General features: G+C 42.0%; 2 protein-coding genes across 9 annotated transcripts; one reads left to right on the top strand and one right to left on the bottom strand.

Moving 5' to 3' along the window:
• The first annotated feature begins 37761 nt into the window (after window positions 1-37761).
• LOC110537566 (ATP-sensitive inward rectifier potassium channel 15-like) lies at window positions 37762-40420 on the top strand. The gene is made up of 2 exons (XM_021623704.2): window positions 37762-38004; window positions 38622-40420. The coding sequence occupies exon 2, from the start codon at window positions 38691-38693 to the stop codon at window positions 39708-39710; it is 1020 nt and encodes a 339-aa protein (XP_021479379.2). The 5' UTR covers window positions 37762-38004; window positions 38622-38690; the 3' UTR covers window positions 39711-40420.
• A 251-nt stretch (window positions 40421-40671) lies between these two features.
• erg (ETS transcription factor ERG) lies at window positions 40672-134386 on the bottom strand. Of its 8 annotated transcripts, XM_036937519.1 has the most exons (13): window positions 134192-134385; window positions 110999-111120; window positions 96998-97077; window positions 68533-68750; window positions 54131-54285; window positions 47623-47826; window positions 44883-44963; window positions 44349-44423; window positions 43807-43869; window positions 43472-43528; window positions 43329-43376; window positions 42981-43043; window positions 40672-42813 (listed from the first exon to the last, which is right to left on the bottom strand). In XM_036937519.1, exons 3-13 carry the CDS (start codon window positions 97034-97036, stop codon window positions 42293-42295), a joined length of 1524 nt encoding a protein of 507 aa, XP_036793414.1. In that variant the 5' UTR covers window positions 97037-97077; window positions 110999-111120; window positions 134192-134385; the 3' UTR covers window positions 40672-42292. The 8 variants fall into 8 exon arrangements, with proteins under 8 accessions (XP_036793414.1, XP_036793413.1, XP_036793417.1 ...); XM_036937518.1 differs by lacking the exon at window positions 110999-111120; XM_036937522.1 differs by lacking the exons at window positions 43472-43528; window positions 110999-111120 and having other exon boundaries at window positions 134192-134386.
• Between the last annotated feature and the right edge of the window lie 9793 nt (window positions 134387-144179).

The following is a 144179-nucleotide window of genomic DNA, read 5'->3' as shown; positions in this document are numbered from 1 at the left end:
CTGTAGTCAACACTTTAAACAACACCCGATATGCTGCCAGACCCCTGGTGGAGTTGTCGTGTAGAACGCTAGGTAAGACTTCCGCCTTGCTACTAAATGCCAACAAGATAGCCTCCACAATCCAGTGGAAGAGACAACGTTTAGAGAGCGTCCTGCCGCAAGCTGAATTAGCAAGACAGACAAAATGCTGGTTATAAAACCGGATATCCTGGTTCCGTTCAATGTACGTGAGTAAAGCTCGCACAGGAAACAGGGCATGTAACCTCTGTTGCTCTTCAGAAGCAAAATGAGGTGAAAAGGGAATCAGCTCAAAGCTAAGGACCTGTAGGACATAGTCATGACTTTCGGGGTGAAGGCCACATTTGCACGCAAAGTCACCTTACAGTCGCCCAGGGCGAACTGAGTACAGAAAGGGTGTACAGATAACGCCAATAGTTCCCCAACATGTTTAGCCGAGGCCAAAGTCCTGAGCAGGGAGGTTTGGTAAGAAATCCACTTCAGATCCACTGACTCCAGAAGCTCAATGGGGGCCGCACATAAAAGGTGAATGATCTCCACAAACCAAGGCTACCATGGCCAGCGGGAAGCCACAAGAGTCAATCGTACGCCCTCCCAGTGCACCCTCTCTAACATAGGCTGAAAGTTATGGTAAAGTTGGCTCGAGCGTCAAAACACAAAAAGATTGTTTTGGCAGACTGTGTCTCTCATAGTACAAATATTGACTGATGATGATTTTTAGTCAATATGTTTATTAACATAGTGACAAAGTCTACCCTAGGAAAAGTATTCCATTCCCAGTGTCTTCTTTAAAATGTTAATTAACATATTGACTGAAAATCATCATCAATCACTATTTATGCTATGAGAGACACAGTCTGACAAAACAATCTTTTGTGTTTTGATGCTTCTTTTTACATGCATTGTTTTAAAAACACAATTATTCAGATTTAAGGACGACTTTGGGTGTTTCAGAGTACTTCCGTTGTGTTTTGAAATATAGTCAGTGTAGTATAACACTTCCATTGTGTTTTGAAATATATTCAGTGTAGTATAACACTTCCATTGTGTTTTGAAATATATTCAGTGTAGTGTAACACTTACATTGTGTTTTGAAATATATTCAGTGTAGTATAACACTTACATTGTGTTTTGAAATATAATCAGTGTAGTATAACACTTCCATTGTGTTTTGAAATATATTCAGTGTAGTATAACACTTCCATTGTGTTTTGAAATATATTCAGTGTAGTATAACACTTCCATTGTGTTTTGAAATATAATCAGTGTAGTATAACACTTCCATTGTGTTTTGAAATATATTCAGTGTAGTATAACACTTACATTGTGTTTTGAAATATATTCAGTGTAGTGTAACACTTCCATTGTGTTTTGAAATATATTCAGTGTAGTATAACACTTCCATTGTGTTTTGAAATATATTCAGTGTAGTATAACACTTACATTGTGTTTTGAAATATAATCAGTGTAGTATAACACTTCCATTGTGTTTTGAAATATATTCAGTGTAGTATAACACTTACATTGTGTTTTGAAATATATTCAGTGTAGTATAACACTTACATTGTGTTTTGAAATATATTCAGTGTAGTATAACACTTACATTGTGTTTACAATCAAACAACATTAAAAAAACAGATATCAGTTTAGGTACACTACTTTTCATGGTTTTAGTACACAAAGAGGGTGTTTTGAGTCTTTCTATTTTAACAGTGTACTGGAAACACTACTGTTTTCCTACTGAATCAACACTGCAAAACTCTACTTATGTATCTTGAGTTGTGGATAAACTGCACATTAACTACACAACCCCCTACAAGTCTCTGCATAGTCACGACAAGGACAAGGATGCATGAACAAGGACAAGGAAGCATGACAAACTCCACAAAAGTATGTCATCACGAAAATCATGAAATACAAAAGGAAAATCTGCACATGCCTTTTTAAATGGAGCTAAAGCCCCTTAACATGTCACTTTGTCAAACCTATGTATTTCGGGTACTAACATTGTGTATTGAAGCATTGTATACACAAGGTGGCTCTGAGAATATTGAATCATTTTGTATCAACAAGGCAGCTGCGAGAATATTGATATTGCAACATAGTAGCCAACGAGGGGACTCATTTTTTCCTTGGGCCATCTTGTTTCAGTCTGATATTAATGTGTCCCCTCTGTAGCAGTTACACTATATGGGTGCTCATTATATAAAACAACAGCCCTATATTCACACTACAGCTAAATATTTAATGACCTTCTGCCAGCAAGATTGATCTGTTAGAATATGTCATTTTAATTCAGGAAGCAAGACCAAGAGGTGGAAATGCATTATACCAGAGGAAGGTAGGCTACAAATAGGGATTAGGGATGCAGGCAGAGGATGATGAATGATGATGTAGGCCTGCAGCAAGAAGTTCAAAAAAAAGTTATCACAACTAAGTAATCATTAATGATTTGCATGATCGTAATTATCATTCTGTCACTGCATGACAATGCACATTTGTTATAGCCTACAATTGTTATTGTCTTTGAAGCCAAATACTGGATACGTATTTTGGGGAAATGCTCTAAATAGCAAGCTGTTCAGTTATATGTGTTTATTTTCATACCAATAGACAGTGAAGTAGTGGTAAACCGTGATCACTGGTCACGGTAAAAAAAAAGTAACACTCCCTATACTTTCAATGCATTGTTTTGCAAAACGTCCTCCACTACACCATTGCCAATACATTAAACCAAAATTGCACAACCCTACTCGGTGAATGAATTAAATGATAAATTAGGCCTACACCTATCGAAACCTATATAGCTTTTGGTTTCTAATGCTCAATTAACATAACCACTGGCTATCAGATTACAAAAAGGTTTACAGGGCCGAGTTCAAATGCCGACATCAAATTCAAAGCAATCGGTGTGCTGCCTAAACAGCTGACCTGCAAAGCAAACTGGCACTGTCTCTGCTCCCATGGTCCTAAAGCCAGCTAACCAATACCCTAAACAGCCATTTGTTTTTAATCTGGATTGTAATAATTTGAGTAGATTTTAGTAAAGAAAATAGTATTGAGCTTATGGTATGGTGACTGCCCTACTATACCCAACTGACACTCTGCCTGGATAGCCTAGCTCACGTGAAAATGGCTAACGTAGGCCTAACCTTAGAAAGAAAAAGAAAGGTTTGAGGCAAGCAACACTGAAGCATGCATGAGAGCACCAGCTGTTCCGGACAACTGTGTTATCACGCTTTCTGTAGCCGATGTGAGCAAGACCTTTAAACAGGTCAACATTCACAAAGCCGCGGGGCCAGACGGATTACCAGGACATGTACACAAAGCATGCGTGGACCAACTGGCAAGTGTCTTCACTGATATTTACAACCTCTCCCTGGATGAGTCTGTAATATCTACAGTACATGTTTTAAACAGACCACCATAGTCCCTGTGCCCAAGGAAACAAAAGTAACCTGTCTAAATTATTAATGTTTTGGATCACGCCAGGGAGAGGTTGGTCGTCATAAGGCCTTTGTTCCTGTAATCTCCTTTATACATGGTCTCAAAAATACACCTGAAAACACATGGGTTCAAGGAGTTGGTCGACTCATCATGACCCCCCAGTGCTGTCTCACAATTGCCACACAATTTAATGTTTTATTTTACTTGTATTTATTTAACCTTTTATGTAACTAGGCAAGTCAGTTAACGGCCTACCAAAGGCAAAAGACATCCTGCGAGGACGGGGGCTGGGATTTAAAAAAAATAATATATATATATAAATATAGGACAAACATCACGACAAGAGAGACAACACTACATAAAGCGAGACCTAAAACAACAACATAGCAAGGCAGCAACACATGACAACACAACATGGTAGCAGCACAAAACATGGTACAAACATTATTGGGCACAGACAACAACACAAAGGGCAAGAAGGTAGAGACAACAATACATCACGCAAAGCAGCCACAACTGTCAGTAACAGTGTCCATTATTGAGTCACTGAATGAAGAGATTGAGATAAAACGGTCCAGTTTGAGTGTTTGTTGCAGCTCGTTCCAGTCGCTAGCTGCAGTGAACTGAAAAGAGGAGCGACCCATGGATGTGTGTGCTTTGGGGACCTTTAAGAGAATGTGATTGGCAGAATGGGTGTTGTATGTGGAGGATGAGGGCTGCAGTATATATTTCAGATAAGGGGAGTGAGGCCTAAGAGGGTTTTATAAATAAGCATCAACCAGTGGGTTTTACGACGGGTATACAGAGATGACCAGTTTTCAGAGGAGTATAGAGTGTAGTGATGTGTCCTATAAGGAGCATTGGTGGCAAATCTGATGGCCGAATGGTAAACAATCCATGCTATAATTCTAGCAAGCATGTACCTATTCTCCTCCGTTTATTGGTTGTGAATGTCATGGCTTGTCTATATGGGGGTGTCTAGCTGAGCTACACTGTTTGATTTGATTTCCCCTGTAATCCCAGTTTAACAGCGTTGTTTACATGTGATGCACAATTCTCATGTTTTGAGACCCTTTCAGACATATATTTTAAATACTTATACCCAGACTTGGACCACACACCTCCTCCGCTGAATTGCAGGCAGGGGAAGCAAAATAGTGATTGCTTTGCGATGCTCGTAGTTAGACAATGCTTAGTTCCAAACCACTCACTGTTCAATTTACGATTTCTGAATTGTTGTGTAATGTTTATGTCCATTGGTCGATGAGCACCGAAACTTTTAATCTCTAATTTCTCTTCATATGAGTAAGATTGAAAAGGATTTGCCATTAGATTGTTGAAGTGAATCATGATGATGACTGCTTCTCTAGCTAGCTTGCTAGCTAAGATTTTGAAATTATGATGCTGACATGATCAGTCCACTCAAAGATACAGTTGAAGTCTGAAGTTTACATACACTTAGGTTGGAGTCATTAAAAGTCATTTTTCAACCAATCCACAAATTTCTTGCTAACAAACTATAATTTTGGCAAGTCGGTTAGGACATCTACTTTGTGCATGACACAAGTCATTTTTCCTGCAATTGTTTACAGACAGATTGTTTAACTTATTATTCACTGTAACAAAATTCCAGTGGGTCAGAAGTTTACATACACTAAGTTGACTGTGTCTTTAAACAGCTTGGAAAACTCGGTGCCTCTTTGCTTGACATCATGGGAAAATCGCAAAAAAATTGTAGACCTCCAAAAGTTTGGTTCATCCTTGGGAGCAATTTCTGAAGGTACCACATTCATCTGTACAAATAACAGTACGCAAGTATAAACACCATAGGACCATGCAGGCATCATACCGCTCAGGAAGGAGACGCTTTCTGTCTCCTAGAAATGAACCCACTTCGGTGCGAAATGTGCAAATCAATTCCAGAACTACAGCAAAGGACCTTGTGAAGATGCTGAAGGAAACAGGTACAAAAGTATCTATATCCACAGTAAAACGAGTCCTATATCAACATAACATGAAAAGCCGCTCAGCAAGGAAGAAGACACTGCTCAAAAACCGCCATACAAAAGTCAGACTACGATTTGCAACTGCACATGGGGACAAAGATTGTACTTTTGGAGAAATGTCCTCTGGTCTGATGAAAGAAAAATAGAACTGTTTGGTCATAATGACCATCATTATGTTTGGAGGAAAAGGTTGGAGGCTTACAAGCCGAAGAACACCATCCCAACCATGAAGCACGGGGTGACAGCATCATTTTGTGGGGGTGCTTTGCTGCAGGAGGGACTGGTGCACTTCACAAAATAGATGGCATCATGAGGTAGGAAAATGATGTGGATATATTGAAGCAACTTCTCAAGACATCAGTAAGGAAGTTAAAGCTTGGTCGCAAATGGGTCTTCCAAATGGACAATGACCCCAAGTATACTTCCAAAGTTGTGGCAAAATGGCTTAAGGACAACAAAGTCAAGGTATTGGAGTGGCCTTCACAAAGCCCTGACCTCAATCCTATAGAAATTTTGTGGGCGGAACTGAAAAAACTAGGGTGAGCAAGGAGGTCTACAAACCTGACTCAGTTACACCAGCTCTGTCAGGAGGAATGGGCCAAAATTCACCCAACTTATTGTGGGAATCTTGTGGAAGGCTGCCCGAAACGTTTGACCCAAGTTAAACAATTTAAAGGCAATGCTACTAAAAACTAATTGAGTGTATGTAAACTTCTGACCCTCTGGGAATGTGATGAAAGAAATAAAAGCTGAAATAAATCACTCTCTACTGTTATTCTAACATTTCAAATTCTTAAAATAAAGTGGTGACCCTAACTGACCTAAAACAGGGAATTTTTATTAGGATTAAATGTCAGAAATTGTGAAAAATTGAGTTTAAATGTATTTGGCTAAGGTGTATGTAAACTTCCGACTTCAACTGTACATGATTTGTTGTAATTTTATCTGTGGCCAATTACCTTGAGCTTACTTGGATGGGCACTTCTACTGTAAATCTATGGCATCACCCAAGGGGGATTGAACAGCCTAGCTCTCCCTGTAGATTCTGCAATGACGCTGTGTCCTAATGAGTGACAGAACCCTGAGCCAATCATGTAGCAACCAGATTAAGATTAACAACGCCGACTCACTGTGCTTTCGCTGGCTGCCCCTCCACCACAGAGAGCGCTAAACTAGGCTGAAACAGCTGCATTTTGGAGCTGCCTTAAAGAAAAATACCAAGTTTGTATGCTGCTTTATTTACTCAATCATTTTTTAACACTGTTTCCTAAACTGATGACACGAATTCATGCTAGAATTACTTTCAAAACAGGCCCAATTTGTACACATAACAAGACACAGGTGGGGCTGTAACGGCATTCCTCCTCCTCTTCTGAAGAGGAGAAGCGTGAAGGATCGGAGGACCACTACTCAGCGTGGTAAGTGTCCATAACGTTTATTTAAAGACATAAACTGAACACTACAAAACAATAAACGTGAAACAAACAAAACCGAAACAGTACTGTGTGGCAACAAACACTCACACGGAAACAAACACCCACAACTCAAAAGTGAAACCCAGGCTACCTAAGTATGATTCTCAATCAGAGACAACTAACGACACCTGCCTCTGATTGAGAACCATACTAGGCTGAACTCAAAACCCCAACATAGAAAAACACAGATAGACTGCCCACCCCAACTCACGCCCTGACCATACTAAATAAAGACAAAACAAAGGAAATAAAGGTCAGAACGTGACAGGGGCTCAAAACAGGTGGCGCTCTGCCCCACCTTCTCTGAATGACGGGTCACCACGGATGGTATCCCCTTTCCCCCTAATTTACCCCAAAATATCAACAAGTGACTGAATGTTTGAATATTATTTATTACATCATTAGAATTGTGCCTTAATCAATTGACTTGATGGATGAGCTTCACACATAAGCTTTTATCGACAGTTTAGTGATGTGAAATACACTGCTCAAAAAAATAAAGGGAACACTTAAACAATACAATGTAACTCCAAGTCAATCACACTTCTGTGAAATCAAACTGTCCACTTAGGAAGCAACACTGATTGACAATAAATTTCACATGCTGTTGTGCAAATGGAATAGACAACAGGTGGAAATTAAAGGCAATTAGCAAGACACCCCCAATAAAGGAGTGGTTCTGCAGGTGGTGACCACAGACCACTTCTCAGTTCCTATGCTTCCTGGCTGATGTTTTGGTCACTTTTGAATGCTGGCGGTGCTTTCACTCTAGTGGTAGCATGAGACGGAGTCTACAACCCACACAAGTGGCTCAGGTAGTGCAGCTCATCCAGGATGGCACATCAATGCGAGCTGTGGCAAGAAGGTTTGCTGTGTCTGTCAGCGTAGTGTCCAGAGCATGGAGGCGCTACCAGGAGACAGGCCAGTACATCAGGAGACGTGGAGGAGGCCGTAGGAGGGCAACAACCCAGCAGCAGGACCGCCACCTTCGCCTTTGTGCAAGGAGGAGCAGGAGGAGCACTGCCAGAGCCCTGCAAAATGACCTCCAGCAGGCCACAAATGTGCATGTGTCTGCTCAAACGGTCAGAAACAGACTCCATGAGGGTGGTATGAGGTCCCGACGTCCACAGGTGGGAGTTGTGCTTACAGCCCAACACCGTGCAGGACGTTTGGCATTGGCCAGAGAACACCAAGATTGGGAAATTCGCCACTGGCGCCCTGTGCTCTTCACAGATGAAAGCAGGTTCACACTGAGCACATGTGACAGACGTGACAGTCTGGAGACGCCGTGGAGAACGTTCTGCTGCCTGCAACATCCTCCAGCATGACCGGTTTGGCGGTGGGTCAGTCATGGTGTGGGGTGGCATTTCTTTGGGGGGCCGCACAGCCCTCCATGTGCTCGCCAGAGGTAGCCTGACTGCCATTAGGTACCGAGATGAGATCCTCAGACGCCTTGTGAGACCATATGCTGGTGCGGTTGGCCCTGGGTTCCTCCTAATGCAAGACAATGCTAGACCTCATGTAGCTGGAGTGTGTCAGCAGTACCTGCAAGAGGAAGGCATTGATAATATGGACTGGCCCGCCCGTTCCCCAGACCTGAATCCAATTGAGCACATCTGGGACACCATGTCTCGCTCCATCCACCAACGTCACGTTGCACCACAGACTGTCCAGGAGTTGGCGGATGCTTTAGTCCAGGTCTGGGAGGAGATCCCTCAGGAGACCATCCGCCACCTCATCAGGAGCATGCCCAGGCGTTGTAGGGAGGTCATACAGGCACGTGGAGGCCACACACTCTACTGAGCCTCATTTTGACTTGTTTTAAGGACATTACATCAAAGTTGGATCAGCCTGTAGTGTGGTTTTCCACTTTAATTTTGAGTGTGACTCCAAATCCAGACCTCCATGTGTTGATAAATTTGATTTCCATTGATAATTTTTGTGTGATTTTGTTGTCAGCACATTCATCTATGTAAAGAAAAAATAATTTAATAAGAATATTTCATTCATTCAGATCTAGGATGTGTTATTTTAGTGTTCCCTTTATTTTTTTGAGCAGTGTATATTTCAATATAAACTAAACAAAGATATAGCAACAGAACTAAGGTCAGAACGTGACAGACACTTGGAGCGAGCATGACAATTACAGCTGTAGTGCACCTGATTGGTAGAGCTAAACATGAATAGTCATTGAAAATTGTGAAAAACATCTCCTACTACATTCCCATTAAATTGAGATGAGAAAATGATGGTATAAATAATTATTATGTGATACAGTTTAGTCCGATTAATATTGTAGGACAAAATCTTGTGGTTGCACAAGACTGCATTGTTGACACATGATTCATTTTCAGAAATGTTTAACCTAGCGTTTATTATTCAAATCGACACAAACATGATATTATGTCTGATAGTACATTTGTTCAAAGTAACGAGCATTACAAAACAATAACATTGAGATAAGACAGATATTGTGCACTTCTTGCCAGCTGTTACTTTCGTCCCAAGGCTGTGTTACTCACACCCGCCGGCAGGTACAAAAGTAACGTTGCGGAAAAGCTCAGTAGTTATGCAGAAGTCATAAAGGGAAAATTATGTTCAGTAGTACTTTTCCATGAGGGTACAGTACTGTAGGTGCAATTACAATGACAAGCTGTAGTACCCCTATGAGAAGATACACCACTCCTCTTAACATAGTGCTTCTGGTTTTGTTGCACTATGTCATTGTCATTCAAGACAGGGAAAACAACAAAGTGAAGGGAAGATGAAAGCTAGCTTTAGCCTGAGTCTCAGGCTCTCCAAAAGCAATCTCCATCCCAGGTACGCCTGTCAATCCAAAATGGGCTCCCTCAGAACCACTCCACTTGCTGTGTCTGAGATTACTCTCAACTCAAGCCTCTGACAAGTCAAGAACCGAGGCATCCAGAACTTCTACTGCCAAACAGTGAAAGCCAAACTTTTCAGACTTTCTACACTTTCAGTGGAAAGTGTATTTAACTGTTTTGCAGTAGAAGTTAGTTATTTGATAATATTGATATTGTAAAGCTCAACATCTAATATATCGAAATATATCGTAGGCTTTTAAATGTTTAAATCACCACTGTAGATTTCAATTGAAGTGCGCTCTATGCATTGGAATGATTTGGATGGACTGTAAACAGCATTGAGAAAGTGATACTGATGTAGTCATTTCTAAATTGACACAGTCTTACCATCCAGGAGAATGACAGAAGAGGTGATCAGTCATTTGTGTTTGTCAGTGAGATTACAGGCTCTCCTATCCCATCTATGTATATCAGGAAGGCTCAACGGGAGGGGGAACTGATAACATGTGAGATTTGCAGAAATGTCAATACCTATCTGTTCACAAATCCATCACTCTTCAACACTTGTCCACACATTCAACAGTTGGCACATTTTGTCTTCAGCTTTCGACAGACAATGTCACTGGGTGGAGATGCTTAGCTTACTGCTCAGTGATTAAGTGTGCATGTGTTTGTGTGTGTCTTTCTGTCAGTCAGTCTGTCTGTCCGTCCCTCCATCTGACCCTGATCATCTAGCAGGGACGAGCATGGAGATCAGATCCTGGAACACTCAGCTTCCTCCGATCAATGTTCCCTCTAAAATTAGCGGCCTGACTGCCCTACAAATGCTCCAGAGTGCCTTACACAAATAAACTGGACCCAGACTGAGTGACCAAGTCTAATCCCTCACTAAAGCCTTTTTTTCCCTTCTGGTTTATGAGTTTTTCTGTTTTTCTTCTAGCTCTAGTATCTATGTGATTTGGGTCAGCACTGAACTTGGTCCGTCTAGTGATCCTTTGACTCGTGAAACGTCTTACGTTTTGACATGCCAGAAAATAACCACAACCTTAGACTTAATGCTCTTGTCCCTCTGCCTTAAAGTGCAAAGCTTTTCAGAATTAATCATATTTTTCATATAGTGGTTGTCCGTAGAGACCGATCTAGGATCAGTTTACCCCCAAACCAAACCTCAACCATTTCAAGGGGAAAACACAATAGTGACCTTAGGTCAACGTGTAGTGGTAACTTAATTATCCTTTGTGGGTGGATGTTTGGGAAGATAAACGGGTGACAAGATGTCACTCGTGTGGGTCCTATACAGTATCTGCATATACTTCTGTAGGAAATCTACAGATCTTTAGGGTGAAATAACAGACCCAGCCAGCATAGATAGTGTTCATATGTGAAATGTAGGTTGGGTTATGCATACACTGGTTAGCAGATGGAGTGCAGTATGGGCAAAAGATAATAAACATTAATTATTAATAAGTACGTGCAAAGACAACATTTTGTCTTGAAATGTGTGAAACAACACATGAGAAGTGAACTAAAGACCCTAAGACAAAACCACACACACACACCTTCTCAGTCAGCCTACTTTGACTACTGTAGTCCTGACAGTATTTCAGTTTGTCTCAAGTTAGGAATGAGCAGCACAGCTCTTACATTACTTCTTGCTCAGACACGCCAGCATTTTCACAGATTCACCAGAACACTCTCTGGTCCTTGGGGAGTTCCCCAAGTAGTTTAAGGTATTTCAACCCACAATGCACTGCTCTAAAGCTCCCCGCTGGATTTGAGTCCTCACACCCATCCTCCATCGCCTTTTCCCACCCAACAAATCCTTACTTGCTTTGTCACAGAAATGCTGTGGAACAGTGCCAGCAGCACAGACCCAGCGTTAATGGTTTCTCCTGCCCAGATCAGATTTTTCCATGCAGCGCCATTCCCACATGTCCTCCTTGGTATCCTGGTAGGAGAAATGTTTTTCATAGTGTATGTACCCAAAAGAGATCAATTTAAATGCTTTATGACCTGCCCCTCCAGGCCTCCATCCACCTCAAGAGCAAGTGCAATAGTGCACCTCAAGGTACCTCCATAATATACTGTGTTTGGACCAGAACAATCCCTTGTTTACTCAATACATGGGGTCAGGGAAATAATAATGTTCAGTGATAAAAGAAAAAGGCACAATATTGGTTAACAGAATGTTAATATAAAATGTATGAAGAGATGACCAATCCCCAACTACTTACTATAGTGGCTTCTTCTTCTGAGAGTCTGAGAGGGTGACGCCCACAAATGCTGAAGACAGGAAGTTCAATGGGGCACTCTTGCTCTGGAGGCATCAACAGTTTCCAGAACCACATTTTGATTATGACACCATGAGAATTGAGCAAGCAGTCTGTGATGCTAAAGCTGCCATCAGGGCACCATAGACGGCTGGCAGAGTTATCTACTATAGATTTTAGGCACCATAGATAGCTAGCACGGTCATCTGGTCATGGCAGATTTCACAATGTCGGCATTCCGATTAGTTCCTATTCTTTCCAACATCACAGTGGTACCACCAATTGAGTGCCAAATGGAGTGCACCATGAAGGGCCAATATGTATAATACGTACAGTACTGCAAAACACACGTGGCATTGTGGACACAATATGCACTCAGAGGAAGGTTACAATACAGTTGAAGTCGGAAGATTGCATACACCTTAGCCAACTACATTTAAACTCAGTTTTTCACAGTCCGTGACGTTTAATCCTAGTAAAAATTCCCTGTCTAAGGTCAGTTAATTTTAAGAATGTGAAGTGTCAGAATAATAGTAGAGAGAATTATTTATTTCAGCTTTTATTTCTTTGATCACATTCCCAGTGGGTCAGAAGTTTACATACACTCAATTAGTATTTGGTAGCGTTGCCTTTAAATTGTTTAACTTGGGTCAAACATTTTAGGTAGCCTTCCACAAGCTTCCCACAATAAGTTGGGTGAATTTTGGCCCATTCCTCCTGACAGAGCTGGTGTAACTGAGTCAGGTTTGCTGGTCTCCTTGCTCACACACGCTTTTTCAGTTCTGCCCACAAAATGTATATAGGATTAAGGTCAGGGCTTTGTGATGGCCACTCCAATACCTTGACTTTGTTGTCCTTAAGCCATTTTTCCACAACTTTGGAAGTATGCTTGGGGTCATTGTCCATTTGGAAGACCCATTTGCGACCAAGCTTTAACTTCCTTACTGATGTCTTGAGATGTTGCTTCAATATATCCACATCATTTTCCTACCTCATGATGCCATCTATTTTGTGAAGTGCACCAGTCCCTCCTGCAGCAAAGCACCCCCACAAAATGATGCTGCCACCCCTGTGCTTCATGGTTGGGATGGTGTTATTCGGCTTGTAAGCCTCCCCCTTTTCCTCCAAACATAATGATGGTCATTATGTCTAAACAGTTCTATATTTCTTTCATCAGACCAGAGGACATTTCTCCAAAATGTACGATCTTTGTTTCCATTTTTTATGGCGGTTTTGGAGCAGTGTCTTCTTCCTTGCTGAGCGGCCTTTCAGGTTATGTTGATATAGGACTCGTTTTACTGTGGATATAGATACTTTTGTACCTATTTCCTCCAGCATCTTCACAAGGTCCTTTGCTGTTGTTCTGGGATTGATTTGCACTTTTTTCACCAAAGTGCGTTAATCTCTAGGAGACAGAACGCATCTCCTTCCTGAGCTGTATGACGCCTGCATGGTCCCATGGTGTTTATACTTGCGTACTATTTTTTGTTCAGGCATTTAGAAATTGCTCCCAAAGATGAACCAGACTTTCGGAGGTCTACAATTTTTATTCTGAGGTCTTGGCTGATTTCTTTTTATTTTCCCATGATGTCAAACAAAGAGGCACTGAGTTTGAAGGTAGGCCTTGAAATAAATCTACAGGTACACCTCCGATTGACTCAAATTCTGTAATTTAGCCTTTCAGAAGCTTCTAAAGCCATGACATCATTTTCTGGAATTTTCCAAGCTGTTGAAAGGCACAGTCAACTTAGTGTATGTAAACTTCTGACCCAATGGAATTGTGATATAGTGAATTATAATTGAAATAATCTGTCTGTAAACAATTGTTGGAAAAATTACTTGTGTCATGCACAAAGTAGATGTTCTAACCGACTTGCCAAAACTATAGTTTATTAACAAGAAATTTGTGGAGTGGTTGAATTTTTTTTTGAATGACTCCAACCTAAGTGTATGTAAACTTCGGACTTCAACTGTACATTGTAGGACCAAGGAAAGACTCAGTAGGATTCATCTACAGTAAGTGCTGGTTGAATTCCCTCCATCCTATCCTCCTGACTGTGCCTGACCATGGCTGACTATACATGCTGTAGCTGGGAAGAGGGTAGAGAGAGGCTCTTCTTCCCAAGCCTGGATGTCAATACAGTGGAGCTGCTGCCCATAGAGAGCGAGAGAGAGCTCTGCCAGGCTCCGGTAATGGGCTCTCTGAAAAATCATCAAGGTTGATTGGACCAATCAAAGATAAATGGCTAAAATAAACTGCTTGGTCTGAGGGCCACATGGCACAGTCCAGTTCAGCGCAGTCCATCATGGCTTAGCCCAGACATTCCTGACAGGCATTGTCTCATCTACTACAGCACACACGCAGACACAAATGCGTGCAGGCAGGCAGGCAGGCAGGCGCGCACACACACACGCACACACAAACACACACACCTAGGAAATACAGTACTACCATCAGCCTGGCCCGTGCCTCACCTATCTCCTCAGCAGCAGGAGAATACTTAGAGTGTTATGGAAAAAACACAGAAATGAGTATGGCTCTGGAAGAGGCTGATCCCTGCATGCCAGCCCTGGTATATTCATCCTCACCATCTGCAGTTCAGCTGTACCTTACAACATTCCTCGCTAACACACACAGTGCACACACACACAGACACACCACCACCATTGGATCCCAAATGTTTTCAGAAAATATTCAATCACTCCTCCTCTTTGTACAATCTGAATTCAGGTGAAGGGTTTTAGTAAATGCACTGTTACAGCCCATTGAGCTGCTAGACTAGGATTTATTTTATCCTACTCAGTAGTGCCCTCTGCTGAGACTTTCCAGGAAGAGTTTCACTATAGTTTACCAGCGAAACAACGCAAATGACAGTAAAGACAATTTTATCTGCTCTGAAAACTTTGAGATAAATATTTTCATCAGGGTGTAAGGGTTCTTTAGTAATTATTTGTGTGGATGGTGGCTTCACATTCAGTACAAATCCATAAACTGGGAGAGACATTAATGACTCACCTCTAAACCTATTTCCCAGAAAGCAGACAGTATTCAATATAGACATTGTTCAATCTAAATTAAATTATATGACAGTGACTTCAAACCACTAGCATCTAAACTGAGAGACATAGAGAAAGAGAGAGAAAAACATGTGACATTGACAAGTCAACATCCCAGCTCAAATAACCAGCCAGAAGATCCTGTCGCCACCACTGCCGCCCAGGAGAAAATGGATCCCGGGTATTGATAAAACAGAGACTCATATGAGGGGTTTTAAAATGAAATGGCAACTTCTGCCTCCCCAGTCTGTCTGTGGTAACATCACTGTGTATCACTCTCTCATATCCTGCGTCAATTACATGATTGATGTGGTGCTAATGCTGTGGTAGAAGGATATTTACAGTTGCAGCCAAATATATTGGCACCCTCACACTTTTCTTAAATAGGCCATATGTAACTTTTTTGGGCGACCCAACCAAATTTACATAGAAATGTGAGTTATAAATACACTGCTCAAAAAAATAAAGGGAACACTAAAATAACACATCCTAGATCTGAATGAATGAAATATTCTTATTAAATACTTTTTTCTTTACATAGTTGAATGTGCTGACAACAAAATCACACAAAAATGATCAATGGAAATCAAATTTATCAACCCATGGAGGTCTGGATTTGGAGTAACACTCAAAATTAAAGTGGAAAACCACACTACAGGCTGATCCAACTTTGATGTAATGTCCTTAAAACAAGTCAAAATGAGGCTCAGTAGTGTGTGTGGCCTCCCTACAACGCCGTGCCTGTATGACCTCCCTACAACGCCTGGGCATGCTCCTGATGAGGTGGCAGATGGTCTCCTGTGGGATCTCCTCCCACACCTGGACTAAAGCATCCGCCAACTCCTGGACAGTCTGTGGTGCAACATGGCATTGGTGGATGGAGCGAGACATGATGTCCCAGATGTGCTCAATTGGATTCAGGTCTGGGGAACGGGCGGGCTAGTCCATAGCATCAATGCCTTCCTCTTGCAGGAACTGCTGACACACTCCAGCCACATGAGGTCTAGCATTGTCTTGCATTAGGAGGAACCCAGGGCCAACCACACCAGCATATGGTCTCACAAGGGGTCTGAGGATCTCATCTCGATACCTAGTGGCTACCTCTGGCTAGCACATGGAGGGCTGTGCGGTGTACAAGATGTACAATTTTCAAATCTTGCCATAGATTTTCCAGATGTGTCACGTTCTGACCATCGTTCGTGTGTGTTTTCCTTGTTTTAGTGTTGGTCAGGACGTGAGCTGGGTGGGCATTCTATGTTGTGTGTCTGGTTTGTCTATTTCTATGTTTGGCCTGATATGGTTCTCAATCAGAGGCAGGTGTTAGTCATTGTCTCTGATTGGGAACCATATTTAGGTAGCCTGTTTTTGTGTTGGGTTTTGTGGGTGATTGTTACTGTCTTTGTGTTTGTGGCACCAGATAGGACTGTTTTTTTTTTTTTTTTTTTTTTTTTTTTTTTTTTTTTTTTTTTTTCTTCCTCTCTTTCTTCTCTTCTCTCACAGTTCTTGTTTTGTGGATTGTTGTATTTTCATCTTTATTAAAGATGGACAAAACTAACCATGCTGCATTTTGGTCCGCCTCTCTTTCCCCAGAAGAAAACCGTTACAAGATGATTTAAGTCAAAACTGTAACTTGTCCACTCAGCACTCAACATTCACTGTCCTCTTGGTAAGCAATTCCAGTGTAGATGTGGCATTGTGTAGGTTGTTGTCCTGCTGAAGGTGAATTAATCTCCCAGTGTCAGGTGGAAAGCACACTGAACCAGGTTTTCCTTTAGGATTTTGCCTGTGCTTAGCCCCATTCTGTTTATTTTGAAAACTCCCCAGTCCTTAACGATTACAAGCATACCCATAACATGATGCAGCCACCACTATGTTTGAAAATATGGAGAGTGGTATTCAGTAATGTGTTGTATTGGCTTTACCCCAAACATAACACTTTGTATTCAGGACAAAAAGTGAATTGCTTTGCAACATTTTTTGCAGTAATACTTTAGTGCCTTGTTGCAAACAGGATGCATGTTTTGGAATATACTTCCTTCTTTCACTCTGTCAATCAGGATAATATTGTGGAGTAACAACAATGCTGGTTTTGGTTCTGCCCGCTCTAATGCTGTCTGGTTAGACATGATGTTGAGGCCCATCACTGTACTCTTGATGGTCACCACCACACGTACAAGTGTACACACACACACACACACACACACAAACCTGTTTCCAAAGCAAAGTTTGCTACTAGCCTATGTAAGATGGAATCACTTTTAAAACCATGACCACAGAGAGACTACACCAAAGAGCTGCTGTTTGAGTGAGTTCATGTTTTTATTCAGCACTGTCAACATATTACAAAACATAAAATGTGCTTCTCCTTACTTACTGCAATGAATGAGAAGCAGAGTATATTGATAGCCCTGCGCAGTGGCGATTTTAGCATGAGAATCTTGGTGGGGCAAACAACCATTTTTGGGGAGGGATGCATGCCAGCAAAGCCACAACACAACACTAAACAATACACAAATTGCACTATAACGGTGACAAATCTGTCCCAACAACAGTCGCAACAGCAGTCCCAAAACCTTACCACTGCTACACCTGGCTATCAGCAGAGCCTTGTCTGTCGGCGAAACAGCCTCATTAACTGCCTTTTAAGAAAACATATAGCTGATATACCTGACTTGCTTAAACGGTAGTTTCTACTGACAATTGAGATGTACAAACTATGGCATAAGGGGACGACAAACGGATAAGAGGCAATCCGTAATTTCGATTAAGATATTTGTTCAGCACTTTTGAAATGTACAGCAACAGAATTCAGAAATTGGGCCGTTCTTAGTGTTCTCCCTGTACACCAAGTCAGAACCGTAGAATAAATAAAGGGGGCATAAAAGCAGACAATGAAAGCTCTCTGTGTTGTTGCTTTTGTCGCACTGCTTTGCTTTATCTTGGCCAGGTCGCAGTTGTAAATGAGAACTTGTTCTCAACTGGCCTACCTGGTTAAATAAAGGTGAAATAAAAAAATGTGATTACAATATTCAATGATTACATTTTTCTAAAACAGGTTATAGGCTACATGTGCACCACCAAGTCAGAACGGTGGTCGAAGTTAAGAGGGAAAAATAGACCAAATTATTAGGCTGAGGCACATGGGTTACTAACAGCTTACTACACAACCTACACTTAGTATTGCTTTCTTAGATACAGTATACAGTGCCTTGCAAAAGTATTCATCCCCTTGGAGTTTTTCATATTTTATTGCATTACAACCTGTAATTTAAATAGATTTTTATTTAGATTTCATGTAATGGACATACACAAAAATAGGTCAAATTGGTGGTGAAATGAAAAAAATTACTTGTTTCAAAAAATAAATAAAAAATATTAAATACGGAAAAGTGATGTGTGCATATGTATTCACCCTCTTTGCTATGAAGTCCCTAAATAATATCTGGTGTAACCAATTACCTTCAGAAGTCACATAGTTCATTAGATTGCACACAGATGGACTTTATTTAAGTGTCACATGATCTCAGTATATATACACCTGTTCCAAACGGCCCCAGAGTCTTCAACATCACTAAGCAAGGGGCACCACCAAGCAAGTCACACCATGAAGACCAAGGAGCTCTCCAAACAGGTCAGCGACAAAGTTGTGGAGAAGTGCAGATCAGGGTTGGGTTTAAAAACAGATCATTAACTTTGAACATCCCATGGAGCACCATTAAATCCATTATTAAAAAATGGAAAGAATATGGCACCACAACAAACCTGCCAAGAAAGGGCCGCCCACCAAAACTCCCGGACCAGGCAAGGAGGGTATTAATCAGAGAGGAAACAAAGAGACCAAAGATAACCCTGAAGGAGCTGCAAAGCGCCACAGCGGAGATTGGAGTATCTGTCCATGGGACCACTTTAAGCCGTACACTCCACAAAGTTGGGCTTTACGGAAGAGTGGCCTTAAAAAAAGTAATTTCTTAAAGATAAAAATAAGCAAACACGTTTGGTGTGCGACAAAAGGCATGTGGGAGACTCCCCAAGCATATTTCACTCTTTCAGAGATTTGAGACTGGGATGGAGGTTCACCTTCCAGCAGGACAATGACACGAAGCATACTTCTAAAGCAACACTAGAGTGGTTTCAAGGTAAACATTGAAATGTATTGGAATGGCCTAATCAAAGCCCAGACCTCAATCTAATTGAGAATCTGTGGTATGACTTAAAGATTGCTGTACAAAAGCTTAACCCATCCAATTTGAAGGAGCTGGAGCAGTTTTGCCTTGAAGAATGGGCAAATATCCCAGTGGCTAGATGTGCCAAGCTTATAGAGACATACCCCAAGAGACTTGCAGCTGTAATTGCTGCAAAAGGTGGCTCTACAAAGTATTGACTTTGGGGGGGGGGTGAATAGTTATGCATGCTCAAGTTTTCTGTTTTTTGTGTTATTTCTTGTTTGTTTCACAAAAAAAATATTTAGCATTATCGAAGTGGTTGGCATGTTGTGTAAATCAAATGATATAACCCCCCCAAAAAATACATTTTAATTCCAGGTTGTAAGGCAACAAAATAGGAAAAATGCCAAGGGGGGTGGATACTTTTGCAAGCCACTGTACATATCTCCAAGGCATATTACATCATTTATGTAGCAGCATACAACACATTTTTGCATTCACCTTGTTGTGCTGTGCTCAAATGAACAGGAAGGTGGCGGTCCTTCGTGGGCAAATTTTGTCATCAAACTTTGTCATCAAAGTCTGGCATTCTTTGGATTTATGGTGCTTTCAAGACCACTGAGAACTCTGATAAAAACAAGGTACAATCATGATGAAGTCTTAAGGTCTATAAAGAGACCCTTACAATTCCTAGTTGGATGACCGTTCAAAACGTATTTTCCCAGTCCGAGCTCGTTTTTCCCGAGTTCCCAGCTGTCTTGAACTCCCTGAAGCCAGATATCCCAGTTCCGAGTAAACAGTTGTTTTGAGTGCGGCAGAAATCTTGTTGGATTGACAGCGTGGCCAATGTTGAATGTTTATGACTTTAAGTTGGAAAAGAGACCCTTAAATCCAAAACTGGGACGACACACCCACTCCACTGAATAGCAGGCTAGTGATTGCTTTGCAATGCTTGCAGTTAGCAAATGATTCCTTCCAAACCACTCATTGTAGAATTTGCGATTTCCAACTTGTGTAATGTTTATGTCCAATGGCCGATGAGCACCGATACGTTTAATCTATCATTTCTCTTTATTATTTGTCTTCAGATGACAAGGATTACAAAGGATTTGTCAGTAGATTGTCCACTTGATTCATGATGACTGCTAGCTAAGATTTTGAAAGTATGATGTTGACATGATCAGTCCAATCAAAGCTACTGTATATATAAAACCTTGAGCCTTCTTGGATGGGGACTTCTAATGTAACTCTATATCAGCACCAAAGGGGCTTGAATTTCCGAGCTCTACCCTTAGATTTGGCAGGGACGTAGTGTCCTCATGAGTTACAGAACAATGAGCCAATCACGGCGCAACTAGAGAACATTACCAACCCCTACGCTCCGTTTTCTCCACTGGCTACCTCACCACCACAGAAAGCACTGAGCTAGGCTGAAACACCTGCATTTTGGAGCTGCCTTACTCAAGATAGCAAAAAATAGACCATGTTTATATGGAGGCTTTATTAAGTCTATGATATGTGACACGTATTAATTAAATAAAATGCAAAACAGGAAAGCAAAACAATTTAGTTTTATTTATGCAGATGTTTTTGGTGCAAAAAATGTGGGGCTTGCCCTGAATGACGGGTCACCACTGGCCCTGCGTTATTATTATTAGCAGCTTGTTATGTTTATTTTAATATTGTGGTATATTTCACTTTCTCTGGTCATAGGAACAACATGAATTTGGCCATGAGGCAGATGTGGGGCGACGCAGGTTTCTCCATCAGGTGGAAGATGGTGTCCCCTCTCTCTGGTCAGTCTCACCGGAGGAAAGGAAGGAAAGAGTAGGGACCTTGAGAGTCTGACCCTCTGCCTCTCTCTCCTTCCCTGCGCTGAGACTAATGCCTTATTCAAGACAACTGGGAAAGCGAGAAAAAAAACAAGATTCGACTAGGAAAAATATTTTTGAACAGTCATCCAACTCTGAATTCCAATAAGGAAACTTGGGCATCTAAGCGGTAGATCTCGAATTGCTTTTTGACTGCGAAAGTGATCTTGACTGAGAAAAGGTTGGTGACCACTGCATTAGAAGATACTAAGATACATATACACATGCAAGTAATACAAAACATTGCTAATAAAAGACTAATGAGTAGGCTAGTCGCACACAATAAACACACTTGTAGCAATGAATAACAATACTAGACAAAGTAGTATGCCGCAGTCAAAAATGTGCACTCTGGACATGCGTTGGTAGTACCCAACTCACTAACGACCATCAGGTCATTAATGGGCTTTTACTCAGTGCTCTATTGTCCCTCTAACCACTCTGACATCACTGCAAATGCAATCTAAAATCACATCAAACACTTTACATCAGAACAGTATTATGTTTTTAAAACTCACCTTTAGGCTCCATTTTTTGTCCTACTGTGATGATCAATTTTGGGGCAGCAGGTAGCCTAGTGGCTAGAGCGTTGGGCTAGTAACCGAAAGGTTGCTAGATCGACTACCCAAGATGACAAGGTAAAAATATGTCGTTCTGCCCCTGAACAAGGCGGTTAACCCACTGTTCCCCGGTAGGCCGTCATTGTAAATAAGAATTTGTTCTTAATTGACTTGCCTCGTTAAATAAAAGTTTAAAAAATCTATTTGAAGAAAGAACTTCAACCCCAGGTTGAAACTGAGTGGAATACATGGTCGTTGTGGATGTTTTTTCAAAGCTAAACACAACGAAATGGACAGCACTTTCTAAGGTGATGATTACTTAAAGGCATTTAAGACGTTGCATCTAGAACACCCATACTCATATTTGAGTTTATACACATTTGCCTATAAATGTCTTTGGTACATAATTGGTCTATCCTATATTCCAAAAATGAAACAAATTCTAGTAATCACCTTTGAGTGTGGACTGTATTATTATGCATTCTGGGTGGACTTGTTACCTTATGTCAATTCATGAGTCTGGGAGGGAACGTACAGGCCTAGGCGATACTGTTGGTTTATTGATTGTGCAGGGTGTCTTACAGAGTTTTCCTATAATTACAGTGAATTTGTATTTGATTTTGAATAGCTTAGTAAGATACATTTTTTACCATAGTTAATAGGCTGAATCATTACCTTTAACTACAGAATATCTCACCATCCTGCGTTTCCATGTCCTCCTCTCTCTCCTTCATTCCTTTCTCGAGGAAGCAGAGATAGGGGCTGTCAACAGTTTAATTAAATATGTTTCAGTGTAAAATCATGTTACTACCGATGTCCCCTGATTTAACTTGGTTTCCCAAATTAAGCACTGGGTAGCTGCAGGAACATTGTTAGAGAGCCCATGGCATACAGAGTTTTGGGGTAATATCACCTGTCGTGTAGCTAGAGGCTGTATGCTCCTCAAACAGTGGTACATGAAGTGAAATAAGTCTTATTTTAAGCCCAGACATTTCTACAGTATATGTTGCCACTAAAAAAAGGAGGATCCCAGCTGCTACTATATTTAGGCCTATTTCTTTAGGCCTATTTCTCAGCTGCTCTTCTATAAAACCGTAGTAGCCTACCTTGCATGATTTAAACTGTGGGAAAGCGGTCTCCATTCGCTATTGGAGTGCATAAGGATGACATGTCTTTTTTCCCCTGCCCCTGTTCCTACCCATTTGATAATGGGCCATTCTAAATCGATATACTTTTGATATATTAGTAAAGACAAGATTCAATTGAGAATAGTCTGATCGGTGAAAATTGGATAACTTGATTAGAGAACAGGGTGTGCAGCTGGAGGTAAGGAGCAGAGCGCAAGCTTATTTTGCAACTTTTTCAAATAGTCAATAGCCTATGTGTCAAGGATCCCTTCGGAACTTTCATTACGCACACATGGCCCCTATTCCCAGTGATAGTAATTGTATAAGTGTGTCTTTGGTTTACCATTGTCCTGTTGGTTACTGTTACAATGTCCTGTTCGATTATTGTTCCCATGTCCAGTGGTGTGTGAGTACCTGTGCTGTGAGTTTTCGTGCCATTGTGGATTGCGCAGGTCTCGTCCCGTGTGTTAATCATTGTGCGCTTGTGTTTTTTATTCAAGGTACTCCTTGCTCTTTTGTTTGGGTTTCAACCTTGTATTTTGTATAGTGTTTGTTTGGTCTTTGTCCCCGTGCCCTTACACGGCATGCCGTAATTTTGGCATAATAAAAAACCCTACTACACATTCCTGCGCCTGTCTCCCAACATTCTAAGGTTTGTATCATTCAACCCTAAATTAGCCAAATAACTCTAATGATCACTTTTACGCTCAACATAGCCACTTTCTTTCAGTTAAATTATATTATTCTTACAATAAAATCATATAATATAAAATAAGGGCACTTTTAAGCATATCTTGTATGCTAAATGAACTAGCCTACAGCCTATGGCATGGCGCATAGCTAGATAACATAGAGTACGCCAATTCATATTAAATTCTTCTGAAAAAACATGTTTAGGTTAATTAACGGTCAATTACCGTGAGACAGGCAGTCATTTGCATGACAATAACCTGCTGACAAAATGTCATGACAGCCACAGCCATTAGCAAACTAATAGTTTCTCATAGTCTCCTGTAATCTCTTATTCCAGTGGTGTACTAGTTGCATTGTTGAATATGCTTCAAACATGATTTAATACCATGTTCATAGAAAACTGTTACAATAAATATTTCACAGTTGAAACACACTAAACACTGTCTCATATTGTCTCCTGTATATCGTATAATCGTGCTGTACTAATGGGGCATTAGCCGAGAGCTAGCAAACAACACTGCAACTTCTTACTTGCAAACGTGTCTACACAGTTACACTGCATGATAAGTTAACCATAACTCACTACTATTGCACCCCCTATTAGCACAATAACATTCGTCATTTGACCATCAGGTATTCCAAGACAGGTGAAAAATAGGTTGAGACTTCCACTGCGCTAGAGTCTGTACACCATTTGTTTTGATGAAGAGTAATACCCCTCCCCCTTTGGACTTCCCTGAATCCAATGTCCTGTCCCTCTTAATGAATGGAGAATCTGTTGAGTTGGCTAGCCATGGGCGGTATCTTGTCCGAAAGTGCCAAATCCGTGATCAGAGGTCATCCATCTTATTATCAAGTGACTGGTCAATAGAATGGAGGGAAGTGGTGGACTGTTTTCCCTTGGCCTAGTCTTACCACTTTTTCGCCACGGTTTCCTCATGGTTAGCCTGAAGATTGGGTCGGAGGAACACAAAGAGCCCTGGGCAGTTGAGTTGAAATTTGTTGGGTCAGAGCTTGCTCAAATTTCAACTCAACTGCCCAGGTCAGAGCTCACAAGACGGCAACCATACAGTATGGCGCCATCTTGACTCAACTGCCTTGGGTCAGAGCTCACAAGACGGCAACCATACAGTATGGCGCCATCTTGACTCATTCTTTGGTCAAGATAAAAACACTTATTGTAGCCATCAATGAGCTTGCTACACCTTTCTACTGGTAATTTCGCCCACTTTGCAGCAGCAAACTGCAAAAAAAATTCAATATCTGAGGGTTGCCCTCAGAGCTCACAAGACAGCAACCATACAGTATGGCGCCATCTTGACTCATTCTTTGGTCAAGATAAAAACACTTATTGTAGCCATCAATGAGCTTGCTACACCTTTCTACTGGTAATTTCGCCCACTTTGCAGCAGCAAACTGCAAAAAAAATTCAATATCTGAGGGTTGCCCTCCTCCAACACCTGTTTTCAGATCTGATGGAAGGCCCATAACCTTCAAAGGGGACCCAGTTTTTGAACACTCAGTTAAACATTGGACTTCAAAACACCTGATAATCTGCTGATTTCATGATGCCTTGCACACTTTCTAGGCCCCCAGTGCCAGAGACAGCATAGCAAACTCACAGCATTATCAAACTTTCCCCGTATTTGATTGTAGGGAGGGTACTTTCAACCGCAGACCACCTGTAACCACGCCAGCCCAGGACCTCCACATCTGGCTTCATCACCTGGAGGATCGTCTGAGACCAGCCACCCGCCAGCTGATGAAACTGTGGGTTTGCACAATCAAAGAATTTCTGCACAAACTGTCAGAAACTGTCTCAGGGAAGCTTGTTCATCTGCGTGCTTGTTGTCCTCACTAGGGCCTTGACCTGACTGCAGTTTGCGTTGTAACCGACTTTAGTAGGCAAATGCTCACCTTCGATGGAGAAGTGTGGTCTTCACTGTTGAATCCCGGTTTCATCTGTTCCCGGTAGATGGCAGACAGCGTGTATGGCGTCGTGTGGTTTGCTGATGTTAAGGTTGTGAACAAAGTGCCCTATGGTGGTGATGGGTTTATGGTATGGGCAGGCATAAGTTGCGGACAACAAACACAATTGCATTTTATCGATGGCAATTTGAATGCACAGAGACCGTGATGAGATCCTGAGGCCCAATGTCATGTAATTCATCTGCCTCCATCACCTCATGTTTCAGCATGATAATGCATGGCCCCATGTCGCAAGGACCTTTACAAAATTCTTGGAAGCTGAACATGTCCCAGTTCCTCCATGGCCTGCATACTCACCAGACATGTCACCCATTGAGCATGTTTTGGATGCACTGAATCGACGTGTACGACAGCGTGTTCCAGTTCCCGACAATATCCAGCAACTTCACACAACTATTGAAGAGGAGTGGGACAACATTCCACAGGCCACAATCAACAGCCTGATCAACTCTATGGAGAGGAGATGTGTCACACTGCATGAGGCAAATGGTGGTCACACCAGATACTGACCGTTTTTTAAATCCATGCTTCTACCTTTCTTTAAGATATCTGTAACCAACACTTGCTTATCAGGATTCCCAGTCATGTGAAATCCATGAATTAGGGCCTAATTTATTTATTTCAATTGACTGATTTCCTTTTAGGAACTGTAACTCAGTCAAATCTTTGAAATTGTTGCATGTTGTGTTTATATTTTTGTTCAGTGTACTTGGCCGCAACTATGAATTTGACTGTTTATTGCATAAATAATAATAATTATATGAGCCGTCACATAAATATAGACCCAGAATGGTAGACTGGGGATAGAGCTGTTGGAAAACGAATAAGACGGTTTTATTTAACTCGTTACTCGTATGATGCATTCTATCTTCATTTCACAGTAAGCGTTGTGAGAATAAAGATGTATTTTTTATTTACAGGTGGATACCTTTATGCATTTAATCAACCCTTCCAAGTTAAGTATTAGTCATGCAGATGACGACAGAAGAGTGCAAGTGAATGTATGCAGTATAGGCTATCAGTAAAATGCTGAACAGTTGGTTAGTGTACATTTCTTCTGGCTAAATGAAAATAGGGATTCACCAAAATGGACATTACAGAATAAAACTGTAGCATATTGAAGCAGACTAAACACAACATCATAGTAATGGTCGATGGGGTGGTTCTATGCAAGAAGTATACAGTAGCAGTAGAAACTAGAGTAGAATAGAGTATATGCACATGATCTACACTTAGTGAGCTGTGCTTAAATCTTTGTATTGGTCTTCTGTTGCATTATCAATTTCTAGTTGTTGTCTCTACACATCTAAGGAGGCTATTGCTCTGTGTGTCAGTTCAAACTGCTTCAGCAACCTCTAATTGCTAAAGAAAAAGACCAATAAAGAGCTACATAAAAATATTATGTGAAAGTTGAAATGTTAACGACTGTTATTTCCAATAGAAGCACCAATGGAAGCCATTTACTCAGTACATGTCAACAAGGTCTAAATCAGAGCTATAATTCACAGATTAATAACATTGGCCATCATAGCCTCTTTTTTTCCCCCAATATGCACTTGGTCCCTTTGATAGGGACTCTCAAGTACAAGCTAATCCAGGGGCCATCTCATTCAACATGCCCGGCACACTCGCAGATTCAATTAAATGTGTGACGTGACTAATGGCCAATTAATTTTTGGTGGGGCTGTGTGCTCTTTCAATAACTACAATAATAGCCCTGTTCTCTCCCATGGGTCCCCAACAAGCATCTGGCTTATAGGGAACATTTTCCTCACCATGCTGATTCCCATCGATAGAAAATGTATCCTCCCTGATTGTCAATTGATCACAGTCAGCTAACTCCTACGCTGTTGATGACAGGGACACAGGGACTCTATTACAAATCTTTGGAAAATACATTAGTGGTTCTATATAATTCAGGTGGGGAATACATCCACTGTGAACAAATATGTGAAGATATCAATATCTTCTTTGGCCCACTATACACAGTATACCCTGCTTGTAAGTGATTTTCACCTGCATGGGTAGCTGACATGCAGGCTGTGGAGTGCTGGGAGATTACCCCTCTGTCTCAGTTCTATTGAGATCCCCTGCTGCTTCTAAATCAAATGAAAGTTTATTTGTCACCTACACAGTTTATAGCATGTATAAACGGTGCAGCAAAATTAGTACTTGCAAGCTCCCTCAACAGTGCAGTATAAATATCAATATAAATTATATTCTAAAGTCAAATAAAAAATAACAAGTAAGTGGGAGAAAGTAGTATGCATAGTAATGAAACTGGTATGTATACTATAGGATATCCCGTTTAAATCATGAACGTGCTATGTCAAGTATGACTGAGAAATATGTTAGTCTTACAGTTTCAGTATCCTTATACAATACATAGGTAGGACAAATCATCAGGAATAGGATATCGTAAAGCATGTTGGCTACTGCAAAAATGTAGCATGCTGTTGTATGGCATTTGTGACTCGTTTCAGGAAACTAGGCGTATGTTGCATGTCACTACTTCACATGAGTTCCATTTGAACATAACCTTTTTTTAAATCAAAATGCGTTTTTGGGCAGAAATGCCTTCTGGAAAATGTGAACTTTTATGTGCTTTTAATAACAAACGTGTATGCCATCTGTAAATACAAATACAATTGTTAAATTACGAGCCTAGTTGGTTTAGCCACTGAAAAAGGGAGCAACCTTCGCCGCTAGCCATGATTGGCTGAGATAATGAGTGGGCTGGACATGCCGAGAGATGAGCTGGGATTGGTATGCCATGTAGCTCGCTTCTGTCTATAATACAAGCTGGTCAGTACGTGTAGGTAATCCTTTCTAACTCAGCTTTTTTGAAAGATATCACGTAGTAGAACTGCATAAATGTTGCTCTCCACTTTCTGGAGGACCGAGTTTTGAAATCAGTGGAATTAGAGTATGATGGCTATGGAGATGGAGAAAATTCTGGCGTTTGATTGCAAATATGCAGATGGAGTCAAAAACAGAGCGCACAGAAGGCGTGTATAAAACACCTGTCTCTGGATTATATCTTTAAACTAAGGAAATGCTCTGAATTTACGAACAGCCAATCTGACAATGCTCTGAGTATACGAACGCTCAGAGCAAACTCTGTCACTCGAGATTAAATGTACGAAAACACCCGTAGTATAACCCAGCCTTTAGTCTTGAAATCTTTGGTTGTTTAGTACAGTTGAAGTCAGAAGTTTACATACACCATAGCCAAATTAATTTAAACTTTCCTGACATTTAATCCTTGTAAAAATTCCCTGTTTAAGGTCAGTTTAGGATAACCACTTTATTTTCAGAATGTGAAATGTCAGAATAATAGTAGCGTGAATGATTTATTTCAGTTTTTATTTCTTTCATCACATTCCCAGTGGGTCAGATACATACACTCAATTAGCATTTGGTAGCATTGCCTTTAAATTGTTTAACTTGGGTCAAATGTTGCGGGTAGCCTTCCACAAGCTTCCCATAATAAATTGGGTGAATTTTGGCCCAAACTCCTGACATAGCTGGTGTAACTGAGTCAGGTTTGTAGGCCTCCTTGCTTGCACACACTTTTTCAGTTCTGCCCACAAATGTTCTACAGGATTGAGGTCAGGGTTTTGTGAAGGCCGCTACAATACCTTGACTTTGTTGTCCTTTAGTCATTTTGCCACAACTTTGGAAGTATGCTTGGGGTCATTGTCCATTTGGAAGACCCATTTGCGACCAAGCTTGAACTTCCTGACTTATGTCTTGAGATGTTGCTTCAATATATCCACATAATTTTCCTTCCTCATGAGCCATCTATTTTGTGAAGTGCACCAGTCCCTCCTGCAGCAAAGCACCCCCACAACATGATGCTGCCACACCCGTGCTTCATGGTTGGGATGGTGTTCTTCGGTTTGTAAGCCCCCCCTTTTCCTCCAAACATAATGATGGTCATTATGGCCAAACAGTTATATTTTTTGTTTCATCAGACCAGAGGACATTTCTCCATTTAGTACAATATTTGTCCCCATGTGCAGTTGCAAACCATAGTCTGGCTTTTTTATGGCGGTTTTTGAGCAGTGGCTTCTTCCTTGCTGAGCGGCCTCTCAGGTTATGTCAAAATAGGACTCGTTTTACTGTGGATATAGATACTTTTGTACCTGTTTCCTCCAGGATCTTCACATGGTCCTTTGCTGTTGTTCTGGGATTGATTTTGCACTTTTCACACCAAAGTACGTTCATTTCTAGGAGACAGAAAGAGTCTCCTCCCTGAGAGGTATGACGGCTGCGTGGTCCCATGTCTTTATACTTGCGTACTATTGTTTGTAAAGATGAATGTGGTACCTTCAGACATTTGGAAATTTCTCAAAAGGATGAACCAGACTTGTGGAGGTCTACAATTTTTCTGAGGTCTTGGCTGATTTCTTTTTATTGTCCCATGATGTCAAGCAAAGAGGCACTGAGTATGAAGGTAGGACTTGAAATACATCCACAGGTGCACCTCCAATTGACTCAAATGATGTCAATTAGCCTATCAGAAGCTTCTAAAGCCATAACATCATTTTCGGGAATTTTCCAAGCTGTTTAAAGGCCCAGTCAACTTAGTGTATGTACATTTCTGACCCACTGGAATTGTGATACTGTGAATTATAAGTGAAATAATCTGTCTGTAAACAATTGTAGGAAAAATGACTTGTGTCATGCACAAAGTAGATCTCCTAACCGACTTGCCAAAACTATAGTTTGTCAACGAGAAATTTGTGGAGTGGTTGAAAAATGTGTTTTAATGACTCCAACCTAAGTGTATGTAAACTTCCGACTTCAACTGTAGCTTAAGAAACGAGTTTCATGAAATCAATAATTTGCTAGAAAAACATTGACATTCATATTCTGACAATCTCTGAAACTCACTTAGATAATACTTTTGATGATACAGTGGTAGCAATACATAGTTATAAGATCTACAGAAAATACAGAAATGCCAAAGGTGGAGGTGTGGCCGTTTTTATATTCATAACCACTGTTGGGGAATAATCAGAATTAGTTGGTAACATAGGTAAGATGTTTTATATTCATCATATGTTTGTAAGTTACTTCTCATCAGAATGTTTATACTGTGGCCTTGGTTGCAGTTATCTGTTCTATGTCAAGACTAAGTTACTTGGCCCGGAGAGAGGGGAGAGGTCAAGCGTGTATCTCTTGGCTCCACAATGTCTGTGTGCCAGTCAATGTGTCTCTGTGATCTTGTCAAGATAGGATGGATTTGATATATGCCTGTTGATATGGAGGATTTGTTTATGGTTCTGAGTTTGAGAAAAGAGCATAGTTTAGGAGACAAAGCTGAACGATAAATTATGGCCAAGGCTGTCTGGCTATGTGTGTCTTTGCTATAAAGGATCTCAGTTGCAATGTGTAAGGGACTCTCAGAGAATTCATTGATAGACACTGAATTGATCTGAGAGTCACAGGGTTGTGATGGAGCTCATTTAATTAAAGATGGACTTTGTGATAACTAACTCTGACTTGTGTGTGGTTTGCTCTCATGATTTGGTAAATACAGGAAATTTCCACGACACCACATTCCTTTAAAGCTTAGAGAGGATCTCATGTTAAATACTGTTGAAGTAATATGGCTACAAGTTTATCTACCTCACCTAAAGCCCATTCTGTTGGGAAGCTGCTATAGACCACCAAGCGCTAACAGTCCATATCTGGATAACATGTGTGAAATTCTTGATAAATCTGGGTGATGTGCTTCTTCACCTGCATTGCTTGCTGTTTGGGGTTTTAGGCTGGGTTTCTGTACAGCACTTTGAGATATCAGCTGATGTACGAAGGGCTATATAAAATAAATTTGATTTGATTTGATGTAAATATTGACTGGCTTTCATCAGGCTGCTCACTTAAGAGAACGCTTCAAAATGTAACTAGTGCCTGCAACCTGGTTCAGGTTATCAGTCATCCGACCAGGGTAGTTAAAAACAGCACAGGAATGAAGTCATCATGTATTGATCACAACTTTACTAATGCTGTAGAAATGTGCTTTAAAGCATGTAGTGATCACAATACAGTAGCCATGTCTAGGAAAACCAAAGTTCCAAAGGTTGGGCCTAATATAGTGTCTAAGAGTTCATACAATACGTTTCGTAGTGACACCTATGTTGTTGATGTAAAGAATATTTGTTGGTTCGTGGTGTGTAATGAGCAGCAACCAGACGCCGCAATTGACACATCGATGACATTATAATAAGCATGCACCCATTAAGAAAATGACTGTAACAGTGGTTAAATCCCCATGGATTGATGAGGACTTAAAAAATTGTATGGTTGAGAGGGATGAGGCAAAAGGAACGTCAAATAAGTCTGGCTACACAACCAACTGGCAAATATACTGCTTTGCGGTCTTAGGAAACTATGCAGTATTTCGCTTTTTTATGTATTATTTCTTAGTGTTACTCCAGGAAATCTTAAGTCTTATTACATTCAGCCGGGAAGAACTATTGGATATAAGAGCAACGTCAACTTAACGACTCATGGTGTAGTCATAACAACATACAGGAACTCAAGTCCTTCTGCTCACCCGACCTAGAATTCCTTACAATCAAATGCCGGCCATTTTACCTACCAAGATCATTTTTTGTCAGTTATAGTCACAGCTGTGTACATTCCCCCTCAAGCGAACACCAAGACGGCCCTCAAGGAACTTCACTGGACTCTATGTAAACTGGAATCCATATATCCGGAGGCTGCAGTTATTGTAGCTGGGGATTTTAACAAAGCAAATTTGAGAACAAGGCTACCTATATTCTATCAGCATATTTATTGCATGTCTTGCAGGGCTAATACTCTCAATCACTGCTACTCTAACTTTCGCGATGCAAACAAAGCCCTCCCCGCCCTCCCTTCGGCAAATCCGACCATGATACCATCTTACTCGTTCCGTTTTATAAGCAGAAACTCAAACAGGATGTACCAGTGACGAGAACCATTCAACGCTTGTCTGACCAATCGGATGCCACGCTTCAAGATAGTTTTGATCACGCGGATTGGAATATGTTCCGGTCAGCCTCAGAGAACAACATTGACTTATATGCTGACTCAGTGAGTGCATTTATTAAGAAGTGCATTGGAGAAGTTGTTCCCACTGTGACTATTAAAACCTACCCTAACCAGAAACAGTGGATGGATGGCGGCATTCACACAAAACTGAAAGCGTGATCCACGACTTTTAACAATGGCAAAAAGGTCTGGAAATATGTCAGAAGTTAAACAGTGTAGTTATTCCCTCCGCAAGGCAATAAAACAAGCAAAATGCCGGTACAGAGACAAGGTGGAGTCATAATTCAGCGGTTCAGACACAAGATGTATGTGGCAGGGTCTACAGGAAATCACGGACTATTAAAACAAAAACAGCCACACCACGGACACCAACGTCATGTTTCCAGACAAACTTAACACTTTCTTTGCCCGCTTGAGGATAATACAGTGCCACCATCGCAGCTTGCTAACAAAGACTGCTCCCCACCTCTCCTTCTCCAAGGCTGACTTGAATAAAACATTTAACTTGTTAACCCCCGCAAGGCTGCTGGCCCGGACGGCATCCCTAGCCGCGTCCTCAGAGCATGTGCAGATCAGCTGGCTGGTGTGTTTGTTTATAGACATATTCAATCGCTCCCTATCCCACTCCAGGCCCACTCCAGGCCCACCCGTCAGGCAGGAGACGAGGACACTCGCGCTCTCCTCATCCGAGGGAGCCGGCCGAACGGTGGCCAGGTAGCGCTCTAGTTGTACCCTGGAGTGGGCCGTTTCCGGGCTGTGTTCGATCATCCTCCGGAGGGCCGAGCGGCGGGTGAGAGGTTGTTCCATCTCCAGCAGGGGACGAGGAGCGCGCAGGACTTTGCGCTGGAATTGTGGACCTTGGCCGCTGGAACAGGGTGGAACAACAGGGCCGTGATAGACCAGTACAGGTGTAGCCTAAGAGAGGACGTCCGCAGGGAGCTGGCTTGTAGGGACACTACGCTCATCTTGGATGAGCTGATCGACATGTCTATCCGGCTAGACCATCTTCTGGCTGCTCGCGGACGTTCTGAAAGTGTCCTGTCAGTTCCACCTCCTGGTCCCTCCGCTCCCATCCTGATGGAGCTAGGAGGGGCTGCGTCTAGGGAGACCGGAGGAGGAGTCTCCTCCTGTACCCATTGTGGCCGGAGAGGGCACACTTCCAGTCGGTGCTGGAGGAATCCATCTGGGAGTAGAGAGGGCAGGCAGAACACTCCTCAGTCACCCCATGTGAGTCAGCACCACTCTCCCAGAGCTTCCTGTTGGTCACATGTTTTTGTTAATTTGTTTCCTGAAGTTTTTCCCCTCTCTCCAGCATAATGTGCTAGTCGATTCAGGCGCAGCGGGGAATTTTGTAGATCGCGGGCTCACCCATAGGTTGAGGATTCTGATAGTTAAGGTAGACCCCCCCTTCCCCGTGCACTCCTTAGATAGTCGACTGTTAGGGTCAGGGCTGGTCAGGGAGGCCACGATTCCTCTGGAGATGATTACGCAGGGGAATCATAAGGAGTGGATTAGTCTGTTCCTTATCGATTCACCTGCGTTTCCGGTGGTGTTGGGGATTCCCTGGCTGGCTATTCACAATCTTAACATTTCGTGGCGGCAGGGAGCTCTCCAGGGGTGGTCTGATGAGTGTTCAGGTAGGTGTTTAGGAGTTTCCATCAGTGCGACAACGGTGGAGAGTCCAGACCAGGTTTCCACCGTGCGCATTCTTGCTGAGTATGCCGATTTGGCTATCGCCTTCAGTAAGATGAAGGCGACCCTATTACCACCCCATCGACAGGGGGATTACCTCCAGGTAAACGCTGCACTACCCAGGAGCCACGTGTATCCTTTGTCCCAGGAGGAGACGTTGGCTATGGAGACAAGCCCTGGGACAGGGGTACATTCAGCCTTCCATGTCACCCGTCTCCTCGAGTTTCTTTTTCGTGAAGAAAAAGGAGGGTGGTTTGCGTCCGTGTATTGATTATCAAGGTCTAAATTCCATCACTGTGGGTTTTAGTTACCCACTACCTCTCATCGCTACGGCGGTGGAATCATTTCACAGGGCGCGATTCTTGTGCGTATTCGGGAGGGAGATGAGTGGAAAACCGCGTTTAGTACCACATCTGGCCATTATGAGTACCTCGTCATGCCGTACGGGTTAAAGAATGCTCCAGCCATCTTTCAATCCTTTGTTGATGAGATTCTCAGAGACCTGCACGGACAGGGTGTAGTGGTGTATATAGACGACATCTTGATCTACTCCGCTACACGCGCCGTGCAGGTGCAGCGGTTCTTAGGGTTTGCCAATTACTACCGGAGGTTTATCCGGGGCTTTGGTCAAGTAGCGGCTCCTATTACCTCACTGCTGAAGGGGGGGCCGGTGCGTTTGCAGTGGTCAGCAGAGGCGGACGGAGCTTTCTATCGTTTGAAGGCGCTGTTCACCGACGCGCCAATGTTGGCGCATCCGGACCCTTCTCTGGCATTCATAGTACAGGTGGACGCAGCCGAGGCTGGGGTTGGAGCGGTGCTCTCACAACGCTCGGGTATGCCACCGAAGCTCCGTTTCCTCAATACTAAGGTCGACGCGCTGTCCCGCCTATACGACACTGATGACCGGTCCATCGATCCTATTCCCATCATTCCGGCTGCCAAGCTGGTAGCACCGGTAGTATGGGAGGTGGACGCGGACATCGAGCGGGCACTAGGGGAGGAACCTGCGCCTCCACAGTGCCCGGAGGGTCGTAGGTACGTGCCACTCGCTGTTCATGATCAATTGATTCGGTGGGCTCATAGTCTACCCTCGTCATGTCACCCGGGTAATTTGAGGACGGTGCGAGGTCTTAGAGGGAAGTACTGGTGGCCTACCTTGTTGAGAGACATGCGCTTCTATGTCTCCTCCTGTTCGGTGTGCACCCAGAGTAAGGCTCCTAGGAACTTGCCACGAGGGAAATTACAACCCCTCCCCGTTCCACAATGGCCGTGGTCCCATCTATCGGTGGATTTTCTTATGGATCTTCCCCTGTCTCAGGGGAACACGACGATCCTGGTCGTTGTGGATCGGTCCTGCCGTCTTATCCCGTTGCCCGGTCTCCCTACGGCCCTGCAGACTGAAGAAGCATTGTTCACCCATGTCTTCCGGCACTACGGGGTGCCAGAGGATATCGTTTCTGATCGGGGTCCCCAGTTTACGTCCCGAGTATGGAAGGCGTTTATGGAGCGTCTGGGGGTCGTCGTCGCCGGTCTACTAGCTGCCACGAATCCTTTTTCCTTTTCATTTGTTTTTGTCTAATTGTTTTCACCTGTTCCTTGTTGGGGTTTTGGGATGGGTGTTATTTAAGTTTGTTTAACCCGCTGGTGTTTCTGAGGGCTTGTTGTTGTTGTTACGTTTGGGGTTATCGTTGTTTTTTGGGTTTTCGCTGTCCGGGTTTTGTAACTAAGGTTTTGGGTTTGTTTGCTCCTGTGTTTAGGGCTTCACCCCTGTTTGGACCTGTTACTTTGTAGAGGACATTAAAGCGTTTTTTCCCGTTTACTTTTGCTCTCTGCGTCTGACTCCACACCCACCACTCACCCACCATTACAGCAGGTCCAACAGACCGTAGTTTTGTTGACTGTTCAGTTGTGTGATCAGGTGCCACAAAGAGAGATTTTGCAATTGGCTCAGAACAGGGTAGCACGAAAGGCCCTTGGATGTACTTGATGTACACAGACAGCTAACATTAATAATATGCATGTCAATCTCTCAATGTGGAGGAGAGATTGACTTCATCACTACTTGTATTTGTGAGAGGTATTGACATGTTGAATGCACCGAGCTGTCTGTTTGAACTACTGGCACACAGCTCGGACACCCATGCATACCCCACAAGACATGCCACCAGAGGTCTCTTTACAGACCACAAGTCCAGAACAGACTATGGGAGCCGCACTGTACTACAAAGAGCCATGACTACATGGAACTCTATTCCACATCAAGTAACTCATGCAAGCAGTAAAATTAGATACAGATACAAAAATTAAACTTATGGAACAGCGGGGACAGTGAAGCAACACAAACATAGGCACAGACACACAATAACATATGCACTACACACACGTACACATGGATTTTGTGTTGTAGATACATGGTAGTAGAGTAGGGGCCTGAGGGCACACACTTAATGTGTTGTGAAATCTGTTGTTAATATATTTTAATGATATTAAAATTGTATAACTGCCTTAATTTTGCTGGACCACAGGAAGAGTAGCTGCTGCCTTGGCATAATACATTTATTTATCCATAATAAATACAATTACAAATTGTTGATAAACACGGGAAACTGTTGAGCGTGAAAAACCCAGCAGCGTTGCATTTCTTAAAACAAACCGATGTGCCTAGCACCTTCTATCATACTCCATTTAAAGGCACTTAAATATTTTGTCTTGCCCATTCACCCTCACAATGGAACACATACACAATCCATGTCTCAAGGCTTAAAAATCCTTATTTAACCTGTCTCCTCACCTTCATTTACATTGATTGAAGTATATTTAACAAGTGACATCAATAAGGTATCATAGCTTTCAGCTCGATTCACCTGGTCAGCCCATGTCATGGAAAGAGCAGTACACTCAGTGTATATTGTTAGCACCAGCCCTCAGATCAGTTAATGAATAACCCAAGGAGCTATTATCTGCACCTCTTGTAATGTAATCCAAGGTCACAGCGCAATGGTTACACAGAGGATTGCATTAAATCTGGAGAGAGACTTCTTGTGTTTACCGATTATACAGATTCCTTATTGGCTAGATATGGGTCATGGGACCCCACTTTCCAGTTCCCTGCATACAGTACATGCACTTTGAAAAACAATTGTTGCATTTTCGATGTGGTGATTTTACATACGGTGTGATTTGTGATTTGACTTGCCATTTTATTAATGGTAATACATGTCATTATATTGAACCCAACTTTTCCATTTGTCTTTAGCTTTCAACTGCATCATATCTTCCCTTTAATACAATACCATAGTCAAATAAAAAAGGCTGAGATCAGGGTCATTTCATTTTCTGTTCTGGTCAAGGATTTAGAATATCTGTCAGTACATTATTAAGCCTTGGAGATAGTAAATCAGGGTGTGTGTATAAAGAAACAACAATCATGCATGGAACTACAAAACAAACTATGAGTTCAGAGAATTTTTAAAACGTGTGAAAGGGAGCACTTGTTGCATACCTGCCCCTGGCAGGGTGGAGTTTGTCCCACACTTGAAATAAAAGCTTACCTACAGGTAGCCAAGAACTCATTGAATAAGCTTTTTTCCTTCTCTCTCCTTTTTGTTCTCACAAAATGTCCTAAATATCATTGTGCCAAAGAGGACAAAGAGGAGAGGACATTGTGGAACTCTCAAGAAGTTTTTTTTACAGCAGGTTCACATTGCAGATTATAACTACTGAGAGCAAATGAAGCCACACCTGAGAAGGCATCAACACTGAACGTAAGTATTATACAACTTCCTTGCATTTTAAAAGTAACTTAGAGAAGTTAGGAACTTTGTAAGACGTTCTACAGAAAGTGTTACTGCATGCTACTGAGTTAATTTACAACTTTCCATAATTTCTTATTAACCATAGAAATAATAATCCTGAGCTTTCTGTCATGAGGAGCTCTATTTTTCTAGTTACCGTGTCAACTGGCAAAATTAAGAATCTAGATTTACAAAGATGTCATATATTGCATATATTCTAAAAGAAACCTTGTTTAAATGTAAATAGTGTGTTTCAGTGGGGAATACATATAACATAATATTTAGACATTACTTAGAGGAAATGTTTTTGGGTCAGTGATATACTGTACATATTTGAACATCAGAGGGAGGACATACAGTATCTAACAGGTTAAATATCTGTGATGTGAAATTCGGTGTGTGGAAATATCTTATCAATTGCCTAATTTCAGGATGAAACCAACCAGCCACAGTAGCTCTAGTGAGAATGTTTTTGTAACTGACATATGTCCAAAAGGGCTCATTTAATGCTTGAACTATTCCTGAACTGTGTTACCTACTGTGTCCTAGTTTGTTGCCATTGACTAACATTGCTTCTTCTTTTTCAGTCCCACTGCTTGCAATGCAAATAGGGTGACAACAAAGTGGAAACTACAGAGAACACACTTAAGACCAAGATGACCACCAAGAAGGCAGATGTCCAACGGAGGATCGTCTCCAAGAATGGACACAACCAAGTGCGCATTGACAACGTGGAGGGCATGGTGAAGATCTACCTCCATGACATCTGGACCACGGTGGTGGACATGAAGTGGCGCTATAAGCTCACCCTCTTCTCCTCCACTTTCATAATGACCTGGTTCCTCTTTGGTGTCATCTTCTACTTTATTGGCATGGGCAACGGTGACTTCGAGGGTGAGTTGCTGTCCAACCACACGCCCTGTGTCATGAACGTCGCAACCCTAACCGGTGCCTTCCTCTTTTCCCTGGAGTCACAGACCACCATTGGCTACGGCTTCCGCTACATCACCGACGAGTGTCCGCTGGCCATCTTCGTCCTGCTGGTCCAGCTGGTCACCACAGGCCTGGCTGAGATCTTTGTAACTGGGGCCTTTCTGGCCAAGCTGGCGCGACCCAAAAAGCGGGCTGAGACCATCAAGTTCAGCCAGTTGGCAGTGATCTGCCGCCACAATGGTAAAGTATGTCTGATGGTGCGTGTGGCCAACTTGAGGAAGAGCCTGCTGATCCAGTGCCAGCTGATGGGCAAGCTGCTCTCACCCAATGTGACTGAGGAGGGCGAGAAGACTCTGATCCGCCAGACGGCTGTGGACTTCTACATAGACTCGTGCGGGGAGTGCCCCTTCCTAATCCTGCCCCTCACATTCTACCACGTGCTGGATGAGAGTAGCCCCCTGGCGGGGCTGACCGCCGAGAGGTTGCGGACGCGTGACTTTGAGCTGCTGGTCACCCTTAATGCCACCATGGAGTCCACGGCAGCCACTTGTCAGAGCCGCACCTCATACGTTCCCCAGGAGATCCTGTGGGACTACAAGTTCAAGCCTGTGCTCTTCAGCACCCCTGGTGGCCAGTACGTGGCTGACTTTAACTTCTTTGACAAGGTGCAGGTGAGCAGCGACCCTATACTCCCCAGCAACAACAAAGATAAGCTGAAACTAGAGGAGTACAAGAAGGAATAAGAGGTCCCTCAAACATGTTGGACACTGGTAATAAACATGACCCACAGTTACTGTCTGGAAACAATTTGTAAACACGCGTTACGGAAATATATCTGTTTTTATTTCATATAACTGCTAAACCCAATACGCATGAGTGAATGATGACACTTTTAGGCAAATAAACTCATGTTCAACATGATCAGTATGCATCTGGACAGAGTAAATTCAGGTGCAGTATATAATTAGCACATCGTTTGGATCCACAAGCCATATAATAGGAGAATATGGACATACAGGCAAAACAAGGACTGGGTCTCAGGTGCCAGTGTTTGAGTGGAACTGTGGCAGTAACTATTGCTGTACTAGAAATATTTAACCTGTACATAGGATTCCAGGAAAGAAGATTGAAGATGTTGTTTCTTTGTATCCCTCAAGTTGGATATTTTAATATATTACACAAATTTCACACTAAGAGCAGATGGGGATAGAACAAAACTTTTTTAGTGTGTAGTGCTTAAGAGCTGTGTTTTTTCTGTCTATGAATAAACCATTGACTTTGAAGAAGAGATGTTTCATATGCCATTATGAGATTGAAGGGATGTTTTTATACCCCTTCCCATTACCCCCATCCCACACTGCTCTACTCCTCATCTCTTAGGGTCGAGCCAATTAAGGGCTCTACTCAATCCGTATCGCAAAAGTTCCAAGTTACAGCGTGATTGAATTTTAAAGGCAATGGAGACTGCATTCACGGCAAACGCTGCATTTGTCGGCTCAATCGGAAATTACCTTTACATTTCTATTGTGCAATCTGCAATGCTTCAGCAATACAGATTGAATCGAACTCGAGGTCTGTCGTTTGGTTGTTGGCACACACTGAACGTTTTGGGTCAAAACAATGGGAGCAACTTCTCTTTACTGTATGCAGACAGAGCACAATAACACACAATCTTTGACCTTCCAAGACAAGAGAGGACAGCACTTTGGTTGAAAATACTTTATTAGAAATTACACTGTAGAAAATCTATCAAAGTATATGATTTTTATCGTCCCTTTAGTCAACAATCTCAGTATCTCAGTCCTGTTTCTCAGCTTACAAGGCTGCCAGTTTATAGGTGTCCTACCCAAGCCTGCATCCCATAAAATAATACTGAACAGGTCTGAAATGCCTTGCCTGGCCAACACAATCCGTTTTAGATTAGTATATATAGTTTATGTTGTAAACTGTCTACAGAGATTAAAGTTCAAAGGCGACAATAGTTTTTTAAATGTTTTTGTTTACTGCCCGCTTTGGTCCATTTCAATTACTTTTTTTGTCACTATATCTAATTTAAAAACGTTGTATGTGTCTTTGGCTGGCTGAGATCAACTCGTAGTGTATAAATGCATAAGTTATATATTTATCATATAAAAAGAAATATAACACTGACTTGTATACTTCAATCTAACAAACGCACAGCGTTCGTGACTCAGAAAAACAATAATACAAAATTGGCACTTCATAAAATCTCTTCAGCTGAACTGGGAGTTTCTGTGGTAAGGCACTGGTCAAGAAAAACCCTCCTTCCTTCTAAAAAGATTTGAGGTCACACATTACATTTTACGAATCTTATTTCCAGTTTTTCTCAATTTCCAAAACACTGATGAATTGTTTTCAAGAATAACAATCAAGTTTAAAAAAAGTTCCTTTACGTTCAATAATGCCATATGGACTACCATATAGTATAAAAATACTGATAAGACATAAGGCTAATAATATCCAAAGGAATAATACTTACTTTTTCACATATTTCATTGTCTTTTGATGATCCGCCATCCTCTCTGATGTTTCCCCACCCTTGGTCACAAACAGTCTGTGAGTCCATCCATGGTCATATGACATGACCATCTAGCACAAGTCTACCCAAGGTGTTTCCTGCTGGTGCTAATTTCACAGTTTACCACAGCCAAGTTTAGTACTCCTCCCTACTTCCTCTGTGTACTCTAAAGTACACACTCATTTGCAACACCACACCCCTCTCCTCACTTACATCTCACTTACCTTGCCTAATCTGTACAGTCTTTGATATGTTAACTTCTTTAAATAAGGTAGTTGAATAGTTTAAAAAAAATAATATATAATAAGCAACTGTTCATGCAGATATGTTATTTTTGGGGTATATTTATCGCCCTTCATAAAAAGGACATGTTCATGTTAAATAGTCCACTGATAACTCCCTTTTACGTCTACTCAAAGACTTGTCTTTCACTGTTCCCAATAACTACATGTCGCACAATGCCCTTGGTCATAGCAACATCCTCTATTGCCCTTTTTACAGTGTGCCCTCCTATATCGTCTTATAGCGAGCGACATGTCTGTAGCCCTCCTCTCAATCCTTTAAAAAACCTTGAGTTCCCTTACCTGCTCATGCTCTAGAATTACACAAGTAATTATAGGGCATGAAACCCTACCTCTACCTCATACACCCTACCTCTACATTATTCCTTCATTATTGATCCTGCCCGCTTTTCATTTGGTTCCTAAACTGCCCTTTGTGTTTGCCGGTTTCTTCCCGTTTCTTCCCCCAGTTTTAGAGTTGTGAGACGACCTCCCCCTGGCAGGTCTAATAGTAAGTCCCCATGTGAGAGGGCATGTGAGTGGCTGGGTGCCGGGTGTTGGGGTAGATACCCCCGGTGGGGGAATTCCAGTAGGGGTTGGGGGCAGCAAAGAAGCTGGAGGAGGTGACAGGTAGCGCTTGGGGGTGAGGTGTGACAAAGTTGACCTTCTGCTGGTGTGCATGATAGGTGCTCATGTAGGATAAGTCGGAGGGGTATTTGTACATGGAGGACTCTGGAGGGTGAGGCTGTAGGGCCTGGGCGATGCCGTGGAAGTCAAACTTGTAGGCGTAGCGCTTGCCGTGCACCTTGGTCATGATGTTCTTGTCGTAGTAGTAGCGCAGGGCGCGGCTCAGCTTGTCGTAGTTCATGTTGGGCTTGCTCTTCCTCTCGCCCCAGCGCCTCGCCACCTCGTCAGGGTCGGTCATCTTGAACTCACCATTAGTGCCCTCCCAAGTGATGCAGCCAGAGTTGGCGCTGTCTGACAGGAGCTCCAGCAGGAACTGCCACAGCTGGATCTGTCCCGAGCCTGCAGGCAGAAAGGGTGTCAGCACAGTCACAATTACTAATACTGGCTGCGATTCAAACCGCACTACGCCGACATCACACTGCACTTCACTTTCAAAGGCAATTTCCTTGAAGATCACGGTCGCATTCAGGGTAAACGCTACGGATGTCAGCTCAAACGTAAATTACCTTTAAAGCTCAAGAGTAGTGCGATGTCGGCGGATTGCGGTTTGTTTGAGTCCCGGCCACAGTCTGGACAGAGACAGGAAGTCAACATGTAACAATTACTTATACAGTCTGGACAGAGTCAGGGAGTCAATATCGTAACAATTCTAATACAGTCTGGAGATAGACAGGTGGTCATCACCATAACAACTACAAAAAGACGTGCTACAGTCAACACCACAAGAACTAATAGCAAGAGTCACTAACAAACAACTATTTATATAAATGGTGCCTTTGTTGTAATATGAATATCTAAAATCTTTAATCTTGTCTAATGAAGTGATAATCACTTCCACCCACCCTAAAACTCACCGGGGTTTGCCAGCCTGCTGCTCGTAGGCCCTAGGATCTGGTAAGGATCTAAGAAGTGAAAAACATTCACATTAGTAGGATAAATGTATTTTTTCGGCTCAGTCAACATCTATTTCAGAGTACTGTTCAAGCTTATATTTTACCTAGCTGAGGCCTCTGCTCCTCTGTTTTGGTGACAATGTTTGGGGAGGGCTGGGAACCTTGAGGGATACAGTTCCCAAAATATTAACAGGGGGTTTCCCTGAGTGCAAAGTTCCAAGTGTATACAGTGGAGAAATAGCTTCTTATCTTGAGGTATCCAAATTCCTGTTTTCTGCCTGACCTGTTTTGTTTATGTTTAGTCTACAGGCTTGTAAAGATCTTTTAAATATTTTAAATTCACTGTAATGTACTTATACACATTTCCCAATAGATGAAACGCAAAGGGAGTGCCATGTTTTGACAAAGGACCAATGTGCAGTACATTGTGACTCCTTACCTTTGGTGGAAGACACAGCTTGAGGAGCCCAGACAGATCTTCTGGCTGCTTCATAAGCCAGGTCTGTAAAATATCATAAATGACAAATGAACCTGCTGCATGCAGCTATGAACCTCAACCCTAGAGGGCGCTATTATAAAAACAAAAACATGCTGATGGGTGAGTGCATTTCTGTGGTTCACCTCATCGGTCTGAGGCAAGAGTTGTGGATTGCCAGAAACTTCCCATAATACAAGAGGCCCAAACACAGAGACACAACTACTGCAGTCTGGAGTATTATTTTAAGGGCAAGGGATGCTTGAGTTGAAATATAAATAAAACCTATAAAACATTTTTCGACAAACTTCTAAATATATCTTTGTTTATGTGTATTTGTACATGGGCATTGGGCAATTTGCAAAATGTAGTACTTTGTCTCCAAGGTATGTGGTTCCTTGTTTCTCCTCCCTGTACCTTGCTCCTCTACAAGTGTAATTGGATGTGCTTACAGTGTGCTCTTATGCCTCATCTACATAAACTTATAGGAGTGATGAATCACCCACCTGGCCTAGTGGAGACTCTGGGGGAGTTGTCAGTGGGATAAACAGGAGTGTTGGGGAAAATAAAACTCGCACCTCCTGCAGAGAGGGAAAGAGAGGATAAATTATGTAAATGATTATGTACCCGTAATGACAACTTCTCATGACACAATTCCTGAATGTTCCAATTTAATTGCTTTGACGAATATCCATATGGGGAGGGATTTTGTGCAGCACAAGGACAATTACAGCAGAATGCATCAATGTTAGACTTTGGCACATGCTGTCCTCTACGCTCTACAGTCACAATGCATTACTGCACCGGCATACAGTAACGTCTGCACCACATAACAAAAACACATTAGAAATAATAACAACAAAAGATACAATTTGATTACTTGATGCATAATCTGATACTCATTTGAATACAAACAAATTAGTGTGAATGTATATAAAGAGTACACTGTATATACATAGGTGGGCACTGTGTGAGTGTGCGGATACTGTGGTGGCGGGAGCAAAGCCAGAGGTAGAGAAGGGGGGCAGGGGACTCCTTACCTGAGTTGCGAGCATGCATTAACCGCGGGGAGTTTTGTAAGGCTTTGTCAACATCATCGGAAGTCAAGTGAGGAAGTGGAGCTGAGAAATAAAACATTCTTTTGAAAAAGAGATGAACCAAAAAAATAGAACAGCTCAAACAACCTATGATGTGCAAGGAGTGATGCTTTGGGAGGGAGGGGGGAGGGGGCAGCCATAACACAAACACAGACCATTAGAGGCAACATTCAACAGGCAAGGAGCGATACAGGGAGATAGAGTGGTGAGGAAATGGAGTGGGGGGGGGAGAGAGAGAGAGAGAGAGAGAGAGAGAGAGAGAGAGAGAACTTGTAAGTAAGACAATGGTAGGGAGGGCCAACCCAAATAAACAGTTAATCACTCGTGCCCACATTCGTCCGTGAGAATCCATCGCTTTCCCTCCTCCAGAGTAAATTCGGTGAGCGTGTGTACACATGAGGGGGAAAGAGAAGCAGCAGCCATTGCCAAAAACAAAAGGAGGAGAGGGGGATGAAAGGAAAGCTTGTGAGGGCTTTCTTCATCCCCCCCATCACTAGTGTATTTTCCAGTCAAGCAGACCTCAAAGCCAAATCCAGCAACTATTTTTAATATAGGGCCAGCAAAAAACAAGTCTTTGGAGTGACACTAAGTATGCCTATTGGCAATTCTCTCTTATCAATTTAAAACTGCCCACAGTATTTCAATGAGGGTGTGGGAACTGGTGATTACACTAAAAGTAATGTATAAGAAAAGGCCTTTCAAAAGACTTTCATGAGACTCATGCATATCAAGAGCGATTCAAGCACAGGATTGTGGAATAATGCAATGGGGGTGGTATTTTGGGTATGTCATATGGTTCTGGCAATTTCTACATAGAAACACCATCAGGAGGAAGGATGAGAGTGGCCAGTTTAGGCCCTTGCCTCCTATAAGACCCTATGATCTGTGAACTGTACAAGATACACACATCTTGGTGTCATTATACTCCTTATAGCGTGCTCTAACATATGGAGTATTTCAAGATTCTAAAAGAAAAACGTTAACATTAATTTATTCAACATTCAACATATTAATATAAAGTGCCCTATTTGATTTAGTTAGTTTTAGATTTAGTTTTAGATTTAGTTAATTTTAAGACAATGTTTGCAACAATATACTCTAAAATTACATCAAATTTCTCTCCTAGTTATGAAGTTATGATTAATTTAATGAGCACCACCAACACAGTGAATGGGAAAATGGATTCAAAGGGAACTCCCTCTGGTGGTGATTTGCTGAATGTGCAATCCTAAAGGTGGGCTGTGATTGGTAAATGACCTATAACGTCAATGTATAAAATTGGTCTTCATATGAATATATTTTATGTATGTGTAAATTTCAGAATCTAGACATACTCCATATTTGAGGGCACACTATAAGGAGTACAATGGCAAAAATATGTTGTCTGTATCGTACGGTTCATGGATCGTTGGGTCTTACAGGAGCCATGTATACAGTGGTCTAAAAAGGGCCTAAATCGGACACTTTCATCATACAAATGTAAAAAGCATGTCAAACATCCTTCCTCCCAATGAAGTTTCTATGTCAGAATTCAAAGAACAATCTGAGATACCCAAAATATTTTCGGGATGTCCTGACATGGAATCACCCAATGTTATACTGTACCTACACTTAGTCTGAATGGGGACAGTTTTTGGCACATAATGATGACACACAAAAATGAACAACACCCATGTTCAGAAGGTGGTGGTACACATCACTGAACTATGAACTCCTCAAGCTATCTGGCTTTCTCATTTCTCTGTCTGGCTGGCTCTATCTGTTTGGTTCTCCTCTTTCTCCCATCACTCACCTCCTCTGCACATCTGTGGGTGAACCCTACCGAAACCGACACTGATATCAAACAAACAAACCCACAAGCAGTCACTATGAGAAGAGTAATGGTTCACTGGAAAGTTCTCTGCACGATCAAATGGAACTTGGACTCAGAGAGAGCAGAGAGAGAGAGTGTCAAAGATAAACATAATCTCAAGAGTCTGACAAACCTTCTCCAATGACTATAAACAGATATGCTTCTTAAGATGGGTGCCAATAATGGCTTTATTGATGTAGTGTACCTATTCCTCTTTAAAAACATATTATTAATGATTTTATTATTGTTACACTACTGCCACCATTACTCCTACTGCTACTACATAGCTACCACTGTAACATCTAATGTTAACAACTTAAAACCTGAATGTGTGTGTGTATGCATGTGAAGAAGCATGTGGACGACATGCACCAATGCATGTGTTGGAGAGAGGAGGTGAGGTGTCAGTGGACAGGAAAGCAGGTCTTGGAGCAGTGAGTCATTCAGCCAAAGCAGCAGAAGCAGCGACAACAGGGACTCCTTCACCACGTTTCATTCTAATCTGCAGTCAAGCAAAGTAGCTGAGGCCCTCCGGAGAATGTCAGTGAGAGCTCAGTTGGACGCTGGCTATAAAGCCCCTTAAGCCTGCTTAACTTATAACCCACCAGGACAAGTTCTCCAACCTTACCCCTGGTATAGAGGTAGAAAAAGATGGACCACCAGACCACAGCAGCCCTTCAATAGTATCCCTTTGTAGCCTCTTTCTTTACTGCCTGCCATTGCATTGTGTTGGCCAGCTAGGGAAGGGGGGCAGAAGGCGGGAGCATGTAGAGGGAGGAGAGGAGAGAGGGATGATGAGGAGGAGGAGGAGGAGGAAGATACTAGACTCACTCTCTCTGAGGTAGTGCAGATGGGAGAGCAGGATGTCTGCGTTGTAGCTCAGCGTGAGCCTCTGGAAGTCCTCCTTGCACATCTTGCACAGGTCTTTGCCGTCCACGTTGTGGAAGAGAGCCATATCCACATCCAGCAGGCCGTACTCCTTTACTGCCCACTCCAGCCACTGGCGCACATGCTCCGTGGACCACAGTGTGGGATCTGCCAGGCCATGGACACAACACAGAGAAAACTCTTACCTTCATTCTTACATTCTTACTTATTTTCTTACAGTTCATACTTACTCCCATTCTTTATATGATAACAGGTTTGAGTGTACATTTGTAATGAAATTGTTTTTTTTTAACCAACATTTTCTAAATTAATTTAACATTTTGCAATTAAAATTGTCCAATTAGATGACTGCTGAGAATGTGTTTAGAACCGTGACACTCTCTTTCCCAGAGATCATGCACCTGGTACCAAACATCCCACTCACTCACAGGAACCCACCAGTTTGTCACACCTTCTTTTGGCACACACATAACAGGATCCAAAAACAGCTGACACGTACAGAAACAAACCACACCGTCGTCTGACCCTCCTTTCCAGCCATACTTAGCAGCTCCGGCCCAGTGTCCCAAATGGAACCCTATTCCCTACATAGTGCACTATTTTTGATCAGAGCCCTATGGAGTAAACGGGATAACTTACACTGGCTCAGAGAGCAAGGAGCAAGAGGCAACGGTAACTCTGTGAGCATCCATCTCTCTAGCACCACGAGGCAAGGATCAGTGGGTCGATCAGTGGGTCTGGCACTCGCAGTGTTTCCCCTTTATTCATTTAGCAACAGCGGGCCACTAATAAAATGTTTTAAGTGTAAACCTAAACGACTAACACCAGATATAAAGTATGTAGAGAAAATAATGAACCTATATATTTTTTAATAAGATCATCTTTGAGAACAAAAAAATCACCAGCATATTAACTAGACAGTCAGGGATAATCTAACATTCAAAAAATGTCATGGCATGGGGCCTCCATTGATTTTGTTACATTTGCTATAAAACAGCATTTTATTCTCTCAGCCCCATGACAAAATATGGTAGAAATGCAGGAAATGTAACTAAAAGTTAAACGTTGTCTCTGCAGCCAAGAGGAGGGCCTCTAAAATGTTTGGTTGGAGACCACGCCATTGGCCATGTCCATTACAATGCCCCCACCAAGCCCACCACCTATTCCCCATTTTGTTCCAGAAAAAAACCCTGGGGTGACATGTTACAACGTACAGTATATTTGTAGCAGCGGAGGCCCCTCAGAGGAGGAAGCGGAGGACCATCCTCTTCAGTGAATTTCATTACATTTTTATAGTAAAACATTTAAAAAGTTATACTTTTAAATAAAACTATACTAAATGTATTCACGTCACCAAATAATTTATTAAAACACACTGTTGCAATAAAGGTCTACAGTAGCTTCAACAGCACTCTGTAGGGTAGCTACAGAGCTACCTTCCGTCCTCCTCTGGGTACATTGACTTCAATACAAAACCTAGGAGGCTCTTGGTTCTCACCCCGTTCCTTAGACTTGCACAGTAATTATGAGAACTTCCGGAGGATGTCCTCCAACCTATCAGAGCTCTTGCAGCATGAACTGACATGTTGTCCACCCAGTGAAAGGATCAGAGATTGAATCTAGTACTGAATGCATAAGCTACAGCTAGCTAGCACTGCAGTGCATAAAATGTGGTGAGTAGTTGACTCAAAGAGAGAAAGAGGCAATAGTTAAACAGTTTTGAACAAATAAATATCTTCATAAATGAAGGAGAACCGAGAGAGAGAGAGAGAGAGAGACTTTCACTTTCACTTAGCTACTTAGCTAGTAAATGCAGCTAGCTAGCTAGTTTAGCCTACACCAACACTTGGCTCAAACAGAGGAATGCTATGTTAGCTATGACTATCCAACACAACACTGGATCCCTCCCAAGTCAAGATAAGCTTTTGGCTTGACAAATTTATTGCCACCGGGGCCCGTCGGTTTAACTGCCAATCTGCTTATTGAACTGCACACTGTAACGTTACTGCATGATTGTAGCAGGTTTACTAACACGTTAGTTCTTCATTATTATAATTTTTTACCCCCTTTTTCGATCTTGTCTCATAGCTGCAACTATGTTCGAGTCATGCGAGTCATGCGTCCAAACCGCGCTCCTTAACACCCGCCCGCTTAACTCAGAAGCCAGCTGCCCTAATGCGTTGGAGGAAAAACCGTTCAACTGAAGACCGAAGTGAAGACCCCCCCCCCCCGACCAAACTCTTCCGTAACCCAGATGACACTGGGCCAATTGTGCGCCGCCCTTTGGGAATCCCGGTTACAGCTGGTTGTGATACAGCTTGGGATCGAACCCGGGTCTGTAGTGACGCCTCAGCACTGAGATGCAGTGCCTTAGACCGCTACACCACTTAGGAGGCCAGACTAAGGCGTTAGTTCTATTAGCTATGTTGACTATGACATTACTTTAGCTAATATGGTGATAACGATATAGGCTGTGTGTAGCGGTTATGATATGGTTTGGCTTGGAAAGGTTTTTTCACCTGGTCACATCTGATGTGTTGTGCATTGAAGTCCATCAGTGAAGAATCTCAAATATCAAATACATTTGATTTGTTTAAAACTTTTTTGCTTACTACATGATTCCATATGTGTTATTTCATAGTTTTCATGTCTTCACTATTATTCTACAATGTAGAAAATAAACTCAGCAAAAAAGAAACGTCCTCTCACTGTCAACTGCATTTATTTTCAGCAAACTTAACATGTGTAAATATTTGTATGAACAAAACAAGATTCAACAACTGAGGCATAAACTGAACAAGTTCCATAGACATGTGACTAACAGAAATGGAGCAATGTGTCCCTGAATAAAGGGGGGGGGGGGGGGGGGGGGGGGGGGTCAAAATCAAAAATAACTGTCAGTATCTGGTGTGGCCACCAGCTGCATTAAGTACTGCAGTGCATCTCCTCCTTATGGACTGCACCAGATTTGCCAGTTCTTGCTGTGAGATGTTACCCCACTCTTCCACCAAGGCACCTGCAAGTTCCCGGACATTTCTGGGGGGAATGAACCTAGCCCTCACCCTCCGATCCAACAGGTCCCAGAGGTGCTCAATGGGATTGAGATCCGGGCTCTTCGCTGACCATGGCAGAACACTGACATTCCTGTCTTGCAGGAAATCACGCACAGAACGAGAGGTATGGCTGGGGACATTGTCATGCTGGAGGGTCATGTCAGGATGAACCTGCAGGAAGGTTACCACATGAGGGAGGAGGAGGTCTTCCCTGTAATGCACAGCATTGAGATTGCCTGCAATGACAACAAGCTCAGTCCTATAATGCTGAGATACACCTCCCCAGACCATGACGGACCCTCCACCTCCAAATCGATCCCGCTCCAGAGTACAGGCCTCAGTGTAACGCTTATTCCTTTGAAGATAAACGCGAATCCGACCATCATCCCTGCCTATGGGCAAAAACCCACTGTTGCTGGACCAGACAGTACTGGCAAAAAGTGCTCTTCACTGACGAGTCGCGGTTTTGTCTCACCAGGGATGATGGTCGGATTCGCGTTTATCTATCGTTGTTGCCGGTGATGTCTGGTGAGGACATGCCTTACAACAGGCCTACAAGCCCTCAGTCCAGCCTCTCTCAGCCTATTGCAAACAGTCTGAGCACTGATGGAGGGATTGTGTGTTCCTGGTGTAACTCGGACAGTGGTTGTTGCCATCCTGTACCTGTCCCGCAGGTGTGATGTTCGGATGTACCGATCCTGTGCAGGTGTTGTTACACATGGTCTGCCATTGCGAGGACGATCAGGTATCCGTCCTGTCTCCCTGTAGTGCTGTCTTAGGCATCTCACAGTACGAACATTGCAATTTATTGCACTGGCCACATCTGCAGTCCTCATGCCTCCTTGCAGCATGCCTAAGGCAAGTTCACACAGATGAGCAGGGACCCTGGGCATCTTTCTTTTGGTGTTTTTCAGAGTCAGTAGAAAGGCCTCTTTAGTGTCCTGAGTTTTCATAACTGTGATCACAATTGCCTATTGTCTGTAAGCTGTTAGTGTCTTAACAACCGTTCCACAGGTGTATGTTTATTAATTGTTTATGGTTCATTGAACAAGCATGGAAAACAGTGTTTAAACCCTTTACAATGAAGATCTGTGAAGTTGTTTGGATTTTTACGAATTACCTTTGAAAGACAGGGTCCTTGAAAAAGGGACATTTCTTTTTTTGCTGAGTTTAGTAAAAATAAAGAAAAACCCTTGAAATAGTAGGTGTGTCCAAACTTTTCATTGGTACTGTATATGCATGCAAGAGTGTGCAAGGCAGTATTGAATGTGTCACCTTACATTACATTTTTCATTGTAAACTTTAATTCATAGGCTAGGTTGTAGCAACTTCATGATGGGTATAGGGAAAATTTGAGTATCATGTAGCAGCCTAAACCTATCGATGTTGCATTGAACTGGGTGAATGGGACATGAATGACACCCATCCAATAGGCTGTAATAGAAATAAGGCCATGGTCATGAGAATAATAAAAATAGTCCTTCCTGATCTTAAACAGGACTGACTGATTTGTAGCATTTGATGCATTGAGTCTTTTGGGGGTTTTCAATTAGGTAAATGCAGATGGGCAACCCCATGCTTTAGCCTATTATTTAAAGCCGATGTGTCGCATCAGATTTGCCTGACAACTCAAACGGAATTCTTCCGCTGCTCTATCTTTTGCAACATACTTCAGTCTGAGACTGCCATCGTTGAAGTTGTTTGTGGTGAGGTCAAAATGTGGGGTATAGCACAAAACAAGTATCAAATCCAATGACAAACTTTCAAATAACCGCTTTACCCACAAGTGTTCTGACTCTGGCACAACACATCCGTTTCTGGGACCAATCAGAACGGTTAGAATGTGTTTGCGTTCTAGAAATCGCCGGGGAGGTACTCAGATACAGACTCATTGCGGAGAAGAAACAAACGTACGTGGGCGTTTGGCTGGAGCAAGGAGTGTGGGTAGCAAGGCAAGCATCAGTTGGGCTACAGGTTATAATGTTTTAAAAGGGAAAATTATATTTCAGATGGTGTCAACATCATTTAGTTTTGGAGTATAATGCCTTTATAAAAAGTAACCAGAGTGACCTTCTCACAACACAATATTTTCCTATATGGCAGAGATTGTGGGTCGAGGACGGGGGGGGCGGGGGTTGAGGCTTCTTAAAATGCCATAAGGGATGCATTGTGCATCATATAGGAACAGCTCTGTATGTATTTGAAGTTGAGATTATCTCCCCAAGTCCCTATACCAAAATATCAGGAATGTGTTTCCTATACGTAGAGCAGAAAAGCCAGTTGAATGATGACCTCCCATTATATTCCATGAAGCAGTGTGTGCCCATTGTCCTCCTCAAACTAAACAGCAAAAACAGGATGTTCTTAACATGCCGTGTCATTGTCCTTGTCAGCTTCAGTTGAAGAGGAAGTTGCGCTACCCCAGAAAAACTGTGATGCACAACCCCCAGATAGAGAATACAGTGCTGCATGCCCTCAATGGACAGGTTTTTCTGTGGGGAAATTACTCTAAAAAAGTTACTCTATGGTGATTTTCCATTGGAAACATTTCTGTGACAAAGGCTAACATGGAGCATGATCTAGTGTGATCTTTGGTTTACTGGATGGAGGATGGAGAATGATCTAGTGTGATCTTTGGTTTGCGCTTCATGTAATTCATAAAAGTGTAGTCCTCAAAACCCTGATGCACATAGGCCAGGAATAGAACATGTATAGTCTAGTGACTATGCATTGTCGATCTCTGACTTTAAATCAAAGAAAAACCTTAGTATGTCAATTTCATTCTGGAAAATATCTACATTCATCTAATTTCAAAGATTTTGGCTTTATTTGGCTGCTTTACAGTCTTATGTGTGTTCCAGTCAGGATTCAGGTATTGTATTCTAGGTGTGTGAATGGGGAAATTATAATAATACCTTTCTCCAGTTTGGCAGGGACTCACAGCCCCCTCCTTCACCCTGATCCTTACTCCACCCCTTTGGACCAGAACCATAGGAAATGGTCTAGACAATGAACAGCACACTCGGCAACAAAATGCTGGAGCTTCTGTGCTGCAGATCACAGGAAGTCTCTCCTTGTGACAGATGAATGCACTGTACGTGAGAGACATGAGGTCCCCTTATCAAAGGCAGTGAGTGACCACATACTGGACCTGACTGACTGGGACTGGTATTGAAGGCTTCTTTAACCAGAGATGGCAACGTCCTGCTTCTCATTCCAAAGTGGGTCCTCTTAAGCTATGTTTACATGTGCATATTGATTATCATCTCAATTGAAGACAGGTGAGTTAACCCAATGTAATTGAGCAGATCCAACTAAGAGCTTCAGCTGTCTATAGAAAAGTGTTCTGGTGTTCAGATCACTGTGGTGTAATTTGGGGTGTTGACCTGTTCTGTTACCTGCGGGAACGATGACGCGGCGCTCGTTGGTGGTCATGTTGGGGGGAGCGATGAGCTTGTCCTCCAGGTAGCTGCTGTATGTGACGGGGGCAGCGCCCTCACCTCCGCTGGACAATTTTCTGTTCTTCCCCACACTGCAGTCATCAGGAGAGTTCCTGTCGGGACAGAACACAGAGTGATGAGGTCAGTCAAAAAGAGGCGGAGTCACCCATATATGGGCAGAGTCAATCCCAGAGGGGTGAAATCAACCACCCTTGCAATGCTCATCAAGAATTAGAATTAGAATAACTTTATTTTTCCAGTGAAGGAACTTCTTGTTTGGAGTGGTTCAAAAAGACTAAAGTTACAACAAAAACACAGACATATCAGGCATCGCAGTAGACCCACTAGGCACAAATCATAGTCTCACCAGACATTCTAGCCTGAGGACAAAGTTACACAAATAACAAACATCTAGGACAGTACAATACAATATTGTGAACATTCATGCGTATTAGCCAGGTCTTCCATTGGTTAGCGATCTCAGACTACCAAAACCAAAGGGTTTTGATTGCTGATATTGTAGCAGTCTCAGATAATCAGACTCGCCGTCCATTCATCACACTCACGGCAGCATTCTCTGAGACCTAGGCCCTAACTGATAACACTACATTGGAACATCTGTTAATCAACTGTTTGTTAACCATTAGTAAACTGTTTGTTAACCATTAGTAAACTGTTTGTTGATGATTATTATCTGTTGTTCATGTATTTATCACATGCATTCATGTTTACACAAAAATCTCCCCATAACAATGCTAGCATGTGCCTCAATGCCCAAACAGAGGAGACAGTGTAATTGTGATTTCAACTCTCCTCCCACCACAGACTGCGAAACAAAGCAGTCTCAGATTTTTCATCTATACCAGCTATGGCTGAAACCTATGCCCCGCAGCTCTCCTGAAGCCACATAAAAAGAGAGGGATCTCCACTAAAATAAAGTAGAGGGGAGGGAGTAGTGCCAGAGGCCCTGGACCCCATAAATGACCCCATTCCAAATTACTCTTCTCCCCTTATTATAGCTGCTGATTCCCCCAGGGCGCGGTCAACAGATGGGACAGATTACCCATGGAATGTCACATAAATTCATATCAACCTCCCTTGGCCAAGATATTAACCATTTTGGGATCATTTATTGGAATCAAAATCATGTGTCAACCAACTGTTGGCCTCTACCGACCCAGCCTTGATGGAGAGGCTGCCCTGCCACGGGTACAGGCCAGATGCATGTGATTTGGGAATAGCTGTTTCAAAGTTTAAAAAAAACACAAAAGTGATTTATTGTCAGATCTGTTGTTAGAGGGATTTTTTAATCCAGTCTTATTTCAATAGCGTGAACGCTAATGATTAATGTTAGTCCTAAAATTTACAGTAACTATTCTACGGCACTATCATCGAGAGAGGTTTTATACTTATTCTCAGGATTTAACTGCCTGTAGTGCTGGTAGTCCCAAAGACTGTCCATTGACAACATGTTGGTGTCCATTTCTTTTGATCCAGTTTCCAGATTGGAATGTTAACATGAGACTTTCAACTGAAATTACCACATTGCTGCTGCAACATAGACCGCCTTAAATACCTTCTGTTTTTTTCACTTGGCAGAAATGCGGCCTCCCAAAGGGGGTCTCTCTTACATATGTCCATAAACGTTAGCAACTAGGCTGCAGACACTAAAGTCAATGGGGTTCAGAGGGTCAACATATAAAAAAATCAGGTGAATGCTTCACTACAAATATTTCAGGTGGAAGAAAATTGTCACTTTCAGACAAATAGCATAACCTGAGTGATTGTCTTCCCAGAATATGGAACTCTCATCATTAGGGAATCCATCATTAAGCCATAAGGATGTCATATCTGGATCTATGAGTTGAACAAGAGGTGAGAGATGTCCAAGGTGTGACTTGGGACTAAAAAGTCCCTCGAAATTCGCCTGATTGAAAAACATTTTAACAAAAACAAAATATAATATCATATTTGTTTAACAGAAACAAAATATAATATCATATTGGGGAGTATTAGGAGTGAAGTTTCAAGCTGTTGCAAAAGAACGCCTGATACTAAACTAGGCCATAATAAAACTTCCCATACGAAAATGAATTCAGATGGCCCAAATTATTATAAAACGTACCCACCCATTCTATCGCAGCCATGTTTTCACGATCAAATAAGCCTAAAACAATTAGTTTTATAGAACATTTGCACACAAATCATACTTCACATGCATTCCCAAAATGTAACGCACATAGCCCGTACTTCAAGATTTCTAATCATATTTCATATCAGTCAATGCAGCATTTTTTCCAACTGGAGAGGTAGACAACCAAATTGTCTGTCTGTGATCAATTTATACTTGATTGAGTTTAACACTTTGGGCAGAAGATCATACTGCTGCAGCCTTCCCCTAATTAATTGTGAAAGTAGGCCTATCTGCAGTGGCATGTATTCATGAATGCCATGAGAAGCCAGGCTTCACCAAATATTTGACCAATAAAAAATAAAAAATGTCTGTGTTTTCGTCTGTGTTTTCATAATTTTACTTCAATTTGCAAATCATCCGAGTGAGGGAAACAACTCCCTTGTGTAGCCCAAGTATCTGATGCAGTCTGGAACAAAAGAGTATGGCATGTTGCCGCTTTAGCATTTGATTGATTGATGCCAGCAAGTATTTGGCCTCACTTGATAAAAACAATTGCAATCAGTGATGAGCTGAGGTCAACTGTGGGTTGTTCTGGAGCACTAAAACACCCCCCACGGGAGGCCAGTATGAAAATAGATTCACACCAACCAAATCACATCCTGAGCAAAACGTCATCATTGTCAGAAAAATGTGTTTGTTTCTGGTCTGCCTGTGTTGATGTCCTGCAGTAGCTAGGGTACTAAATTCTGTAGTATACTGTAAAATACTATACTAAACAATATAGTATCCCTCAATCAGGTGTAGTTCTTACTACAGAATGTTGTAGTATACTGTAGAATACTATAGTAAATACTGCAGTATTATCCACAAAGAAACTATGAAGTAAATACCACAGTAATGTCTGCAAAAACACTACAGTCCGCAAAAACACCCTGCCCATTCCCCTCCCCATATCCCAATTTTTGCCACCCATAAGTAAGAAACTTACATGCCAAGTTTAGACCACACATTGTGTTCTGAACTATCCGTTCAGACCCCAGTCCTACCTACCTACCTACCTACAGGTTATGGAAAATTTGCTCTTTCCTCAAGGAGAAGCCTCCAATGCCATGTAAAAGATAATAAAACAAAAAGACTATAGCAAATACGACAAATAATGTTCTCAAAACCCACCAGTAAATACTACAGTATAATACAATCTGAAAAAAACACTAAATGAATTACTATATTATTAAAATGGCGCCGAAGAGGATGGCTGACATTTTACATGCCCGTAACCAATTTTTTGCGTTGTTTGTAACTTATTTTTTTACTTATTTTGTACAAAATGTTGCTGCTACCGTCTCCTATGACCGAAAGTAGCTTCTGGACATCAGAACTGGGATTACTCTCCACAAACAGGAAGAAGGTTTTTCCTTTAACGATTCCGACGAGAAAGATATACTGCTCTCCCGGGAACAGGCCCAGATCCCCATCATTTACGTGAAGAAAAGATGGAGGAAAACAGGACACAGATCGGGCTGCCTTTTGAGAATCTGTACGCGAGCGAGTAAACTCCCATTGCCATAAATTCTATTTGCTAACATGCAATCATTGGAAGATAAAATTGATGACCTACAATTACGATTATCCTACCAACGGGACATTAAGAACTGTAATATCTTATGTTTCACCGAGTCGTGGCTGCACGACGACACGGACAATATAGAGCTGGAGGGATTTTCAATGCCCCCGGCAGAACAGAAAAGCTACGTCTGGTAAGAAAAGGGGTGGGGGTGTGTGTCTTTGTGTCAATATGAGCTGGTGTGCGATGTCTAATATTAAAGAAGTCTCAAGGTATTGCTTGCCTGAGGTAGAGTACCTTATGATAAACTGTAGACCACACTATCTACCAAGAGAGTTCTCATCTATATTATTCGTAGCCATCTATTTATCACCACAGACCGATACTGGCACTAAGACCTCACTCAACCAACTCTATAAGGCCATAAGCAAATAAGAAAATGCTCACCCAGAAGTGGCGCTCCTAGTGGCCGGGGACTGTAATGCAGGCACACTTAAATCAGTTTTACCAAATCTTTACCAGCATGTCACATGTGCAACCAGAGGGGAAAACAACTCTAGACCACCTTTACTCCACACACAGATGCATACAAAGCTCTCCCCGCCCTCCAAACTACCTGACCTCCAGGACACCTACACCACCTGATGTCACAGGAAGGCCATAAAGATCATCAAGGACAACAACCACCCAAGCCACTGCCTGTTCACCCCGCTATCATCCAGAAGGCGAGGTCAGTACAGGTGCATCAAAGCAGGGACCGAGAGACTGAAAAACAGCTTCTATCTCAAGGCCATCAGACTGTTAAACAGCCACATTGAGTGGCTGCTGCCAAACTACTGACTCAACTCCAGCCACTTTAATAATGGAGATTGATGGAAATTGATGTGAAAATGTATCACTAGCCACTTTAAACAATGCCACTTAATATATAATAAATATAATGTTTACCCTACATTACTCAGCTCATATGTATATGTATATACTGTACTCTATATAATCTACTGCATCTTTATGTAATACATGTATCACTAGCCACTTTAAACTATGCCACTTTATGTTTATATACCCCGGGGCGGCAGGGTAGCCTAGTTGCAAGTTCCGGAAGGTTGCAAGTTCAAACCCCCGAGCTGACAAGGTACAAATCTGTCGTTCTGCCCCTGAACAGGCTGCCTGTTCAGCCTGTTCAGGGGCAGAACGACAGATTTGTACCTTGTCAGGTACAAGGTAAAGTGGCATAGTTTAAAGTGGCTAGTGATACATGTATTACATAAAGATGCAGTAGATTATATAGAGTACAGTATATACATATACATATGAGCTGAGTTCAGTTCTGTTCTGTTCCTAGGCCGTCATTGAAAATAAGAAGTTGTTCTTAACTGACTTGCCTAGTATTTTTTTTTTTTTTTTAAATGACTCATCTCATATGTATATATACTGTACCATCTACTGCATCTTCTGTACCATTACTCATTCATATATCTTTATGTACATATTCTTTATCCCTTTACACTTTTGTGTATGAGGTAGTAGTTGTGGAATTGTTAGGTTAGATTACTCGTTGGTGATTACTGCATTGTCGGAACTAGAAGCAGAAGTATTTCGCTACACTCGCATTAACATCTGCTAACCATGTGTATGTGACAAATACAATACAATTTTATTTTATTACAAGTAAAAACTAAAGCAGGAAGTACCAGTGACTCGTTCAATACGGAAGTGGTCAGATGACACGGATGCTATGCTACAGGACTGTTTTGCTAGCCCAGACTGGAATATGTCCCCGGGATTCATCCAATGGCATTGAGGAGTATACCACCTCAGTCATCGGCTTCATCGATGACTTCGTCCCCACAGCGACCGTACCTACATATCCCAACCAGAAGCCTTGGATTACAGGCAAAATCCACATCGAGCTAAAGGCTCGAGCTGCAGCTTTCAAGGAGCGGGACACTAATCCAGACGCCAATAAGATATCCCGCTATACCCACAGACGAACAATCAAAGAAGCAAAGCGTCAATACAGGATTAAGATTTAATCTTACTACACCGGCTCTGATGCTCGTCAGATGTGCTATTAGATAACTATTACGGACTACAAAAGAAAACCCAGACGCGAGCTGCCCAGTGGAGCGAGGCAAGCAACACTGAAGCATGCACAAGAGCACCAGCTGTTCTGGATGACTGTGTGATAACGCTCTCGGTAGCCGATGTGAGCAAGACCTTTAAAGAGGTCAACATTCACAAAGCTGCGGGGCCAGATGGATGACCAGGACGTGCACTCGGACCAACTGGCAAGTGTCTTCACTGACATTTTCAACCTCTCCCTGATTGAGTCTGTAATACCTACATATTTCAAGCAGACCACCATAGTCCCTGTGCCCAAGGAAGCGAAGGTAACCTGCCTAAATGATTACCGCCCCGTAGCACTCATGTCGGTAGTCATTAAGTGCTTTGAAAAGCTAGCCATCAACATCATACTCTAGACCCACTCCAATTTGCATACCGCCCCAACAGATCCACAGATGATGCAATCTCAATCGCACTCCACACTGCCCTTTCCCACCTGGACAAAAGGTGTACTCAGGGGTGTGTACTTAGTCCCTCCTGTACTCCCTGTTCACCCACGACTGCATGGCCCCATTTGTTTTGTACACTGCTGCTATTTTCTGTTTATTATCTATGCATACCTACCTACCTACTTGTACCAATTACCTCTAACCTGTACCCCCACACTGACTCGGTACCAGTACCCCCTGTATATGGCCTTGTTACTGTTATGTTATTGTGATACTTTTTATGATTTTTTTTATTTTAGTTTATTTGGTAAATACAGTGCATTGCGAAAGTATTCGGCCCCCTTGAACTTTGCGACCTTTTGCCACATTTCAGGCTTCAAACATAAAGATATAAAACTGTTTTTTTTTGTGAAGAATCGACAACAATTGGGACATCAGAGTCTCTGATGGCACAGCTGGCGCTGCAGTACAGCGCCCTTAACCACTGCGCCACCCGGGAGGCTTTACTACAGTATTTATACTATAGTTAACTGTAAATATTACAGTATACTACAGTAAATACTACAGTTTTCACTGTAGTGTTTTTCAGATTTTAGTCCGCAAAACACTACTGTGAATATTACAGTATTTATACCATAGTATACTATAGTATGTTTTCACGTAGGCAGCGCACTTTCTCTATTGCCTCCCACCCAATGAGTCACCATCAGAGGCAACTTTAAACTACTGTCCACAGGGCCCAGACACATGCTAAAACACATTTAACCCTCTCTATCACTTTATAGAGAGAGAGACAGAGGGAGATATAAGAAAGAGGGTGAGCTAGATAGAGTGTGTGAGAGAGAGCAAGAGAGACAACGAAAAAGAACAAACAATCCAAGGCAAACCTAGTGTAGAAGAGTGCAGGCGTCCCATCGGCCCTGTCTTGAATCTAACATTGTTCATTCTTCCACAGGTTTGGGTCAGCTAATTAATCTGCCAAGAGGTTGGGCTCCTGGGCCCACTTCACTTCCCATAAACCCTGCTGCTGCTCACTGAGGGTACTGGAGTGGGGGAGCAATGGAGGGGGTCATGGGAGTGGTGGTCCACACACCCATTAAATCCAGATAATGAGGGTTGTCTCAGGACCCCCGCTAGCCCCCACATCAACATTCCCCGCAATAATTTCCATCGCTGAGGCTATCTGTCACCCAGCTGTACCCTTACACCTCCCATTTCGAAGCCATAACTCAGGCCGAAGAACCCCACTGCCATTGCATGTAACGGGATCTTTAAAATGATCCACTCTAGAAACTGGACCAAACTCCTGGGATGCTTTGGAACACTCCGGGTTGAGCTTTGGGTCCTCAGATGCACACACACACACGCACACCTTCACACAGACATACGGGTGTACACACACATGCACCACGCACACATGCGAGCACACACACACAGCTCCCGGCGTGCAAACACCTGCAGTGTTCCTCCCTCCAAACACACACATGCTGTATCTTTATTTGGTGTTGCAGTAGGCCTCCTTCTAGTAACCTAACGAATACAGGGGAGGATGGTGGTGTGTGCAGGAGAAGCAGTGCTGTCTAAGTGTTGATCTCTGCTGTAAATCTTCTTCTGATCCATGACTCGTCATTAATTGGAACAATCTTTCCCGTGTCTCACCGCCAGATAAATAAGGCACTCTGCCGGGGTGTCTGTGGAGATTCCTGCTCCAAGGATTGGGGATGGCTGTGTAGGGATGGGAGGGCTGAATGGATGGATGGAGGGGGGGGGGTTCTTGCGCGTGTGATACGTTATAAATATTACTGGCGGCCCTTTTTTGGAGGGGTACAGCTGTTTTGAGTTTGGGATTCAAACAGCAGCAACTCTGTCTTGGATTGGGACTCTGGGGCTCTGCCTGTTGTATTTTTCCCTCTGCTTCCTTCCCTCCTCTGAAAACGTCATTCAAGTTCCTCGTCTGTTTGGCAAGTAGTTCGGCTGCTGACTGTCACTGTGTAGGCCAAGCAAGACTCTTTAGTATTGAAGGGCGGCTTTGGGTTTAAACAACAGACGTTCCTTTAACTAACTCTACACTACCGCATTACATTTTCTGCCCCCGTAATTCAAAATATTTACACTGTGAGTTTCGATTTCAGGCCGCAGCGACCCGCCTGTTTAAAGAACATTCATAGAAATGCAGACAATAGACAGGAAATCAAGGCCACAGGCAGTGCGGCTGCAGCACAGTGCACAGTGGACCCCAGGGTGTAGCACTGTGACCCTTAGGAAGAGGTGGTTCTTTGTTACTACACCCCTTGTAATGCTAGCACTCTCCAGAGCACACAGGATATGGGCCAGACATATCCTACGGTATCATGTAGCTCAGTTGGATTACACTGTCCAGACAGATAAGTATATGTTAGGGTAGAACCTTAGGCAAGCCATCCTTCAAACTAAATTATATAGAATTTGCATGTAAGTGGGATCTTAGTTAGCAGATTGTAACAAGCTAATGTGATGCTCCATTAGCAGTTACAGGATAGGTACTGTTTGGCGTAGCACAGAGAATTTTTCACCAACATTAACTTGGACACTATCTTCATTCTTGATTTGGCCAAACATGTGTCTTCTAAAATGTCCATGTCCAGTTGCAGGTGGTTTGTTTTGAATTCATTCAATTGAGAAAATGCTCCTGAAAAAAAACAGTTTCCGGTGAGACCTAGTACCATGAAAAAACAGCTAGCTGGAGCTCATCTGAGCGGTCGGCCTGCTATTAACTTCTGCTCACTACAGTGTTGTCCGGTTAGAACACCATGTTGAGGCCCATTACTGTCTTAATTGTCACTACCACACACACACACACACACACATGCTGACACAGCTGCTTCCATTGAAGGCTTTTAAATAGATGTGGTTCTACAAAAGGCGGAGTAAACTATCATTAGGATCCATGCAGAGAAATACACAATAATATAGGCCTACACCATTGTAATAATATACAAAGTCTACATGCAAGTCAAGGAGATGTATAAACATAATGCATTATATTATACCTACAAATGACTGCTGTAATATAGCATGCAATACATGGATATGTGACCCGGTTCAGGAAACTAGGCATATGTCACAAGTCACGACTTCACAGGAGAGCCGTTTGAACGTAAAAAAAATATTATTTTATCAAAATTCAATTTTTGGCAGAAATGCCTTCTCGAACATATTCATTTTCATGTGACTTAATAACAAATGTGTATGCCATCTGTAAATATGAATACAATTGTTAAATTACGAGCCTTGTTCCTTGTTGGTTAAGCCACAGAAAAAGTCGGCAACTTTCCCAATAATGAGTGGGCTGGACATGCTGAGAGATGATTTCGGATTGGTCTGCCATATAGAGGGCTTCTGTTTATTTGAGCTAGTCAGTCCGTGTTGGTAATCCTGCCAAACGCAGTTTACCTGAAATGTATTGTGTAGTGGAGCTGCATAAGTGTTGCCCTTCACTTTCTGGATGATCAAGTTTTGAATTCAGTGGAATTAAAGTATGATAGCTAAAGAGATGGAGAAAACACCTGTCTCCAGATTACATCTTCAAACTAAGGGCAACCGGGTAGCCTAGTGGTTAGAGCATTGGACTAGTAACCGGAAGGTTGCAAATTCAAACCCCAGAGCTGACATGGTACAAATCTGTCGTTCTGCCCCTGAACAGGCAGTTAACCCACTGTTCCTAGGCCGTCATTGATAATAAGAATTTGTTCTTAACTGACTTGCCTAGTTAAATAAAGAAAAAAGAAAAAAGACATGGTATGGCATTCCTGACAGGGAGACGTGTCCATCATGCATGATGATGTATACAGGTAAGATGGTCTAATGTTAACTAGCTACATTTTCAGATATTACACGTTTCTAATTCTGACAGAAAGTGATTTCATTTCAAGCTAAAGTGTACTGTTAGCTAGCTAGCTAATGTTAGCTGGCTGGCTCCCTAGCTGATGTTATTATTTGTATCCCAGAGCCGTTTGCTTTTCTAGTTAGAGCCTAATGTTAGCTAGCTAACATTGAACCTAGTAGGTTAGCTCCCAGCACTGTGGCATTGTTGACACTGTGTTCATTGTTGTTTATCTAGCTAACCTTACCTGGCTGGCTGGCTCGTTAGCTAACGTTACGTGACGTGTGTACAACACCCATTGAATATGGCCGGTGTCAGTAAACGTCAGCAAAAAAGCATATTGAAATTGTTGCCAGCTGAGCTGGTTAGACTGTTTCATGTTATCCATAGATAAACAAATCATCGGCCAGAACGTCAAGTGTGCGCTCCGAGAGCAAAACAAGATGGGTGGGGCAAAAGCTTAAGAGGGTGTGAACGATGCTGAATGGGTGTAGACAAAAAAAAGCTATTCACTAGATACCAAAACAGATACCAAAAGTTGATCAACTTTCAAAGCAGAATTACTTTCCCATTGTTCCTCGAATGCAGTGTATGAAAAACAATTTTGTAGCTCTGAGTCTCCACTTTTATCCAATATAAAAACCACAATTTCAAATGTTGCTACATAAGACCAAATCCAAGTGGTGAGTCACATATTTACACATCATAAGAAATAACCAAGAGAGAAAATGAAGACCTAAGGCCATTAAAGCATGGTTCGCTCTATGGCCTGGCTACAGATATTATATAGCGCGAGAGCAGGCTGGAAAGTTCCTTTTAATAACAGTAGCAAATAATGCTAAATAAATCACTGTGGTAGCATGTGATAAACACTTATAATATAAAGCTCTTTAGCAACACTCAATAGGTAGAAATGCAATTGCCTACTTATAATATGGCAATACAAAGACATTAATGAATAACAATAGCACTAGCATTAGCTACAAGATAACCTTAACAAACTTCACTCTCAAACACCCGAAACCTAGCAAATAGGCCTAGTCCTGCAACGGTCAGACATTACACACACCTATACATATTTCACAATACTTAGATGTTCAATGGATGCACAAAACTTCAAGAAAGTAAAACAGCATGTTGGAGTCTGTCATTACACAATACTTGCTCTTTTCGAGATGGCAGGTGAACATGCCCTAACTTGAGGTGTGCGGGCGAAGCCGGAATGCATCCAAGCACTCTGATTGGCTGGCTGAAGAGAAGTGTGAAGGGTATTGACAGGGCTGCAGGCCAATCATATGGAGGGGGCCGGCCTTTTGTACAGCCTCCCTTGGATTTCTTTGGAAATCCACAAAACTTAAAAGACCTCAGTGGGGGGCTTAGTCCTGAAAGGGCGTAGTCCTATCCTGCAGGACAGGCGGGGCAGAGGGGCAGAGCAGTGACTGGACCAGATAAGTGAGCATCTGGCTGAACTAGAAAGGCAGCTGATTGATACTGTCACTTTAGAGGACCATGTGGGGTGCCGGCAAAGGTACACTTAAGGGCTTAGGGGCCGCCTAGTGAGGGAGGTGCACAGAGGCTCAGAAACAGTTCTGGGCCGCCCCATGGACCCTCTAAGTCAGCATTGCAGGAGGCTGGCCATAGCTAGAGGCGGTGGCTCACCTACTGCAGTGAAGGAATGCAAACCTTTCCTGAGCAGAGAACTTCTAGCCTAGCTCTAGTATAGGCGACTGGTTGCCGGCTGAGGCTGGAGGCTGTGAACTGGCTAGGGGAAAGGACTGCACACCTAGAGAAGCAGATAACTCTGAGCCTAGCGAGACGGAAGACACAGGGCCAGGAGCTAGGGCAGGAGGTGTGGTGTGTAGCACTGGGGGAGCTGACTGTTTACTGACTGAGGCTGACTCTAATTTGAGATGTGCGGAGCGGAGCCCTGGAGTGCATCCAAGCACCCTGATTGGTTGGCTGAACAGAGGTGTGAAGGGTGATTGACAGGGTTACAGGCCAATCGGATTGAGTCGGCCGGCCTTTTGTACAGCTCCATTCATAAAATTAATACATTTCTTGCTCCATGAAGTAATCCAACAATGTGTTTACCGCCATCTTGTCAATTTAAAATCTATCACTGATCGAGACAGGTGAGTGCCATAATGACATGACTTTGGGGAAGACCCACCTGTCTCAATCAATGAGAGACAAAATAGACAAGATGGTAGTGTATACATTGTTGTATTACTTCATGGTAAATTGTATTTATTTATTTTAATGCAGAGCATTTATTTAATTCAAAAGAACCACCTGCAACTGGACACTGACATTTTGTTTGGCCGAATCAAGAATGAAGACAGTATCTCCAAGTTAAGGTTGGCCAAAAATTCTCTGTGCTAAGCCAAAATAGTAACGGCTAATGGATCTGTCATGTAAAGCAGGTCCTTTTGTATTGGCTCACTGAGCAGATATTTCTGCAGTTGCTCGGAACTCCTGATATTTTACTAAAAAAACACTTTCTTCAATGACTTGACCAAACAGACTCATAGGTAAGTACAGTGCCTTGCGAAAGTATTCGGCCCCCTTGAACTTTGCGACCTTTTGCCACATTTCAGGCTTCAAACATAAAGATATAAAACTGTATTTTTTTGTGAAGAATCAACAACAAGTGGGACACAATCATGAAGTGGAACAACATTTATTGGATATTTCAAACTTTTTTAACAAATCAAAAACTGAAAAATTGGGCGTGCAAAATTATTCAGCCCCTTTACTTTCAGTGCAGCAAACTCTCTCCAGAAGTTCAGTGAGGATCTCTGAATGATCCAATGTTGACCTAAATGACTAATGATGATACATACAATCCACCTGTGTGTAATCAAGTCTCCGTATAAATGCACCTGCACTGTGATAGTCTCAGAGGTCCGTTAAAACCGCAGAGAGCATCATGAAGAACAAGGAACACACCAGGCAGGTCCGAGATACTGTTGTGAAGAAGTTTAAAGCCGGATTTGGATACAAAAATATTTCCCAAGCTTTAAACATCCCAAGGAGCACTGTGCAAGCGATAATATTGAAATGGAAGGAGTATCAGACACTGCAAATCTACCAAGACCTGGCCGTCCCTCTAAACTTTCAGCTCATACAAGGAGAAGACTGATCAGAGATGCAGCCAAGAGGCCCATGATCACTCTGGATGAACTGCAGAGATCTACAGCTGAGGTGGGAGACTCTGTCCATAGGACAACAATCAGTCGTATATTGCACAAGTCTGGCCTTTATGGAAGAGTGGCAAGAAGAAAGCCATTTCTTAAAGATATCCATAAAAAGTGTCGTTTAAAGTTTGCCACAAGCCATCTGGGAGACACACCAAACATGTGGAAGAAGGTGCTCTGGTCAGATGAAACCAAAATTGAACTTTTTGGCAACAATGCAAAACGTTATGTTTGGCATAAAAGCAACACAGCTGAACACACCATCCCCACTGTCAAACATGGTGGTGGCAGCATCATGGTTTGGGCCTGCTTTTCTTCAGCAGGGACAGGGAAGATGGTTAAAATTGATGGGAAGATGGATGGAGCCAAATACAGGACCATTCTGGAAGAAAACCTGATGCAGTCTGCAAAAGACCTGAGACTGGGACGGAGATTTGTCTTCCAACAAGACAATGATCCAAAACATAAAGCAAAATCTACAATGGAATGGTTCAAAAATAAACATATCCAGGTGTTAGAATGGCCAAGTCAAAGTCCAGACCTGAATCCAATCGAGAATCTGTGGAAAGAACTGAAAACTGCTGTTCACAAATGCTCTCCATCCAACCTCACTGAGCTCAAGCTGTTTTGCAAGGAGGAATGGGAAAAAATGTCAGTCTCTCGATGTGCAAAACTGATAGAGACATACCCCAAGCGACTTACAGCTCTAATCGCAGCAAAAGGTGGCGCTACAAAGTATTAACTTAAGGGGGCTGAATAATTTTGCACGCCCAATTTTTCAGTTTTTGATTTGTTAAAAAAGTTTGAAATATCCAATAAATGTTGTTCCACTTCATGATTGTGTCCCACTTGTTGTTGATTCTTCACAAAAAAATACAGTTTTATATCTTCATGTTTGAAGCCTGAAATGTGGCAAAAGGTCGCAAAGTTCAAGGGGGCCGAATACTTTCGCAAGGCACTGTAGTTAGGTTTCAAACAAATTAAATTTTAATACAATTTGAAATATCTATCCAAAGAAACTATTAGTTTCGCATTAAACCAACATGAAAGTCAATGTAGAAGTAAAGTTAATGGTGGACTGCTGTACCTTTTGACATTGACCTGTCCACTGTTGCACTCCATCTTGATGGTGACGCGGGCGGGTGGCTGGGACAGCCAGTCCTGCTGGTGCACCCTGGGGCTCATCTTGGCCGTCTGGCCGTACTCGCTGGCCGACGCTGCCGTCATCTCCGCCTTGGCGTGGTGGGGAGTTCCGTAGGCACACTCAAACAGCGACTGGTCCTCACTCACCACTGACAACGCTTCCTGTACGCAGAAAGAAAAAACACAGACACATCCCTCTTAGATCTCCATTACAATCAAAGCTTCATTAACTTGGTTTACAATCAACTGGTTCAGATTCATTAAGTGTGGATTTTGCCATTAACCAAGTACAATTGATTGATTTGGGATCCTAGGGGCTCTGCAAACATTACAGGTAATGTGTGACCAGTCTGTGATTTAAACAGTAAGCTCTACACACATAATGTGGTGGATATAATAGTAGATTGCAGTCTGATGAATACCTCCTTGTGCACTCATTGTTTTGTTGGTAAAATGGCAGACAGAATGACCCCTGGAAAGTGCACTTGAAAACTAGGCCCCCTAATTATGAAGAGATTACCATGGCCAGTAAAAGTGTTCTAGTTTCACTCACATCTACCTGGGTTGAATTAGAGCACAGCACAGAAGTATACGTTATGATTTAACCAGCAGGGTGTCTACCAGTCCTTATAATACATAAAGTTCTCATTATACATTAATAATATCCACAAATGATCGAGAACATGGGCAAAGGGCACCAATATTAACCAACCTGACCCTCTTAACTTAGCCTCCAAATGCTAACCCTAGTAACCACTAACATTTCAGAGGCATTATGTCAAACCTTTCGTCTTCCTCATAGGACAATAGCTACATTATGACATCACAAAGCTGAGGTAACATTCACCCAGAGCCAACCAGATGTGGATAGGCCTCCTTAAGAGTCTGGCTTCTTCCAAGGTAACTTCCTGTTCTTTCTTTTGAGGTGCCCCTGCTGGCCATTGTCGCCCAATGACTGCTTTAGGGGGTTTACACTTCTGACTTCACATTAAGTAGTCTGCACCAATGGAATTGAATTGAGTATGAATTTAATTAAACTTTTCAAGCTATCATAAATGTTCCGAATCTCCAAAGACTCTCCCCCGATTTAGCTATGAAAATAATTCAAGGCAAAGCAGGATAGTGTGGTAATGCACTGACACAGATTGAGAGAGAATCAGGTTTTGTGCCCAGGTATTTTTTAGGCTATTGGGTTTGGTAAGGACATAGAAAGGATATTCTGTATTCATCTCATACACTTTGACTGGTACAACTGCAGAGGAGTTTCAGTATACCGCTCCATGTTTTTACAGACTGACAGAGACAGCGAAAGCATGTCAGGAGTTTGTTGTGATGTTAGGAGACCACAGTCCTGCTAATATGTGGTTATCTCATCACTGGGTATCCTCCCTGAAATCACAATGGTGTCAAGGTCTCACTCATGTCCCCATACGTCCTTGGACGCATCTTGCGCCAAGAAAGATTGAATCACATCCAGTCCAAAACACAAACCACTCACCAGTGCACCAGTGCACAGTAAATCTTTAGGATTTTTTTCCACATTCAAAGATTAAATGCACGTTTTATCTATCTATCATAAATGTTGATTTGTCTACTGTTTATATTTCAAAGTTCTTCCTGTTTCTTCCCATCCATAACAAATCAATGGGACCCCAGAGTTACCAAGTCCATTAAACACCTATGACTAACACAAGCATACACCTTTTCCCACAAATGCCATGACGTAGCAACCTGTCTCTAATTTTCCCAGTATTGTTGTTAAATTCCTTTTGCCAAAACACTGTATTTTGGTTACATATACCAGAGTCCCACCGTTTCCTTAGTTCCTTCCTCTGTGCTCCTTAGCTCTCCTTAACCTGCCCTTCCTCTCTCTCTATTGCGGAAGGAGTGCCCCTTGAACATCTCGGAGTAAGTGACCCGCCCTGATCTGGTGACAGGTCTAGAACCTGGCCTCAAATCAGTTAGGAGGAAAAGGAAGCCTTCTCGGAAAGCAGATTATTCTAGTGGGGACTGGTCTTCCCTGATATGTCAGCTGCAAACCACATTACAGAGCAGAGCAGGCCAGGCACATTGACCCTCACCTGAGAGAGGAAGGAGAGAGGGAGAGAGAGATGGAAAGGGATAGGAACGTAGAAAGAGATAAAGAAAAACAGAGAAAGAGGATCCAGTGGTTAGAGATAGAGGACAGCAGAGCATGATATACACGAGGTGACCCCAGCCAGCATGAACAAGGGGCACACACGCACACAGCTTTTGTTCATCCAACACAAACAGAACAAACCCAAATCCACTCACAGCTTACAGTATGTTCAGCCATTATCCTATGTAAAAGACTATAAAGCCAGGAACCAACCAAAAAGCAACCAACTGACAGGCTAACTGAGAGATCCGTCATCATTCACAGCTGGGATTTTTGATAAACGTGTGGAATAAAACCAATTAGTGGCATTTTAATGCAGTCAGTTTACATTGTGTCTGGGAAACAAGTTATGGAAAACACTGGAAAGTAGTTATTGGAAAATATTTGGCCGTCATCAAGACAACAGGAATATGTGAGAAAACTAAACTAGTGGAGAGCACAACAGCACAAGAGTCTGTCTTGCCCAGTACAGTGCATTCCTCTATGGCCCATTATCCCTCTTCTGAGGAAAGTGAGAGATTGTTTCACACCCTCAGTGTCCCGGGCCAAAGAAAATGAACACCGAATTAGCCAGGGAAGAAACGGGCTGCTCTAAGCCCAGTGTTCCAACTGAACACTGAATCCACCAGAAAATAATTTATATAATGTATACATTCAGGGAGGTCCTCTATGGTAGCATGTAGTGGAGTTCCACGGGCTGACACTCAAATGGGCAGCAACATGGCCTTCTGGGTAGGGAAATGCGCTTGTGACCAGAGGGCAGCTGGTTCAAATCAGAACTTGAGCCCCTCCAAGGCATTTATAGTAGATTATCCTCCATAAATATTGAGCTTTATAAGTGGAAAATTGGTGTAGTACACTGTTAATTTCACTTCATATAATGCTGTGCAAATCACATTTAGTAACAGTCAAAATAATGTTAGCCTGAGCTGGTTTACAGTACTTTTTGGTGGCCATTTAGTCATAAAACATTCCTTCCAAAACCTGTCCCTTTAGCTCCAGTGTCTCCTGGGTAATTCTGACCATATAAAGTAACATACAAAGACATAGCCACAGTGTTTTAGTCCCTCAAGTCATGTAGTCCCTCTCAATGAGGCAATTGGACTCATTCATGCAGAATGTCCCAGGAAGCCTTCCCAATGAGATATGGTGTGGTGTGGCTGCTCACAGGAAGCTCCCCTTCTCCCAGCATTTCCTGCATTGAAAGTTCCTGATAGTGCAAGAAGGGTATCAGGAGGTGGGGAGTGCACAAGAGGAAGTACTCGTCCATCGGCATTTTGATTGTGGCTGAAAGACTTGAAACACTAATGGAGTTGATGGGCGGATGAAGAGAGGGAGAAATAGAGAGAAAAGGGGAGGGAGTACCTCCTACCATTTTAACACAGCAGGACATTGGGCAGTCAACCTTGCCGTAATGTCAGTAGTGCAGGTTAAGGCCTCACACTTCCCCCTCCTGCGATCGGGCGCATCAGTGATGTAGTGGAGGGTATATGCCGTATACCCGCTTAGTTTTCAGTGGGCATTGGGTTTACCCACTTTCTAATCCCCACGTTGCATATCAAAATAGTGTAGTGGAGGTATACGCTGTATAGATCACAATATTTAGCCTAACATTTTAACTATTATTTCCTTACATTTTAGGAGCATAAATGTGCACCCGGCAGTAGGCCTACACGCAAATGTTCCAAAATAATGATGCTAATGATAGGCCTAACCTAGGGCTGTTGCGGTGACCGTATTACCGCCACACGGTGGTCACAAGTCATGAAGGCAGTCAAATTCAACGTGACCATTTAGTCAAGGTAATTAGGCTTCTCTGATGCTGCTGATAGTCATTAGTAGCCTACCAAACTTGCTAACTGCCTGGTACTCAGCACTCGACTGTCCCTCTAATCACTCTGACATCAATGCAAATGTTTTCGAAAATCGAAAACAGAGTGATGGCCTCTATTGATCCCATCAGCTTTCTATAGGCTAGGCCTGCTATATTTATTTCTCAACTTTCATAATATTAAGCACATCGCTTATCTTTACAACAGAAGTATAGCCTACCTGACTGGCACATGAAAAGTGTCCTCCATTTACTGTTTAAGTGCATAGATGACATGTATTTTTTCCCCTTACCCTGTTTCGAGATGATAACGGTCCATTCTAAATCAAAACAAATTTCACACATATATTATTTTGTATTTGTAAAGACAATATTGAATCAAGAATAGTCTGATGGGTGACAATATTAGCCTATCACAATTATATATTATCACTTGTGAATGATGCCCAGAGTAAATCAAGAAACAATATATTTTTTTTGCTACTTTGTCTAATCATTGTTGCACACCTCATGTACGCCGCACTCTGGGCTAAGGGCACAATGGCTGCAAAGGGCATGGATTTCTTTGTGTGCATTACGGCCACATAAAGGGGATGCCGCCAGGAAATTCGAGGCATTAGCAAGTGCTTGTCAAATTGAGAGACGAATGAAGTGTGTACAGCCTGCGCAAAAAAACTAAGCAATGCCTTTCAAGCGCCTTTTTTCAAATCATCATTAGAGTCTCATCAAGCAGCCTTACAACGTATTAAAAATCAAAACATATAGCCCAACATTTGTAGAACAACTAAAGTTACATGAATAACTCTAAATTAAGCATACATGAGTACCTATTTCTTTGTTAACCACTCAACACAGAATGGCCGCATGTTTGGAGAAAATATCCTTTCTATTTTATTCAGCTTTGTTTAATTGTTTTCTTCATATGATAAAATAATATAAATGAATGCCACAGAATCCTAAGCAAATCTTGTCTGCTAAATGAGCTAGTGTAGCCCACAGCCATTTGGCATAGCCAGATAAGGACCTAACATAAAGAATATGTAATTCTGTTCTTCTGAAATAGACTACGTTTTCTTTACATCATGTTTATTTAGACCTGTCTAAAATAAATAATGTATTTATTGTGAAGATGTAGGCTATATTACATGGATTTATTAGACTTTTCAAAATGTAGATGTTCCAAAGGTCTGCATCGGTGACTTGTAGGCTATGTGTGGAAGCTAGGAGATGCTAAATGGGTTTATGTTAATAAACGGTCAATTACCGTGAGACCGACAGTTATTTGCTTGAAAATAACCACCTGACAAAATTTCGTGACCGCCACAGCCCTAGCCTAACCATCTTCTGTTAGATGGAAAGGCTTTCCCAAAAACCTAACTTAAAAGTTAACTAGCTTCAAAATAGCCTATGCTTTTAATTAGCTGTTTCATGATTTTGATACTCTCTTGTGAAGTCTATGTTTTTTTACTAGATTTCCTGTAGTTGTTCATGTTGTCTGTCTGTAATTGTGTAATGACTTAGTGCTGCCTATCTTGGCCAGGACGCTCTTGAAAAAGAGATTTCAAATCTCAAATCTCCCTGGATAAATAAAGGTTAAATAAAAAATAAATAAAAAATGCATACCTGGCAGAATAATATCATGATTATTTGCGTCAATCAAGGCACAATACAATGTCAAATGCAGGTAGCCTAGTCAAATAATTAGCATCCAATTACATTAACCGTTACTCTCTCGCAGGAATTCCACTAACGGTCCGTATGTAGCCAAACTTTGCTGCTGCTCATTCTGTTTGCTCGAAAATTGATACATGGTTAAAAAAAGTAAGGCCTGTGTCCATAGAGACACATACCAGTTCTACAGGTAGTACTGGTACCACTACCAGCAGTAGTGCACCTGTTGACGACACAAGTTGTTCTGCTTCCATGAACACATCCAATGCTAGCATCAGTAATTTTACATTTGTTGTTAGCCCAGCTAGCATGGACACTGACAGTTGTGAATCTGATGCAGCAGAAGAGCTACTGCCAACTTACCCCGGAAAGCACTAAACAACAGACAGGGACTTTGGACCATCGAAGAGGCGCAAATATGATGAGAACTACATTAATTTGGGGTTCACTTATATTGGGAGTAGTGCATTTCCTCAGCCACAGTGTGTTATATGTGATAAAGTACTATCTCACAACTTGATGAAACCTTCAATCTTCAGCAGACATTTAGAAACAAAACATGCCAATTTGAAAAATAAGCCCTAGGAGTTTTTGAGCGAGAATGAAGACGACCTTCGAGTAGTAAGACATGTATAAAAGCAACAGATACCATTAATAAGAGGGGGCTAGAAGTGTCTTATATGGTGAGCTACCGAGTAGCTAGGACAGGCAAGCCTCATACTATTGTGGAGGACTTCATTCTTCCTGCTGCCGCGGATATGAATGGGACAATGCTTGGGGAAAAGGCCAAAAAGAACTATACAGACAATGTCTTCATAAAACAACACTGTTTCATGATGCATCAGTGACATGCCAGGAGATGTTTTGAAACAATTATTGCTTTGCATACAAGACAGTGAATTATATGTTTTACAGCTGGATGAGTCAACAGACCTGGGCCTTGCACAGCTCCTGGTATATGTCTGTTACGTTTATTGGGGGTTAATTAAGGAAGACATCCTCTTCTGCAAACCACTGGAAACCAGGACAACAGGAGAGGATATTTTTAAAGTACTGGACAGCTTTGTGACATCAAATTGACGTTGGTGTTCAAGATTTGTTGGTATCTGGACTGATGGCTCAAAAGCCATGACAGGGAGACATAGTGGAGTGGTAACGTGTGTGAAAGCAGTTGCTCCCAACGCCACTTGGGTACACTGCAGCATCCACCGAGAGGCTCTTGCTGCCAAGGGAATGCCTGACAGCTTGATAGACGTTTTGGACACTAGAGTGAAAATGGTTAACTTTGTTAAAACTGTTTCAATAGTGATGCCCTTTGCAACCACGTACCTATGTGAGAGTGGATTCTCGGCCCTCACTAGCATGAAGACTAAATACAGGCACAGACCTGTGTGTGGACAGACCTTCTCATTAACCCGTGGTGAGTTATTCACAATTTTCAATGAACAAATAAGGTTTTATATGTAAGATGGTTAAATAAAGAGCAAAATTATTGATTTTATTATATTATTATTTGTGCCCGGGTCCTATAAGAGCTCTTTGTCACTTCCCACAAGCCGGGTTGTGACAAAAACTCACAATCATTCTTATGTTTAATAAATGTATTGTAGTGTGTGTGTGGCAGGCTTACAAAGAGGGTAGAAAACAACATTTGAGAGTGCGCTGACCCTGGTACGCAGCTGGAGGTTGAGTGTTTGAAGGGGTACGGGACTATAAAAAGTTTGGGAATCACTGCTCTACACTATACTTGCTTGTTTTCTCACATAAACTAAAATTATGCGAACTATTTGAATCTTAGCACCCAGGAAATAGCAGCGCGATTTCTGCATATTGTTATGGACTTATGGACAAATGTTGTTGTTTTTCTATTAAAAAAAGTGTGACTTTGAGGGCAAACCTATGAATTTCTGACTCTGTTGACAGCCTCATTTATCTCTTTCAATAGTAGGCATACTATTAGCCTACTTGCACAGTACAGCTTGGGTTGGCCTGACTATGAAAGACCAATATGGGAATGATAATTTTATGTAATTCAGAGTGTATGTCACTGTTTCTCATATCATTTTTTTTAAAGGGCTCCTTTCCTTTGCCGGGTGGGCCCTTTAAAAAAAACATTAGAGTACACCCACATTTCCAGGCACCACTACACCACTGGGGGGCACCCATTCTGGATGTTGTTTTAGCAGCCCTCACCCAGATTCCACCAAAAATGGTGGATGAATGAAGATGTCCCAATCAGGCTGCTTAACATTGAAAATACATGTCAGTTCTGGTCTAATTAACAAGGTGACTCTCCCATAGGCACCAGTGCCTTAGCAGCTGTGTCTGGTCTGCTTAGTTCATTGACTGTACATGAACCCTACTATAACTTGACAGAGACAAACCTTACAAGTCCAAAACACAAGATCCATTCTTCTTAAAACAGGAAGATCTCCTGTGTTACATTTCCACAAAAGCCATTTCCCTAGCATAGAAAAGCAGTATGGTCTGTACATTACTGCTGGAAAGAGTGTTTTGTTTCAGAACAGAATTAATGTTGTTGCATCGTTGATGTCCTATGATTAATAATTTTCAGAGGTCTTGATTTGGCAGTAACATATGTTATGGAGAAAGAGACGGAGCTGTTGCGTGTGGTACAGGCTACTTGTGATGTGTGAAACTATAATACAGTGTGAAACTTGGCTGTGGCCCACAATAAGCTTGGAAAGCTACAGTTTGAAAAATTATGGGTGCATTTATTTTCATAGGTCAGTGACAAAGTTTGGCCACAGCCTCAGACACAAAGCCACAGTGCTACAGAGATTGGTTAGCCACAACTTCCTGTATTCCCCTCTGGTATGTGCATTGCACACACACATACAAGTCATCTGCATTGTTTGTCTCAGTTCTGTCCGCAGGCGGGCATGATAAGCTGTTTTGTTTGTGTCCTGATATCCTGATGTGGTTGACTCAATGAATCTTGTACAATGTATGAAGTTAGTTCTTATTTGTTTTTGTACATTTAGGACTAAAGAAGTGGCTATGGACTGACACATTTATTTTAACCATTTTTCTTTTTTTTTCTTTTCAAACAATAACAACCATGCAAAGTTAACAGGTAGGTCTACCATGAACATTTCTGATTGGTTCGGGATACGATCTGTTATCTGAATGATAAAAAAAATGTCCCTCCCAAAATGTTCCCTTATGTTCTGTGAACATTTCTTACTAGCTGTGTACTACATACATACTAGAAGTCCCAACTCACTGGCCTCAGAAAAAAACACTGTTTAAGACTATAGACTGTCCACGAAGGTTGGGTGGTATATACTCTATATACCGTATCCTGGGGTATTTCGAAACACCCCAGGTATGATTTTCCAATAGTGTCAATACGTTTTTTAAATTATTATATATATTTTTATATATATATATATATATATCTTTTATACTTTTTAAATACATATCTGCAGTTAAGTTGTGCACTAGATAATAGATCAAGCAGATCACGTTCATTATTTTGCCTGTTAGATAACTAGATAACTATGAAGCTGCACCATTGAGAGCATCCTGACTGGTTGCATCACTGCCTGGTATGGCAACTGCTTGACCTCCGACCGCAAGGCACTACAGAGGGTAGTGCGTACGGACCAGTACATTCACTGGGACCAAGCTTCCTGCCATCCAGGACCTCTATACCAGGCGGTGTCAGAGGAAGGCCCTAAAAATTGCCAAAGACTCCAGCCACCCTAGTCATAGACTGTTCTCTCTGCTATCGCACGGCAAACGGTACCGGAGCGCCAAGTCTAGGTCCAAAAGGCTTCTTAACAGCTTCTACCCCCAAGCCATAAGACTCCTGAACAACTAATCAAATATCTACCCGGACTATTTACATTGACCCCCCCACCCCTCAACACCATTTTTAACACTGCTGCTACTTTCTGTTTATTATCTATGCATAGACACTTTACCTACATGACTAACCTGTGCCCCCACACATTGACTCTGTACCGGTAACCCTGTATATAGCCTCGTTGCTGTTATTTTATTGTTGCTCTTTAATTATTTGTTATTTTTCTAGTTTCTACTTTTATTTTTATTTTTTCATTATCTTAACTTATTTATCTTTAAACTGCATGGTTGGTTAAGGGCTTGTAAGTAAACTGTAAGGTGTACAACACCTGTTGTATTCGGCACATCTGACAAATACAATTTGATTTGATTGGAATCTTTTTTTATTGCAATCCATAAAATATGATGTATCTCCATCAGTTACAAACCAGAAGAAGCGTTGATAACTGGAATGAACCCTGCCAAAGTTAACAGGGGGAGGTCGACGACAAAGCAGTCTGCTTTAGAACTGTTTTAACAATGTTTTAACATTTCTAAATCAGTTCCACACAAAGCCAGCCAAAGCACCAAGAAGGAGTTTATAAACAGCAGTCACACTCCTTTCTCCCTGGGACCTCAACTGAACCGCAGAACCAGTGCCACAATATAACAGGTCACAAAGGAACAAGCTCCCTCTCCAAACATTTGGATTCTACTCCCAAACTGCAACTGTTTACATCCAATGCCAGCAAGACAGCTGATTATGTAATTATTGCTTCCCTGCTTTGGTTTTATTGTTCACACTGTGTTTAGGATCAGGTTGTAAACATCTTTGTGCTGACACTGGCAGATGCACTAGAGAGTGGAAAGCTTAGATGCCGTGTTTAATTAGGTTTCCAGGTGACTTAGACTCCCTAGCCAGTTTGTTCAGTATGTGGGTGAGACACCAATTGCTGCTTTCCTCATCTGTCCATTGTCTTATAGGTCTTCTTACAGTAACTAAACAAAGCTAGTTACTTGATAGACTAGGATAGCCATATCAAAGTATTACCTATTTACTACTGCAGTATTTACAACTATTTACAATTCATTTAGATGTTGGCATTAATGCAACAATAGCATGACAAAGTCTTTAAAAAATGTAAACCTCCAATAATTTTCAGTTTCTTCAGAACAGGATTACATTTTTCAGTTCAAAGCATCATTTTCTTAGATGGTTCTTTTTACAAACACCACAGATTTTGAAAATATTTGTATGAAAATTTGCAAATCTCAGAAAACATAGAACATATCAAACTGCATGACTTCCCTGAAACAAAATAGAGAACAATAGAAATTATTTGATTTTCTTTGGTAAAAATATCACAGCAAAAATATTTTAACTTAAATAGTGGTGTCCCTCCAAATAATAATGGATAAAAATGTATAATCTGCTTCATTTGCTTAAAAGACAAGCCAGCTCAAATCACTTTAGCATCCGAAAGAATGAAATCGCAGATTTTGTCATTACCCCAAAGATTTTTTAAATCCGTGCAAGCCAGCCGAATAGGAAAAAGGACATTTGCAAAGAAATCTTGTCGTACCACTATGGCAGAAGGGTGTTACCCTGTATTTCTGTACAGTGCCACACAAACTAAAGACAATGCCCAAGCATTACAGAAAAGGACCAATAAAATCCCCAAAGTTTGCGAAAACGTTCTAAAATGGATTTACCTTGATGGTGCTGGCCATATTTTTTCAGGACCTTTCAATCCTGGTAAAACACAATGATGTAAATTTGAATATAATTTTTTTCTGGACAGCAAGCTAGTTGAGGTTTCATCTAAGCGCCGTTTGGAGCGGATGAGATTGTGCTAACGTTGGGAAGTGAAGTCAGCCAATAGCAGGAAGAGGTTTCTATTGGTTCTGGCCACCGCAACTCGAAGAAACAGGATATTTGGGAGTGAGGAGATAAGAAGTGTTAAAAAAAAGTTGTTATTCTTGATGATGTGTGTTAGAAGTGTTATTTTTTAGTAAGGAGGGGTAAGGTTGTAGGGGGGAACTAGCCAAGAAGGCTGATCTGAGGGGGTCTCTACTGACACAGGCAGGTGCGAAGTGTGTGTCTGTGTGTGTCTCAGACAGACATAAACCCATGACAGGATGCAGATGTCTGATCCTACGGTCCATACTTGACACGCTTGCCTGCCATGAGCCTCTCTAGAGGCCTAACAGTTGAGGATAGCTACAGTGAGGACATCACTAACCTTGACACAGAGCACTCAACACTTTCGAGAAGCTCATTTCACCACTTTTGAACAAGGGACATTTCAACATTACTACACACTTGATTTTTTTATCAGGTTTTTATATACTTTATCAGGTTTTTATATACTTTATATACTCTACTTACATAAACTCAATTGAGTAGCATGTCAGGTCACATGTATGCCTCAATTTAGTACACTACCTACATAATAAACAGAACAACTGAACATCCTCACAATGAATTCAAATCGAATCAAATCAAATGTTATTTGTCACATGCTTCGTAAACAACAGGTGTAGACAACAGCGAAATTATTACATACAGGCCCTTCCCAACAATGCAGAGAGAAAGAAAATAGTGAAATAATAGAAAAGTAAAACACATAATAATAAAAGTAATAATAAATACTCAATACGTACCGATATACATGGGGTACCAGTACCGAGTCGATGTGCAGGGGTACAAGGTAACTAAGAATAAATGACAGATAATAAACAATAGCAGCAGCATATGTGATGAGTAAAAAAAAAGGTTTGTGCAATTAAAGGCCCCGTGCAGTCAAAAACATGATGTTCTTATGTTTTATATATATTTCCACACTATGAGGTTGGAATAATACTGTGAAATTATGAAAATGATGATAATGCCCTTTCAGTGTAGGAGCTGTTTGAAAATACCTGTTTTGATGGGATGGAGTTTTGGCCTGACTGGGGACATCACCAGGTGGTAAATTAATTAATAGATCGATGCAAAACAGAGTTACAAACCTTGTAACACAGAAATGATTTGATATTTTACCTTTAATGGTAATTTAATAGAGAAAGGGATGTGAGCGGCTCAGCCCCTCCTTTCTTCAGGAGGGTCTGGTTGGGTCTGAAGACTAGAATTGAGAAAGCAGCAAAGCTGAGCAGCCCTGATAAGGAGGTGGAGTCAAGGAGCAAGTAAAGGAGAGGAAATCAGAGCGCAGCCTGACATCCTGCTGCCGACCTCTGTCAAAAGATTTCACGCACACACAAACAAACAGGCAGAGGCATACCCAGCTGCACTGTGATCTCTGACCTGAGACCACTCTCAGGTGTGCGGTAGAACCACGGTTCAAACCTGCAAGCCCTACCCTCAGTGGGACTCCATTCTACTGACTGCAGTGGTTCTGTGGTCCGAGACAGCATGACTAGAGTTCACATTGCATTGTAAACCGACTGTGGCTTTGCATCATATCAGTTACAAAGAGAGGAAGTGGCTGTGACAAGAACAGTGTTTTCTCAATTTTGAAAGGAATTTAGTCATTTAACACCTGATATGTGACCACTATCTGCTATTGAAGTCTGTTGTTTTTGCAACAAATTGAGTTTGGGAGGGGGCAAAATACATTACATGCATTATTTTGTACCAAAACCAACAAACACATGATAGCATTTTTAACTTGTGATTTGAAGTTATTGATGGGTGTGCATTTTGTAAGACTTTGAAATGTTGCAAATATTTAGCATTGTCTTTCAACAGACAATTACATCAAAGAAGAGAAGAGAAAAATCCAACAAAAGATCAGAAAATGTGCTAGTTATCAAAAAGTTTCTGCTTCTCTCTCTCTCCCTCAATCTCTCCTGTTGCCTGACTGGTTTAATGGCCTTCTGCAGGAAGTCTGTAGGATATAACCCCTGTTCCCCTCTCTCACTAAACCTGGGCCGCCCAACACTGCCGACACACAAACACACACACACACACACACACACACACACACACACACACACACACACAAAACGTTTGATTTCATCTAATTTTAACATTCTGTCATAAAGAACGCATGTTCAACTTCATTAAAAATATATTTTTCCCATCTCAAATACTGTTGTTAGTGCCTATTAAGTGCCCAAATGTATCTTAAATCAGCCATAAATCCCCTGGGAAATGGAAGCTTGTTGTGTGCGCCGTTTCTTCCCATGTGGGGTCGCCTGATATGAAAATGGGATCGTGGGAGAATTTCCAAAATCTTGAAAAAATATATATATATAAACTCAGCAAAAAAAAGAATGTCCTCTCACTGTCAACTGCATTTATTTTCAGCAAACTTAACATGTGTAAATATTTGTATAATCATAACAAGATTCAACAACTGAGACATAAACTGAACAAGTTCCATAGACATGTCACTAACAGAAATTGAAATATGTGAATATCCCTGAACAAAGGGGGGTGGGGTCAAAATCAAAAGTAACAGTCAGTATCTGGTGTGGCCACCAGCTGCGTTAAGTACTGCAGTGCATCTCCTCCTCATGGACTGCACCAGATTTGCTCCCTCTCCCTCTGAGCATTAATGCCGCGTTCAAAACAACTGGGAACTTGGAAATCTCCGACTTCCAACTTCAGTGCATTCAAGACAACTGGGATCTCGGGGGGAAATAATGTTGAACTCGGGAACTCTGTTCAACTTGGGAACTCTGGCCTCTTTCTAGAGCTCTGACTTTCCGGCCTAATGGTCACTGATATCATGATTTGACCTTGCATTCCCAGTTGTCTTGAAAGCACCATCAGTGCTCTCGTCTACATTAAACCCAAATATCGATTCAGGTTGGTTGTGACAGCAGAGATGAGGTGCACACAGTCGACCACATCCCCTGACTTTGAGAAGCTCTGTCACGACATGCAACAAACACACCTATTTCATTAGTGGTGGTGAGATAAGATACATTATGTCAGACTAATTTGCAATTGACTGTCATAGCCCCACATTAAAGTGCAAGTGAAAGTGCTAGTTAAGTGTTTTTATGTATTTAAAAAAAAAACATTTGGGGGGGGGGGGGGGTCGAGGTGAGGAGGAAGATTATTTAAGCTACCTTTTGTATAGGTAGGGTTCCAGATGTTTTCGGAAGATGGGCAGGGGGAAACCATTGAGGCTCCAGGACAGAGAAGAGCATAGCCTGAAGGTAGGGAGAGGCAGTTCCTCTTGCTGTCCGTAGGTAAGCACCATGGTCTTGTAGTGGATGAGAACTTCGACTGGAAGCCAGTAGAGTGTGCAGAGGATGACATGAGAGAACGTGAGAAGGTTGAAAATCAGGCGGGCTGCTTCGTTCTGGATAAGTTGCAGAGGTTTGATGGCACAAGCGGGGAGCCCAGCCAACAGGAAGTTGCAGTAGTCCAGAAGGGAGAGGATAAGTGCCTGGATTAGGACCTTAGATTAGCTTCCTGTGTGAGGTAGGGTCGTACTCTACGGATGTTGTAGAGCATGAACCGGCAGGAGCGAGTCACTGCTATGATGTTTGCAGAGAAGGACAGGGTGTTGTCCAGGGTCACGCCAAGATTCTTTGCACTCTGGGAGGGCGACACAGTTGTCAACCATGATGGAGAGGACTTTGAGCAGGCAGGCCTTTCCTGGGAGGAAGAGCAGTTCTGTCTTGTCGAGGTTGAGCTTGAGGTGGTGGGCCAACATCCAGGACAGTATGGGGAGCACTGAGATAATGTTAGATGATTGTCTGGCTGGTTGGTTGTTACTGCCTGAGCAAAGATCAGATGATGACTTTAAGAAATTAAAAATAATAAAGTCATCAAATACAAACTAAGTAATATACACAATATGAAATATTGTATTTAATGTATAGTAATTTTCTTTTTTTCTATTGATGTCTACCCAATGTGGACCTGACAGAGACAATTAAATGTTTTTAATGTTTTGGCAATTGACTGTTCACTATTTCATTGAACGTTCACTCTATCTGGCTTTGTAATTTCAATAATGCTCTAGAATATTTTTTTTCTGTCATTATTTCATAATTATTTCACGAAAACCATGACCTCAAAAAGCACTAATTGCTCAGCATTTACGCACACACACACACTTTCACTTGGCCCGTTTATAAATACAGCAGCCCTGCTCCACGCAGCACATCCTCCACTTCAGGGGCTCCAGAAGAGGAGGAAGCTCCACTATAGACTTGTGTGCGTAAAAAGCCATATTGATGCTCTTGGGCAAAATGCTTGGTGTCACAAGTGAATGTCTGGTTGTATGGGCTAGTGTGTTTGGACCTGAACAATAGAGGAAGAGTGTGAAGGGCTTGGTCACATGCTGGGTACAGTATGTGTGGACTGTGGAGCACTTGGGCACACGGCTAATGCTAATGGAAATCGTCTGTTAATCCCAGTACAAGGGCAGGGCATTGGCAGATAACCTACTGCAGGTAAAAGTGGAAGTGTTCCTAAGATGTGTCTCAATGGTACGTGACTCTGAAAAGTCCTCCATGTAAATAGGTGAGGCAAAAGTGTTAACTGAATGAAAAATATTGACATAGCAGACCAAGTTAAGGCTCTAACGATCAATCTACCTTTCTCTCCCTCTCCCTCCATCAATGAATGACTCACACTCTGCGCTGTCTACATGGCTTGTTCGTGTTCAGCTCCTAGTGCAGTAAAGGGCCTCAACAGAGGTTCTCCATCGAACACCCTCTGACGTAAACTACTGTAAACAACCAAACGTTGCTCTCTATGTTCAGCCTAATGACCAGGTATTTGTGCCTCCTGTGGCACAGGGCTCATAAACTCCATTAACAGTTGGCTGATGGCTAGAGCTCCTCCATTACCGTCTGAGAGCAGAGGGTTGAACAGATCCCAGTCTGTGTGCTGGTGGTCTGCCTGTTGGTCTGCCTGTGGTAGCCCTGTGGGGAGGCAGGGTGGTCACGAGAGAGAGAGCAGGAAACCAGCATCCCTCTGCCATCCGACATACACTATATGCCCGGCTGCCACAAACATTTATGGAGACTTACAGAGTGAGTAGTAGTACACCCATTCTGATGCTTTATAAGCATGTTTATGACCTATTGTTAACGTTAATAAGGCTCCAAAGTGGCATATCGTGCATAAAAGATTTGTAGGTTAGATTACAGTTCATGACGAGTATTATAATTCTGGGTCGGTTATATCATGTTAGCCTGCCTTCTCTGCATATCAAATCAGATCAAATTGTATTGGTCACATACACTTATTTAGCAGATGTTATTGCGGATGTAGCGAAATGCTTGTGTTCCTAGCTCCAACAGTGCAGTAGTATCTAACAGTTCACAACAATACACACTAATCTAAAAGTAAAATAATGGAATTAAGAAATGTATAAATATTAGATTGGGTAATGTCGGAGTGCAATTGACTAAAATACAGTAGAATAGAATACAGTATGTGCATATGAGTAAAGCAGTATGTAAACATTATTTAAACATTATAAAGTGACTAGTGTTCCATTATTAAAGTGGCCAGTGATTCCAAGTCTATGTATATAGGGCAGCAGCCTCTAAGGTGCAGGGTTACGTAACCAGGTGGAAGACGACTAGTGATGGCTAATTAACAGTCTAATGGCCTGATGGCTGTTTTTCAGTCTCTAGGTCCCAGCTTTGATGCATATGTACTGACCTCACCTTCTGGATGATAGTGGGGTGAACAGGCCGGATGGTTGATGTCCTTGATGATCTTTTTGGCCTTCCTGTGACATCGGGTGCTGTACGTGTCCTGGAGGGCAGGTAGTTTGCCAGTGATGAGTTGGGCCCTCTGGAGAGCCCTGCGGTTGCGGGCGGTGCAGTTGCCGTACCAGACGGTGATACAGCCCGACAGGATGCTCTCAATTGTGCATCTGTAAAGGTTGTGAGGGTTTTAGGGCCAAATTTATTCAGCCTCCTGAGGTTGAAGAGGTGCTGTTGCGCCTTCTTCACCACACTGTCTGTGTGGTTATCAGCCTCTTATTTTGATTATTCACTTCACTAGAATTTTATTTTTTTCCATTTTACCCCCTAATTCACCATGTTTTCCTTCTTCTTTGTGTAAATTTCCAATCATTTGTTTATCTCTCTTAGAAATCTAATTCTGTTATTTTTTTATGGTTTTGTTCTATAAACATTGAAAGGGGAAGGTGATTACAAGCAAGATCAGGGTTTCTTACCTCTCCTGCTCATGTTATTTTTGTTGACCTTTTAAACATTTGATCATACATTTTTGGTGGTATTTTCTTGTGTGCAAATAAATAAATAAAAATAAATAAAATAATTGGTTTTCTTATTCACTGCGAGTATTACTTCAGCAGTCCCATTAAAAAAATAAAGACTAAGAAGTTCCTGCCCACAATCCAGATAGACAACATTTCAAAGAATGCATTGGATTTAACAGCAGCTCATCTCTCTCAAAAGCCACTGCGTGAAAGCTTTGAGCTCAATGTATGAAAAGGACTTTGTAAATAAAGTTAGCAATATTACTCGCTATTAGGTATAAAACAAAACGGATGGGCATGTATCGTTTCCATTACAGAACAATAGTATATACAAATAAATTCGAACTTTTAGTTTCCCTCAGCCCAGCTCTATCTCGGTTCCTAAGCACTGTAAAACACTGCCTGAGCCTGTTGAGACTGAAGGAGTGAAGGGGGACATTTAAGGATCACTTACACCTCAACACAGCCTGGCAGTATCCTGCAGCAGCACTGCATGGATGCTCATTTAGCATTCCACAGCCTCCTGTAGCATTGTATTCATACAGGAAGAGGGAGGAAGGGAGAGAGGGAGATAGAGAGAGAGCGAGAGAGAGAACCCCATATTATTTGAATTAATCACTATGGCCAGACGGTTATATTAAAAATAACATAAATGTTTTTTGCCTTCGGTCATGATGGCTCGTCTGTTGCTTGCCAAAACACTGGACTGAAGCTGATGGTATAAGGGGCTGTGGGCGCTCTCTGGGTCTTTCTGGCAAGCCACATGACCGTCATGTGTTTTCTATTTGACAGGATCCATCCAATCTCGCTACGCGACATCATCACAATGATATATGACAGGGTTGGACGGCACAGGGCACCAGTCACAGCACAGGCTCTATGGAACCTGACCCTGAAGTGATGGGATACGATTTTAGACATAACATCATGTCACTCATTCGTAATACAAAGAAGGTTTTGTCCACAGTGTGTGTGATCAACTCATAATACAACGAAGCACGTGTCTACACTGATTTCAATGGGAGATATTAAACCATATCAAAATAAGCACAGATCAGGCTTTACTGTGTTCCAAATTTGGCCTCGCAAGTTATAGTGTAGGCATGATGTGTGCAGTCGAGGAGTAATCTCACCCTAGATGTGTAGGGGCGAACCAGGAAGTGGTAAACCACACGACCTGCCTCTGTACAGTCCGGGAGGAGAGGCGGTTGAAAGTTTGGAAAAAGTTAACTCAGAGAGGTCATTTGGAGCCCAGCCCAGCATGTTCACTTCCTAGCTACAATCTATTTGTATTTATTCTACAGTGATGAGATTAAAAACAAGCAAACAAACTAGAAACTATCCTAAAAGAAAACCTTGGGTTAAAGTAGGATATAACTGTTAGGATGAGAAAAGCCAAAGTTTTACAGACATACAGTACCAGTCAAAAGTTTGGACCCACCTACTCATTCAAGGGTTTTTCTTTATTTTTACTATTTTCTACATTGTACATTGTACATCAAAACTATGAAATAACACATATGGAATCATGTACAAACCAAATATAGTGTTAAACAAAAAATATAAAATATATTTTATATTTGAGATTCTTCCAAGTAGCCACCCTTTGCCTTGACGACAGCTTGGCACACTCTTGGCATTCTCTCAACCAGCTTCACCTGGAATGCTTTTTCAACAGTCTTGAAAGAGTTCCCACATATGCTGAGCACTTGTTGGCTGCTTTCCATCACTCTGTGGTCCAACTCATCCCAAACCATCTCAATTGGGTTGAGGTCCGGGGATTGTGGATCTGATACAGCACTCCATCGCTCTCCTTCTTGGTCAAATAGCCCTTACACAGCCTGGAGGTGTGTTGGGTCATTGTCATGTTGAAAAACAAATGATAGTCCCACTAAGTGCAAACCAGATGGGATGGCGCATCGCTGCAGAGTGCTGTGGTAGCCATGCTGATTAAGTATGCCTTAAATTCTAAATATATCACAGATAGTGTCACCAGCAAAGCACCCCCACACCATCAATTTCTGAGGCTGGTAACTCTAATGAACTTATCCTCTGCAGCAGAGGTAACTCTGGGTCTTCCTTTCCTGTGGCAGTCCTCATGAGAGCCAGTTTCTTTACATAGCGCTTGATGTTTTTTGCGACTGCACTTTAAGACATGACTGACCTTCATGTCTTAAAGTAATAATGTACTGTCTTTTCTCTTTGCTTATTTTAGCTGTTATTGCCATAATATGGACTTGGTATTTTACCAAATAGTGCTATCTTCTGTATACCACTCCTACCTTGTCACAACACAACTGATTGGCTCAAATGCATTAAGAAGGAAAGAAATTCCACAAATGTACTTTTAACAAGGCACAGCTGTTAATTGAAATGCATTCCAGTTGACTACCTCATGAAGCTGGTTGAGAGAATGCCAAGAGTGTGCAAAGCTGTCATCAAAGCAAAGGGTGGCTACTTTGAAGAATCTCAAATATAAAAAACACTTTTTTGGTTACTACATGATTCCATATATGTTATTTCATAGTTTTGATGTCTTCACTATTATTCTACAATGTAGAAAAATTAAGAAAAATCATTGAATGATTAGGGGTGTTCAAACTTTTGTCTGGTACTCTACATTCCTCTCCAGCTAACCTCCTTTAAGTTGATTAAGGAAGAGTGCTGTTCTTCCTCCATAATTCATCATTCTCTATACACCAATGGAAGGTATCTTATTCTTGAAGGGGACCTGTTATTCTCTTCTAGCTATCCAGGTTGAAGTAGCTACCTATACGTCTACCTGTGTTATCACAAGGGCAGAGACCCAGGCAGACTGTCTGCCACTCTGTGACATATTTCATTCGGCTAGACCCAGACCACTGGCACGCCAGCCCTCCGTGAGTCTCGCCACAAGACTGGCGGGGTGAAGCCACGAAGCAGGAAAGAATGTCCATGGCCAGGAGGGGAGAGGGACAGAATTCCTGCCTTCTCACATCAACTTGCCAATTTATACTGTATATTCAGCTAGGACCAAGTCAACAGTAAACAATGGATGTAGTCCTCATGCATTGCTTTGTATCGTGCTGAGCAGGTTATGAAGTATGATATTATAAATGGGGCATGATGATGAAATCATCAATGGTCTATTGTCATGCTTCTTTTGAATTCACATCTCAAGAGATGCTTTTACATTCTTTGGCAACCTGCAGGTAACGGATGGAAGCATTTGAGTAAATGACCGATACAAAGTATATTGAAAGCAGATGTTTCCACACAGGTGTGGTTCCTGAGAAATTAAGCAATTAACATCCCATCGTGCTTAGGGGTCAGGCATAAAAATACTGGGCAGGCTATTATTTTGGCTACCATGGCTATTGGATGACAATGCCCCCATCCACAGGGCACGAGTGGTCACTGAATGATTTAATAAGCATGAAAATTATGTAAACCATATACCATGGCCGTCTCAGTAACCAGATCTCAACCCAATTGAACACTTATGGGGGATTCTGGAGTGGCGCCTGAGACAGCGTTTTCCTCCACCATCAACAAAACACCAAATTATGGAATTTATCAACGAAGAATGGTGTAGCATCCCTCCAATAAAGTTCCAGACACGTGTAGAATATATGTCAAGGTGCATTGAAGTTGTTCAGGCTCGTGGTGGCCCAACGCCCTATTAAGACACTTTATGTTGGTGTTTCCTTTATTTTGGCAGTTACCTGTACGTATCTGCCAAATGTGAGAACAGACAGTCATGTCACCAATACCAAATGACCAATACATGATGGGTGCATGTCATAAATCCTTCCTTTATAATTGTGATTTATTATTAAGAAAGTACTATTCATAAAGCATATGCATATTTATTAACTATTTCAAATCGAATCAAATCAAATTTTATTTGTCACATACACATTGTTAGCAGATGTTAATGTGAGTGTAGCGAAATGCTTGTGCTTCTAGTTCCGACAGTGCAGTAATATCTAACGAGTACTCTAACAATTCCCCAACAACTACCTAATACACACAAATCTAAAGGGGTGTTGAGAATATGTACATGTAAGTACATGGATGAGCGATGGCCGAGCGGCACAGGCAAAGTGCAATAGATCCTAAACAGAGAGTGTAGCCAAGATGTATTGATGGTATGATTTGCCGTTTTAAGAGCACACTGTGAAAAGCTCCAACACAGGGTCACGAGCCTATAAACAAACAATCCATGCTAGAGGAAAAACAGCAACATAGCGTAACCCTTCTTCCCAACCCCAACCAAACCCAACCAGTGGAATTTCCCAGAACCTCCAGTCCAACCCTCTAGCTGTCTGTTCGGGTCACTCTACCAGACACTCCAATAGAGTCATTTGGCACCCTGCAAAGTGGTCCTTTTGAGAGCAACCTGCTGCAGGCTGGTTTCCAGGCAGGGCCTCTGCCTTTGTCCCTCGCTCCATGCCAGGAATGGAGGACTTAATGTTTTTAGCTGAGCAGGGCCGGCGGGGCCGGGGCCCTGAGACACTACACACAGTGTGCTGAAAACTTGGAGTCCTCAGTGGGATAGCATCAGTCATCCTGATGGTGGAAATAAACAGTCATTCCTGACTGCTGCTGTTGCTGCTTCTGGAGCTAAGATTGGCCCAGCCTGTGACAGAGCCTGGACACAGAGCCTGCACATTGAGCCTAGAGAGACTCTGAGGTTTATTTATGCTCCTCACATCCATGAACCCAGAGGCTTGTTCTGCCAATTAGGCAGAAAATGACTAGGAATTGCTATTGTATGGAGGATGGAATAGCTACACTCTTAGGAAAAAGGATTCCAAAAGGGTTCTTTGGCTGTCCCTATAGGAGAACCCTTTTTGGTTCCAGGTAGAACACTTTTGGATTCCATGTAGAACCCTCTAGGATTATACCTGGAACCAAAAGTGTTCTACCTGGAACCAAAAAGGGTTATTCAAAGGGTTCTCCTATGGGGACAGTCAAATAACCCTTTTAGGTTCTAGAAAGCACCTTTTTTCTAAGAGTCTACACCTGGTTATTTTTACATATAGGATTGCAGTTCATGTTCTAGTTATTCCACTGTAATTGGACAGGCCTGTTGCGTAATGAAGCCTGAATTTTAACTTGAGGCTTATGAACACATACAGTGCATTCAGAAAGTATTAAGAACTCTCGACTTTCTCCACATTTTGTTACGTGACATAATTTATTTACATAAGTATTCAGATCCTTTGATATGAGACTCGAAATTGAGCTCAAGTACATCCTGTTTCCATTGATCCATTTCACCTGTGGTAAATTCAATTGATTGGGCATCATTTGGAAAGGCACACACCTGTCTATATAAGGTCCCACAGTTGACAGTGCATGTCAGAGCAAACACCAAGCCATAAGGTGAAAATAATTGTCCGTAGAGCTCAGAGACAGTATTGTGTTAAGGCACAGATCTGGGGAAGGGTAACAAAACATTTCTACAGCATTAAAGGTCCCCAAGAACACAGTGGCCTCCATCATTCTTACATGGAAGAAGTTTGGAACCACCGAGACTCTTCCTAGAGCTGTCCGCCCAGCCAAACTGTGCAATTGGGGGAGAAGAGCCTTGGTCAGAGAGGTGTCCAAGAACTTAATCGTCACTCTGACAGAGCTCCAGATTTCCTTTGTGGAGATGGGAGAACCTTCCAGAAGGACAACCATTTCTGCAGCACTCCACCAATCAGGCTTTTATGGTAGACGGAAGCCACTCCTCAGTAAATGGCACATGACAGCCCGCTTGGAGATAGCCAACAGGCACTTAAAGGAGTCTCAGACCATGAGAAACAAGATTCTCTGGTCTTCTGAACCCAAGACTGAACTCTTTGGCCTGAATGCCAAGTGTCACACCTGGAGAAACCTGGCAGTATCCCTACGGTGAAGCATGGTGGTGGCAGCATCATGCTGAGAGGTTGTTTTTCAGCGGCAGTGACTGGGAGACTAGTCACGATCGAGGGATGGATGAACGGAGCAAATTACAGAGAGATCCTTGATGAAAACCTGCTCCAGGGCGCTCAGGACCTCAGTCTGGGGCAAAAGTTCACCTTCCAACAGGATAACAACCCTAAGCACACAGACAAGTGTCGCTTCGGGACAAGTCTCTGGATGTCCTTGAGTGGCCCAGCCAGAGCCCGGACTTGAACCTGATCGAACATCTCTGGAGAGACCTGAAAATAGCTGTGCAGCGACTCTCCCCATCCAACCTGACAGAGCTAGAGAGGATCTGCAAAACTCCCCAAATACAGACGTGCCAAGCTTGTCGCGTCATATCCAAGAAAACACAAGGCCAAAGGTGCTTCAACAAAGTACTGAGTAAAGGTTCTGAAAACGTATGTAAACATGATGTTTCCGAATGCACTGTATAACTCAAACTTTCACACACAACTATCCCACTGACACAAAAATGCATGCCTTTGTAGACTACATGATAAGATCTATTTCAGAGAAGAAAAAGCAATCGCCCACTGAAGAACTGCAGCATTCATTTGTGACTTTTTATATAGGCTGCTGAAAATAGCACAGGAAGCCAGAGATTGCCTCCCAGACCCCCCCACTCACACAGGAACACATAAAACAACCTGTGGTCTCTAACCCAGAACCTTACACAGGATACACAGACTGAGAACCTGAGAAGGCAAAGAGTCAGAGAAACAGAAACAGGGTGAGAGACAAAAGATGAGAGAATAATACTAAGAGAGAACAGAGAGGAGATGAGAGGCAGGAAAAGAGAGGAGATAGAGAAGAAAATACATGACAGAGGAAAGAAAGAGTGGGCACAAGAGAGTAAACTATGTCAACAGGAGAGTGTAGACACAACAGAGGAGAGATAGAATATAGGAGAGGAGGAGTACGGGATGGATTACCTCTGTGTGCTGCGGAGCACTGTCTGTCTATCTCTCTGTCTAGCTGCCACGCTTAGCAGCACATCTGGCCTGGCTGACTGACTGCCTGCAGCCGGGGCCATGTACAGATGTGAGCGCGTGTGTCAGCGTCTTGGTCACAACTTGGCAACCGCTCCGGCCCTGCGCCGAGGCTGCCGGGTAACAAATGACTGAAATATCTACCCAGGTTTGCTCCACATGCCGGGCCTGCACAGAATTTAATTGAAACGTGACCAGACCGCAAGTTTCTCTCCCTCTACCCCACACTCCCCCTCCTTGGTCTTAAAAAACACACATGACCGAAGAATCCAAAGAAAGAAAAAAGAGAGAGAGAGAGAGAGAGAGAGAGAGAGAGGAGAGAGAGAGAGAGAGAGAGAGAGAGAGAAGGGCTATGGTCTGATCCCCGCGCAAATAAAATTCCTGAAATCTCAGATTCTCAGTGTCTCAGATTTCTTGGAACGATGGGCGAGAAGTCTAACCTGCTCCTCTTTATCAGACTTGGAATTGTGAGGAATTGACGTGTGGGAATAGCAAGTATAGACACGCTTATAGACCAGCAAAACACAGGATCAACCAGTCAGTGAGGATCTATGGTTTCCACAAGGTAGCAGTCCATTCAACTCAATGGTGACTGCAGAGTCCATGGAAATGTGTACAATGTTCCCATTTAGAATATACTTCCACAGAGGAAGCAGATCCCCTGAAGAGAAAAGAGAGGTGGATATAACACACAGATCACTGAGTCTCTGTATCCACAGTCTCTCCCAGTCTGTCCCCTACTCCCACAAGTCACCAGTCCTCTACTCATACACAGACTTTGAGGTCTTTTACAGTGATATTAGATAGGGCTGGGCCCCACGATACAATATTACAACTCTACTTAGGTGCCGATACGATATGTATTGCGATTCTCACAATTCTATATGTAAGAAGCTCATTCCTGACTGCTGATGTTGCTGCTTCTGGTGCTAACAATGGACCAGCTGAATGCACAAAACATTAGGAACACCTGCTCTTTCCATGACCAGGTGATTCCAGGTGAAAACTGTGATCCCTTATTGATGTCACTTGTTAAATCCACTTCAATCAGTGTAGATGAAGTTGAGGTGACAAGTTAAAGGAGGATTTTAAAGCCTTGAGTGAATTGAAACATGGATGTGTGCCATTCAGAGGGTGAATTGGCAATACAAAATATTTAAGTGCCTTTGAACGGGGTATGGTAGTAGGTGCTGGGTTTTTCACACTCAACAGTATCCCGTGTGTATCAAGAATGGTCCACCACCCAAAGGACATCCAGTCAACTTGACATAACTGTGGGAAGCATTGGAGTCAACATGGGCCAGCATCCCAGCATCCCATGCCCCAACGAATTGAGGCTGTTCTGAAGGCAAAAGGTGTTGCAACTCAAGATTAGGAAGGTGTTCCTAATGTTCTGTACACTCATTGTATGTCTGCTGCAGAGAGACAAGCGAGAGCATGAGAAATAACCTACTTTTTATAACCTACTGTTACCCATCATTCAGCACCATTAGGAAGCACAGACCTATGGAGGACATCGAATCACACATAACTTATTAATGTCCTAACTGACTTATGTCATATGACACAGTCTCATGACTGTTGGCATTAAATTGTCACTTGTTACGACCAAATGCTGGGACATGCAGACTTGTTAATAGTATGTCAGATGCAGTACATGTAGACAACGACGTAGACTGCAATCTGCAGACTCCACGGTCCCGGGCCTGCAGCCAAACCAAATAGGAGTGATCACACACTGGAGCCATCCACAATGGCCCTATTGCTTCCCTCAAAAGACACAATATCCCTATCATTCACTTGAGTCAACCCAATGCATTCACAGATCTACTAATCTAAAACGATAAAAGGTGAAATAATGCTACGATAACGTCACAATAGCGCTACACACAGGTGTGAGGCTAACAGGGAGCCCAGACCTGCAGACAATACCACAAGGGAAACGTAAACATCAGGTTTCATTGTCCAATACTGGACCATGAATAGCTACAATCCTGGACTATTTCCTTTTGGAAAAGTATTCTCCAGGCTGATATGAAACCCTATCCTGTGAATAGGATCCTTGGGGGACCCCCATCTGGTCATCCTCTGTATTACTGAGGAGAGAAGGGGAATTTATGGAGATAAAAAGCGGCTCTGCAGCTAGTAAAATTAACTCCCAGCAGTCACACAGTACACTGTCATGGCTTTAAAATAAACAGACATAACACTGCTGGAGAGAGTCAGTTGGCCCACTCTAATCCACTGGTATGGAGAGAAAGGAAGAGGATGGGAAAAGCAGTCCAGCTCAATCATTCCCAGAAGAGGCCATGAAGTTACTCACTCACACACATACCGGTCACTCACACACTTACGGCATGCATGTGCAGTGCGCACACAAGCCCGCATGCACGCACACACAGTGTATACGGATTCCACACTCTACTTCTCTGCTTTGATACACTTGTGCATCTCCTCCATTCACAGTATCCAAATGGACTGAGGAGACTCTTTCAGTCACAGAATATGTCCAACAGAGTACTCTCTCTGACTAATAAGTGACAAGCAATTGACTAAAATCAAAAATGTTATCTACGTAATCCCCAAATGTAATTATTTATCATGAGGGCAATAAACAATAACTAGTAATGCTGCATACTCCAAGAAAGGTTAACTTCTCAGCTTTCAGTTAAAACTACTTATACATTGCTGTGGTGTAGTCACTTTTAAGGACACAAGCTCAAGTACACAGTACAAAAACAATCAAAATATGAAAATATGAAATCATTTATATATTTTTTTTGTGATTAAGATTTTGTCTAATCGCTGCAAATCCCCAACGGGCTTGGGAGAGGTGAATGTCGAGTCATACGTCCTCTGAAACTCCCTTAACCCGGAAGCCAGCTGCATCAATGTGTCAGAGGAAACACCATTGAACTGACGACCGTAGTCAGCCTTCAGGTGCCCGACCCGCCACAAGGAGCCAAGTAAAGCTCCCCTGCCAAACCCTCCCCTAACCTGGATAACACTGGGCCAATTGTGCACCGCCCTATGGGTCTCCCCGTCACGGGCGGTTGTGACATAGCAACAGTAGTAGCAACTGTATGAATAAGGCCTGAAATGACTTATATTGTCTAAATATACTATAATCAATTTATAAAATGACATGATAAGATTTTACCTTCCTTATAACTGTAAAATACATATTTGTATAATTAGTGTTAAATGAAATGTGCATATTTTCTAAAGGTCTCAAATGATCAAAATGTCTGCCCCCATCGCTGTGAACGTCTCACAGAGCTCTAGCTTGGCTTCCTGAACTCGTTAGGAACTTGCCTTTCACGTCGTATTAATATTGTCTGTCTATGACCAACAGCAAAAGGGTTTTGTTTAAAATCTATTGATTTAGATTACTGGCTATAAATCAATCTCTGCATGTGATACAGCGAAGAAACCACTCTCTCCTGCTGCATTACCTTAGGATTCTTTAGGATTCTAGGCATATACGTTGTTAGTGGCTGTGATATAGGGTTCAGCCAGGAGTTAATGGACAGTCGGAAGAGCGAATGAAATGGTAGGAGGGACATCCTTCTACCATCACACAGGCAGAAGCGACATACTCACGTGCCCGTGAGAATCAGGGCTACTGCTCAATGCAAGCCATTTCAATATATGGTGTCCACATGTCGATTTATAAGCGGAAATGTCGGTCGGAACCGGTACCAGAACAACGCAGGTCCCCAAAACAGGGGACTTTACGTCTGAGAGGTTTTAATGGTACAGCTGATCCAATGCAGTATGGACAAGGTCAAGTGTAGAGATGTTGTCTGGACCAGTGGACTTACTTTGGTGGGGCCTGCAGGATCTGCTCCAGTCTGAATCATGACCCCCGGCTGACATCAGAGACACGAGCAGCACACACAGCCTGAGAGAGAGAGAGAGAGAGAGAGAGAGAGAGAGAGAGAGAGAGAGAGAGAGAGAGAGAGAGAGAGAGAGAATGATAGATGGGAGAGAGTGAGAAAGAGATGGGGATATTGCCATTCAATATCAATAATATTGTGAAATCATTACTAATATATTTCTGTGTGTACTGTATTACTGTGTATTATAGGGACTGTTCTAATCATTTTGGCAATGACCTGTGTCCCCTAGCCACTGGGGGACACCCATTGGTTAATAAAGGCGTCTAGCCTTGGCAGGACCCACATAGACGACACAATGCTGACACCGTGGATGAGCACTAACCCCGCCATGGGGAAACGACTCTAGACAGAGACCTCCATTTAGCGTGACGGGGCAATCCCCCCAGTTCCATAAATAAACAGCTTGTACGGTCACGGCCGACTGTCGCTGTGAATGTCAGGCACATAAAAGCTCCATTGGGTCATAATATGTGGCCCATTAGAGTTAACCAGTGGGGCTGGAGAGGTAGGCACGTCTCCCACTCGCCCTGGGCTCTCCTCGCCTCTCTTCCGTCCCACCAGCCACATCTGGGAGCCATCAGGGCACAGACAGCAAGCGGCCCCCCGGCCACTGGGAGCTAAGCCGGCTGTAATTACTTACGCATGATTACGCATGTTAATCATAGGCTGGGCCCAGACGCCACCGCCGCACTTGTTTATTATTTATACTTCGTTAAGCAACGGGACGCTCTGATTATCCCGTGTCATTGCTTCATTATCATTGTCATGGGGAGGAGGGGAGTGTGTGGAGGGGTGGGGCGAGGGGAGAGTGTATGTGTGTGTGTGTGTGTGTGTGTGTGTGTGTGTGTGTGTGTGTGTGTGTGTGTGTGTGTGTGTGTGTGTGTGTGTGTGTGTGTGTGTGTGTGTGTGTGTGTGTGTAGGAGAAGGAGGCATGCAGTCTAAGCAGCTCTTGAACAGCCCACACTTTAACCACGATGGGCCGTATGTACAGGCCACTGACCTCCAACAATTACACTCCATATTATTTATAGAAAAAAACATCTTGCCCAAAGAGTGTCTGCTTCCTTTTTCTTTCTCTGAGGGACACTGGTATCCAGCAGGTACCAGTGAAGCGTGGATTCAAGTTAGGCATTGCTAAGGTGATGGCCAACAGGCCAGGTGACATCATACCCTGAGGATGTCATAATGGGTGCCCTTTTGGCCCAACATAGTGGCCTTCCACTCACTCTGTCGCCCTACTGCCTGCAGTACTCTGATACCCTGTGGGGAACCAAAGGCAACCAGGAGGGGCAATTTATCATCACACACATACACGCCAGAGCACACACACTTAACATAACAGCACTACACAGAGCAGGGAGCCACGACACACAGAGAACACAGAGAACATCCCAACATATTCCAGAACACCCATGGAGGCCAGCCACCACAGCAAACGGAGCACACATGCACACACACACAAAATATACCAGGGAAAGGTACTCCTGCAACTCAAATAAAGCAAGAAAAAGATACCACAGAATAATAACTCTTTGTGTAATATGCCACATTCATAATTGGTTGGTGTTGGCCTATAAGAAACATGATATTGGAATCTGCCAATAATCTCTTTCATGGCCAGTTAGACATAGTGTTAGTCACTCTCACTTAGATATCACATTCAAAAACTGCAAACATTTCTCTCCACCACATGAAATTTGTTATAAAATTGCTAAATCTTCTCTCCGCCCCATTGCAAAAATGTGTAGAAATTGCAGGAAATTAACATTCTCACCGCTGCCAAGATGGATGGCGCTAAAATGTTTTGCTCACAAGCTGGGGGGGGGGGGGGGGGGGGGGGGCACTCCAACAAAATTTCACGTAGGGACCCCAAAACGATATGAATGTGGGTACGCAGACCCGCGAATCACTGCCGCCCCTCATGATGAATTCAGATTTATTTTTGGCCCCCAACCCCATCAAAGTTGCCCATCCCTGGTGTAGAGTGACAGGCATACCCAGCCAGGGATAGAGTTATGCTGCTGCTGCTGCTGCAGCCAGTGGCATGTCATTTCAGCCAGAGCACTTATAATTATGCCCTGTTTTCTTTAAGAGAAATAAAACTTTCCAGAGAGTAAAAATGCTCCAGGCAAGGAAAAGAGTGGCGAGTGACAGTCAAGTAATTCATTTTAAAGTGGCTCAGATTAAGATTGAGATTAAGCACTAAATTGAAAAGGTATGGCGGTAAGAAAAAATTAACAAGAGTACACTTTGGGCTCTATTTTAACAAGCTTAATGCAATGGTAAATCTAAGCTCTGGCGGTAGCGCTATAGGTCCAGGGGGGGGTGTCGCAAATGTTTTTGCTATTTTCACAGCCGTTATTATGAGTGCAATGGCTTGCGGTGGCGTGAAAGGGCTGGGTTTTGATGAATAAACAAGTTGTAGGCGTGACGAGGGCTTGGCCATTCACTGGCCAATCAAGACGTTCCATGGCTTAATACTGCATGCGTTTGCCTCAAATTCTGTAGGTTATTGACTGTCTTTGCTTTGTCATCAACTACAATTACGAAATATTCTCATTGTAGTCTATTGTGAATTGATACTACAGTTTATTAAATAGCATAAACTGCAGTAACAAGTGATAGCAACATCCACTGTTTGTTTTAATATGTTTGGAATGTTGACAGCCAACATTGTTGTAATTGGCTTCAACGTGTATAGTCCTTTACGCATCGCACTTCTCCTCAAATAAAACATACTAGGTATATTGTATTGTACGGTGCATTCGAAAATAATTCAGACCCCTTGACTTTTTACACATTTTGTTACGTTACAGTCTTATTCTAAAATGTATTAAATTGTTTTTTTCCCCATCATCAATCTACACAAAATAACCCCATAACGACAAAGCAAAAACTGTTTTTTAGAAATGTTTGCACATTTATTAATAATAAAAAACGGAAATATAACATTTGCATAAGTATTCAGACCCTTTACTCAGTACTTTGTTGAGGAAACTTTGGCAGCAGTTAAAGCCTTCGAGCCTTCTTGGGTTTGACGCTACAAGCTTGGCACACCTATATTAGGGGAGTTTCTCCCATTATTTTCTGCAGATCCTCTCAAGCTCTGTCAGGTTGTATGGGGGAGCGTCGCTGCACAGCTATTTTCAGGTTTCTCCAGAGATGTTCGATCTGGTTCAAGTCCGGGCTGAGGTCCTGAGCACTCTGAAGTAGGTTTTCATCAAGAATCTCTCTGTACTTTGCTCCATTCATCTTTTCCTCTATCCTGACTAGTTTCCCAGTCCCTGCCGCTGAAAAACATCCCCACGGTATTATGCTGCAACCACCATGCTTCTCCAGACGTGACGCATGGCACTCAGGCCAAAGAGTTCAATCTTGGTTTCATCAGACCAGAGAATCTTGTTTCTCATGGTCTGAAAGTCCTTTTGGTGCCTTTTGGCAAACTCCAAGCGGGCTGTCATGCCTTTTACTGAGGAGTGGCTTCCGTCTGGCCACTCTACCATAAAGGCCTGATTGGTGGAGTGCTGCAGAGATGGTTGTCCTTCTGGAAGGTTCTCCCATCTCCACAGTGGAACTCTAGAGCTCTATCCAAGTGATCATTGGGTTCTTGGTCACCTCCCTGACCAAGGCCCTTTTCCCCCGAGCGGCCAGCTCTTGGAAGAGTCTTGGTGGTCGCAAACCTCTTCCATTTAAGAATGATGGAGGCCACTGTGTTCTTGGGGACCTTCAATGCTGCAGAAATGTTTTGGCACCCTTCCCCAGATCTGTGCTTCGACCCAATCCTGTCTCTGAGCTCTATAGACAATTCCTTCGACCTCATGGCTTGGTTTTTGCTCTAACATGCACTGTCAACTGTAGGACCTTATATAGACAGTTGTGTGCCTTTACAAATTATGTCCAATCATTTGAATTTATCACAGGTGGACTCCAATCAAGTTGTAGAAACATCTCAAGGATGATTTATGGAAACAGGATACACCTGAGCTAAATTTAGAGTCTCAGCAAAGGGTCTGAATACTTATATAAATAAGGTATTTTTGTTTTTGTTTTTTAATAAATATGAAAAAGTTTCTAAAAACCTGTTTTGACTTTGTCATTATGGGGTATTGTGTATAGATTGACGAGGAAAATGTTTTATTTAATCCATTTGACCTGTAACATCAAAATATGGAAAAACTGAAGGGGTCTGAATACACCATATGTGTGAGGCATGTTCTCAATATGCACATGGTGGGGTTTTTAGGCACATCCAAACTAATAACAGGATCTGGTTAAAATAATGTACTAGCCTACATAGTTATAGAGGGATGTTTGCTTACTGTTTTGCTGCAGCCAAACGTGATCTTTCAATAAAGCTTTGATGAGTAAGATATATTTTGAAGCGGTCTCATGAGCCAAACCCTTTATCGATTGTCTTAACTACTTGGCTAATGTATTGGGAATGACCAAAAAACAGCCCTCATTGAGAGGAGGCTACGCTTGGTTTTTAGGAAGAAAAAAAAAATGTATATATATATATATATATATATATACAGTGCCTTGCGAAAGTATTCGGCCCCCTTGAACTTTGCGACCTTTTGCCACATTTCAGGCTTCAAACATAAAGATATAAAACTGTATTTTTTTGTGAAGAATCAACAACAAGTGGGACACAATCATGAAGTGGAACGACATTTATTGGATATTTCAAACTTTTTTAACAAATCAAAAACTGAAAAATTGGGCGTGCAAAATTATTCAGCCCCTTTACTTTCAGTGCAGCAAACTCTCTCCAGAAGTTCAGTGAGGATCTCTGAATGATCCAATGTTGACCTAAATGACTAATGATGATAAATACAATCCACCTGTGTGTAATCAAGTCTCCGTATAAATGCACCTGCACTGTGATAGTCTCAGAGGTCCGTTAAAAGCGCAGAGAGCATCATGAAGAACAAGGAACACACCAGGCAGGTCCGAGATACTGTTGTGAAGAAGTTTAAAGCCGGATTTGGATACAAAAAGATTTCCCAAGCTTTAAACATCCCAAGGAGCACTGTGCAAGCGATAATATTGAAATGGAAGGAGTATCAGACCACTGCAAATCTACCAAGACCTGGCCGTCCCTCTAAACTTTCAGCTCATACAAGGAGAAGACTGATCAGAGATGCAGCCAAGAGGCCCATGATCACTCTGGATGAACTGCAGAGATCTACAGCTGAGGTGGGAGACTCTGTCCATAGGACAACAATCAGTCGTATATTGCACAAATCTGGCCTTTATGGAAGAGTGGCAAGAAGAAAGCCATTTCTTAAAGATATCCATAAAAAGTGTTGTTTAAAGTTTGCCACAAGCCACCTGGGAGACACACCAAACATGTGGAAGAAGGTGCTCTGGTCAGATGAAACCAAAATTGAACTTTTTGGCAACAATGCAAAACGTTATGTTTGGCGTAAAAGCAACACAGCTCATCACCCTGAACACACCATCCCCACTGTCAAACATGGTGGTGGCAGCATCATGGTTTGGGCCTGCTTTTCTTCAGCAGGGACAGGGAAGATGGTTAAAATTGATGGGAAGATGGATGGAGCCAAATACAGGACCATTCTGGAAGAAAACCTGATGGAGTCTGCAAAAGACCTGAGACTGGGACGGAGATTTGTCTTCCAACAAGACAATGATCCAAAACATAAAGCAAAATCTACAATGGAATGGTTCAAAAATAAACATATCCAGGTGTTAGAATGGCCAAGTCAAAGTCCAGACCTGAATCCAATCGAGAATCTGTGGAAAGAACTGAAAACTGCTGTTCACAAATGCTCTCCATCCAACCTCACTGAGCTCGAGCTGTTTTGCAAGGAGGAATGGGAAAAAATGTCAGTCTCTCGATGTGCAAAACTGATAGAGACATACCCCAAGCGACTTACAGCTGTAATCGCAGCAAAAGGTGGCGCTACAAAGTATTAACTTAAGGGGGCTGAATAATTTTGCACGCCCAATTTTTCAGTTTTTGATTTGTTAAAAAAGTTTGAAATATCCAATAAATGTCGTTCCACTTCATGATTGTGTCCCACTTGTTGTTTATATCTTTATGTTTGAAGCCTGAAATGTGGCAAAAGGTCGCAAAGTTCAAGGGGGCCGAATACTTTCGCAAGGCACTGTATATATAAATAAATAAATATATGTGTGTTTCTAAATGCGAGGTTTACGGACACAAAAAGTATAATCTCTCTTGATCCATGTGCATACGGGCACTGTGCGTCACAGCTGGATAGGCTGTGCTTCCGTTGTCAAAATCCATGCCAGATTTCAGTTGGTCTTAAATATCTCCACCAGCGCATAATGAAATTGGCACTCTGGCACACGTTTTTATGGACACACCTCAGATATTTCCACTCCTCCCACCTCAGCGCAAGTGAGCTCATATAAGACAGGTAAATTGACAATTCTTGCGCTACGGTTTGAAAATAGAAGAATGCCGGCTTTAATAGGTCGAAATTTCAAACGAGAGAGAGTTTGACATTTGCGCTGGCTTAATGCCAGACGAAAATAGAGCTCAATATCCTACTGATACTATATGTGAAGATGTCTTGGTCAACAAATTGACTTGGTTACTATGGCCTGATTTCTTCCATTTAGTTAAATGATAAGCCGGACTATTCTGACTACTCTGCCAAGTCCATATCTATGTCCACAATTTAGTATGACAACAGCTTTGATAGCTCATTTGTCCTTGATGTTGACAGACACGATAGATCAGCAATGTGGATCAAAATATTCCCAAATTGCCCGAAATGGAGTCCCACTGGGCACAGACGTCAATTCAATGTCTATTCCACGTTGGTTCAATGAAAGTTCATGGAAACAACATTGATTCAACCAGTGTTTGTCACATCATATTTTGAATAGCTGTGGTGCTGCTGATGACAGTGTGTGTTGTAAATGTAAACTCAGAACCAGCCTGTTATATTAACAACCAAAGCCAATGGGCATTGTGTGCTGGTCATACTGACATCATTGGCCCCAGTCAATCTCAGTGGTGCCATCATTAGGTTACAGAGACCACAAACTCCACCATTTAATGTCACATTAGTTGGAAAACAACAAAATGTGCCCGATCACCTCTCCCAGACTCCCACGCAACCTATCTTTAGCTATTTAAAAAAACATTTAAAGGCATTTAGCGAGTCCTACTTAGAGGAAGCCACCCACATTCACATAAAATGCAATTTGCACAGCCCTCTTTATTATTTATACGTCCTTTAAAAGAAAGGAAAAAAGCACACTGGCATGGATCAGCGATCTCGAGCATTTTCAGTCATTTGTATCTCATTCATATTTTATCTAATTTTATTTCTCTAAAATTGCCCCATGATCTCAGTGTGGGGCTGTGCTGCATGGCTGACTGATGGTGTTGTTTTACAGTGACACACACAAGATAATTAATTTAGAATAAGCACTGGTAGATCTTGGAGAGTGTATTGGGAAGTTGTAGGGTGAACTACTATGTCTTTGTGGGGTGAACTGTGTCTTTGATAGAGTAGTCAGCATACGCAAGTTCCAGCCTTGCTCTAATAGTCCTTAAAGAATTACACTACTTAGCATACAGAATTTTCAGCAAATTAGGCACATTTGGTTGTGGAGAAAGGTTGGCCTGCACACACACTGACGCAGACAGACACAGACACAGAGACACACACAGGCACACTTTGGTCTTGTGATTCTGCAGTCAGAAATGTTGGCGTGTTCCTCACTGTTGTGGTGTTGCATTGTTTTTGCCACATGATGAAGGTGCTCTGTAAGTGCAAGGCTTCAACAGATTATTCCTCACAAATGCTATATGATTACTGTTTAGGAAAATACACCATTCTACATTTTTGCTGCCAAAATGCTACTATGATATTCTTTAGAAAGATACAGTATATTCTACAGTATATTATGCCTGTTCATATCTGTCTGTTGAAGTCCATGTACTCCATCTATCTCACTTTCCTCAAGCTATGGTCTGTCTCCACTTTTACGCTTAGAATAGCACATGCTATAGCACAAGATGAACACCTACTGTGTATATATGCAAATGATGTTCACTGACTACCGTTCAGCATTCAACACTATTGTTGATCCTGGACTTCCTGATGGGCAAACCACAGGCTGTGAGGATTGACAACAACACCTCCTCCACATTGGTGATTCTCACAAACTTGGTATTACTCTTGGTAAATTTTGAAAAGACAAAGGCAATTTATTTTTATTTTGTTATGGATAAAATACCATCTCAAATTATTGTCCATGTTAAATTATCTTAACTGTTCAGATTTCCAAGACTGTGCACAGAACAATCTCATTACCGTAAACACTTGTAGAGTTTGAAAAAACCCATAGCAAGGTTACTACAACAATATTTCATAAAAAAATATGAAATTTTGGTATTAAGTATATTTTCATTTAAATCTCATTACTGTAACACGTGGCATGTTCATAACCTGTTTTTTTATATTTATTTATGTTTATTAATATAAAAAGTACACAAATGACCCATTTTATGCACAGCTTAAATATTTTTAATTGTGTCATATTATTCAAGGAATATTTTATCATTGATGACGCATTTCAGTAATGAGATCCATGTTGCGGTAGAGACCGCATGATGGTAATGATCAAATGAGCAAACAGGACTTCATCAAGAGCAAAAAATATCATTTTTAACCATATTAACTAATTCCCCACCGCCACCCAGCACAGCTACCTGCCGCCCCAAATCAGCATGTTGTTTGTGCAACGGTATTTTCTGAATCAGTTAGACTATTCTAAAATGTTTGCCTAAATGCTATTCGAATGTGATTAAACACCGACCAACACTTTAGTTCCTACGCTGTCATAACTCCTAATTGGCTTTTGAATTTGAGGTCATGTCAAATAACACCAACCATAGGATTAGAATAATCCTTCTATTTCTATGATTCCAACAGTTCATCCAAGTGTTTTGATCTATATTGCAAGTCAAATAATAATCTTTGGTATAAAAATCGCAAGTAGATTATTTACCCATATTGTGCAGCCATACTAACAACCTGGTAACTTTACTAGTATATGCAAACATTTGTTGGCACAGAAAGAAAGGAACATTTATATTTTCTTCAGGGGAAGGGCTTAAAAAGTAAGTAGGATTCACATAGGCCTAATGTTGCCTACATCTCAATCAATTTAAAAATCTAATATTATGTTGTGCTCCTAATTTTTCTACCAATGAAAACCACTGTTACCAATGAAAATGTGTCATTTAGAGCCCTGGTTACAACACGGGTATATAAAAGCATTGTAATGTGCATTGTTACCAAACCTTTCTGTAAGGGGCGGCAGGTAGCTTAGTGGTTTGAGCGTTGGGCCAGTAACTGAAAGGTTGCTAGATCGAATCACCGAGCTGACAGGGTAAAAATCTGTCGTTCTGCCTCTGAACATGGAAGTTAACCCACTGTTCCTAGGATGTCATTGTAAGTAATAATTTGTTCTTAACTGACTTGCCTAATTAAATAAAAGGTCTCAATAACACTCTTGTCTGCAATTTTCCTCTCTTTCCTTTCTCCTGTACTCCTCAAGCAGCTCTGGATTTCTGTACAGTTGCTCTCGATGCTTTTGATGCAGCCCTCTTCTTTCCTTATCTGCCAATCTTAATAACACCACGTTTAGATTAATCCAATTGTTCTGTTTGTTAGACTACCTCATTATTACACAATCCCTAAAGTGGCATTACACTCAAATGTTATGTTTGTTAGATCTTTCATACCTCAAAAGTAGTCTCATGGGCATAGGTCACCCGAATTACAAAATGACATTGGTACAGTACATTGGTTTTCTTACCCTGTAAGCAGTCGATGGACAAGGTAAGACAGCAATCCATGCTTAGTTTTCTTTTAGCATTTAAAGCACAAAACCAATGCAAGTGGATATCCCCGATATAAGCATTTCCACATTCCATCTCCAAATCATCCCAAAGTGTCAAAAATGTATTGCATAGCTCCTTTAAGATGATTTGTAAATGAAATGAGAAAAGTATTCACTTACATTGGTTTCGTGCTATAAATGCTAAAAAGTTGGAGACAGTGACAAGCTAAAGAAAACCCAAGCATGAATTGCTGTCTTAACTCATTCATGGACTGTGTACAGGGTAAGGAAGCCAATATGCATTTTCTTAATTTGTGGGAACTACCCCTTTAAGTCCACATCCCAAGCCATTCATTGTGTAGATAAACATATGCAAAGAAAATATAAATAAATGAAAACGATAAGCACCATATAAGATCTGGAAATTATATGGTGTTCATCTTTTCCTGTTGGTGTTGAGGCATACAGCTGGCTCTACACAATCAATGGCATGGGGTGTGTATTTATCTTGTGAAAAGCATGATTTGGCACACACACTAAAAGTTAGTACAGGTGCTGACTAACAGCGAGTAAGCTGTAGGTTATCAAAAATAAAAAGAGTCGCACACTCTATATACAGTATAACTCCCAGCAATCTAGTGTGTAAACCACCAAAGGTTCGGCATCATCTTGTATTCATCTTGACAATTAATCTTTGAATTGTTTTGTGTAATGCCCCTTTAACACAGTTTATATCAATGTTTCTAGTGTAAAAGTAGTGTAATGTCAAGAAGAGTCCACTATGCATGCCAACAATTAAAACATCATGCTTTATGCCTCAACCTCTAGTGATTCATAATTTTTTGGGGGGGACATTGGCTGTTGATGAAGCAGCAGCTATTCTTCCTGAGCGTCACACAAAACATGGAACATAACAAAATACAGAACACTAATGGACAGGATCTGCAACACAAACCTAAACGAAGAACACTACGACTAAAGAACAATACAAATATTTGTAACATTTATAAGAAAGAGAATAGAGAGAAGAAGAAAGAAATTAATAATACTAAGAATAATGTGTGAGTCTGTGTAGAGTATGTGTGTCAGTGTGTACGGGTGTGTGTGTGTGTTTATTTTATTTTATTCTCTAGTCTTTAAAAAATAATATATGCATCTCCTTTATTTAACCAGGTAGGCTAGTTGAGAACAAGTTCTCATTTACAACTGTGACCTGGCCAAGATAAAGCAAAGCAGTGCGACGCAAACAACACCGAGTTACACATGGAATAAACAAACGTACAGTCAGTTACACAATATAAAAGTCTATATACAGTGTGTGCAAATGAAGTAAGACTAGGGAGGTAAGGCAATAAATAGGCCATAGTGGCGAAACAATTACAACTCAGCAATTAAACACTGGAGTGATAGATGAGCAGAAGACGAATGTGTAGAGATACTGGGGTGCAAAGGAACAAAAAAATAAATAACAATATGGGGATGAGGTAGTTGGGTGGGCTATTTACAGATGGCTATGTACAGGTGCAATGATCTGTATGCTGCTCTGACAGCTGATGCTTAAAGTTAGTGAGGGAAATATGAGTCTCCAGATTCAGTGATATTTGCAATTTGTTCCAGTCATTGGCAGCAGAGAACTGGAAGGAAAGGCAGCCAAAGAGGAGTTGGCTTTGGGGGTGACCAGTGAGATATACCTGATGGAGCGCATGCTACAGGTGGGTGCTGCTATGGTGACCAGTGAGAATATGAAGTGAGGGCCAGCCAACGAGAGCATACAGGACGCAGTGGTGGGTAGTATATGGTGCTTTGGTGACAAAACGGATGGCACTGTGATAGACTGCATCCAATTTGCTGAGTAGAGTGTGGAAGGCTATTTTGTAAACTACATTGCCGAAGTCGAAGATCAGTAGGATAGTCCGTTTTACGAGGGTATGTTTGGCAGCATGAGTGAAGGATGCTTTGTTGCGAAATAGGAAGCCAATTCTAGATTTAATTTTAGAATGGAGAAGCTTGATGTGAGTCTGGAAAGAGAGTATACAGTCTAACCAGACACCTAGGTATTTGTAGTTGTCCACATATTCTCAGAACAGTACAGAGTAGTGATACTAGACGGGCGGGCAGGTGCGGGCAGCGATCGGTTGAAGAGCATGCATTTAGTTTTACTTGCAATTAAGAGCAGTTGGAGGCCACGGAAGGGGAGTTGTATGGCATTGAAGCTCGTCTGGAGGTTAGTTAACATAGTGTCCAAAGAAGGGCCAGTAGTATACAGAATGGTGTCGTCTGCGTAGAGGTGGATCAGAGAATCCCCAGCAGCAAGAGCAACATCATTGATGTATACATAGAAAAGAGTCGGCCCGAGAATTGAACAGTGTGGCACCCCCATAGAGACTGCCAGAGGTCCGGACAACAGGTCCTCCGATTTGACCCACTGAACTCTCAGTCATTTGAGGCAGTCATTTGAGAAACAAAGGCTGTTGAGTCTGTGTTGAGTCTGTGTGTGTGTGTGTGTCTCTTCACAGTCTGCATTGTTCCATGAGGTTATGTTTTATCTTTTTTTACTGATTTTATTGCTTGCCTGAGTTACCTGAGATGGAAGAGATTTCCATGTAGTCATTGCTTTATACAGTACTCTGCGTCTCCCAGCCTCTGTTCTGGACTGTGAAGAGAACCCTGATTGCGTGTCTTGTGGGTATGTGTAGGTCTTGAGCTGTGTGTTAACTGGCTGAACAGACAACTTCAACATCAATACTTCTTACAAAGACAAGCATTGATGCAATCAATCTCTCCTCCACTTTGACCCAGGAGAGATTAACCTGCATGTTATTGACATTGGCCCTCTATGTACATTTGAGGCGTGCTTCTCTGTTCTGGGCCAGATGCAGCTTTTCTAGATCCTTTTTTGCCGCACCTGACCATACAACTGTGCAATGGTCAAGATGCAACAAAACCAAAGCTTGCAGGACTTGTTTGGTTGCATGTAAGGTTAAAAAAGCAGAGCATCTATTTATCACATACAAACCTATCCCCATCTTTAATACAATAGAATAAATATGTTTTGACCATGACTGTTTACAATCTAATATATCATCAAGAAGTATAGTCTTTACCATTAATTTTGGATTGCATACAGCTGAATCTACATTTTACATTTACATTTGAGTGATTTAGCAGATGCTCTTATCCAGAGCGACTTACAGTTAGTTAGTGAATTCATCTTAAGAGCTAGGTTGGACAACCACATATCACAGGCGTAGAAAGTAGGGGTGGGTGGGCCAAGAGACCTGAGGTGGCATTGGGGGGTAGGGTTTGAGCATAACCTGAATGTAGGGAGGGGCAGTTCCTCTTGCTGTTCCGTGGGTAAGCACCATGGTCGTGTAGTGGATGCGAGCTTAGACTAGAAGCCAGTGGAGTGTGCAGAGGAGCGGAGTGACATAAGAGAACTTGGGAAGGTTGAAAACTAGGCGGGCTGCTTCGTTCTGGATAAGTTGCAGGGGTTTGATGGCACAAGCGGGGAGCCCAACCAACAGCGAGTTGCAGTAGTCCGACGGGAGAGGACAAGTGCCTAGATTAGGACCCTGCGCCGCTTCCTGTGTGAGGTAGGGTTGTACTCTACGGATGTTGTAGAGCATGAACCTGCAGGAGCTGGTCACTGCTTTGATGTTTACAGAGAACGACAGGGTGTTGTACAAGGTTACACCAAGGTTCTTTGCATTCTGGGAGGGCGACACTGTGGATTTGTCAACCATGATGGAGAGGACTTTGAGCGGGCAGGCCTTCTCTGGGAGTAAGAGCAGTTCTGTCTTGTCGAGGTTGAGCTTGAGGTGGTGGGCCAACATCCAAGTTGAGATTTCAGCCAGGCACGCAGAGATGCGTGTCGCCACCGGGGTGTCAGAAGGGGGAAAGAGAAAAGTAGTTGAGTGTCATCCGCATAGCAATGATAGGAGAGACCATGTGAGGATACGACGGAGACAAGTGACTTGGTGTATAGAAAGCAGGTCCTAGAACTGAGCCCTGGGGGAAACCAGTGGTGAGAGTACATGGTGCAGACACAGATCCTCTCCACATCACCTGGTAGGAGCAGCCTGCCAGGTAGGATGCAATCCAAGAGTGTGCAGCGCCTGAGACGTCCAGCCCTGAGAGGGCGGGGAGGAGGATCTGATGATTCACAGTGTCGAAGGCAGCGGATATATCTAGGAGGATGAGAACAGAGGAGAGAGAGTGTCAGCTTGGCAGTGCGGAGAGCCTCCGTGACACAGAGAAGAGCAGTCTCAGTTGAGTGACCCGTCTTAAAGCATGACTGGTTAGGGTCAAGAAGATCGTACCGAGAGAGATAACGAGAAAGTTAATCAGAGACAGCAAGCTTAAGTGTTTTAGAAAGAAAAGAAAGAAGGGATACAGGTCTGTAGTTTTTGACGTCAGATAAGTCGAGTATTGGTTTCTTTAGTAGGGAAGCAACTCGGCCATTTTGAAGTCAGAGGGGACATAGCCAATTGTCAGGGATGAGTCGCTGAGGGAAGTGAGGAATGGGAGAATGTCTCCAGTGATGGTCTGGAGAAGGGACGAGGGGAAGGGGCCGAGTGGGCAGGTTGTGGGGCGGCCGACCTCACTAGTCACCTGGAGGCGTAGGGTAGTTCTGTGTGAATAAGACTAGTGGACTCAATAGGCTGAGTGAATGAGTAGCAAAACAGATGGTCTAGGATGGGGACATTTGTTAACAGAAGACCACTTTGAGTTCTGACAACATCATACAACTTTAGATTTTAAGTGTAATGTGCCTTTTAAAAGTCTCTAAATTATAAATGGTAACTCAGTGTTTCCCCCAGATTATTTTTTAGCATTGGTGAAATGTGAAAGTGTCGTGAAAGGGGCAGGGTTGGTAAAAACATATATATTCAGGTTTTCGCTAGCAAAATCACACTTTTCAAATAGAAAAACAAAAGGAATGCATGTGCTAACAATGCTTAAATCACACCATGAGACAATGTTTTTTTCTGGGAAAAATCAACAATAACAAAAATGGTGTAGTTACCCTTTAATGAAATTGTGCATGCACCTAGAACTGCTGTTTGGTTAGCGTGTATCTGTTGCACACATAATGAGAAACGGTCATGAGAAATGGGCAATACGGTAATGAGAAGCCCTTCGCAAATTTTGCTAACAATGGCAGAAGCAATTATGACTCAGCAACAAAAAAAATGACATCATCAACTCATACTCTTTCTAATCTATTATACTGTAAATTGTTAAATAAATAACTTTGCTCAAACATCAAGTATTACACAGTTATGGTAATGACAATATAAAATGAGTAAATGGGGTGTACGAGAGCAATTATCAAATGTAAATTGTAGACATATTTGATCTTCTCTTCTTGGAAATGCATTATGGGTCGAAAAAAATGTATAAGCAAAAAACACTGAACTTGTACAGGAACTTGAAGAAATGCTACAGTAATGAGAACCATGGCTTGGACACATGTTTTGTTTCTAAAATATGACTAGTTTGTAATGTGAATACCCAGAAATGATAACTGTCTTTGAATATGTACTGTACCACTTTAAACAATATTTAATTGGTTTTTTAAATATGTTAGTTCTTTTTATAAATTAAATGCATGTGAAGTCCTGCAAAATTGACCTGGACGCATTACAGTAATGAGATTTTGAGAAAACATTTTATTTAAAAAACACTAAAATAAGATTTAAGCCCAAAGCAAGTTAAAGAGCCAGAAATCAAACATGGTGAGCCTTAATATGATAGTAAATTGTTTACGCTTTTTAGAGACTATATAGCTGAATTCATCACAAACATGGTTTCAGTTGGTTTCATGAGAATCACCCACACTGACTTAAAAAAAGGGGCCACTGGGGTTGTGTCCTCAGTCCTCTGCTATACTCCCTGTTCACCTATGACTGCCTGGCTTTGCACGACACCAACTCCATCATCAACATTGCTGACAACACCACAGTTGTAGGCCTGATAACCAACAACAACGAGTCAGTCTATAATGGAGGTAAGTAAACTGACATTGTGCTGCCATGACAACAACATTTCCCTCTACGTCAGCAAAACAAAGGAGTTGACTGTTCACTTCAGCAAGCAGAGGAGGGAACGCCCCGATCCACATTAACATTTGAGGGATCCACATCAATGTTATTTTCTCCCATCCAGGACATCTACTTGAAACAGTGCCTAAAGAAATCCCACAGCATCATGAAGGACCACACGCACCCCAGCCATGATCTGTTCACTCCCTTACCGTCGGGCAGATGGTATCGGAGCATGAGGTCTAATAGAAACAGTCTCTGAGCCTGCTTGTATCTACAAGCCATCAGACTAACACTTGAACTGGACTGACCTCCTCCACTGAATCACCACACCTTAGCACACATGCCCTCCCCCCTTTCCTGATGCATGTGTAAATATTGTACTATAAATGATGCCTTCCTGTATTATACTGATGCTAAAATATTTATTCAATTCTACTGAGCCATTTACTTTGTTTGTATTCCTCTCTTTTATTATTTCTTATTGTTGTTATTTCTTATTGTTGAATTGTTGAGAAGGAACATGCAAGGAAGCATTTCGTTGGAAGGTGTACCATGTGTAAACTGTACATACAACTAATAAAACTTGCAACTTAAAACTATGCTTATCTGGTGAACACAAGATCTAAACAAATGTATAATGAGCACCAATAACTTTGGGTTATTTTGGCTTTTCACAGTGCGTCATCTCATCTGGCTGCCTGGAGTCATAAAGCATAGCATTCTAACCCCATACATGCCTGTGGCCCTCATGGTCTATAGTCCTCTCCACATATAGGCTAAAAACAGACAGGGAATCCAGCCTTCTCACTCCCTGTGAACCGCTAACATTACGACAAATTTCACTTAACAAACAATCTCTTTTTTCTCTCTCAACTATAGGAAGAGGACTGACAGGTAGAATTTGTCATGGTGGAAATGATTGATTTTGTATGCAATCTAATAAAGCTCACCATAAATCCATCCAACCATCTGGCCAGCTGGCTGGCTCTCTGTGTGTCTGTGAGTCTGTCAATCTCTATCTGTCTGTATGTCTGGCTGGCTGTCTATCTGGCTGTCTGTTTGCCTGTCTGTCTATGTGCATAGCTTCACATAAATTAAATCAATACATGGACAATCTGATCATGTGCAGAGAAGCTCTATCACTTCCCTGAGTTTAGAAGGGATGGTTGAATTTAAGTCTGGGGCAAATAAATGCATTTAAAGCTTCATGGAAAGCTGTAACAATACCATTGCTTTGACTCCACCTACGCATGCATTAGATATTTCTAGAGCAGTGCGCCAAATTATTCAGCCTTTCCAGCTAACCACAAACCTCTTTCATTTGAAATGTAACAGTGTCAGTTTTCTGAGAGGGAAAAACAAGAATACAACTTACTGACTTAATACAGCTAAAAGGGAATCAGATGTCATACGAGGAAAAGCTTGAACACTGTGACACTTTACATTGACAAATGGGCTTTGGAAAAACAAAAGTTATCTGAAGGGCTGATCACATGTAAGATCAAATCTGTGTTTATAATATAAGAGTCAAAGAGGCTTATGCAAAAAAATTAAGCCCAAAAAATATAGCCTACACACTAAACCACAATGCAATGACTCAGTCAAATTGAAGTAAATCGAGAAACATATGCATGAGCCATACTATAGTCAGTGTATATTTATTTCTATGGGACAATCAAACAAATTGTACAGTACCATTACATTTACCAACTGGATATTCTCTGACATTATCTGACATACAGTCCATTCGGAAAGTATTCAGACACCTTGACTTTTTCCCCCTCATCAATCTACACACAATACCCCATAATGACAAAGCAAAAACAGTTTTTTAGAAATGAAAAAAACAAAACGAAACTGAAATATTACATTTACATAAGTATTCAGACTCTTTACTCAGTACTTTGTTGAAGCACCTTTAGCAGCGATTACAGCCTTGAGTCTTCTTTGGTATGATGCTACAAGCTTGGCACACCTGTACGCACATCCTGTAACTGGCGTGCAAAACAAACACTCAACTTTGGCGCCATATGTCAAAGTATTGTTGGCAAACGACATGCGCTCCATGACAGGGTCTGAATAATTTTCAAATGCACTGTAGCTGGTATCATTCGGCTAAATAAATGTAGTTCTCAGGTAGTAACCGGAGGACTGTTGGCAGGCGGCATGTCTTTGAACTTCCCTACCAATCTAATAGAACATGTCCAGCAAAACACTAAACACTGATGTTAGCCAACAAGGTGAATCAATCCACCAGAGAGGAGAAAGAGAATGACCTGTTGCCACAAGAAAAGGGCAACTAGTGAAGAACAAACATCATTTTAAATACAACTCATATTTATGTTCCCTTTTGTACTTAGCTATTTGCAAATTGTTACAACACTGTAGTTACTACTGTAGACATAATATGACATTTGAAATGTCTCTACTTTTTTGGAACTTTTGAGGTAATATTTACTATTCACTTTTAAATGTTAATTTCACTTTTATTTATCCATTTCACTTGCTTTGGCAATGTAAACATATGTTTCCCAAGCCAATAAAGCTCCTTGAATTGGAGAGAGAGAGAGAGAGAGAGAGAGAGAGAGAGAGAGAGAGAGAGAGAGAGAGAGAGAGAGAGAGAGAGAGAGAGACAAGGACTGTTCACCCCAATCCGCAAAAGTGGAGACAAATTGGTTAAAATTGGCAAAAAACAGACATATTTCCTTCCACGGGGCCTTGGGGTGAGACAGGGATGCAGTTTAAGACCCCCCCCCCCCCCCCGCCCACTTCAACATACAGTTGAAGTCGGAAGTTTACATACACTTAGGTTGGAGTCATTAAAACTCGTTTTTCAACCACTCCACAAATTCATTGTTAACAAACTATAGCTTTGGCAAGTCGGTTACTTTGTGCATGACACAAGTAATTTTTCCAACAATTGTTTACAGACAGATTATTTCACTTATAATTCACTGTATCACAATTCCAGTGGGTCAGAAGTTTACATACACTAAGTTGACTGTGCCTTTAAACAGCTTGGAAAATTCCAGAAAATTATGTCATGGCTTTAGAAGCTTCTGACAGGCCAATTGACATAATTTCAGCCAATTGGAGGTGTACGTGTGGATCTATTTCAAAGCCTACCTTCAAACTCAGTGCCTCTTTGCTTGACATCATGGGAAAATAAAAAAAATCAGCCAAGTCCCCAGAAAGAATTCTAGACCTTCACAAGTCTGGTTCATCCTTGAGAGCAATTTCCAAACGCCTGAAGGTACCACGTTCATCTGTACAAACAACAGTAAGTATAAACACCATGGGAGTATAGTAAAGTATAAACACCATGGGACCACGCAGCCATCATGCCGCTCAGAAAGGACACGTGTTCTGTCTCCAAGAGATGAACGTACTTTGGTACGAAAAGTGCAAATCAATCCCAGAACAAAAGCAAAGGACCTTGTGAAGATGCTGGAGGAAACAGGTAAAAGAGTACCTATATCCACAGTAAAACGAGTCCTATATCGACATAACCTGAAAGGCCGCTCAGCAAGGAAGAAGCCACTGCTCCAAAACTGCAATTTAAAAAGCCTGACTACAGTTTGCAACTGCACATGGGGACAAAGATCGTACTATTTGGAGAAATGTCCTCTGCTCTGATGAAACAAAAATAGAATTGTTTGGTCATAATGACCATCGTTATGTTCGGAGGAAAAAGGGGGAAGCTTGCAAGCTGAAGAACACCATCCCAACAGTGAAGCACAGGGGTGGCAGCATCATGTTGTGGGGGTGTTTTGCTGCAGGAGGGACTGGTGCACTTCACAAAATATATGGCATCATGAGAAGAAAAATGATGTGCATATATTGAAGCAACATCTCAAGACATCAGTCAGGAAGTTAAGGCTTGGTCGCAAATTAGTCTTCCAAATGAACAATGACCCCAAGCATACTTCCAAAGTTGTGGCAAAATGGCTTAAGGACAACAAAGTCAAGTTATTGGAGTGGCCATCACAAAGCCCTGACCTCAATCCTATAGAAAATTTGTGGGCAGAACTGAAAAGGCTAGGGCGAGCAAGAAGGCCTACAAACCTGACTCAGTTACACCAGCTCTGTCAGGAGGAATGGGCCAAAATTCACCCAACTTGTGGAAGGATACCCGAAACGTTTGACCCAAGTTAAACTATTTAAAGACAATGCTACCAAATACTAATTGAGTATATGTAAACTTCTGACCCGCTGGAAATGTGATTAAAGAAATAAAAGCAGAAATAAATCATTCTCTCAACTATTATTCTAACTGACCTAAGACAGATAATTGTTACTAGGATTAAATGTCAGGAATTGTGAAAAACTGAGTTTCAATGTATTTGGCTAAGGTGTATGTAAACTTCCGACTTCAACTATATATATCAATGAATTGGTGAGGGCACTAGAACAGTCTGCAGCACCCGGCCTCACCGTACTAGAATCAGAAGTCAAATGTCTACTGTCACCAACTGTAACGGCCGTCGTCGGTGGAAGAAGGTGAGGACCAAGGTGCAGTGTGGTAAGTGTTCATGATTTTTAATATAATCAAAACTGAACACTAAACAAAATAACAACTATGAAGAACGAACAAACAAAACAGTCCTGTCTAGTGATGGCACACAAAACAGAAGATAAACACCCACGAAATACAGGTGAAAAAAGGCTAAAAAGTATGATTCTCTTTAAAAAAAAAATGTTTGCCCTTTTTCTCTCCGAATTCGTGGTATCCAATTGTTTTAGTAGCTACTTTCTTGTCTCATCGCTGCAACTGCCATACGGGCTCGGGAGAGATGAAGGTTGAAAGTAATGCGTCCTCCAATACACAACCCAACCAAGCCGCACTGCTTCTTAACACAGCTTGCATCCAACCCGGAAGCCAGCCGCACCAATGTGTCAGAGGAAACACTGTGCACCTGGCAACCCTGGTTAGCGTGCACTGCGCCCGGCCCGCCACGGGAGTCGCTGGTGCGCGATGAGACAAGGATATCCCTACTGGCCAAACCCTCCCTAACCCGGACGACGCTAGGCCAATTGTGCGACGCCCCACGGACCTCCCGGTCGCGGCCGGTTACGACAGAGCCTGGGCGCAAACCCAGGGTCTCTGGTGGCACACCTGGCACTGCAGTACAGCACCCTTAACCACTGCGCCACCCGGGAGGCCATTAAGTATGATTCTCAATCAGAGACAACTAACGACACCTGCCTCTGATTGAGAACTATACCAGTCCAAACTCAAAAACCAACATAGAAAAATAAAAATAGTCTACCCACCCCAACTCATGCCCTGACCATACTAAAACAAAGACAAAACAAAGGAACTAAGGTCAGAACGTGACACCAACCAAGGAGGGCCTACAGCGTCAGACCTGGGCCCTGACAGTAAATCTCAATAAGACAAAAATAATTGTGTTCCAAAAAAGGTCCAGTCACCAGGACCAAAAATACAAATTCCTTCTAGACACCTTTGCCCTAGAGCACACAAAAAACGATATATACCTCGGCCTAAACATCAGCGCCACAGGTAACTTTCACAAAGCTGTGAACGAGCTGAGAGACAAGGCAAGAAGGACCTTCTATGCCATCAAAAGGAACATAAAAGTCAACATACCAATTAGGATCTGGCAAAAAATACTTGAATCCGTTATAGAACCCATTGCCCTTTATGGTTGTGAGATCTGGGGACTGTTCCCCAACCAAGAACTCACAAAATGGGCCAAACGCCAAACTGCATGCAGAATTCTGCAGAAATATCCTCAGTGTGCAACGTAAAACACCAAATAATGCATGCAGAGCAGAATTAGGCCGATACCCGCTAATTATGTAAATCCAGAAAAGAGCCGTTAAATTCTAGAATAACTTAAAAGGAAGCAATTCCCAAACCTTCCATAACAAAGCCTTAACCTACAGAGAGATTAACCTGGAGAAGAGTCCCTTAAGAAAGCTGGTCCTGGGGCTGTTTACAAACAGACCCCACAGAGCCCCAGGACAGCAACACAATTAGACGCAACCAAATCATGAGAAAACAAAAAAATAATTACTTGACACATTGGAAAGAATTAACAAAAAAACTGAGCAAACTAGAATACTATTTGGCTATAAACAGAGAGTACACAGTGGCAGAATACCTGACCACTGTGACTGACCCAAAATTAAGGAAAGCTTTGACTATGTACAGTCTCAGTGAGCATAGCCTTGCTATTGAGAAAGGCAGCTGTAGGCAGACCTGGCTCTCAAGAGAAGACAGGCTATGTGCACACTGCCCACAAAATGAGGTGGAAACTGAGCCGCGCTTCCTAACCTCCTGCCAAATGTATGACCATATTAGAGACACATATTTCCCTCAGATTACACAGACCCACAAAGAATTTAAATAAAACAAAAACAATTTTGATAAACTTCCATATCTACTGGGTGAAATACCACGTGCCATCACAGCAGCAAGATTTGTGACCTGTTGCCACAAGAAAAGGGCAACCAGTGAAGAACAAACACCATTGTAAATAAAACCCATATTTATTTATTTTCCCTTTTGTACTTTAACTATTTGCATATCGTTACAACACTGTACATAGACATAATATGATATTTGAAATGTCTTTATTCTTTTGGAACTTCTGTGAGTGTAATGTTTACTATTACTTTTTATTGTTTATTTCACTTTTGTTTCCCATGCCAGTAAAGCCCTTGAATTGAATTTAATTTAATTGAGAGAGATAGAGACCCTTAGCTGTGAAAGGAGGTGATTACTTGCAGGTTGGGTGAGCTCTCTCTGACTCACTCACTCTATTCCAGCAAAGTAGATGACTCATATCTGACTGGACTTTCATTCACTTCTACATTATATCATCTTTGTGCATTTTCCATCAGAGTGGAAACAAAATTGATCTCTATGTTGTGTAATACTACAGTATACTGTATGAATGTATCTGAATAGCCCCGAGTAGCTTGAATAGTCTACATCATTACAAGCAATTCATAATTTTAACTGTGGTCCCAGCATTGATATACACTGCTCAAAAAAATAAAGGGAACACTTAAACAACACAATGTAACTCCAAGTCAATCACACTTCTGTGAAATCAAACTGTCCACTTAGGAAGCAACACTGATTGACAATACATTTCACATGCTGTTGTGCAAATGGTACATCAGGAGACGTGGAGGAGGCCGTAGGAGGGCAACAACCCAGCAGCAGGACCGCTACCTCCGCCTTTGTGCAAGGAGGAGCAGGAGGAGCACTGCCAGAGCCCTGCAAAATGACCTCCAGCAGGCCACAAATGTGCACGTGTCTGCCTAAAAGGTCAGAAACAGACTCCATTTGGGTGGTATGAGGGCCCGACGTCCACAGGTGGGGGTTGTGCTTACAGCCCAACACCGTGCAGGACGTTTGGCATTTGCCAGAGAACACCAAGATTGGCAAATTCGCCACTGGCGCCCTGTGCTCTTCACAGATGAAAGCAGGTTCACACTGAGCACGTGACAGACGTGACAGAGTCTGGAGACGCCGTGGAGAACGTTCTGCTGCCTGCAACATCCTCCAGCATGACCGGTTTGGCGGTGGGTCAATCATGGTGTGGGGTGGCATTTCTTTGGGGGGCCGCACAGCCCTCCATGTGCTCGCCAGAGGTAGCCTGACTGCCATTAGGTACTGAGATGAGATCCTCAGACCCCTTGTGAGACCATATGCTGTGCGGTTGGCCCTGGGTTCCTCCTAATGCAAGACAATGCTAGACCTCATGTGGCTGGAGTGTGTCAGCAGTTCCTGCAAGAGGAAGGCATTGATGCTATGGACTGGCCCGCGTGTTCCCCAGACTTGAATCCAATTTAGCACATCTGGGACATCATGTCTCGCTCCATCCACCAACGCCACGTTGCACCACAGACTGTCCAGGAGTTGGTGGATGCTTTAGTCCAGGTCTGGGAGGAGATCCCTCAGGAGACCATCCGCCACCTCATCAGGAGCATGCCCAGGCGTTGTAGGGAGGTCATACAGGCACGTGGAGGCCACACACATTACTGAGCCTCATTTTGACTTGTTTTAAGGACATTACATCAAAGTTGGATCAGCCTGTAGTGTGGTTTTCCACTTTAATTTTGAGTGTGACTCCAAATCCAGACCTCCATGGGTTGATAAATTTGATTTCCATTGATAATTTTTGTGTGATTTTGTTGTCAGCACATTCAACTATGTAAAGAAAAAAGTATTTAATAAGAATATTTCATTCATTCGGATCTAGGATGTGTTATTTTAGTGTTCCCTTTATTTTTTGGAGCAGTGTATTTTGCTTCTTCGTCTCATGGAGACTAGGTACTTCCACTATGAGAAGGGTGATGATTATGCTAACCAAGTTGTTCAAATTACAAACTCCTCAGGTTAACACCTTACCATTGGTGAAGAACAGGACCAAAGTAACAATACCTTCACAGCAGCTGATTCAGGATAAGTCAATGGGTTGGTTTTGGGTTGTAAACTATTGACATCAACCACCCTTGTCATTAAAGTGACAGTAAGTACTGTTACTGTTCCTGTGGTTATTGAGTTGAGCAGTAGGCTCTAGTGTACAGTAGTGTGGACCAGCAGAGAGCAGGTTTACCACGTGATAAAAGGCCTTTTAACGGGCGAGAGGCGGCCCGTAAAGTACTTCTTTACCAAGATTTACCATGGTCCCTGTGTACGCCACACTATAGCCACTGCCCCTTGTAACCCCTTGGGCCCCCTCCTGCAAGTGTGCTAGCAATCAGACGCAACGCTGTGCTGAGCAGGAAATCTAAAATTAAGTTTTACTACCTATAATGGAATATTTACGGGATGGTTTAATTAGCAGTCACAGGGCGAAGAAACTGCAGCTCGCCGAACAAAAACAAAGATGTTGGACTTGGTTCATGGGGATGGTGAAGCTGGGGTAGAGGGGTAGGTGACGTTGGTGTGGCTAAGGCACTGGTGGACATATCGCCATGAGCGCAGACAGACTCATACTTGTGCGATGTCTCGCTCGCACTTATACACATATACTTTAACAGGCTCACACTGCACTTACACTCACACACACACACGCACAAATATATACACACATACACACACGTTTTCAATTAGCCAGCCAGCCAGGCCTGTGCTGTGTCTGTGCAGGGCCAAGTGTGGGGTTTACCACCTCATTCCTTCCCCCTGGTTCAGCCAGGCCTGGCCTTTATGGCCGTCTACAGCACCATTCCTCGGCTTTTATATGGTAGCTGCATGCATTCTATTGTGTCACAGTGGCCGACTGCGACACTGCTGCGCTTCACTTCACACATAAAAGTATACGCACATGTGCACATGCACACAGCTACCCTGATACACAGACAGGTATTCACACTGTACTACCCTATGGCTGTGAAGATTCTATTGCACTTTTTCTGTGACATTGCTGTGCCTCAGTTCACTCTCTCTTGCATGCACAGTCGCACACACACACACACACACACACACACACACACACACACACACACACACACACACACACACACACACACACACAGTAATACAGTGTATGGTGGCTGTGAGGATTAGAATGCATCAGACTACCTTTACTCTACTCTGCATTTCCAGCATTCAAAGATGTGTTGAAGACCCAGCACCCATCACCTCAGCAGAAGAGGACACTTGAACCCATAATTGTAAGAAATACAGTTTCCATATCTCAATATTGACAAAAAAATGTTTGCAGTAAACCGGCCATTACAGTATTTGCTTTGGTCTTTGTAATTGACCGTTGTCTGGCTAAATCTGTCTATCATATTTCCCAATTGTCCATCTATACCTGAGATGGAAGAGGAAGAGAGGAAGATAAAATATAATCTGTCGGCTACTTGGGGAAATTACAGAAAGTGGGTCTTTCTTTCTCTCTTGCTTTTCTCTATCTCTCTTTCTCTGACACTGACCCAACAACCCTGACAAAAAATTCATTCTCATGGACAGCCTCAATACTTTTATACACGCTATCATTACTGTATTTCTACTGTATGAGGACCTTCCTGAGCCACTCTCATGTCCTCTGCACCCTCCCTTTCCCCATACATGCCACAGCTTGTGTGTGCCCAGACAGGGCTGTGGCTGAGGCGAGGACAGAGCTGGGCTAGACTGGTTGATAGATTGGGTGTTGGGGTGCAATATGACTTGTATAAATCTATACAGCCCCATAGACAACTACGAATAAACATTGCGACACCACACCTCTCAGCAATCCCATCACATCTTTCTCACCATCACCAGTCCAACCATACATTTTTTACATTTTAGTCATTTTAGCAGATGCTCTTATCCAGAGTGACTTACAGTAAGTGGATACATTTTCACACTTTTCATACATACTTTTTCACACGCATTCATTAAGTGTTGCTCAATATCAAGGCTTCTGGGCGGCTGGGGCATAAGCAGAGGTTGAATTGTTTAAGCTGTCTGCCAGGTGCTCCAACAGTGGTGAGTTTTTCGAGTGATTTTTCCCTAATTCCACCCCTGGGCGGTACCAATGATGTGTATAAATCCTGGATGAATGACAGGGGGCGCTGTATTGAAGCCCCTGTGCAGCTATCTTGGTACTCAAACATTTTGGAAGCTAAAGAAATGCATTTATTCATGTCTTCATTTGTTTTTGACACGTTTATTCTATTACATACACATGCAATAGGAAAGTACATTACAGCCTTATTCTAAAATGTATTAAATAGTTTTTTCCCCCTCATTCATCTAGACACCACATCCCATAATGACAAAGCAGAAACAGGTTTTAGAAATGTTACTAATTTATGAGAAAATATAAACTGAAACGTTACGTTTACATAAGTATTCAGACCTTTTACTCAGTACTTTGTTGAAGCACATTATGCAACAATTACAGCCTTGAGTCTTCTTGGGTATGATGCTACAAGCTTGGCCCACCTGTATTTGGGGAGTTTCTCCCATTTTTCTCTGTAGATCCTCTCAAGCTCTGTCAGGTTGGATGGGGAGCGTCGCTGCACAGCTATTTTCAGGTCTCTCCAGAGATTTTCGATCGCGTTCCGGTCAGGGCTCTGGCTGGGCCACTCAAGAACATTCTGAGACTTGTACCGAAGCCACTCTTGTGTTGTCTTGGCTGTGTGCTTAGGGTCATTGTCCTGTTGGAAGGTGAACCTTTGCCCCAGTCTGAGGTCCTGAGAGCCCTGAAGCAGGTTTTCATCAAGAATCTCTCTTGTTCTTTGCTCCGTTCATCTTTCCCTTGTTCCTGACTATTATCCCAGTCTTTGCCGCTGAAAAACATCCCCACAGCATGAAGCTGTCACCACCATGCTTCACTGTAGGGATGGTGCCAGGTTTCCTCCAGACGTGACGCTTGGCATTCAGGCCAAAGAGAAAAGTCTTGTTTCTATTTGTCTGAGAGTCCTTCAGTTGCCTTTTGTTAAACTCCAAGTGGGCTGCAGTGAGCCTTTTACTGAGGAGTGGCTTATGTCTGGCCACTATCATAAAGGCTTGATTGGTGGAGTGATGCAGAGATTGTTGTCCTTCTGGAAGGTTATCCCATCTCCACAGACTCTAGGAAGAGTCTTGGTGATTCCAAATGTATTCCATTTAAGAATGATGGAGGCCACTGTGTTCTTGGGGATCTTCAATGCCGCAGAAATGTTTTGGTACCCTTCCCCAGATCTGTGGCTCGACACAATCCTGTCTCGGAGCTCTATGGACAATTCCTCCAACCTCATGGCTTGGTTTTTGCTCTGACATGCACTGTCAACTGTAGGACCTTATATGGACAGGTGTGTGTCTTTCCAAATCATCTCCAATCAATTGAATTTACCACAGGTGGACTCCAATCAAGTTGTAGAAACATTTCAAGGATGATCAATGGAAACAGGATGCACCTGAGCTCAATTTCGAGTCTCATAGCAAAGGGTCTGAATACTTATGTAAATAATATACTTATGGAGTATTATGTGCAGATTGCTGAGAATAAATGAATATTTAATACATTTTAGAATAAGACTGTAATGTAACAAAATGTGGAAAAAGTCAAGGGGTCTGAATACTTTCCGAATGTACTGTACATATATATATTTTTAAAAATGTTCTACTGTAGGTAACGTTAGCCATCTTTAGTCAGCTGTACCTGTGCCAAAACAGCAGACTTTTTCATCATATAGCTTGCTGTCCAACTTGTTTTTAAATAGTGAGCCAACATGTTTTCAGTACTTTTATTTCCATGACTGATCAAAACATTCTTATACTCTCTCTCATCTCTCTTCAGCAGACATATAGTGAGCAATAAGTTTGGAACATCAAATCGCAATAGAATCGCGGTGTCTAATCGCAATACATTGTGAGAATCAGGTGATTTGTGAGAATCACAATACATATTGTATCGGCACCTAAGTATTATGATAATATTGTGAGGTCCGTGGCAATTCTCAGCTCTACCCATAAGCCCCCTCTCTTTCCGTTTACTGTAACCAGCATCTTCACCCACTGAGCCCCCGACTGACACCACCATCACACTAAGATGGCGCCGGAGCAGAAGGCAGACGTTTTATGTGCCCCCAACCGATCGTGTTTTTTGTTTGTTTATCTGCATTGTTTGTAACTTATTTTGTTAAATTTTTTGAACATAATGTTGCCACTACCATCTCTTATGACCGAAAAATAACTTCTAGACATCAGGACTGCGATTACTCACCACGGACTAGCAGAATCCCTTTTCTTCTTTCAAAAATCTGACGAGCCCGAGGTGGAAGATATACGGCTCCCTTGGGAACATTGGCCCCGTCCCCAGTGATCTGCGTGAATAGGAGGTGACGAAAGAGAGGCTGGAGGGCGGGCTGCCATCTGAGGAGTCGGAGGCGATCGAATAAAACCCCACTCCCCTCAATTCTGCTAGCAAACATGCCATCTTTGGACAATAAAATGGACAAGTTATTTGGAAGATTAAACTTCCAACGGGACATTAAAAACTGTAACATCTTATGCTTTGTGGAGTCATGGCTGAACGACAACAATATAAACATACAGCTTGCTGGCTATACGATACAACAGCGGCGTCTGTTAAGACAAGGTCTATGTATTTTTTTAAACAACAGCTGGTGCACAATATCTAAGGAAGGCTCGAGCTATTGCTCACCTGAGGTAGAGTTTCTCATGATAAGCTGCAGACCACATTACCTACAGAGAGTGTTTTCACCTATACTCTTTGTAGCTGTTTACATACCACCACAGTCAGAGGCTTGCACTAAGATAGCATTGAATGAGCTGTATTCCGCGATAAGCAAGTGAGAAAATGCTCACCCAGAGGGGGCGCTCCTAGTAGCCGGGGACTTTAATGCAGGGAAACTTAAATCAGTTTTACCAAATTTCTATCAGCATGTTAAATGTGCAACCAGAGGGAAAATAACTCTGGACCACCTATACTCCACACACAGAAATGCATACAAAGCTCTCCCTTGCTCTCCATTTGGCAAATCTGACCATAATTCCATCCTCCTGATTCCTGCTTACAAGCAAAAATTAAGCAGGAAGCACCAGTGACTAGATCAATAAAAAAGTGGTCAGATGAAGCAGATGCTAAGCTACAGGACTGTTTTGCTAGCACAGACTGGAATATGTTCCCGGGATTCCTCCAATGGCATTGAGGAGTACAGCACTTCTGTCATTGGCTTAATCAATAAGTGCATCGATGACTCCGTCCCTATAGTGACCATACGTACATAACCCAACCAGAAGCCATGGATTACAGGCAGCATCCGCACTGAGCTAAAGGCTAGAGCTGCCACTTTCAAGGAGCGGAACTCTAAGCCAGAAGCTAATAAGAAATACTGCCCTCTGACAAACCATCAAACAGGCGAAGCGTCAATACAGGACTGATATAGAGTTGTACTACACCGACTCTGGCGCACGTCGGATGTGGCAGGGCCTGCAAACCATTACTGACTACAAAGGGAAGCACAGCTGAGAGCTGTCCAGTGACACGAGCTACTTCAAGGCAAATAACACTGAAACATGCATGAGAGCACCAGCTGTACCAGAAGACTGTGTGATCACGATCTCCGCAGCCGATGTGAGTAAGACCTTTAGACAGGTAAACATTCACAAGGCCGTAGTAGCCAGACGGATTACCAGGACGTGTACTGTAAGTGTCTTCACTGAAATTTTCAATCGCTCCCTGTCCGAGTCTGTAATACCAACATATTTTAGCAGACCACCATAGTGCCTGTGCCCAAGAACACTAAGGTAACCTGCCTAAATGACTACCGCCCCGTAGCACTCATGTCTGTAGCCATGAAGTTCTTTGAAAGGCTGGTCATGGCTCACATCAACACCATCATCCCAGAAACCTTAGACCCTCTCCAATTTGCATACCGCCCCAACAGATCCACAGATAATGCAGTCTCTATTGCACTCCATACTGCCCTTTCCCACCTGGACAAAAGGAACACCTATGTGAGAATGCTATTCATTGACTACAGCTCAGCGTTCAACACCACAGCGCCCTCAAAGCTCATCAATAAGCTAAGGACCCTGGGACTAAACACCTCCCTCTACAACTGGATCCTGGACTTCCTGACGGGCCGCCCCCAGTGGTAAGAGTAGGTAACAACACACCCCCCACGCTGATCCTCAACACAGGTGCCCCTCAGGGGTGTGTGCTCAGCCCCCTCCTTTACTCCCTGTTCACTCATGACTGCACGGCCAGGCACAACTCCAACACCATCATTAAATTTGCAGATGACACACCAGTGGCATGGGTTTTGACATCCTCAAAATGTTCTACAGCTGCACCATCGAGAGCATGGTTGCTGGTTGCATCACTGCCTGGTATGGCAACTGCTTGGCCTCCAACCGCAAGGCACTGCAGAGGGTAGTGCGAACGGCCCAGTACATCACTGTTGCCAAGTTGCCTGCCATCCAGGACCTCTATACCAGGCGGTGTCAGAGGAAGGCCCTAAAAATGTCAAAGACTTCAGCCACTCTATTCATAGACTGTTCTCTCTGCTACCACACGGCAAGCAGTTCCATAGCGCCAAGTCTAGGTCCAAGAGGCTTCTAAACAGCTTCTACCCCCAAGCCACAAGACTCCTGAACATCTAGTCAAATGGCTACCCAGACTATTTGCATTGCCCCCCCCCCCCCCCCCCTCCACACCACTTCCACTCTCTGTTGTCATCTATGCATAGTCACTTTAATTAACTCTACCTACATGTACATACTACCTCAACTAGAGGTCGACCGATTATGATTTTTCAACGCCAATACCGATACCGATTATTGGAGGACCCAAAAAAGCCGATACCGATTAATCTGCCGATTAATTTTGTATTTTTTTTTGTAATAATGACAATTACAACAATACTAAATGAACACTTATTTTAACTTAATATAATACATCAATAAAAATCCATTTAGCCTCAAATAAATAATGAAATATGTCCAATTTGGTTTAAATAATGCAAAAACAAAGTGCAATATGTAAAAGTAAAAGTGCAATATGTGCCATGTAAAAAAGCTAACATTTGAGTTCCTTGCTCAGAACATGAAAACATATGAAAGTTGGTGGTTACTTTTAACATGAGACTTCAATATTCCAAGGTAAGAGGTTTTAGGTTGTAGTTAATATAGTATTTATAGGACTATTTCTCTCTATACCATTTGTATTTCATGTACCTTTGACTATTGGATGTTCTTATAGGCACTATAGTATTGCAAGTGTAACAGTATAGCTTCCGTCCCTCTCCTCGCCCCTAGCTGGGCTCGAACCAGGAACACATCGACAACAGCCAAGGGGAATAACTACTCAAAGTCTCAGAGCGAGTGACGTTTGAAACGCTATTAGCGCACACCCCGCTAACCAGCTAGCCATTTCACATCGGTTACACCAGCCAATAGGCTGATAGGCTTGAAGTCATAAACAGCGCTGTGCTGGCGAAGAGCTGCTGGCAAAACGCACAAAAGTGCTGTTTGAATGAATGCTTACGAGCCTGCTGCTGCCTACCATCGCTCAGTCAGACTGCTCTATCAAATCATAGATTTAATTATAACATAATAACACACAGAAATACGAGCCTTTGGTCATTAATATGGTCAAATCTGGAAACTATAATTTCGAAAACAAAACTTGTATTATTTCAGTGAAATACGGAACAGTTCGATATTTTATCTAATGGGTGGCATCCCTAAGTCTAAATATTCTTGTTACATTGCACAACCTTCAATGTTATGTCATAATTACGTAAAATTCTGGCAAATTAGTTCGCAATGAGCCAGGCTGCCCAAACTGTTGCATATACCCTGATTCTGCGTTCAATGAACGCAAGAGAAGTGACACAATTTCACCTGGTTAATATTGCCTGCTAACCTGGATTTCTTTTAGCTAAATATGCAGGTTTAAAAATATATACTTCTGTGTATTGATTTTAAGAGAGGCATTGGTGTTTATGGTTAGGTACAGTCGTCCAACGATTGTGCTTTTTTCACAAATGCGCTTTTGTTAAATCATCCCCCAGCGTTGCATCGATTATATGCAACGCAGGACACGCTAGATAAACTAGTAATATCATCAACCATGATAACTAGTGATTATGATTGCTTGATTGTTTTTTTATCAGATAAGTTTAATGCTAGCTAGCAACTTACCTTGGCTTCTACTGCATTCGCGTAACAGGCAGGCTCCTCGTGGAGTGCAATGAGAGGCAGGTGGTTAGAGCGTTGGACTAGTTAAGTGCAAGATTGAATCCCCCGAGCTGACAAGGTGAAAATCTGTCGTTCTGCCCCTGAACAAGGCAGTTAACCCACCGTTCCTAGGCCGTCATTGAAAATAAGAATGTGTTCTTAACTGACTTGCCTAGTTAAATAAAGGTATATATAAAAAAAATATATATATAATAAATACATTTTAAAAATCGGCAAAATCGGCGCCCAAAAATACCGATTTCCGATTGTTATGAAAACTTGAAATCGCCCCTAATTAATTGGCCATTCCGATTAATCGGTCGACCTCTAACCTCAACTAGCCGGTGCCCCCGCACATTGACTCTGTACTGGCACGGCCCTGTATATATTGTTATTTTTTACTGCTGCTCTTTATTTACTTGTTACTTTTATCTGTTATTCTTATCTGTATTTTTTGAAACTGCACGGTCGGTTAGGGACTCGTAAGTAAGCATTTCACTGTAATACCTGTTGATATCCATGGATGTTGAAAAGCAGTTGAAATTTGGTCAGTCCACCCTGGTCTTGATGTTAATGTCCACAGACAGACCAGACTGGACCAAATCTGAACCTATTATAGACAGACGTATGTTTCACAAGTTGGATAGCACAGTACAGTACACTACTTAGAGCACAGTACAGTGAGTAGAACACATTATAGTACAGTACAATACAGTACAACACAGTACAGTACTGAGTACAGTTGGGCGATGTCAACCTTTGTCCTATCGTGACTAAGTACCCATAAAACATTGTGATATATAATGGTATCGCCCTCTATTGACCAAATCATAAAGGGCCTGGCTGCAGAGTACGCAACTCTGCTGTCCCCAGAACTGGATAATTATTCAATAATTAGCATTTTTGCCTAATCTTCCTCTATATTAGGCCTAGACTTCTATACGTTGTAGGTAGGTTGTACCCACATTCCTAATAATAGGCTATGGAAATAAGCCTCTACAGATCGTTTCTTTCATAAGCTTTGCTCAGCTGTAATTTTTCATTTGACTTCTTAAAGAATTCTGATACCTAAGTTAGTGTCTGCACAGTTCTTCCACTAAATTTGTTTTTGTAAATGTTTCGATATAAATGATTAAAATAAGTCTGTGTGTATAGAGTTGTATGGTTTGTTCAACTTTGAAATCAATGTTTTTTGTTTGCCATACATTTATAGTAAAAAAACTGAGTCAAACGTAATTCCGTTACCGTGGAATTACACATAAGTAAATTACGAGTAAATAAAAAAACTAAATCGAAGTCAGATTTTTTGAACGTGCACTTTGTTGAATCATTGGATCAGTTATTTCACTCAGAAACAAAGAGCCTACTGGGTAAATGTTCCGCCAAAATCTAATTCAGAAGACGTGACACATGGGCCGGAAAAGACCTGGCAACCCAATGTTAAATGTTGCCTTTGGAATGGTGATCTACATTTTTATACGATAAAGGAGTAAACCAGATGTTGCAGAAGCGATCCCCACCACATAAATCACCAAGACATAAGCTTACAAAACAGCAGTAAATGATTTAATTATGCAGAATGGTCTGGGGTGTTAGTGGCTGTGTGTGTTACGTGTATGTGTATGTGGGATAAATGGGCCTTAACTACTAGCCTTGAGAAGAAAAAGTTGATTGGAGGAAATTTTAAGACATGATATTGTGGAAATATCTTATATAGTTTATACTGGTTCAAAAGTAGTTTTAAAAAATGTATTAATGTATATATCTTACATTATTGTGTTATAAATGGCTTATAAACAGTTGATAATCTCTATAAATGTAGGTTTGGCCATAATTTATGTGCTCTCTGTCACCTGGAGCAGCACTGCAAATGGTCCAGGAACACAAGGAAAGCACAAAGGACAATGCCCAAGGACTAGTCACCATTGTGTATCTCTCTGTTACAGTATCTAGAGGACTGACTAATGTGACTGAATAATGATATAGTATCCATGTTTGATATCGCCCTGAAACGTGGTCACTGAGGATAACTGTGATGCTATCTATATGGACGTATTATCTCTATGGTTACTTGTATCTGTACAGGGTGGACTCTGAATGACTGTATTATGCAAAGGTTTTCATTGTCTTCTCAGGAATTCTGTCTTATTTACGTTAGTCTGATCTCCCACACAAGCCTTTAAATGCTGTGACATCCTGTGGAGATCGGGCCTGGCAGTATTTAGGTTATTGTAAAATTGGTATTGTTTGATTGGTCAGTGGTGGTTGGTTTTGGGTTGAAAGGTTGCACCTTCAGATGTTATAAATGGAATGAAATACCTTTGTTCGCTCGCTTATCCTGGTTCCAGTCCATGGAGGAAGGTTGTATGAATAATCCTCATTTCCCAGGCTTCTAGGCCTCTGGCCTAATAGGCATCTCTTTGTTCATGCTTTGTCTTCTAAGTTAACCTTAGGACCTACACTACCGTTCAAAAGTTTGGGGTCACTTAGAAATGTCCTTGTTTTTGAAATAAAAGCACATTTTTTGTCCATTAAAATAACTTCAAATTGATCACAAATACAGTGTAGACACTGTTAATGTTGGAAATGACTATTGTAGCTGGAAACGGCAGATTTTTAATGGAATATCTACATAGGCGTACAGGGGCCCATTATCAGCAACCATCACTCATGCATTCCAATGGCACATTGTGTTAGCTAATCCAAGTGTATCGTTTTAGAAGGCTAATTGATCATTAGAAACCCCTTTTGTAATTATGTTAGCACAGCTGAAAACTGTTGTACTGATTAAAGAAGCAATAAAACTAGACTTCTTTAGACTAGTTGAACATCTAGAGCATCGGCATTTGTGAGTTCAATTACAGGCTCAAACTGGCCAGAAACAAGGAACTTTCTTCTGAAACTCGTCAGTCTATTCTTGTTCTGAGAAATGAAGACTATTCCATGAGAGAAATTGCCAAGAAACTGAAGATCTCATACAACGCTGTATACTGCTCCCTTCACAGAACAGCGCAAACTGTCTCTAACCAGAATAGAAAGTGGAGTGGGAGGCCCCGGTGCACAACTGAGCAAGAGGACAAGTATATTAGAGTGTCTAGTTTGAGAAACAGACGCCTCACAAGTCCTCAACTGACAGCTTCATTAAATAGTACCCGCAAAACACCAGTCTCAACATCAACAGTGAAGAGGTGACTCCGGGATGCTGGACTTCTAGGCAGAGTTCCTCTGTCCAGTGTCTGTGTTCTTTTGCCCATCTTAATCTTTTATTTTTATTGACCAGTCTGAGATATGGTTTTAGCTTTGCAACTCTGCCTAGAAGGCCAGCAGTGGAGGGGCTGAAAAAAATCTGGTGTTTTGATGTTAAACAGTTTTGATATATTTCAATCTTCTGTGATGTATATAAAGTATAATATTTGGATGCAACCTCAAAATGGAATACATTTTAACTCTATGCCTGACATGGTACAGGTGTCTTCTTTTTTTAAGCCAATAACCATGTGTTTGAGGTGTATACTTTTGTTTCAAAGTAGATTTGTTTAAGTCTACCAAGAATCCCTCTGTGTGACCCTGATTTAGCAGTCAGTGGTGAACAAGTATTCACATTGTTGATATTATTATACAGGGAGATAATTTCAGTTGTAAGTTGTGTTAGTTTGTTGCAGTCTAGTATTGATCATAACTAGAGCTATCGTATACTAATCATTATGATTAGTAAATGAGTAAATTGGCCTTGGCTGCTCAATATTCCAGGAATATTTCAGAATAGTCTATGAAAATCCCCATAAATCTGTTGTTGCATTCAGCTTAGTTTTAAAAAATCCAAACATCATATAGGCCTAATTGTCAGATTGATGTTATGTCCTATAAAATGTTAGACTCAAACCCCACTAAGGATAATACTAATAATAGCCCACAATTACCACATATCCACAGCAACTTTTGTCGGTATTGCATCAATAATAGTAGGCTACGTGACAAATCCATAGCATACTCAATTGAAATTCAACCTTCTCATGTGAAAGGTTTTGATACAGGATGGTAGACTTTTTAAGAGAACAATAACACATTGTATTTTAAGTCATTCTAACCTATTTAGTCTACTTATTTGATCTCCTTTAGGACTTTCTTTATTCTTAAAAATGCTTCAGAAATTGTAAACTTGTAATGTTATGAACTAATGACAATTCATCAAATAAAATTATAGTTTCTAATTGACCTTTGGTTTCTTTGCAATTGTTTCACTAAAAGGTCTGCCATAAATGTAGCCTACTCATCAGGGAGCGAACAAACTATCTGACCTGTCAACTGTCACTCGCGGACCATCACTTCGGGGCATAATGCATCATCATTGAACATGCTCAATGCCCTCCCTTCCTAAAATTCACTACAAACTTTTCCATTGAAAAAGTTTGATAGAAACATTATAATGTAATACACTATAATTGAGATAAAGCTGCTCGGTCCAGATCAGCTACGGCGAAACAGGCACAAACCGATACATCAACTTTTAGTTGTAAAAGTTTTGATAATAACGCTTCGACTTACAGTTTGGTCGTGAAACGTTGAATCGTTTTCGGTGAAGGAAACAGAAGGTGCCACACCGAGGGAAAAAATAAAGAACGAGGTTTTAGTTTTTTGTTGTCTCAATGAACTAACTGCTGGTTCAATACGGTCAAACGGCATCTACTACTATGATATTGGAGAATGGAGGCAAGTCATACACAACACACCACTGTGCGCACGTGAGAGAGAGAAAGAGTGAGCGAGAGAGAGACAGAGAGAGCGCGTACAATAACTTTTTGTTTGTCATCTCTGAATGTTATTTATCACGACTACCTCTTTTGAAAAAACAGATTTTTAATCTAAATGTGTTTTAGTAAGCATGCTTTTCTAGTATGTGTAAATGAATACTGCATTTGTAGTATAAAGTAGCCTATATATTAAAAGCCTATAGTTTTAAAATTATGGCATGTGACTACTTCACTATTCATATCAAATAGTAAAAACTATTTTGATTCAACCGGTGAAAGTGGAATTGAATGTATTGACAGGTAGGTAGGGTGTGGATGGGAATGTGTAGGCTACAGTGAACCCCTTCAGAACCTTGAAGAATGCCAGCTCTTGTGCCTAGACCACCAATGTTCTTTGGTGGAGTTGGAGACAAAGATTGGTTTGTGCTTGACCAGTTTCTGGAAAGAGCTAATTGACTTGAATGATAACATAATTGTGTCAAATTGCCAACTCTCCAGGCTTAAAGAGTTCCCCCACAGTGTGAGGTCAAGCATCAGGTCCTGGTGAGAGAGGTCTCCTTCCCTATTAAAACAATAAGGTCCATTAGAGCAGAGATGTAGTAGAAGTGATAACCAACAGCAATAAGCAAGATATATTCTAAGGCCCAATGATACGACATGACCACAAAATGATTTGTAATAATTTATGTTAATGACATTGACTTACATTTTAAATAAAATGTTAAATATGTAACTTTTTGGGTGACCGGACTAAATTCACATAAAAATGTGAGTTATGGATCTGTCAATCTCATTGAAAGCAAGTCTAAGATGCATTAGATATGTTCTATGTGTGCTATTTGAATGCTTCCCATTCTTAAGTTTCATTTTTACATCTATTATTTTTGGTTTTGTACAACAGCTTATATTTTTGGTTATGGAAAAGATATTTCACAGCAGTTTAGATGGTACAGTGTTTCTCCACATTATACTTGCTTATTTTTGTTGCATAAACTGCAATTAGGCAAACAATTAGAATTTCTGCAACCAGGAAATGGTGGAGCGATTTCTGCATAGTGCATATGTTAAAAGTGTCAAAATGTTAATGCATATTAACATGCAAGTTTTTTGTCTTTGAAATAACCACAATTATTGATACAAATAATTATTTGTCAAACATTGAAAAACAGAAAAGGTCATGGTAATAATCACAAATCTTATATTACTCAAGAGCACACTTTAGTAATGATTATTTTAGTAATATCTACTTCAGCACTCTGTTTTCAAGGTTTAAGGTTCCAAAAGGAAAATACTTGTTGTGTTTTTATTTGTAAAACAATACCCTTCTGCAGAACAAACTGGCCTTTGTTGACTGTTTTGGACAGGGTGTAAAACACAGAAGTCTGTTTGTGACGGAGGGGTGTTTTCAATGAAAGCAAAGTTATTTTAGCTCCAGACATGTTTACATTTCTGTGGTTTAGTCTCTAACTTTCCCTCTTTCCCTTTTTTCCCCCTCTCTCATTTCAGAATGCTGCACCACGAGCAAAGGCTCAATCCCCTCAGCACCCAGACATTCTTTCAGTGACATAAAATGCAGAGAAGGAGGATTTTAAAAATAATATAAAGAAACACACACACATGGACCCCCAAGTCTGGGTCAGGGGAGACGCAAAAGGCACGAAGGGCCCCGTCCTCCCTTCTCCATTGTCCTCCCCCTCTTCCCCTCGCCCCACCTCTGTTTGAACACCCTCAATCATTCTGATCCCTACCTTCTCCAAAACACTGAGAACAGTTATACTTATTGCTTGTGCCCAAAAAACTTGTATCAATTGTACATTTTTTTTTAGATGCTCTATAATCATTTGCACCATTGTCAACATGAGAGACACCAGAGGAATATAATGCTTAACTAAAGAGCACTTTCACTCCGAAAAGATCCACCCACCAGTAATGTCTCGGTAGGTGGATAGTTCAATTGTGAATCACATAGTATATTGTAATCTGACATTAGGGCATTACTGCACCTTTGTTAAATACAGTACTTTTAATTACTTGTGGTGCACTTGATTAAGCTTGACCGGAGTGCAAGCTAGTCAGAGGTGGAGTTTTCAAGTTTGGGACTGTTCTGTTGGTTCCATTGTGCTGGCCAAGCTAAGTCAAGTGCATCAGACATGTTAAAAAGCATTTTGCATACATTTGTCCCAGGCCTGCAATGCTTCCAGGTAAGGTGTGCTTGAAATACTGCTATGACCTTCCTCCCAGTATCTCTTGTCCCAGTGAGTCAGTAAACAGAATCTTGGCAGACTGCGACACGGTTTCCTTTCCTGTGACAGCCAGTCAAGCAGAGGACGTTCCACTTTAGTCAAATCATGGAAACAAACATCAAACCATATGTACACAAAGAATGCAGACGTAGAAGATCATTCTTCGCTCTGAACAAACAAAAGTTAAATATTTAGGGAATTGAAATCCTCCTGTATGTAGCTTGAGGCACAGTGAGGCTGAGGCAGAATTGACAACTACCAGATGGCATGAATGAACACTGGCTCAAGCAATATGAAGAAGTACCCAGATGGCTCAAAGACACTGTGCTGTCTGAGATAGTTTTGTTGTACCTGTGTATAACACTTAGTTCGCAGAGCTAGCCTACCAAAATGTGTAGCATTGCCTGACATTTGAAGAGTGAAGTTAGTCCCCAGAGCTAATATCTAGGCTTTAGCTCGGACAGCTAACAGTCTTGATTTGCAATGGCGACCTATGTACAATATCTTATTGCGTATACCAGCAGGACCCTTGAACTGACCTCTTTTGGGTTAAATGAAGACAATCAAATGATCTGTTGAAGGAAACAAAAACAGTTGATCTGTTGTCCTTCATCACCATATTTGCCTCGTCTCCACATTAAAAATATATGCTCAATCAAATTTTCGCAATGCATGAATGTTGCTGACGTTGCACTTTCTGGCATTTTTCAGTAGCTATGTCATCTGTAGTCAAGGGGTTAGTGTTGAGTGATGGGGACCTGGGCTAGACTGTTCAGATGGGTGAAGAGGTGGGTCTGTGTGACCCCACAATGGCACCCAGGACAAGTCACTCTTGCCTCTCCTAGATGGCATGTGTTGTGTGAGAGGAGGGAGAGATCTACAACACTTTCACATTTGGCCCTGCCACAATGTGTCTCAGATCACTCTCTCCCTACAAATAGAGAGAGGGAGAGAGAGAGAAGAAGTGGAGGGGTAAGGGCAGAGAACCGAATCTCCTGGCTTCTTGACATTTTGTGTAAATAGTCTGTTTTTTCAACCTGGAGAAAGAAAGGGGGATGATGGAGGGAGGGAGGAGAAGAGGGGGAGAGGAGAGGGAGGGGGTAGAGAAAAGAGCAACGTCAAGTCTAGACAGAGGAGGTTAGGATGGAAATCTGGAAGCCATTGACTCCAGCTCAGAGCTCGGGGTTGCCTCTCTCTCTGCACTGAGGGATCACATTTCACCGCCTAATTACAAATGAAAAGGGTCACAATTTTTTCACTCTGCTTTTTTTCGCCTTCTCAACATAAAAAACTGGGTGGGCATGCTGGCTCTCTGAATAAGCTGTTGTTGTACCCAGAGAATGTTTTGGAATATCTCAACTGACCTGCAATATGCTGTATGGATGTGTTGTGTACTCATATGGTTATCCCTGGATACATTTATTCTAAATGTTTCATGTACACTGTCAGTCCATTATCAGTCTGAAAATGTAATTCTGGCCTGTTTTGCAAAAGGTAAAATGTCAGTAGTTGATGCTTATCTCAATACATTGCAGTCAATGGGAAAAGATGAGTGTCACAGGGTTGATCTTTATGTCAATATATTTCAGTCAAAGTGGAAAGATTAGGGTCACAATGTTGATGCTTACGTCAATACATAGAAGTCAATAGAAAAAGATATGCGTCAACCAATCTAATCTTTTGTCAATAAATTGCAGTCAATGGGAAAATATGAGTGTCACATGGTTGATGTTTATCTCAATACATTGGGTTCAATGGAAAAACATGAGTGTCACAGGTTTGATGCTTATGTCAATACATAGCATTCAATTGGGAAAGATTAATATCACAATAAAGGCATCACAGACATGACACCCTCCTCTCTCTCTCTCTCTCCCTCCCTCCATCTCTCTCTCCTCTCTCTCCTACCTTCACCTCTCTCTCCACTTTCCCACCACCACAGATAGGATCTTGAAGCATAGATAGGCATCAAGGGTATTGGCGCATAAGTCAATACATTGCATTCAGGGCAAAAAAGTTAGAGATAGCGCTGCAATGGGTACATATGTAAAAGACTCAGACAAGACAGACAGACAGACATAAACTCACAGACAGACAGGCAGGCAGGGAGAAACTCTAAACTCAACCCTAAACCTAACCTTAACCCTAGCTTCATGTCCACTTCCAGCTCAACCCTAACCGAAACAGTAACCCTAACTCTAGCTTCTTGTCCACATCCCGGCTCAACCCTAACTCCAAGAGCTGAGCCAAGATTTGCAGGGTTAGGGTAACATTAACCATAAACTTAATCAAATTAACAATTCATTAATTTGCCTCTCCCCCCATTACATGACAGAAAGGTAGGCCTCACTTGAAGTCTAACCTAGAGTTAATGTGCTTTTGAGTGACATCGGCAGAAGGGTTGAGCCAAGATGTGGAGATGAAGTGATGGTTAAGGTTAGGTTTAGAGTTAGGGTTGTGCTGGGAATTGACATGAAGCTAGGGTTAGGGTTGAGGCTAAATTTAGGGTTAAACCGGGATGTGGACATGAAGCTACGGTTAGTGTTAGGGTTAGAGCCTTAATCCTAGACATAACCCTAACCTTAATCCAATTAACAATTAATACTTTTGCCCCTCCCCGCATTACATGGCAGAAAGTTAAGCCTTACTTGAAGCCTAACCAAGGGTTTTGAGTGACATCAGCGTTCAACAGACACTCCCGATGAACGCAAGCCTACATCTGCCCATGTGAAATTAACTCTTCACAGTGAAAATTTGGGTCCTACAGAAAACAAGGCTTTTCTTCCATATAAAAGCATTACCCACAGCCCTTACATAACCATGACGCCCCTCGTTAACTGCTATTGAGCTAGCTAACCGTCCTTGCATACAACTAATCGAGACCTTATAGGAATGCACTGTGTTGAGGTTCAGCTTCCTGTGGCAACAGGAAGTGTCGTAATTCATCCTCAACATAGTCCTTCATTCTCTGCCTACAGTTACACAAAAACACTGTCTTCCATCCTCTTTAGAATGGTAAATTCTTAAGGTAAAGACGTGAAACTCAGGGCATCGTTAGGGTGTGTCCCCAGGAGGCCGTACATTGAATTCCAGCTTCCCGCGATCACAGGAAGTCACTTAATTGGGGGTCATGGGGGGGTTTCGAAGGGTTAAAAAGGTGTAATATTACCAAATTGTGCATATTTGTGACCCGGGATATGAAATATCAATTGACTTAAAAGTATTTTTGACCTCTATTTTTGAAACTACCAGCCTTGTTATGAATTCTTGAAGGAAATCTGAAGAGGTTATTGTTCTATTTTTTTTTAGATTGACTTGAAACTCGAAACTGTCTGCCTGTCTGTCTGTCTGTCTGTCTGTCTGTCAGTCTGTCAGCCTGACTGTAGGAGAGAGGAGAGAAAGAGAGGAGGGAAAGGAAGGAACAAATGAGAGAAAGGAGAGACAGGGAAAGAAGGAGGGAGTGAGAATGGAGGGGGAGGAGAGAGAGAAAATGGGGAGAGTGAGGGAGTGGGAAAGAGGGGGGAGAGAGAGAGGGAGAGGGTGAAGGAGGGAGGGGGAGGGTAGACAGGAGAGAGACAGACAGAGGCCTGAGAGAGAGTGATGAGGGAGGAATGGAAAGAAGGAGGGAGAGAGAGAATTGAGGGGGAAGAGGGAGAGAAAGAGAAGGGGGAGGGAGGAGGAGAGAAAGGCGGAGAGGGTGAGAGAGGGGCGAGAGGGTGGAGGGGCTGAAAAAATGGAGAGAGAGAGAGAGAGAGAGAAGAGAATGAATGTGGTATCAAGAGAAGGTAGAGAGTGAGAGAGACATGAGATAAACAAGAAAAATGTCAACACTGTGATACTCATCTTTTCCCATTGACTTCAAAGCATTGAGATAAATATCAACCCTGTGAAGCTCTTCTTTTCCCATTGACTGCGATGTACTGAGAAAAGCATTAGCTTCTGTGACATTTGACCTTTTCTCAAAAACATACCAAGATGATGTTTTCCTATGATATCATGTTGAAAACTCTAGTCCACATGTGTCAAACTCATTCTACAGAGGGCCAAGTGTCTGCGGATTTTCGCTTCACCCTTGACCTTGATTGATGAATTAAGGTCACTAATTTGTAAGGAACTCGCCTCACCTAGTTGTCATGGTCTTAATTGAAAGGAAAAACCAAAAACCTACAGACAGTCGGCCCTCCATGGAATGAGTTTCACACCCCTGCTCTAATGCACCTAAACTCATCTCTGGACCTCGAAGACAGTTCCAATGCATTTTTTCATTGTTGCCCTCTAATCAGGGACTGATTTAGACCTTGGACACCAGGTGGGTGCAATTAATTATCAGGGGTGCACATTTTGTTTTTTGTCCTAACACTACACAGCTGATTCAAATAATCAAAGCTTGATGATTAATTGATTATTTGAAACAGCTGTGTAGTGTTAGGGCAAAAACCAAAACGTGCACGCCTTGGTGTCCCGAGGACCGAGTTTGTGAAATCCTGTCGACGGGTAAGAGTTGAATATCCCCGCCTAGTGTGTCAAATCATGTGAGCCCCTTGACAAGGACTCCTTAAACCGAAATGTGGTATTTTTCAGACTTGATAAGACTTGATCAGTAGTGTTATTTCATCAAAATATTGAATAAATATATGAGAATAAATATGTGAAACGGTGTGTACATTTTAGCCATAAAATAAAGCGCAGTCATTTTTGGGGCAAACGTTTGCAGTCTATTTTCATTTCATTTCGCCAGCAGAGGGAAGTATAGCCAAGCAAATCAACCCCAGACAATCAAAACAAATGGCTGCATGTTCTTTTCACAGAGCTGTCAGCTGAGTGGAGATGTAGAAATCGATCACAGACCGATGATGTCAGTAATTACACAAGTTTAATATGGACAGATGAGTAGCTAGATTTAGTGTCCAGTTTTAAATGTGTTTGGTACTCTACCTTTACAATGCCCTTTGGGCTTACGTTAGGTGCACAGTTTGACCCCTTATTTGGTCTCTGGTGAGGCTATGTGTTTCTGTGGAGAACTAGGCTAGTGCTCATCAGGGGAGATATTCAGTAAGTAGAGGAACATCTGAGTCCAACCTATTGTAGCTAATTTATGACCAGATGTGATACACAATGGTTTTAATGGTACACAATGGCACCAATCATTCCAGGAGCCATTATGGTAACAGTGACTGCCTCTTAAGTGTGAAACGCCTCAGCAAAACTTCAAGAAAAGGGGAACCATTACTATACAATGAGTATCAGCTTCAACATCTGCCGTTCTGCACGGAAAAGCCATCATGCATTCAGGACTGAAAAAGACGCCAGGGGAAAATAAAAAAAATATGCAAACTCCTTCTATTTCAGTACGCTACACAGCCGTCTGCTGAGAGGCTTTCTGTCGAAGCAGCAGGTCGAGTCTGAGAGATGATTTTATGGAGGATTTTCTCACGGTGGGTTCTCTCCCGAAGGGCCTGATGGTGGGCCAGGGGTTTGTCCTTCCAGGTGCCTGAGCACATTTCACTGCTGTGTGCGCATTGCACTCAGCTTTAATTTCTGTTGAACTTGGACGCTCCATCGTTCAGGCCTTTGCGAATACTCCCAGAACAGAAAAGGGAAAAAAACTTGAAGAGTCATGCAAAAGCAAATGGTGAGGCCAAAGAAAAGCATTTTTTTTTTTTTTACCTTTATTTAACTAGGCAAGTCAGTTAAGAACAAATTCTTATTTTCAATGACAGCCTAGGAACAGTGGGTTAAGTGCCTTGTTCAATGGCAGAACAACAGATTTTTACCTTGTCAGCTCGGGGATTCAATCTTGCAACCTTTCAGGTACTAGTCCAACACTCTAACCACTAGGCTACCCTGCCGCCCCAGTTAAAAATACATAAACTCTAAAAACAGCTAGCATCACTCTGGGTGTGATGTGTTAGTCATGTTATAACGTGTCGTGATTTGGTAGTATAAACTTATCTGGGAAACACAGAATTTCTTAGGAGGAGTAGTTTGAGAGGTCTCTGTATAGGGACATTAAATACATTTCCCTCTACTTAGACACTTTGTGTACCAATCAATAAAGATGAGTGATTGGTCGTGATGGTTGATCAGGAGTCTGAGAAACGTTTTACTTCCACTGTTTAGCTAGTCTCTCTCAACATCCATAACTGAGCAGGTCAGAGGCCAGCGTTCACAATATAACTGTTTTCCACATGCTGCTCTTTTTTTCTTTTGATATAGCCACAATCACAATCTTTCCAACTCCCTCTTTCCTCCACATCTCTCCTTAATCTTTCTCTTTGTCTTTCCCCTTCCCTTTCATCCCCTTCTCTCTCTCTCTCTCTCTCTCTCTCTCTCTCTCTCTCTCTCTCTCTCTCTCTCCCCCTCATCACTCTCTTTCTCTCACCCTCCCTTTTCACATTGAGCAATGAAACAGACAGAGAAGGCAGGTTGTGAGTTGCTTAGTAACAGTGGTTGCAATGAATGCAATGAACAGACAAATCACATTTTGCAGACCAACTTGCCCTTCCACCCAAAAAGGGTTTCAGTTGTCCAGATTTATATTTTCCTCAGTTGAACGATGTTACATAAAAATAAGTGTTTTACATACATTCTCACAATCATCTGACCTCTCATGGTCGTTTCAATACAGGGCTGCTCTCCATTGAAGTGAAGAAATAGTCATTGGGATCGTCATCCTCATACAGTATGTATGAATCAACAAGTTGGTTTCAATAGCAGAATAGGGGGAAATTGAGCATGGAGTCCTTGAGTGAGGATTTATGTAAAATTGGGGCTTTGTCTACAATATCAAGGTAAAAATTATAATGGTTAGCACTGTGCTCCACATCTTTTGTGGATCTGCACTTAATTCCAAGGCTATGTGCCAGCAGTCTGAAATGGTTTCCTTTCATTCTGACCTTTCCTGGTGTTTTATGTAAGTGTGACTTTTAAAGGAGGTCACTGCAGGATTACAGATCTCATCATAGGAAGAAATACCTCATACTCACTAAGACACAAGTGGCAACACTTTATTTCAGCCCTCTGTTATAAGTCCAATAAACGATTCACCATTTAGGCCACCCAAATCAGGCCCTCTACTATTCTACACACACACAACAAAAAGTCTAGTAGTCTAATAGTACCAGATGGGTTCTTTGGCTTGTAACCATAGCGTAACCCTTTTTGGTGATATAAAGAACCCTTTTTTGAACGTTCAATAAAGAACCATTCTCATACGGTTATATAAATAAAGATAAAACAAGGTTCTATATAGCACCAAAAAAGGGTTATGCTATGGTTACAACCCTTTTTGTGGCTACAGAGAACCCTTATGGAGAATTGTTCTATAAATAACCTTTCTCAATCTGAAAGGTTCTTTGCAGATTCTTTTGAAGAACCATACAGGCTTTTAAATTCTAGTCAGCTATATTATATTGTAAAGATTCCATAAGTGGACCCAAGCCAGCTGTAGTATCCATCGTGGATGATGAATGGACCGGTCCCTCAGGCAGCCTCACGAATTGATGGGTGGGAGCTCTGAGGATTTGAACCTGAGGTAGA

The sequence above is a fragment of the Oncorhynchus mykiss genome, chromosome 12 (genome assembly GCF_013265735.2).
Source record: "Oncorhynchus mykiss isolate Arlee chromosome 12, USDA_OmykA_1.1, whole genome shotgun sequence".
NCBI lineage: Eukaryota > Metazoa > Chordata > Actinopteri > Salmoniformes > Salmonidae > Oncorhynchus > Oncorhynchus mykiss.
The sequence above is the reverse complement of the archived record's forward strand: the minus strand, read 5'-3'. Positions and strand labels throughout refer to the sequence as shown.

What these genes read in the sequence shown, in the direction of transcription:
- LOC110537566 (XM_021623704.2), top strand. Translation starts at nt 38,691, where the DNA reads ATGACCACCAAGAAGGCAGATGTCCAACGGAGGATCGTCTCCAAGAAT.
- erg (XM_036937519.1), bottom strand. Translation starts at nt 97,036, where the DNA reads ATGATTCAGACTGGAGCAGATCCTGCAGGCCCCACCAAA. An exon ending in GGACAGGTCAATGTCAAAAG is followed by an intron (nt 54,286 to 68,532) that starts GTACAGCAGTCC and finishes CTGTCCCGACAG; the next exon opens with GAACTCTCCTGATGACTGCA. An exon ending in AATGCATGCTCGCAACTCAG is followed by an intron (nt 44,424 to 44,882) that starts GTAAGGAGTCCC and finishes CCCTCTCTGCAG; the next exon opens with GAGGTGCGAGTTTTATTTTC.